The sequence below is a fragment of the Mus caroli genome, unplaced genomic scaffold (genome assembly GCF_978045245.1).
Source record: "Mus caroli unplaced genomic scaffold, Mus_caroli_1 scaffold_19, whole genome shotgun sequence".
Taxonomy (NCBI): domain Eukaryota; kingdom Metazoa; phylum Chordata; class Mammalia; order Rodentia; family Muridae; genus Mus; species Mus caroli.
Genome location: NW_028227274.1, coordinates 75,802,508 through 75,924,403, shown reverse-complemented (window position 1 = coordinate 75,924,403; position 121,896 = coordinate 75,802,508). Strand labels below are relative to the sequence as shown.

At 42.3% G+C, this 121,896-nt stretch overlaps 1 protein-coding gene and 1 non-coding gene across 4 annotated transcripts; one reads left to right on the top strand and one right to left on the bottom strand.

Moving 5' to 3' along the window:
* Window positions 1-1,217: 1,217 nt before the first annotated feature.
* On the top strand, window positions 1,218-89,253 carry Ark2n (arkadia (RNF111) N-terminal like PKA signaling regulator 2N). 3 transcript variants are annotated; one of them, XM_029471786.2, is made up of 5 exons: window positions 1,218-1,593; window positions 43,727-44,511; window positions 65,457-65,624; window positions 76,229-76,355; window positions 85,453-89,253. In XM_029471786.2, the coding sequence occupies exons 2-5, from the start codon at window positions 43,797-43,799 to the stop codon at window positions 85,640-85,642; spliced, it is 1,200 nt and encodes a 399-aa protein (XP_029327646.1). In that variant the 5' UTR covers window positions 1,218-1,593; window positions 43,727-43,796; the 3' UTR covers window positions 85,643-89,253. The 3 variants fall into 3 exon arrangements, with proteins under 3 accessions (XP_029327646.1, XP_021006477.1, XP_021006478.1); XM_021150818.3 differs by lacking the exon at window positions 1,218-1,593 and adding an exon at window positions 1,915-2,183; XM_021150819.3 differs by lacking the exons at window positions 1,218-1,593; window positions 65,457-65,624 and adding an exon at window positions 1,915-2,183.
* On the bottom strand, window positions 34,068-34,199 carry LOC115029902 (small nucleolar RNA SNORA17). Its single transcript, XR_003835479.1, has one exon. It is a non-coding gene; the product is annotated as a small nucleolar RNA SNORA17 (small nucleolar RNA).
* Window positions 89,254-121,896: the final 32,643 nt, after the last annotated feature.

Here is a 121,896-nt window from a genome sequence, read left to right as displayed (position 1 = left end):
ACATCATGCATGGTTTGAAGTGGCACACTGTACCCACCCCACAAATGGCACAGCTATTACATGTGACTAAAACGTACTTGCAAACTCCTGAGAGAGGGCTGGCAGGAAACCTCAGTGAGTAACTGTGCTTGCCTTGGAAGCCTGACTGAGTTTGATCCTCACAGAGAGCAGACTCCCAGGGGTTGTCTTCTGAGCTCACTCAACCTCTCTCTCTCTCTTACAGGATGATGATCATAATCCTGATTGAACCTGAGAGACGTAGTCTAAGAAGGTAACTGATGTTGATGGAGGTCTGTGAGCCTTTTCTATTTTTTTGGTTTTTCGAGACAGGGTTTCTCTGTGTAGCCCTGGCTGTCCTGGAACTCAGAAATCTCCTGCCTCTGCCTCCCAAGTGCTGGGATTAAAGGCTTGAGCCACCACTGCCAGGCGAGCCTTTTCTTTTTATCTTTTTGTCTTACAGAGAGGCACTTTATTAGCAGAAATTGGCTGTGAACTCTCTTCCTGCAGATACTGTTAGAAACGATGGGGTGATGTCCCATAGCAAACAGAAACTCTGAAGGCTGACTGGGCCCCCGGGTCAGGGGTTTTGATCCTGTTTCCTTCTATGGTCTGGAGTTGGAGATGCAGGGCAGCGAGAGCCAGCCAGGAGAGGACTCATCTCAGGAAACCTTTACCTTTGCTTCACAAGTCGCTGGGCAGATGGGTGTTCTTTGCCAGAAAGACCAATGACACAGAAAAGTTATCTGAATGGTGCAGAGATGTGGCAGATGCCAAATACATTTCCCTCAGACGCTTATCAAGAGGCGCATTTGTTTTCCATCTTTGCCTTCCATTTTCTCGGTCTGCGTCGTCTCCAGACTCCACACCAGAAATCAGAACAGATCTTTACCAGTTTATCTTTAACAGATCTCAAAACGGTGAGACCCTGTCTCAAAACTGGATAAAGGTCTGAGGACGTAACCGTGGGGTGAAGAATTGCCTCGCATCTGCAGGGATCAGTTCAATTCCCCGTAGTAAAAATAATAAACAAACAAACAAACAAACAAATAATAAAAAAGGTACAGATGACTATCATTTTCTTCTCTTCCAAAACCTGCACTGCTCGTAGGGAGTCAGATCTTGCATTGTAAGCTTGTCCTTCGCATCGGTCTCTGGAGCTCTCTCTACTTGCTAAGTGGAGACATCTCATTTTCTCAAGGTCCCGAGCCCAACACGTGCCCCGCGCCCATTTTAAGGACCGGTCTGCAAAACTCCCAGTAGTGTGTGTCACCCTTCCCAAGGCGGGCTGCCAAACCAAGGAGTGACTCTGCAGAGGTGGAATTCTGAGCGTCTGGAGGCGTGCGTTGGCGGAGCGGGGTCCCCTGGACGACTGTGTCACCGGCAGGTGGCGCGCTCGCCGCAAACCCCGCGGCGTTTCCAGAGCCCAAACTTGAACGGGACGTTAGTGCGGGTGTCGGAGCCGAGCGGTTCCCGGGAGCCGAGCTGTCCTTGGCCCCCGCGGGAAAGTGGGGAGCGAAGGGGATTGGACACCTTGCTGGGGTGACTCCACGAATCGGACATCGTGAGCTTCCTTCGGAAAGGCTTCTCGAGTGGGTGAGTACTGGGCAGCCCTCGGGAAGCGGAGCCCCGTGCTTTTAAGCCTCGGGCTTTGCCGGGCCCGGCATCTCGGCCCTCCGAGACCGACGTTACCGGATCGAACGGAGGGCGCGCGCGCGCGAAAGCCCGGGAAGCGGGAGCGCTGGAGCCCGCGCTCAGCCGAGGCCGCGCGCGTGCGTGTGCGTCCCCGCCGCCAGGTGGCGCTGCGCCGCTCGCTCCCGGCCGGCCGCCAGCTTGCTTAGGTTCCCGCCGCCGCGGCGGCCGCTCTAGCCGGCAGGCGCTGCTCTGTGGTTCCGGGCGGAAGTGAGGCGCAGAGCGGAACGGCCTCTGGTGACATTTTCTTGGGGCGGCGCGGACGACTGAAGGGAATTTGGTGTTGGAGGCTGCGGAGGCGGCGAGCTCCTCTCTGCCCCGCTGCAGGGGCTCCAGCCGCGCTCTTCTGCTCGCCGCTGGGAGTCGTCTGAGGAGAAGGGGGCGGCCGGGCCGCCGCGGCCCGAGTCTGCGGCCCGTCAAGCGCCGCCCGGGGTGGGCGCGTGCCCCGACGGGGCGCGCGGGGCCGGCGAGGAGGCGCGGACGGCGGGGCGCAGGTGAGGCACGGAGGGGCGCGGGGCCGCGGCCTTGGTGGCGGGGTGAGCCTCGGGGTCGGGGCTGCCTCCCGGGGAGGTGCTCGTGAGGTTGGAGGAGAGTGGGGCCGGGCTGCGGGCTCTCGGCCACCGAGCGCGGGGGTCACGACGGCGAAGGCGCGGCCCGGACCCCTCGCCGGCTCGCCGCGGTGACCCTCGCGTCCTCTGCCCGCCCGTCGGAGTGCCCTCCCCCGGCCACCGGCACGGAGGGGACGGCGGGCTGAAGGGACCGCAGCCCCCCAGGCCGCGGAGTTGTGTTGGAGCAACTTTGCGGAGCCCGACCCGCGGGAGGCTCGGTACCCGAGCCTGGCGCCCACCGCAGCCGGAGCGGAGCTGCCGAGAGCCCCCTCCCGCGGTGGCCTTGGAGGAGCGAGAAAGGGCTCCCCGGGCTTGGTGCTGGCCTCTTGCCGCTTCCTCGACTGTGGGTCGGCAGATCCCCGGGATCAGTATGCGTGGGTCCCCGACGTTGACCTGCGACTTCGTCAACTTTAAAGGCCATCGCAGATGTATTCTGAGGACCCCCTCCTCCCCATTAAGGACTCTATTGCCTCCCCGGATTTCCCAGAGGACACTACCAGTATCACTTCTCACCGTTTATCTCAAAGCATTTATTTTTATAGTGTAGTGTAGGGTAGTGTTGTGTGTGTGTTTTAATGGAGCAGCCTCTGGTCAGACTCGTCTGCCATTCATTCTCGCCTTTAAATTGCCCTATCTTTATCATAAAGTAGAGAGACTCGCCCGGTTGAAGAAAAAGCACCCTGCGTGCAGCTCTTCCAGATTCTTCCCGGTGCTGTTTGTGCTTGCAGTGCTTTTTGGTTTTGGGTTTGGGCCCTTGTATCTGAATCTTTGCATCCGTTTGGGTGAACGTTCCACCGATGATGCTTTGTAAAGGCTGGGCCTTAATTATAAATGGGTCTGACCGTTTGCTTAGCTTATTGCTGTATAGTATCGTTAGGCTCAAGTTAACCGTTTGAATCGTTCTCTTTCTCCTCTTGGGATATTTTAAGGATGGAGGCTATTAACTTTGCAGTGTAGTTTTGCTGATCCCGGCAATCTGGATTTCTCCAGTAATCAGAGCATTGCCTTTTGGTTTAACAAGCAGTTTAGAGACCGACATATGTATCATCTCCTATCTTGAAGAATTACGGCAGTAAACCTCCCTCCTTGTTGGAGGATCATATTTATATGCTATTATAACGTTAACTAGAGTGTGCATGTTGTCGATAAATGTGTAGTTATTAAATTTGAATTTAGGAAGCAAAATGGACTTGATGACCTGTATACTACTTTAAAAAGAATTTGACCAAAATTTTAATTCATTTCTATTACATGACAAAAAATATTTTTAACAAATAAATTGACTTCCTTTAGCATTCCTCTCAGTAATGCTGTTTTTCGTTTGTTTATTTTGGTATTCGTTTTTGGTTTTCAAGACAAAGTTTCTCTGTGATGTCCTGGAACTAGCTTTGTAGACTAGGTTGACCCTGAACTTCGAGATCCCTTTGCCTCTGCCTCCCAAGTGATGGGAATAAGACATGTGCAACTGGGCTGGAGAGATGGCTCAGCCGTTAAAGGCTAGGCTCACAACCAAAAATATAAGATGTGTGCAACTGCAGCTGGCCCTGTAATGCTGAATTCTTAAAATGGTAAACTACTACTACTCCGTCGTCTCTGTCCCTCTTTCCCCCCCACAATTGTGTGTGTGTGAGTGAGTGAGAGAGAGAGAGAGGGAGTGAGAGAGGTGGTGAGAGAGAGAGAGAGAGAGAGAGAGAGAGGTGGTGGAGAGAGAGAGAGAGAGAGAGAGAGAGAGGTGGTGGAGAGAGAGAGAGAGGTGGTGGTGAGAGAGAGAGAGAGAGAGAGGTGGTGGTGAGAGAGAGAGAGAGAGAGAGGTGGTGGTGAGAGAGAGAGAGAGAGAGGTGGTGGTGTGAGAGAGAGAGAGAGAGAGGTGGTGGTGAGAGAGAGAGAGAGAGAGAGGTGGTGGTGAGAGAGAGAGAGAGAGAGAGGTGGTGGTGAGAGAGAGAGAGAGAGAGAGAGGTGGTGGTGAGAGAGAGAGAGAGAGAGAGAGAGAGAGAGAGAGGTGGTGGTGGTGGTGGGTAGCACAGACTGGTTTTGAACTCCTGATTCTCCTGCTTTCATCTTCCAAATGCTAGCTAGGATTACAAGGGTTAAATTAACATGGGTGTAAACATCAAAATAAATGTGTAGAATTTGAAAGGCAAGGAGAAAAGGCAAGATAGCTGTGACTAGAGGTCCAAGTTAGTCAGATTTTTTTCTTTTTAAGCTAGTCTCACCTTATAGCTCAGGACAGTCTCAGTCCTCCTGCCTCACCTTCTTGCGTGCTCAGGTTTTTCAGTTTGAGTTAAAAGTTTATGTTTGGGTGCACGTACTGTTTCATTAAGTGGAGGTCAGAGGAGTTTGTGGGAGTTGGCTCTCTATTTACATCATGTGGGTCTCAAGCGCTGGGGCAGGTGTTTAACTTACCGAGCCATTTTGTAGGCTCTATAAGTCAGATTTCTTAGTGAAATGCCACCTCAACTTTATGGAAAGTGGATTGGATTTTGAAACAAACTTGCCCACTGTTAGCTTCATATTAAATTCACAGTGCATTTGTAATTTAGCCTGTTTGTTTGTTTGTATGTATGTGCGTATGTATTGGTGTGTTTGTATGTTGGGGAGGGAGGGACAGGGTCCAGGCTGGCCATGAATTCTTTGTGGCAGTCTTTATACCTTTGCCTCTGGATTGCAAGTGTGTGCCATTACTTGTAGTATTATTCACCCTTAATATGTATTCATATGAGACTGTCATGATACTGTTTGTTTTATGTGAGTAATTCAAGCCCTACATAATGAAAATAGGTTTAACTTTAACTTTCAAGTATAATGCAATTCTGCCACAGCAGTACTGTCACTCATCCTGTGGGTCCCATCCTCTTTGGGGTCAAACAATAACAAGAGGTCCCATTATCAGATATCCTGCATATCAGGTGTTTACATTACGATTCATAACAATAGCAAAATGACAGCTATGAAGTAGCAACAAAATAATTTTATGGTTGTGGGGTCACCACAGCATGAGGAACTGTATTAAAGGGTTTCAGTGTTAGGAAGGCTGAGAACCACTGTACTAGATAGAGCTCTGTGTTCAGTGTATGGCCTTTACTATTTTACTCATCTTTGTGTTGATATCAATACTTTGGAATTTTTTATATTCATATTTCTGGCATTGATACTTTAATTCTTTTTACTGAGCCGGGTATGATGACCTATGCCTGTAATACAAACCGAGGCAGAAAAGTTGCTTTGAGTTCAAGGCCAGCATGTGTAACATAGTGAGATTCAGGACAGCCTAGATTATAGTGTGGGATTGAATCTCAAAAATAAATAAATGTGTTTACTAGAGAACTAATCATTTCTGTGAGCTTGTGTGGCTACTCATTATTTAAGAAGTTGTTTTGTTGCTCCAGCGCATACATGAAGAGACGTGATAGGTAGGCACTTTGAGTATTTTTCTTCCCTTTTAAAGCTTGGATATAGTAGCAACCCAATCCTTAATTTGGTAACTTTATTAAAAATTATCTTAGACCTCCATTTTCCTGCATATAACTAAGTGTATGAAAATAACTTATAGAGTATTTACTCAGTTGATAATGCTTGAAAACTCCAGCAAAATACATTATTAATGTGTGTTCTCTGCATAGTGATTTTTTTTTTAAAAGATTTATTTATTTATTATATGTAAGTACACTGTAGTTGTCTTCAGACACACCAGAAGAGGGAGTCAGATCTCGTTAGGGATGGTTGTGAGCCACCATGTGGTTGCTGGGATTTGAACTCAGGACCTTTGGAAGAGCAGTCGGGTGCTCTTACCTGCTGAGCCATCTCACCAGCCCTGCATAGTGATTTTAAGTATGTTATTGTTGTGGTTGTTTTTCTTTTTTTTTTTTGAATCACTGGAGTGTGCCTTGGGGCCCTACACTATCTTAGTCCTTTCTTTGTTTCTCTGTGCTTCCCCGGCTGCCGTAGGTGAGCAGCTCTGACTGCTACATGCTTTTTGCCTTCACACAGTCTGAGAACAACAGAGCCACCTCTCAGGAGTTGAAACCAAGAGTCAAAATGAATCTTTCCTCTGTTTAAATGTGCTCTGTAGTCACTTTGGCAGTATACAGAATAAATTATTTCACTCAGGGTCTTGTCATAGTGAAGACAACAGAATTATCACTCTAAGCGTTTATTTCTAAGTAACGAGTTCCTGAGACAGGGAAGGAGACACCATTGGAAATGTTTATTACTGAATATTTACATTTAGGACCTATCAGTACCCATAAACTTCCCCATGCTACTTTATTTTCTCTTTAAATTAAATATGCTTTGTTTTCTAAGATCATAACTTTCTTAAGTACACACCAAAAAGCACTACTTAGTCTACAGTGGAACAGAAGTTGCTTGTTTAGATTTCTGAAAGATAACTGTAGCAGAAAACTTCTTACAGTTCTTGGAAAGGTATTTTTTTTTTTTTATATTTTTATTACATATTTTCCTCAATTACATTTCCAATACTATCCCAAAAGTCCCCCATAGTGCCCCCCCACTTCCCTACCCACCCATTCCCATTCTTTTGGCCCTGGCATTCCCCTATATTGGGGCATATAAAGTTTGCAAGTCCAATGGGCCTCTCTTTCCATTGATGGCCGACTAGGCCATCTTTCGATACATATGCAGCTAGAGACAAGAGCTCCAGGGTTCTGGTTAGTACATCATGTTGTTCCAACAATAGGGTTGCAGATCCCTTTAGCTCCTTGGGTACTTTCTCTAGCTTCGTGGTTGTTTTTCATATCAATTAATTAATAAATTTAGAGGCAAAGTCTATATAGTTCCTGACTAGCCTGGAACTTTGTAGATACCAGGCTGGCTTCTAATTCATAGAGATCTATCTGCTTTTGCCTCCCCTAGTGATTTTAATATATTATTTTAAGAAAGATTTGGGGCCCAAATTTTTCTTTGTTAATGATAATTATGTAGGCAAAATGGAATAGACATAATGTAAAAGTGATGATACCTGGAAGAGATACGGACAAAGAATGGACGAAGAAGACAATACAATATTCACGTGGGATTTTTTTTTCCTGGTGAGATGAGTTTTACTCTAGCCTTGACTGGCCTGTAACTCACTGAGATCCCGTCTGCTTCTGCCTTGTCAATCAGTGCTGGATTAAAGGCATACCACACCCTGGCCTCATTTGGCACCTCTTTATCCTCAGCCCTAAGCTATTGATTCTTAACGCTTGCCAGTAGTTCCATAGAGCTATGATGGAGCATGCTCAAGAAACCTCGACTTTTGATCCTAAGGGGTTTTTGTTTTGTTTTGTTTTTGTTTTTTGTTTTTTGTCTTTTCTTCCTTTTTGGTTTTTTGAGACAGGATTTCTCTGTGAACTTAAGGTTTGAGGTGAGTTTCTAGGCAAACGACAGACAGGTTTAAGTGAACTCACATCTATCAAGTTCTGAGTTGCCTTGTGCTCTTAGGAGTGAGTGGCTGTGTTAGACAGAGTAGGGCCAAGTCAGGAAGATTTCTTAGTTCGTTAAGGGGGAGTGTGTGTGTTGTGAATCTTTTTAAGATGCTTCCTCGTCTCTCAGAATGAGAACTTAATTGAAGACAAAGTATTATAGCCCAGGCTGGCCTGGAATTTGTGATTGCCCTACTTAGCATTCGGAGTGCTGGAAGGCAGGCAGTTTGGTAGCTGCTGGGGTGGGAGCTAAGAGCTTTCATCCTGACAAACAAGCAGTAGGCAGAGATGGGGGGTGGGGAGACTGAGAATGGGCATGGTGTGGGCCACCCCCAGTGACACAAGGCCACACCCTTCCCAGTCTCACCAACTGGGGACCAAGCATTCACTTATATGAACCTGTGGGGCCATTCTTATTCAAACCACACTGGGAAAGTGCCTCTGCTGAGCCCTCTCACTGGCCCTGATAGTTATTTTTCTTTAGTTACTTTGAATTTGACTATTGTCATGAAACTTTATAAAGACAATTTTGTCAGTCTTTGTCTTTTAAATGTACCTACTTTCCTTATTCTTTCTGAACTCTCTTTACTGAACTTCAGGGAAAGAAACAGTGCTGCTTGTGTGGGCAGAATCTCTCTCCGAAAGAGTGGGGTTGATGTTCAGTCAGTTTTTGCACTCAGCCTACAGGGCCTGTGGTGAAAGGAAGGAGCAGGATGAGCTAAGAAAGCAACTTGTTCTTCTTTTCAGTGTCTCTGAGCTCCTAGAAGAGGAAACATGCAAGCCGTATATGTGTGTGTGTGTGTGTGTGTGTGTGTGTATAAACATACAAATATAAATATATATTACAGACTTACCAGAACGTAGTAACAGCAGCTGGTGGTTCCTAATGTGACTAAAATTCTTTACCCTTTATAAAGATTTGGTTAGTTCTATTTGGAATTTCTGAGTTTGACTTGGTTCTTGTAAATTTAACTGTTTTTTTTCATATCTTTACTTAAAATAAGGAACTTTTCTTCACTCAGCCATAAAAAATGAACTTGGCTTTATTTGCATATTTCCCAGAGTTTTTTTTTTTTTTTTGGTTTTCGAGACAGGGTTTCTCTGTGTAGCCCTGGCTGTCCTGGCACTCACTCTGTAGACCAGGCTGGCCTCGAACTCAGAAATCCGCCTGCCTCTGCCTCCCGAGTGCTGGGACTAAAGGCGTGCGCCACCACGCCCGGCTAAAAAGTGTAATTCTTATCAGCACATCCTACTTTGTGTGAATGTGGTGAGTTTTACAAAGTGGTTAAATGGAAACCTCATTTCCTGAGCTCTGAAGTGCCAGGTGGGCTGGGTGGGTAGACAGAATAGTCTCTAGCTAAGGAAAGGTTCTAGGGCACCAGGTGATTCCTAAGTCTCCTTCCTGCTGAGAATGTGAGGGAGAGGAAGTATGCTGTAAGGGGAAAGCACAACAATTGTAGGCCATAGCTGGGGTTTCCTTTGTAAGCCCTTTCAATAAGGGTTTGGGAAGCTGCGGTTTTTCTTAAATGGCTCTCCAAGCTTAAAGTGCCTGGAGACAAGTCTTTCTTTCTTTCTTTCTTTCTTTCTTTCTTTCTTTCTTTCTTTCTTTCTTTCTTAACTTGTTTCTAAATACACTGCCATTTTCTTTGCAGAATGCATTTTTTCCACCTGAAATCAAGTTTGTGTATTAATAAATTAGCATGGGTGGTTGTTCAAAGAGCATCAGTGGTAAACCTATTAATATTTCTAGAGTAGCTATATTCAAAAAATTTAAAAAGATTTTATTATTTCTATTTTTATGTGTCTCTGTGTTTGTGTAAATATGTACCACCACTTTGTGTTTACTCAAGGGGACCAGAAGACAGGGTTGGATCCCCAGGAGCTGGAATTACAGGCAGTTGTAAACTGCCTTTAGTGGGTTCTGGGGACTGAACTTAGGTCTCCTGTAAGAGCAGAAGTCTTTTAACCACTGAGCCCTTTTCCCCCACCCCCTAGAGCAGCCTTCTCCCCTCCCCTCCCCTCCCCTCCCCTCCCCTCCCCTCCCCTCCCCTCCCCTCCCCTCCCCTCCCCTCCCCTTCCCTTCCCCCCTCCCCATCCTTTCCCCACCATCCTTCTCTCTCCCATTTCTCACCTCCTTGGTTTTTTTCCTTATACTCTCTTAAATTTGTTATATGGTTTGAATACTTGAATTTTCTCAAATTTTATCTTGCCTCAGAGCAGCTGTTTCTAAGAATGTGTTTAAACTAGAATTGTGCTTTGCTAGTCTAGAAGTTAAGTTTTTATTTTCATGGTTGACATTAGAGAAGATTACTGACTGAATTTTTTTTTTTATGGGGTCATCTGATTTTTAGTAATAAGTTGTTATGTTTAGGGTCGGTATTTTGTTAGCTGCTGTGTAGTTAGACAAAGGTATTGGGAAGTTGGGTGTGGAGTGTAAGACTCTAGGAAAACAGAGTTGTTTTCCTTTCTGAATTAAGAACAAAAACCTCATGTAGTTGATTTTAAACAGTGTCTTTCCTGTCTGCCGTTGTGTTATCCTAGAACCATATTCATTTGCCAAGTGTTGTGGTGCACACCTGTGATCCCATTACTTGGAAGGTAGCAGATTGAGAGTTCAAGGTCACCCTCAGCTACTTCGTGAGTTTGAGCCAAGTTGGGTTTATGAGACCCCGTTCCTCCTAACAAAACAAAGATAGTCACTAAGCATGGCTGAGTTTGACCCTGGGGATTCACATTGAAGGAGAGAATGGACTCCTGCATGTTGTCTTCTGACTGCTTAGGAGCATATGGGCACTGTGGTGCTCAGACCCACACACACAGGAAATAAAATTAAAAGAATGTTTATTGGGGAAAGGTTGGGTGTTTGTAATGTTTTCACACAGGATCTCACTTTGTATCCCAGCCTGGCCTTGAACTAGACAGTCTTCCTGACTGAGCTTCCTGGATCTAGGATTGTGGGATTGAATCACTATGTCCATCTGATAAAAAGGTGTTTAAATTTTTTATGGTGGATGGAGAAATGGCTCAGTGGTTAAGAGCACTGGCTGCTCTTCCAGAGGTCCTGAGTTCAATTGCCAGCATCGGTTTCATGGTGGCTCACAACCATCTGTAATGGGATTGTTTGCCCTCTTCTGGCATGTAGGCTCTATATGTAGATAGAGCACTCATACATAAAATAAATGAAATCTTTAAAATTTTTTTTTTTAAATTATGTTTAACATGTCATAGGATGGACTCAGACTGACTGCATAGCTCAGGCTACTCTTGAATTCTTGATCATTTTGCCTCTACTCCCAAGTGCTGTGATTTATAGTCCTGCACCAGCATTCCTAGGTGAGAGGCATACTCACTCTTTTTATTTCTTCTGAGGCAGGGTTTCACTATGTAGTCTTTGCTGACCTGGAACTTGCTTTGTAGCTTCCCTAGTCCTTGGATTAAAGGACCATTACCATGACTTTATTATTATTACTATTTGTTATTTTTTTCTTTATTTTTAAAGATTACCTTTTTTTTTTTTTTTTTTGGTTTTTCGAGACAGGGTTTCTCTGTGTAGCCCTGGCTGTCCTGGCACTCACTTTGTAGACCAGGCTGGCCTCGAACTCAGAAATCCGCCTGCCTCTGCCTCCCGAGTGCTGGGACTAAAGGCGTGCGCCACCACGCCCGGCAAGATTACCTTTTAAAATGTATGTATGTGTGAGTGTAAAATGTGCACGTGAGTGCAGATGCCTGAGAGAGTCAGAAGAGGTTGTTGGGTCTACTGGAGATAGCTGTGAGGCTCTTGATAATGAGTACTGGGAACTGAACTCCCTGCAAAACCCTATTGACCACTGAGCCTTGAAAAACATTCTCTCTTTTTAAAAAAGATTTATATATTTTTATGTATGTGAATACACTGTAGCTGTCTTCACATTTACCAGAAGAGGGCATCAGATCCCATTACAGATGGTTGTGAGCCACCATGTGGTTGCTGGGAATTGAACTCAGGACCTCTGGAAGATCAGTCAGTGCTCTTAATCTCTGAGCCATCTTTCTAGCCCTGAAAAACATTCTTTTTTTTTTTTTTTTTTTTAAGATTTATTTATTTATTATATGTAAGTACAGATACACCAGAAGAGGCCGTCAGATCTCATTTAAGGTGGTTGTGAGCCACCATGTGGTTGCTGGGATTTGAACTCTGGACCTTCAGAAGAGCAGTCGGATGCTCTTACCCACTGAGCCATCTCACCAGCCCGAAAAACATTCTTAAATTAACATTTAATCATCAAGTGTTGTCTGTTTTTCTTAGCTGCAATCCAAAGAACAACTTGCTATGAGCCTGAACGTATGTATAGTAGATAGATTTTTGGCAGCTTTTCCTTTCCTCCCCTTCCCTCCCCCTTCCCTCCCCCTTCCTTCCCCCTTCCTTCCCCCTTCCTTCCCCCTTCCTTCCCCCTTCCCTTCGCCTTCCCTTACCTAGATTCCAGCATATGTGGTGACCTATGCTTTGAATCATCTGTGAAAGCTAGAATGACAAGAGCAAATGTCTTAGAGAAATTAAAGCTCGTATCGTATATTATTCTTGATTTACACTAATGGTGCTTTAGGGTGAGTGCTTTGGAATCTTTTTCTTTGCTGAAGTGCTTTTTGCAGTTGGTAACTTCCTTAAACCTCCTACTTGATGCTCCTGTATTCTAGGTCCTGGTTAGGGCCAGGTGCATGCTAGAAGTGGTAGTAGCATCTGCTCCATGAAGTGACTTGAGTAGCTGTTATCACTCCTGGCCTGTTCAAAGGGCTCCTATCAGTTCGGAGAAGGTTGGCTGGCAGATATGCAAAGCTACTACCTTCCTGGTTGCAGTCTGGCAGTTTATATTTCTGTGGTGTGTATTCTTTCTTGGTCAGTTTTTCTTGGATGGCAGAGTCTATAGTTAACGTTGAGTGCTCACCTCAGGAGGCACATGTTTTGTTTTGTCTGTGATGATAACCTCTGTTGGTGGTAATTGGCCAGCTCCATTAATGAATTTCTCCTGTTTCATCATTTCCAGTTGGGAGTCTTTTTTGCGTGTATGTCTGTGTGTGTGTGTGTGTGTGTGTGTGTGTGTGTGTGGCCTTTTTAGTTTCCTTCTGAGAGTTGGGGAAGGATGAATTTGCTGTAGAGAAAACACTTGTTTTGAACTTGTCTGTAGGTGTTTCTATTCTATTCCTAATCTTTGGTTACTGCATAGTTCACATTATTTGTGCTATGGCTTCTCAGTGGAAAAGCTAACCTAAAATCCTTGCAAATAATTGAAAGTTGTTGGAAAACAGATTGTTCCTGAGGCCTTGATACTTAGAGTCCTGTTGTTACTAGGCTTAGTGGTCTGTGCCTGCAATCCTAGTACATGGGGTATAAGCAGAAAGAATGGGAGTTCAAGGCTAGCCTGGGCTACATGAAACTCTGTCTTATAAAAACTCTCTTTGAAGCTGGATGATGGTGGCGCACGCCTTTGATCCCAGTACTTGGGAGGCAGAGGCAGGCAGATTCCTGAGTTCGAGGCCAGCCTGGTCTACAGAGTGAGTTCCAGGACAGCCAGGGCTACACAGAGAAACCCTGTCTCGAAACCCCCCCCCCCAAAAAAAAACCCACCAAAAAAACCTCTCTTTGAAGCTATATATTTGTTATGACTATAGTCTGAATAATTAACTCAAGTGTTAATTTTCTTAGATGATGGCTAGTATTGCAGTTCTCCATTTAATACATTTTTATAGCTGTCTATATTTTTTGATGTGGTGTTGGAGATTAAATATAGGACTTCGTGCATGCTAGGTAAATACTTTATTTTTTCTTTTTGTTTTCGAGACAGGGTTTCTCTGTATAGCCCTGGCTGTCCTGGAACTCACTCTGTAGACCAGGCTGGCCTCGAACTCAGAAATCGCCCCTCCACCCCCACCCCCAGTGCTGGGATTAAAGGCGTACGCCACCATTGCTCGGCTTGGTAAATACTCTTATACTGAGCTACATCCTGGGAGATTCATTTATTTATTTATGAGTGTTTAGCCTGCATGTAATAAGTGTGTGCTTTATGTGTGTGTGTGCAGGAGGTCAGAAGAAGGTATGGGATACCCTGGAACTGGAAGTATGGGCTGTGGGCCACCACGTGGTCCTGGCAACAGAACCTGGTCCTCTGCAAGTACTCTTAACCACTGAGCCATCTCTTCAGCCCTAGATCTTGGTTGTTTAAAGATAGCTCAGGGTGTCCTTGAACTCACAGCCTCCTGCCTCTGCCTCCTGTATGTTGGAATTGTAGGTATAAGCCCTGTTCACAGTACTGCAGGAAGGGCCAGCTTGTCTAGTAATGGGTAAAGTAACATGGTTTTGATCCCCCCCCTCGCCCCCCCAGTGTTAGGGATGGAACCCAGGACCGTGCTTATCCTAGGTAAGCATTCTGTCATCACTGAATTGCATTCCTAGCTTGTAAAATACACAAAATCACTTTGTGGCAGTAGTTGCCCCATCCAGCACGAAGCAGGTGCACGGCACTGTTTGAAAGCCTTGCTTCATTCTAGTTTGATCTTTGTGTGTTGCAGTTTGTCTTTCTAGTGTTTCTAGTCTGTATGTTTCCTGTTCTGTTTCTGTGATTAAGAGACTAAGCAGAGCCAGTAGTTAAGGCCAGCCTGGTCTGCATGTCAAGACCTGGGCTACATATGGAGACTCTCAGATTCACAGAGACCCACCAGCCTATGCCTCCCCAAATTCTAGGACTGAAAGCATGTACCACCATGCCAGGTCATCATTCTTAGTGTACATCTTAAGTGTAGAGATAGCTCAGACAAATGAACTACATAAGTATAGTTAAATATCCACAACTTGGTTGGTGTTTGTTTGTTTGTTTTGTTTTGTTTTGTTTTTTGAGACAGGGTTTCTCTACATAGCTCTAGCTGTCCTGAACTCACCATGTAGACTAGGCAGGCCTGGAACGCACAGAGATTTTCCTTCCTCTGTCTCGTAAGTTCTGGGATTAAAGGCATGTGCCGCTTCACCTGGCCACAACTTGTTCTTAGGGATTTTTTTAAAAAATTTTTTGAGGGGTGTTCTTGATTGCAACTGTTAGAGAAATGTGTGGACAGGACACATGTGTAGTTATTTCTTTTCTTCCACCATGTGGGCTCAGGGATCAAATTTAGATAGTCAGGCTTGGTAACAGGTATGTTAACAGGCTGAGCCACCTTGCCAGACCTAGCTTTCTTTTGTTTTGTTTTGTTTTGTTTTGTTTTTCTTGACAACTTTTTTCAGTATAGTATTACAAGTATTCAAGGAATTTTATTTCCCAATCAGGAAATACAATGTTGGTTTGATGTTTAAGGGAAAGTTATCAAAAAGCAGTATTTACATTTATAAAGTAGCATAGTATTTATACTAACAGTTTGTATTAATTGAGCCATAGATCTAGGCAAGCATCTACATACTATTTGCATATCCTGTAGATCTTTTGAAAAAGTAATTCATTTATAAAGCCTTGTGTTGGTAAGAACACATTTATTGGTAAAGTCTGTCTTCAGAGAAAATAAACCAGAATGTTCTTTTTTTTTTTTTTTTTTTTTTTGGTTTTTCGAGACAGGGTTTCTCTGTGTAGCCCTGGCTGTCCTGGAACTCACTTTGTAGACCAGGCTGGCCTCGAACTCAGAAATCCACTTGCCTCTGCCTCCCAAGTGCTGGGATTAAAGGCGTGCGCCACCACACCCGGCTAAACCAGAATGTTCTTAAGATTCTATTTCCATACTCTAAAAGAGATATTTTTAGAATATATTTTTATTTATTTATGTGTTTGCTTGTCTGCATATACACTGTGTGTGTTGGTGTAGGTGCTCTGGATGTCAGGAGAGGACTTGGGAACCCCTGAACTGGAGTTACAGTGGTCAAGAGCTGCTTGGTATAGGTGCTAGGGACTGAAGCCAGATTCTCTGCAAGAGCAGCTAGTATTCTTATCAACTGGGTTCATTCTCCATCCCCATTAGGATTTGTGTGTGTGTGTGCTGAGGCAAGCTCTCCTGTAGCCCAGGCTGGTCTTAAGTCCTAATCTTTCTGCCTCTATAGGCATGTACTACCACGCCAAGTTTCTATCCTGGGATAGAAGCCAGGGCACCACACATAGATAAGCCCTCTCCAGCTGAGCCCTATCCCCAGGTCTTGCCTCATCCTCTTGAGTATGCCCTACCATGCTCAGCTACACTTGTTTTCCATTTGTGTTAAATCTTAAGGCTGTGAGTGAGGGATTATTTAGAACAGTAATGTAAGCCTTTTGCTATGGTCTTAATTTTTTTTTTTTAAGATTTATTTATTTATTATATGTAAGTACACTGTAGCTGTCTTCAGACACTCCAGAAGAGGGCGCCAGATCTCCTTGCGGATGGTTGTGAGCCACCATGTGGTTGCTGGGATTTGAACTCCTGACCTTCGGAAGAGCAGTCGGGTGCTCTTACCCACTGAGCCATCTCACCAGCCCGTATGGTCTTAATTTTTGTCTTCCCAAAATTTCTATGTTGAGATCCTAGCATTGGTGTTAGTAAGGTGAGGCTTTGGGAGGTGATTAGGTCATGAGAGATCTGCCAGAGTGAGTGGGATTAGTGCCTTTATAAAAGAGGCCAGAGAAAGATTAGAAGAGATCAGGAATGTTCAGGCTACATTGGCTGTAGGCTTTGGCGGTAGGCATTGGAGAGGTATTAGATTGCTTCTCCTTTCCACCATGTGAGCATTCAGTGAGGAGGAGCATTCTGCAAGCCAGGGTCTGTACTAGGTTGCTAGTTGCTATGACTGGGAGAAATAAGCTCTGCTGTTTAAGCCACCTAGTCTCTGTAATGTTACAGAGGCAACCTGATTATACTAAGGACACTTTTCTTCAAGAATTACTTTTGTTTTGTTTTGTTTTGTTTTTTTTAAAGATTTATTTATTATTATACATAAGTACACTGTAGCTGTCTTCAGACACACCAGAAGAGGGCGTCAGATCTCACTATGGGTGGTTGTGAGCTACCACAATTTGAACTCATGACCTTCTGAAGAGCAGTCGGGGCTCTTACCCGCTGAGCCACTTCTCCAGCCCTGTTTTTTTTTTTTTTTTCTTTTTGAGATAGGGTTTCTCTGTATAGCCCTGGCGGGCCTCGAACTCGGAAATCCGACTGTCTCTGCCTCCCAAGTGCTGCGATTAAAGGCGTGTGCCACCACTGCACTGCCCGGCTCCAAGAAATACTTTTAAGAAAACTCTGTGTGTGTGTGTGTGTGTGTGTGTGTGTATGACAATATGCACATGTAGGTGTGTGTGTTTGGGGCAGATAAGAGTTTAGACAAGATTTCATTGTGTAGCCCTGGATAGCCTGGAACTTAATATGTAGACCAGGCTGGCCATGGATTTGCACTGTTTCTCCTTTCTCTGCCTCCTAAGTTCTTGGCTTATTTATTTAAAACAGAACCTTGTTTTAAAGCTCAGGTTGGCCCTGAACTTTAGCTTCTCAAATGCTGAGATTGCAGGCAGGAACTAGTATGTTTGGCTTAATTTTTTTTTAAAGGAGTCTGTGGCTGAGGAAAACTTATTTTAAAGGACTCTTTTAAATCTTCGTGCGGTTGTGTATTTGCTGTCTTTAGGGAAAGAGCTGAGGTAGAAGCCTTGCAAGTAGAAGGCCCTCCTGAACAATTGAGTCAAACCTTGTTTCAAAATAAAATTCAAAAGGGGCTGATGATGTAGCCCAGTGGTAGGGCACTTGCCTAGTGTGCAACCCTCAGTAATAACAAAGCAGACGTTTACTACTGAAGCAAAGTTGGGTTAATTAACCTCCTCCTCCTCCTCCTCCTCCTCTTCCTCTTCCCCCTCCCCTTTACTATAAAGCCCTAGTTGGCCTGAAATTTGATATGTAGATCAGGCTGGCCTGGAACTAGCAGAGATCCATTGCAACCTCTGCCTTTGGAGCGCTGGGATTGAAGGTGTGTGCCACTATGCCTTGCTCTATTAAAGGGATCATAGCACAGATCTTACCCCAGAGGGTTAAAAGTAAGATAAGCATTGAGAAAGAAGACATGCATACCTAGGGCATGGTGAGTGTGAGCTTCTCTAGGAAGAGTAGCCTTATTTTTAAGACAGGGATTATAGGCATGCCCAGCTTATGTGGTGCTAAACATCCAACCCTGGGCTTTGCGTGTGCTGTGCGAGTGAGTACCAAGTAAGCTCCAGCCCCAGCTCCAGCAGCAACTCTTGCCTTTAAAGCAGTACAATCTAACTCATCTGTTTTAGAAACCTAGATGTCTAGAATGTTTATATTTGATTAAAAGAGGTTGCTAGTGTGGCATGGTCCAGGCTTGAAGCAGGGTGGAAATTCAGAAAGTATTCTAAATATATCTTTCTAAATATATCTTGGCCATTGACCTACATATTCTTTTCTTAGAAATGAGTATTTATTTCAAGCTAGTTATGATCAGTAATAAAAATTAATAAATTGATCTCAAAACCTAAAATAGAATTACTCAAAGATAGTTGTCAATGTAGGTGTACTTTGTTTTTTATGTGCTGGAGATCAAATCCAGGGCATCATGCTCTGCTCAGGGATACATTTGGAGTTCTACATCACAGCAGGCTTGCTTTTGTTTTGTTATTTTACTTTATTTTATTTTATTTTATTTTATTTTATTTTATTTTATTTTATTTTTTGAGACGGGGCTTCTCTGTCTTGGCTGTCCTGGAATTCAGAATGTAGACCAGGCTGGCTTTAAACTCAGAGATCTGCTTGTCTCTGCCTCCTGAGTTAAAGACATGCACTACCACTGCCCAGCTATAGCTTTTAAAAGGCCTAAAAATTAGCAATAATATATTCAACATTTAAAATAGGAAAGGTATGTGTGGTGGCACCTGTCTGTAATCCCAGCACTTGGGAGTGGAGGCAGGAAGACTAAGAGTTGAAATTAACCTTTGGTTCAAGGCCAGCCTGGCTACATACAACCATATTTCAAAATAAACCTTTTAAAATCCAAATCAGTTAACAAATCAAAAACTGGCCATGAACTTGTGATCCTCTTGCTTTAGCTTCCTCAGTGCTGGGGTTATAGTCAAAGAGTCTTGAGTATGTGTTTGATTTTCTGTATGGCTAGAGGACATGTTTCTGGGTGTCTCTTCATGAGTTTACCAGTCTTGTAGTGGAAGTGGGCATATCAGTTTCATCCAGTTCTAGAATTGGAACTCACTGTACTATCTTCTAAAAAATGTCACCAAGATGTCAACTATGCTATACAACTTATTCTAAAACATAATATGGGAGTATTAATAGTGTGTATTAAATCTATAAGGATTTTTAAAATAAATTTAGAGGGTGTGTAGTGGCTATTCCTTGTTGTCAACTTGACTATATCTGGAATGAACTACAATCCAGAATTGGAAGGCTCACCAGTGACGCTTATCTGGAAGCTTGGAGATCCTTATCTGGATCTTGGTATGGAGATCTTGAGCCATAGTGGCTATGGATTCCAGAAGATTAAATCTCCAAGTTTAAGGAACACACGTTTAATCTGGGCTACACCTTCTGCTGGAGACAATGTAAGGACATTGGAAGAAGGGAGTCTAGGTCTTGCTCCTTTGCCTGCTTGCTGTGTGAGACTGAGTAACTGCTAGATCCTGGGACTTCCATTCACAGCTGCTACTGAACCATTGTTGGGAATTGGGCTGCCGACTGTAAGTCATCAATAAATTATTTTACTATATAGAGACTATCCGTAAGTTCTGTGACTCTAGAGAACCCTGACTAATACAGGGTGTGGGTGTGGTGTATGTGTGTGTGTGTGTGTGTGTGTGTGTGTATGTATGTATATGTATTGGTGGTGGTGGTGGGGCACATGAACATGTGGATGTCAGGTAGAAACTTGTTGGAGTTGGTCCTAGAGGACAAACTCAAGTAGTTTGTTAGCAGGTTTGGTAACCTCTACCCTCTGAGGTATCTCACCAACGCCACTTGATTCATTTTTATGATGTCAGGCTCTAGATAGTACACAGGTTTTTGTTGTCATTGCTGTATTTTTTTATTTGCTTTTTTTTTGTGTATATCTTCTTGTGTGCTTTTCTTTTCTTCCTCCTTTTTTGTTTTTCTTTTCTTCCACAGATTTAAAGAAAATCTGTATAGGATTGTTCTTTGGGAGTTTGAATATATATTTATAGTTTGAGTTGGTATTCTGTGAGTTGATTCTCTTTCTGTGTGAACCTAGAACTTTATACATTTGAGGTAAGCACTTGACCACTGAGCTATATCACTAGTTTGTTGTTGTTTTAAAAAATTTATATTTATGTTTAAAGACATTGTCTATTTGTAGTCTGCCCTTGAATTTTTGTTCCTCCTTTTCAGCCTCTCAGCGCTGGGATTATAGTATAGGTTCATGCTATTAGGTCTTGTTTCCTTTGTACATTTTGAAATTTCCTTATTGTTAACCTTTGGTTCAAGGCCAGTTCCTGCTTGGTTAAACTTGAGTAATGAAGACCCTAAATTGGCAATGCTATCCTTTGCTTGCTTGCTTTTCAAGGATTCTTGACTGTATAGATGATATGCATTTGAATTCTAATTTGGTTTTAAGAATTGCCCCCATAAGCTCATATAGTTGAATGCTTAATAATCGGGAGTGGCACTATTTGAGAAGGATTAGGAGGTGTGTCCTTTTTACAGTAAAGGAAGTGTCACTGGGGGTGAGCTTTGCTATACCTTCTGCCATGATGACGCTGGACTAAACCTCTGAAACTGTAAGCAAGTCTACAATAAATTATTTTATAAGAGTTGCCTTGCGGGCTGGAGAGATGGTTCAGCTGTAAAGAGCACTAACTGCTCTTCCAGAGGTCCTGAGTTCAATTCCCAGCAACCACATGGTGGTTCACAACCATCTGTAATGGGGTATGATGCCCTCTTGTGGTGTGTCCGAAGAGAGCAATGGTGTACTCATATACATAAAATAAATAAATCTTTAAAAAAAAAAAGAGTTGCCTTGGTTACCACATCTTTTCACTTCAATAGAACAGTGACTAAGACATCTATCTATATAAGTAAGAGTCAGGCAGGCAGTGATTTCAAATCCTCTGGTTACTGATCTCCCTGTCTTTACTGGAAGTTCCCTGATAGACCTAGACCTGTTGGCCCATGTTTTTACCTGGATCTCCTTTTAGCTAATGGTAGAAGCCACTATGATGGTCTCAGCTTAAGACTATCAGATCGGGTTCAGAGTTTCAACCTTGTGGGTGGGTGGGTGGTGGTGCTAGGATTAAAGACGTGTACCACCACTCTTGCCTTTTAACTCTATTTCGTTTCTTCTCTTTTTTGTGTCTTTTAAATTGAAAACTCATAGACTATATTCTGATTTTGGTTTCCTTTTCCCATTTCCTCTCAGATCCTCCCTTCCTTCCCACCTATCCAACTCCATGCAAAACCAAACCAAACCAAACCAAACCAACAAAACCATAACCAAAAACAAAAGAAAGAAAGCACAAGAAACATAGATACAAAAAAAAAAAACCCCATAAAACCACAAAAATCAGAAACCATAATATACCATGAAAAGACCAGTATGATTTTTAAAAATGCTGAAACAAAGCAGTATTAAGTAGCAAATCTACAAAACTCTATAGCGTTTGTTTGTGTTGGCTATCTGTTGCTGGGCCTGGGGCCTACCCTTCATTGTGGTTTATATGACCAGTAGATTCTATTGGAATCCTTTTTCTTTTCTTTTTCTTTATTTTAAAGATTTATTTAGGGCCGGAGAGATAGCTCAGTGGTTAAGAGCACTGACTGCTCTTCCAAAGGTCTTGAGTTCAAATCCCAGCAACTACATGGTGACTCAAAACCATTCATAACAAGATCTGGTGCCCTGTTCTGGAGTGTCTGAATCTGAAGACAGCTACAGTGTACTTACATATAATAAATAAATAAATAAATCTTTAAAAAAGGATTTTTTAAAAAAGATTTATTTATTTCATTTATGAGTACACTGCAGCTGTCTTCAGACACACCAGAAGAGGACATTGAATCCCATTACAGATGGTTGTGAGCCACCATGTGGTTGTTGGGAATTGAACTCAGGACCTCTGGAAGAGCAAGCAGCCAGGGCTCTTAACCGCTGAGCCATCTCTCCAGCCCCGGCCTTTTCCTTTCTAAGAGGTCAGTTATGGATAGATTTTGGTTAGGGTGAGAGATCATGCCTGTTTCCCATTCTTAGTACTGGGATTCTGCTCGGGCTTGAACTTGTGTTGACCCTATGCATGTTGCCATAGTCTCTGTGAGTTCATCTGTGTCTTGGTCCTGATGTATCTGGAAGACACCGTTTCCTTGGTATCTTTCATCCCCTTTGGCTCTTTAATCTTTCTACTTCCTCTTCTGCCCCTGTGCCCCGAGGAGAGGGGTTTGAAGACATGTCTTCATTTAAGACTAAATGTAACAAAGTCTCTTACTCTTTGCACGTTGTCTGGCTGAGGCTCACTGCAGATGTTAGCATCTCTGGTAAGAGGAAGCTTCTCTGATGATGGCTGAGCAAAACCCTGAGCTATAGATAGAGCAGTTGTTAGGAGTCATTTTAGTGTGGTTTTCTTTTAGCAGAACATTAGTATTTGGGTTTCCCCATGCCAAATCTAATTTCATGTTCTTGGCCACTGAGCAGTATTAGGCATGTGTTCCATTTCATGGGGTAGGCCTTAAATTAAGCAGCTAGTAATTGGTTACTCTCACAATGTTTGTGCCACTGCTGTACCAGCGTATCATGCAGGCAGGACACGGTTGCGCATAGCTGGGGTTGAAGCTGGCTTGGTTACCGTTTTCCTCCTCTGGTGGTGTGCAGAATGCCTTCCAGTACCATAAACATTAGTCAGTAGAGGTGAAGGCTCTAGTGAGACACCAGCTCTCTGTTTCCATGTTGAATATTAGTGACTTCCCTAGCATTGAGTACTTGCTGAGCAGGTCTTCAGACCAATTAGAGAGTTGTTGATTACTACCAAGGTGTGTGTGCCATACTGCACCCTTAGTGTTGTTGTGCCATACTGGTTATTGCTGTGGTTCTTGGCTGCTTAGCTGGGTAGGACTGCTGGTTGCCTCCCTCCTTCGGAACGTACATGGTATCTTCCTCTAATAGGGATTTGCTGTCGACCTTTGGGGGTGGACAATAGCAATAGACTGTGTTTTGGGACTCTTGGAAAGCCCTGGCAAACAAGTCAAAAGAGGGCTTCTCATGTCTGATATCGGGATTTTTGTTAAGTGGTGTTTGGCTCATGGAAGGAACATTGTCCAGTTCAAATGAGAAGAGTTTGTTAAAGCTATATATGTATTAATATACAGAATTACACATATTAAAGTTTTTAGGTAAATAGTTAATAACTATGATTCATTATAGCTTTTCCAGACATCCTTATTGTTAACTTATCCTCCTTCCTCCTTCTCTATTTACCTCCCTCTTGCTCCCTAAGGACTCCCCCTTTCCCACTTCCCTTATCAGATCACTTGTACCCTGCTATTCCCTTTACTTCCCCCCTTGTTCTGTATTTACCTCCTTCCCCCTCCTAAAAGTGAGTGTTCTCTTTTTCTAGCATCTCCTCCAGCAGAAATACAGTGTTCTTTCTCTTTTTAAAAAATGAATTTATTTATTTAATTTAAGAGTACACTGTAGCTGTCTTCAGACACATACCAGAAGAGGGCATCGGATCCTATTATAGATGGTTGTGAGCCATGTGGTTGCTGAGAGTTGAATTGAGGACCTCTGGAACCATTGAGCCATATCTCCAGCCCCTACATTGATCTTTCAGAGGAGACTGATAAAAGCCCTATCATTAGGTATTTGAAACTAGATTACTTAAAACAGCAGGTATATTATTTGACCTACTTGTATGTTGCAAAAGAATAGAATTTACCTCAACTCTAAGACATTTTCATTTTTAAGATTTATTTATTTTATGCATATGAATACACTGTATCTGCCTTCAGACACACACACCAGAAAAGGGCATCAGATCCCATTAGAGATGATTGTAAGCTACCATATGAGTGCTGCTCAGGACCTCTGGAAGAGCAGTTAGTGTTCTTAACTTAGTGTTCCTAACCACTGAGCTATCTCTCCAGCCCCCTTCCTTTAAATTTGTGTGACAGGGAAAATTTCATACACTCTTAGTCTTTTTTTTTTTTTTTTTTTTGGTTTTTCGAGACAGGGTGAAAGGAAGCTTTCTTATTTTATCAGTAAACTTTGGCTCTCCAAAAATCTTGAGTCTTTAAAAAAAACTATAAATCTATTTTTAGCTTATATTATGTGTAAGACAGCAAGGTTAAGTTATGGGGCTGGAGAGATGGCTCAGTCGTTAAGAGCACCGACTGCTCCTTCGAAGGTCCCGAGTTCAAATCCCAGCAACCATATGGTGGCTCACAACCAACCACCCGTAACGCCCTCTTCTGGAGAGTCTGAAGACAGCTACAGTATACTTACATATAATAAATAAATCTTTAAAAAATTCATGTTATCTGATATTAATACTAGTATGAAAGCATACTGGAGCATACATGTGAAACAGCAAGGTAAGCTAACTGGTTTATGTAGATCATGTTTGAGATATTGCTTGTTTTTCTTTCAGTTTTAGGGTAATGATTAAAATAAATAGTTGTAGCAGTGCTAGCAATTAGAATGCCTTATTCTGTAGAGCAAAATCTTGCCTTAAAGTATTCTGTTAATTTAGTTAAATTGATTTATTGTAGTACTGGAGATAGAGCATGTCTGTGTACATGGGCCCTCCACAGATCTACGTTTCTGTCCTGGGAAATGTCATTTAATAGATTGAACTTTTTTTTTTTTTGAGACAGGGTTTCTCTGTATAGCCCTGGCTGTTGTGGAACTCCCTTTGTAGACCAGGCTGGCCTCGAACTCAGAAATCCGCCTGCCTCTGCCTCCCAAGTGCTGGAATTAATTAAAGGCATGTGCCACCACTGCCCGGTTAGATTGAACTTTTATCAACTTATAGCCTCAACTTGTGGTTTCAGTTGAACAGTTTTTTGTGGGAGCAATACACTTGTAACATCGAATGCCTTCAGTTTCTATTTTGTTATGAGAGTAAAGGGACAGCAGTTGTAGTTTGTTGTAGCAGAGATGCCATGTCATTATAGTGGTGTAAATGATGGCTAATGATTGCTTATAAAAGTATAGCGTTGACAAGGTAAGAGTTACACTGAGTAGTCAGTGAGTTCATAAGTTGCTTTGCCTCCTTTTCTCTCTCTCTCCTTCCCTTTCTTGCCACCCTCCCTCCTTTAGATAGGGTCTTACTGTGTAGCTTAGATTGGCCTGGAACTCACTGAAGTCTAGCAAGTTCATCGGGCTGGGGTTATAGGTGTGTGCCATCACATTTCATCTGTCTATTGTTTGTTTGAGGGTTGTATTCTTGTAAGTGTTACTTCATACACACTCAAGTTGATTATTTTTCTACCATCTGAAAATTTTATCCTTTCTGTAGTCCTCTTTTGTCACCTAAGGGTGTTCTTCCAGGAACTCCCCCCCCCTCCCTTTTTTTTTTCTTTGAAAGAACTTTCCTGATCTGTCTTGAAAATTGTTTCCTTTAACTCTCAAATCTCTTTTTGCTGGTACCACTATTATCTCATTTAGGAATAACTTAACCAAAAAAATACTTTATTTAACTTTATGTGTATATGTATCCCTGAGTGTAAGTCTTTGAACCATGTGTGTGCCTGACCTCTGAAGAGGTCAAGAGAAGCGTCAGATCCCCTGGGACTGAAGTTACAGGTGGCTGTGAGCTGTTCTGTGAGTACTGGGAGCTGAGTCTGGGGCTTCTGCAAGAGCAGTAAATACTCTTAACTGCTGAGCCATCTCCCCAGCCCCATCACTTACGGATAGCTTATGTAATTAATTTGTTAGAGGCAGCAAGAAATGTCACTTGAATTGTCAGCGTTGTTGCCTGGAGAGTTCTTCTTAGAACCCTCCCCTTAAACACTGGCTGCATCTTGACTTAGATCTTAGGAAAATGCTTGAGAATGAATCAGAATGAAGCAAAGTTGGGTTTATTGTGGAAAGAACAGCGTACACTCATGGGGTAGATTAGGCTCCTCAGTCTCTCTAAAATGCCATGTATGTATGTATGTATGCATGTATGATTCTGAAATTACATTTTAAAATGGATAATGTGTTTTGGTGCTAGGCATGGGTGCACATGTCTTAATTTCAGCACTTGGGAGGCAGAGATAGGCAGTTCTTTCTAAGTTTGAGGCTACCCTGATCTACATAGCAAATTCCAGGCCAGCCAAGTCTATATAGTTTTTTTTTTTTTTTGTTTTGTTTTGTTTTTTTAAAGCAGTTTATGGGGTACCTTATACAGGTTTATAGAAAGAATTAGTTCTGGTAAAATTAAAACAAGTCAAAAAGAGAGGGGATGATGAGATGGCTCTGGTTAAGAACACTGCTGCTTTTCCAGAGGACTTGGGTCCAGACCCACATGGTGGTTCAGAAATCTCTGTAACTCCATTTCCAGGGAATCTGACCCTCTTCTGGTCTTTGTGGGCATTGCACACACACAGTACATAGACACACATGTAGGTAAATACATTAAATAAGGTTTAAAATAGACAAGAGGAATTAAAATTTCTTTTTTTAAAGATTTATTTATTTATTATATGTAAGTACACTGTAGCTGTCTTCAAACAGTTTTTCTTCTCACCCAGAAGATGGCATCAAATCTCATTTTGGATGGTTGTGAGTCATCATGTGGTTGCTGAGATTTGAACTCATGACCAGAGAAACCAGCAGTTGGCAGAGCACTCTGCACTCTTAACCGCTAAGCCATTTCTCCAGCCCAAATTAAATGTTTTTTAAAGCTATATATAAGTCACCAGGAGGTCAAGACATTTTATGGTTATAAACATGATTCATCATCATGTATGTGAGGTTTTTTTTTAGGCAAAACCAGCTTTATAGATGAGAAAGAATATTTTTTTTTTTTTTTTTTTTTTTTTTTTTAGGTTTTTCGAGACAGGGTTTCTCTGTATAGCCCTGGCTGTCCTGGCACTCACTTTGTAGACCAGGCTGGCCTCGAACTCAGAAATCCGCCTGCCTCTGCCTCCCGAGTGCTGGGATTAAAGGCGTGCGCCACCACGCCCGGCTTTGAGAAAGAATATTTTTTGAACGAGTATTTTATTCCTATGTTTGCATGTGCCACATGCATGTGGCTGCCCAAGGAGGCCAGAAGAAGGTTTGGGTCATTCCTGAGCCACGGTGCATGGGTGAAGAGTGGTGCTGTGAGAAGCAATTGAAGGAAGGGTTCATTTACTCGGGTTCCCACTTTAAGTGGTAGGGAAGGCATGATGACTGGAGCATGGGGCTTTTTCTGACTTGAAGGATGAGGAAGCAGAGAGCCCCAATAGAGAGTACAGCCTCTGGGCTGTAGCCTCAGAGGCTCACTGTCAGTGACCCATCTTGCCAATACCACCAGCTGGGGGCCAACTATTCAAACACGTGTGTCTGTGGGGAACATTCTCATTTAAATCGTAACATCATGCTTTCTTTACCTCCATCTTTCGATTCTGCTTTGATCCACTTAAACACTAAATATAAACTCAGAATTATTCTTGAGTGTTGAGGATACTTACTACATAATCTTTATTTAGGTATTCACAGTGTAGTAGAAGGGTGTCTTAGTCACTGTTCTGTTTCTGTGAAGAGACACCATGATCAAGGCAGCTGTAATAAGAAAACCATTTAACTGGGGGACTTGCTTATGGTTTCAGAAGGTTATTTTATTATTATCATCATAGCAGGAAATATGGCTTTATGCAGGCAGAGGCTGGAGCAGTAGCTGAGACCTGCCTTGTTCTATAGGCAGAGAAAATGACTCTGGACTTGGCATAGGCTATTGAAACCTTAAAGCCCACTCTAAGTGGCTTTCCACACTTCCTCTAACAAGGCTATACCTCTCAATCCTTTGACTCCTTTCAAATAGTGCCATTCTGTGGTGACTAAGCATTCAAATATATGAGCCCATTCTTATTCAGATCATCTCAAAGAGAGACCGTGTCCAGGGAACAATATAGTACATCAATTTTAAGACTTTTTTGTTTTTGTCTGTCTGCTTGTCTTTGAGTCAGGGTCTTAGGATAGAGTCCCGACTGGTCTAGAACGGACTATGTTGACCAGGCCTAACTGGAATTCTTAGTGATCTGTCTACCTCTGCCTCCAGAGTGCCAAGATTAAAGGCATGTTCATGCCCAGCCCTTTCAAATTGTTTTTATTAATTTATTTTACATCTTTATTTTTGAAATCATGATATAGTAATAACATTTCTCCCTTTCCTTTCCTCCCTTGAGATCCCGCCTTACAAATTCATGACCTTTTTTCTATTGTTATTGCATGTGTGTGTGTATATACACACATACACACATTTATATATATAAATATATATCTTCCATATGTATAGTGTTACTTTTATGTATGCTTTCAGGCTGTCTTATATAGATAGCCCTTGCTGGCCTTGAACTTCTAATCGTCTTGAGTTTCTCTACTTCCAAGTAATGGGACTATAGAAGTATGCTAGGCAGCTATTATTTTCATATATTTAATATTTGTTTGAATTACAAAACTGAAATATAAATGAAACAATTCCTTTTTTGTACATTTCAATTATTGTGTGTGTATGTGTATATACACGCATAGGCCTTGGCATTACTAGATATCAGAAGACAACTTGTGGGAATTGGATCTCTGTCTACCAGGGGGGTCTGGATTTTGAACTCAGGTCCTCAGGCTTCATGATAAGAGCTTTTACAGGCTGGCTCATCTCTCCGGCCCCCTTCTCATATTTTAAACGGAAGATAAGATATAAGAAAGTATATAGGCTTTTGTAGGCTTACTCAGCATATTCCCACTGTTGTCATCATTCATTATTTTAGGGTCATACCTCTTCCCTCCCTCCCTTTCTTTTAAAGATTTTATTTATTTTATGTATGTGAGTACACTGTAGCTATCTTTTGACACACTAGAAGAGGGCATTGGATCCCATTACAGATGGTTGTGAGCCACCATGTGGTTTCTGGGAATTGAACTCAGGACCTCTGGAAGAGCAGTCAGTGCTCTTAACCACTGAGCCATCTCTCCAGCCCATACCATTTTCTTTTGGTCTGTGAAAGTCTCTTTGTATTTCTTCTTTTAAGTTTGAAATAATAGTTTTGTTGTGTTTGGGGAATCTTGATTGACAGCTTTTTACAACAGCACTTTGAAAGTGTGGGTCTACAAGAAATCAAACTGCTGAAATGAGGCTCCTTTTCATGGGATGGATTACTTCTGCTTACTTCAGGATTTTTATTTTGCCTTTTACTTACCTGTGTTGTGGCAACTGCCAGTTTATCCTATCCAAGGGAGGCTTTTGGGCTGCTGCTGCCTCCTCGTCTCCCTCCTCCTCCTGCTCCTTCTCCTCTTAAATCAACTTTAGAGTATGTGTGAATTGTCAATTTTTCTGTTCTGTCCTCCCTCCCTCCCTCCCTCCCTCCCTCCCTCCCTCCCTTTCCTTTCCTTTCCTTTCCTTTCCTTTCCTTTCTTTCTGTTTTTCTTTTTTTGAAAAGGAGTTATATAGCTTAGTCTGGATTTGAACTTGCTTAATAGCTGAGAAAGATATTGAACTGCATCTACGTTTCAAGTACTGGGCTTACAAATAGATACGACCTACCACTGTCTTTGAGATCCCCCCCCCCCAATTTAATTTCTTGTGTTTTATTCTCTTTGAGGATTACTAATAAATATATGATAGTATTTATTATTTTGTCCATTCTATCATTATTCAAAATGCTATATTTTTCTTTTTCTCTTTCTTTTTTTCTTTCTCTTTCTCTTTTTTTTTTCTTTTTCTCTTTCTTTTTGTAAAGATAGGGTCTTTCTGTGTAGCCCTGGCTATCATGGAACTCACTCTGTAGAGTCTGGCTGGCCTTGTACTCAGAGACTCACTCACTCATCTATCTCTGCCTCCTGAGTGCTGGGATTATAAAAACACAGCCACTGGGTATTTTTAAAAATAAGATCTTAAAGCGTGTATGTGTGTGTATGTTACTGAGAATTGAGGTTAGGGCTCTGTGCATGTTAGTAAGCTCTTTATTACTGAGGTTGCACAGTAGCCCCTCTCTTATGCTTTTGAACATATTTAAAATAGCTCCTTTGAAGTCTTTATTAATAACATTTGACATTTTTTCCCAGTGACTACTTTTTTCTTCTATGAGTCACAGTTTCCTGTTTCTTTTGGAAGTCTTAAACTTTTTGTTGAAATTGGGCATCTTAGACAAAATATTGATCCAGTTTTGGAATTTGCTCTTCATTCTTTTGAAGATGTTACACTCTGTTTAGGTAACAGGTCTGTGAAATGTCTTCACTCCGGTGTATGACTGCTGGTCTCTCTGCTCAATATTTCTTTCTTTTTTAAAATGCTAAGTTTTTTTAGTGGTTGCTTTTGTCATTTATGATACTGTTTACTGATCTACCAGACAGCTGGAGCTAGTAAAATTTGATTCTCCTTGTGGATCTGTATGTAGATCGTGGAATGCATTTTATAGCCAGGCGTGGTGGCGCACGTTTTTAATCCCAGCACTTGGGAGGCAGAGGCAGGTGGATTTCTGAGTTCGAGGCAAGCTTGGTCTACAGAGTGAGTTCCAGGACAGCCAGGGCTATACAGAGAAACCCTGTTTCGAAAAACCAAAAAAAAAAAAAAAAAAAAAAAGCCAAGGCCTTTTCAAGATCTGTCCACCACTATTATTTTCTAAAGTGCTTTTACAACAGAGCTCATTGTTTTCATCTGTGTTAGTTACCTTTCTGTGGTAGTCATAAAATACCATGACCAAAAGCAACTTAAGGGAGAAAGGGCTTTTATTTTAGCTTATGGTTCCAAGGGGATAACATTTAATCATGGCAGGGAAGTCAGACATGTTAGCAGAAGCAGGAAACTGGTTGATCACATTTGTATTCATATACAGCAGCAGAGGGGTGGTGGGAGTGTGAGTTGGAGAGGAGTGGGGAGAGAGAAATGAGGTTAGAAACCTTCAAAGGCCATCTTTATTGCATACTTCTGCTAGCAATATTCCCCATCCTAAGAGGAATTTTCTAAACCCCACCACCAACTGGGGACTGAGGGTTCAAATTCATGAGCCTGTGGGGAGGAGGAATATTTCTCATACAAGGCACATACACATACATACATACACACCAGCTGAGGATATGCTTGATATACATTTACAGCCGTATCTTCAGACTAGTAGAGCTCTTGGCTACTTCTGTTGGCTAAGATTATCATTTGTCCCTAATAGGATATAGGTGTGGTCTATTACTACATATAAAAATGAAGGTACTTTGTCAGTGCTTAGTGTACATTCTCAGTGCTTGTTCCACACTAACAGAAGCTGCTGAGTTTGCAGATAGCCTCAAGCAAGAATGGTAACTCCTGTTGTCAACAAAAATGCAGTTTTCAAGCATCAGCACTTATTTTTTGTATGCTTTTTTGGTGGATTTCCAGAGAACTGAAATGGTTCTTGTTAGTTTTGCTTTGCTTTATAGTAATATTTTTTTTGAGAGATTTGCTAACCCTAAAACTTGCCTATATAGCCAGGAAGCCTGTATATCCTGTTACTCTCACCGTAGTTTCTGAGAAAGGCTCTCCCAGTGAGCTCCATGGTCCATTTTTCCCATCCCCCCCTCTTCCCTCTAGGGTTGCATATGGATGACCTGCTGCTGTACTTGGCTTTCACATAGATGCTGGGGATCTGAATGCAGGTTCTCATGTTTGTTCACCAAGCACTTCCTCATCACAGCCTGGTCTGTTTTGTTTCTTTGCTTTGTTTTGAGGTGGTCTTACATAGCCTAAAATGGCCTGGCGCTCATAATTTTCCTTCCATAGTTCCCTGAGTGCTAGAATTATAGACTTGAGCCACCACACTTGCCTCATTAATACTTTTAAATCTCTCTATACTCAACCTTCACACTTCCACCTAGAGGTAACTGCTACCTTGACATTTTGGTAACTGTTCCCTTGCTTTAAAAGACATTTTAGGGGGCTGGAGAGATGACTCAGTGGTTAAGAGCCCTGACTGCTCTTCCAAAGGTCCTGAGTTCAATTCCCAACAACCACATGGTGGCTCACAACTATCTGTAATGAGGTCTGATGCCCTCTTCTGTCTGAAGACAGCTGCAGTGTACTCATACACATCAACTAAACAAATAAATCATTCTTTAAAAAACAATATAAAAGACATTTTTTTAATTTATTGATTATATGTAAGTACACTGTAGCTGTCTTCAGACACTCCAGAAGAGGGCGTCAGATCTCTTTATGGATGGTTGTGAGCCACCATGTGGTTGCTGGGATTTGAACTCTGGACCTTCGGAAGAGCAGTTGGGTGCTCTTACCCACTGAGCCATCTCACCAGCCCTATAAAAGACATTTTAATGTACAACTAAATGTCTATGCATAGTCTGTCACTTTGCATAGTTTTGAGTTTTGAACTTTATATACCTTGGACACCTTTTTTCTTTAGCTCCCTAATCATTATTTCTAAAATTTACTCTTATTAATATAGTTGTGCTAATTTGTTTCTACCTTATATGCTACTTTTACTTTTTTTTAGTACTACATTTTTTAAAAGATTTTTTCAAATTTTTTATTGGTTCTTTGTGAACTTCACATCATGCACCCCAATCCCACTCATCTCTCCCTCCCCTCAATACTTGCCCTCCACCCCTGCAACCTCCTCCCAACAGAGAAAAATCTCGTGGAAGCTGTAGTGTGTACCAGTGTGTCTCAAAGTATCCCTTTTTCTCCACACTTCTTTGCTTGTAAATAAATGTTCATTGCAATGACTTGTCTGGCACAAGTTCTCTGGCTTCTGCTACTCTATCAATACTGCAGTCTCACTAGGGCTCCTTTCAGATGTCCTGTGTCTGCCTTGTGTCATGGAGATCCTGTAGTTTTTGGATCTGTAGAACGGGCCCCTTCATCCTCTCCAGCAGTTCATTGATGGAGTAAATGTTGGGGTGGCCCTGGATCTAGGCCTGAGAGGTACCAGAAATGATCATCTCTCTTGCTCTCTTGCCTTCCAGGCTGGCTCACCAGCAACCCCTGCACCAGGGCCAGCTCTACCCTGCTGCCCAGGCAAGGTTTAAGACCTGCTCTCTTGAGTTCTGTAGTAGATGCGGAGCAGCGCTAGCTCTCCTGTTTTCATGACCCCAGGACCAGCTCTTCCACCTGTCCTAGGGGTCAAGGGCCTAGGGTGGGGAATACTGTCTAATGGCAGACAAGAGACAGGGTCAGCTCTCCTAACACTCACACCCTTGGAACTGGCTCACCGGTACCCCTACTATTAGGGTCACTTTCACTGTGCTGCACAGAGCCTGTTCTCCCAAGTACTGCAGCTTGTGAAGGGCAGGGCCAGCTCTCCTGTTCTCATGACCCTAGGCCAGGTCTCCTGCCTGTTGCAAGTAGTGAGGCAGGAAGGCGGAGAGTGTCTCTTTCTTGTTCACGCCACCACAGGGAGACAGTGGTAGGGCTGGCTGTCATGCTCACATCCTTGGGGCCGGCTAACACGCGCAACTCCAACAGTACTCTCTGAGGCTGCTCTCTGAGTACTGCTGCTGGCAATGGACGGGTCAGGTTTCCTGCTCTCTGCTCTCATACTTCTAGGGCCAGCCCTCCCATGATGAGAGGTGAGGGGTGGGACCAGTTCTGCACATTCCCTGTGGCAGCCCAGACCAGGAATATCCACTTCATCTTTGGTGGTAACAGACCTCTGCTGCTGCAGAGCTACAGACCCAGATATGACTCCCAGTGTCAGCCTAGGCCAGGACCCCACCATGGTCCTAGGTGGCATCACCAGCTACTCACATCAGGCTGTTCTTTACTACCCTTGAGTCTTCAGTTCTGCCTCTCTTAGTTGTGCCTATATCTGTCTCTTCCATTTCTCCACCACTTACTTGCTCTTCTTAGTGGCTTCTGCATTCTCTCAAGTGTCTGGGGTCATCTCAGGAGTGGTCTCAGGAGTGCAGTGCCTTCCTTGTGCGTTATGGCAGGGATCATCTTGAGCATGGTCTGTCCTCCCACCTGAGGGGCATCAGACTGCTGTTCATCTTAAGTTGGCTCCCTGTCTGGGCCCCATGGTACTAGACTGGTAGTTGTTTCAGGCTTGCTTCTTTACTGACCCACCGGAGTGGCCGTCTGTCTTGAGCTCACTCCTGCCTGAGGCCTGTGGTCCCATGCTGAGTTCTTCTAGCCTCAGGCTTGCTTCCAGTCCAGGCCTATCTGGCACTAAAGTGGTGGCCATCTCAGGCTAGCTCCCTATTCAGACCCTCTGGCACCAGACAGTGTTGGTCTCAGGCTTGCTTTTTTCAAGAGATGTTAGGTTACTGATCATTCAGATATTCCTAGGTCAGAACACAGACCGAAGACATAGCCTTTCTCCTCTCTGCCACCTATTGACGCACATGGGACACAGCAGCCACACCTGCAAGGCCTCTAGGGGTAGGAGTACTACAATTTATTGTGTCTCTGTGTGTATGTGTGCACGTGTGTGTGCATGCAAGTGTTTGCAAGTACACGCCTGGATTCCATGGTGCTAATGCAAAAATCAAAGGACAACTCTGGGTAGTCAGCATCTACCGTCTGGGTCCGGGGGGTGGGACTTGTTGTTGTCAGGCTTTGAAGAAGAGTGCTCGTACTTTTGAGTCATTCATTTTGCTAGCCCAGTGCTTTTTCAATAGAATGTACCATAATTTATTTTTTAACAAAACAGTTGTATTGTCAACCAGTTCTGGTTGGGAAGAGAATGGATACAACAGAGTTGATACTAAACCATGCATAGCAGTGCTGGAAGTGTGTTGGTTCAGTAGTTAGCATTGCTTCCTTCATTCAGTTCCTAGCATCCACGGGTCTCTGTCATAAGAGGCCCTGCAGGCATGTGTGCACATAAGCTTACACAGATGAATACACATACACACAACAGTCTTAAACAGACAAACTTTAATGGCATTTGCTCAACCAAGTTGACAGGAGAGACTTTTAGAATGTCTTTTTCTTAATTTGTGTATGTGTGTGTGTGTGTGTGTGTGTGTTCAGTTCAGGTATCTATTCCATATTGCTAGATGGAGGTAGAGGACAACTTTTGGGGGTTTGTTATTTTTCCATTTGTGGTTTCAGAGATGAAATGCAGGTCATTAGGCTTGCTTGACAAGTGCTTTTTACCAAGTGAGCCATCTTAACCAGCTCAAGCTGTCAAGGTGTCACTCTCAGATTCAATTTTGTTTTGCAAGTTTGTGTATCATCTCAAAGCATTGGATCATCGTTTCTCTGCTAGCACATTTATTTATTTATTTCCTCTGAATTTATATACGTATCATGTATGTATGTGAGGCACATGTGCCACAATGTGCACATGGTCAGCAGCCAACCTTCAGGAATTGGTTTTCTCTTTTAAATGTGGGTCCTGTACTCAAATTTTTGGGCTTGGCTGTAAGTTCCTTTATCCACTGAGATGGCTGACCTTTGGTACTTGCATTCCTTGATTCAAATAAAAAAGGATAGCACAGAACAAAACTGAGAGTATATAATAGCCCCAGTTCACATAATTATTTTGTTTTTAAAAATCCAGACTGTAAAGCAACTAGCTAAAGAAATGACCAAGGAAACTGGGGTGACTTGTAAAAGTGGCTTATTCCTTTATTTTCTATAACTGGGTCTCCGCTTCCTCAAAAGAATTTGTTGAAGTATAGCATGTAGTGTCAACAATATCTCAGACTTCTTCTTTATTGTCACAAAATATTTTATTGTCCAGAATCATTCTTGCAAGCAAATTTAATGAGTGCTTCTGTGCACTACTCCCCTTGGCAGTGCAGTTTTTCTGGAGTAGCGAATGGGCCCCTTACCGCACCATACCATGGTACCAAAAATTCTGGAGTCCCACATTTTACCAGATAACTCACTTTAAACAACAACAACCCTATGACATACTGCTTCTTCTTCTTCTTATTTTTTTTTTTTTTTTTTGGTTTTTCGAGACAGGGTTTCTCTGTGTAGCCCTGGCTGTCCTGGAACTCACTTTGTAGACCAGGCTGGCCTCGAACTCAGAAATCCGCCTGCCTCTGCCTCCCGAGTGCTGGGATTAAAGGCGTGCGCCACCACGCCCAGCTTGCTTCTTATTTTTTAAGATTTATTTTTATATGCATTGATATTTTGCCTGAATGTGTGTCTATGTGAGGGTACCAGATCCTTTGGAACTGGAGCTACCGACAGTTGTGAGCTGTCATGCAGGTGCTGGGAATTGAACCAGGTTCTCTGAAAGAACAGCCAGTGCTTTCAACTGTTGAGCCTTCTTTCCAGTCCCAGACAACTCATTCTTGACCAATTGATATAGTGAGAGGTATCTCATCCCATGACTGTCCCAGTGATTGGGTATACTGTTCTCTGACAACAAAGTGAAGTAGCTGAAGAATTCAGGAGCCACTTGTGGTGATGCCCTTAATTCTAGCACCCAGGAGGCAGATCCAAGTGGATCTCTGTTAGTTTGAGGCAAGTTGGTCTACATAGTCAGTTCCAGGCCAGCCAAGATTACATTGAGAGACCCTATCTTCAAAACAAAACCAAAAATAACAATAAAACAAAACAAAAACCAAACAAACCCAGGAAAGGAGAATATGAAGTTGAGGTGGTAATTAGAAAATTTTCATTTATTTATTTATTTATGTTAATTATTAAGATTTATTTTTAGTTTATACGTAGTAGGTGTGTAAGTCATCTGATGTGGGTGCTGGGAACCAAATTCTTTGTAAGAGCAGAAAGCACTCTTAACCTTTGAGTCATCTTCTGAGCCTCTTTTCTCATGTACCCAGGCTGATCTCCAGTTCATCCTACCTCAGCCTCCTGACTGTTGATTCCATGTTGGGATTACACCTGACAGGAGATTAGCAATGAATAGGTTGAATGGATTGAATGGATATGTGACTGAATATGTTAGTGAATGAGTAGGCTGATGAGAGTCAAGGAATAGTCAACTGTGTCTGATCATAGGGAGAAGAGACAGGCATGGGTTGTAAAGCCACATAGGAAAAGACTCCCTTTAGTTTGACAGGAAGAATAGTGTGGATGAGATTGCCATTATAACAGGAATGATGGTCTATATTTATACTCACTGTGCACTCACTATGAACATTAACCAGAAGCCTAAGTGATATAAATCTCACTGGATGCTTTCTTGAAATTTTTAAAGAATTACATTATTTATGTGTGTGTGTGGTCATGCACATGCTGTGGTGTGTGTGGTAGTGAGAAAATACCTTAAGGGAGTCAGCTCTGTACTTCAGCATGTAAGTCTCGGGGATCGTCAGGGATCGAACTCGGGTTGCCAGACTCTGTTACAAGTGCCTTTCTTTGCTGAGTCATCTTCCGGTCCTAACATTTTAGAATTACTTGTTTATTAACTGTGCATGTGTGCGTGTGCACACCCACATACAGAGGTCAAAGACTAAAGAACTCTATTTACTGTGTGAACCCCAGGGGTCACACTCGGGTTGTCAGGGTTAGCAGCAGGGACCTTTTAGCTGCTGAACCATCTTGACAGCTCTGGCTTCACACTTTAAAAAAAAAATCATAATTTTCTACTTCCAGCTATTTAATTATCCCTACCAAAAAATCCACTTTCTGGACAGGGGAAGCCCACGAGACTTCTACCCTACACTAAGAACACGCTAAGGAGCACCAAGAGCAGGAGAGACAGTCTCCCCAGGGAAGAGGACACCGATTGGGTACCACATGGTAGCCCTGAAAACCCTTACAAAAACAAAAGTAACATTGTATAGACAAACACATGCAAGCATGCACACAGTAACAACGAAAAAAAGAGGCCACGCATTTGAAAGAGAGCAAGGAGGGGGTACACGGGAAGGTCCGGAGGGAGGAATCAGAAGGGGGAAAGTGATATAATTACATTGTAGTCTCAAAAAGAAAATATAAAAAGAAAAAAGTCCACTTTTTCATAATTTGATTGTTTGGCATGATTAAACTGTGTATATCTTTCCTATTGTATTTAGAGAACTTTATTTACCTTGGATTTCTGTTTTTTTTTTTTTTTTTTTGTTTTTTCGACAGGGTTTCTCTGTGTAGCCCTGGCTGCCTTGGCACTCACTTTGTAGACCAGGCTGGCCTGGAACTCAGAAATCCGCCTGCCTCTGCCTCCCGAGTGCTGGGATTAAAGGCTTGCGCCACCACGCCCGGCGGATTTCTGTTACTTTTTGACCTAACCCTATATTTAATTATAAGAAAATTATATTCTAGAGGGAAAGCTTTGTAGAATTTATTGATGAAAAATGACCCAAATGGTAGAGTGTCCAAAATAAAAGCACTGGCCTTTTTATGGTAGAGTTTTGAAAGATATTTGTTGTATATGGTAACAAAATTCAAGAGGTACAAAACTGTATACAATAACATCTTCTATTCCTTGCCCCTCTCTTCCACTTTCTTAGGGATCCTTCCAGAAATTCTGTGCCCTATATAAACAAAATCATAAATAAAATTGCTTGTTCTTAAGCAGATAGTATAATTACCTGTTCTGTTCACTTAAGGGTTGTGTGTGCATGTGTGCACATGTGTATGGAAGTCAGAGGTTGATATCACTTGTCCCTAGATCACTCTTCACCTTGTTTTTTTGAGACAGAGTCTCTCACTAAACCTAGAGCTCATGAATTTGGCTAGGCTGGTTGGCCAGTGAACGCTCAGAACTCTCAAGAATGTGCCTGTCTCCCACTACCTCCAAGCACTGGGAATAAATGTGTGTAATCCAAACTCAGTTCCTCACGTGTGTGCAACAGGCACGTCACCAACTGAGCTGGAATCTCCCCAGCTGCCTCATTTAGTTTTTGTTCACTGCAGCTGCTCCATGTCATTTTATATGAAGAGCCTTTTCCTTCTTAATGGCCACATTGTGTGGAAAGACCTTAATGTGCTCACTGGCTCTATTTATGGTTAATGTCAGTTCTTTGTGGTTGATTTGGAAATATTCATATGGGGTTTAACCAGAGTACTGTTGACATATTTAGGCAACTGTGACAAAATCTCATTTAAAACTTAAGTTTAAGGATTTTGAAATGCAAGTTGTTTGATTGATATATAATATTGAAAATAATATTGTACAAAAAAGTAGTTCAGATTCATCTGTGCTATCCATATAACTTATTCCCTGAAGAAACAAGAGTCAGGGGCATTTAAACTCATTAATTGATTTTTTTTTCTTCAGATTTTAGCTTCTTTTTTTTTTTTTTTTAAAGATTTATTTATTATATGTAAGTACACTGTAGCTGTCTTCAGACACTCCAGAAGAGGGAGTCATATCTCATTACGGATGGCTGTGAGCCACCATGTGGTTTCTGGGATTTGAACTCTGGACCTTCGGAAGAGCAGTCGGGTGCTCTTACCCACTGAGCCATCTCACCAGCCCCCCGATTTTAGCTTCTTAATGAACATGTTGCAGAAGAGTTTAGTCAAAACTTCATAGCTGGGGTAGAGAGATGGCTTGTTGGTTAAGAGTCTCTACTTGTTCTTCCAAATTTGGTTTCGTTCCCAGCACCCAAGTTGGGCATGTTATAAGCCATTTTCTGGCCAGGAACACCGCATACATATGTTTGCACAAACATACACTCTGGCACAGACACATGCTCATAAAATAAACAATTAAATCTTTTTTTTTTTTTTTTTTTTTTTGGTTTTTTCGAGACAGGGTTTCTCTGTATAGCCCTGGCTGTCCTGGGACTCACGTTGTAGACCAGGCTGGCCTCGAACTCAGAAATCCGCCTGCCTCTGCCTCCCGAGCGCTGGGATTAAAGGCGTGCGCCACCACGCCCGGCTAACAATTAAATCTTTAAAAAAAAAAAAAAAAGCAGCAAAACCAGCCCATGTCATTATAGCTGACTCTGAATTCTTATTTTCTTTTTTCTCTTTTTTTTTTAATTTTGTTTTTTTGTTTGTTTTTGTTTTTTCATCTTTTTCTTCTTTTAAGATTCATTTTTGTGTGTGTGTGTTTCTGGAGAGACAGACACACTCATTCACAGAGATGGACGGGAAGGGGGAGGAGGGGAATGCGAATGTGAAAATGTATGCAACTTGTGTATGTGTGCCTGAGGAAGTCAGAGAGAACCTTATGTTCTCTATAGCTGGAGCTACAGGCAGTTGTGAGCTGCCCCATGTGGGTCCTAGAAACTGAGCCCAGCAAGTTCAGCAAGTATTCTTAACCACCATTCCATCTCTCCTCAACTGCTCATTCTCCATTCTTGTTTGTTTCTTGCTTATCTTGTTCTGATGCAGCAGAGGGCAGGACTCCTGCTAAGTGTAATACCAACTGCATGAGCAGGTCCAGTAGACTCTTGTGTTGCAGATGAGACTCCCAGGGCTGACACTGGCTGGGACTTCGCAAATAAGTTAGGCCAAAAGGTTCGAAATGTACACCAGCTGCTATAATGAGAACATTGATATTACTTGTGCAGGTCATCTCATCATCTTGCAGGCTGAGAGCAGAATAGATGCAGGCAAACATAAGCACATAGTGGGCAGTGGGGATAATGCTGGGAAGACTGCCATTGCTGGATGACGTGCTAGTCTCTAGATGGAACAAGGCCCTCCTCTCAGGTAGCAGAGGAAGGGGGCAATAAATTAGTTTTAGTCTGTTATAGTGTGATACTTTTTAATATTTTTCAAAGTCTAATGCTCTCTTCTTTCAATATTAGAGTTTGATGTATTTGTTATAAATGACATTACTTTCATTTTAGTATTTTTTTTTTTAAGATATTTCAACTTTAAAGAAAAGAACTGTTAGTAGAGGGAGGGAAGACTATGGCCAGAATGTATGATAAAATTAAAAAAGGAAGAACCTCTATTCTAGAGTGTGAGTGATCCTCAACAGAAGAATCAGTGTCGTCTTTCTCACATGCATGCACTTTAGGCAAAAATTTCAGAACCCTAGCTGGCCTTGATCGTGTTATGTAGCCAAGGGTGATACTGAACTTTGATCCTTCCCACACTGCAGAGGCTCTGTCTCCGCGGTGGCAGGATTACAGACAAGTTTAACTGTGACTTGTTTGTGCACTGCTTGAGATTGAATCCAAGGCTTTTGTGTTTTAAGCAGACACCCAGCCCACAAACTCTGACCTTGTCTTTTCTACAGTTATTTACTGGAGGGTGGGGATATACACATGTGATATAGTGTGCATATAGTGGTTAAAGCTTATGGGAGTCTTTTTCAACTCTGTGGGTCCAAGGGTTTGAACCCAGGTTGTAAGGCTGCGTTTACTTTATCTGTTAACCATTATGTTTCTAGCATCCTGTATTAGTGATACTTTTCATTTATTGTTTTAGCCTGTGATCCCTCTGTTGGCTTAAATTACTTTTAGAACTGTTACGCATCTATGCTTGTTTTCATTTACTTAAAAATTAGTTGTAAAAAATACAAACATGTTTATGAAATAGGCTACACAAGAGTGTCACAAATTAGTAAATACTCAAGTAGGAATAGTTTACTCTTTTAGAGTTTGTTAAGGAAACTATCACAGTGCTCTTTTTATTAGAGAAAAGGGCTATGCAAGGGGGAAAAAGTACGTAGAATATCATGTTTAAATCAATAAAAAAATGATGCTTCAAATGTTAGATCAATAAAAGAAATTTTCTGGGTTTTGTCATAAAATGAACTGATATTTGGTAGACCCAAATGATGGAGATGCTGTACTCTACATTACTAGCATACTGCTAAGATGAAGGTTTGCAGGATAGCTGCCTTTGACCTGTGGGGTCTTTCTGTTACCTTCTGTAACATTCTATGTACAGAGCGAGGGAGTGGTTTGCCTTGCTTCATAGCATTCTCAGGAAAGCCATCAGTTAATGAAATTAGCAATGCAAAAAGTAACAGACTGGTGGTTAAAGATTATGTTTTGCTCATGATTAATTAGATTTGTGTCTTTTATGGGAGTGGTGAGGACATTAGGTTCTAAATTTAGTATATAAAGTATAAAATATGTAGGATGTTTTTTGGTTTTTTTTGATTTATTTATTTATTATATGTAAGTACACTGTAGCTGTCTTCAGACACTCCAGAAGAGGGCGCCAGATCTTGTTACAGATGGTTGTGAGCCCATGTGGTTGCTGGGATTTGAACTCTGGACCTTCGGAAGAGCAGTCGGGTGCTCTTACCCACTGAGCCATCTCTCCAGCCCGGGATGTTTTTATTAAATGTGATCCTAGTCAGAGACTTTTCTGGATTCACAAAGTAACTGAATTATATTTTAGTGGTTATTGTTTTTGAAACAAAACACCTGACATGAGACTCACTCAGTAGATACACAGAGGGAACAGCAGAATCTGGCCTTGGAGAGAGGCTCTCAATGTATAGCCCAGGCTTTTGTCCAACTCTCAGTCCAAAATCAGCCTTGTAAATGCTATATTACACATTACATGGGCATGCCGCTTTGCCCTGCTGGCCTTTTCTCTTAATTCTCCCCTGGTATTTAACCTATTCAGGGGAATTCAGACGCTCACTTCTCAAAAGCATGGAGTTGGAATTTATTTCTTATTTATTTATTTATTTAAGGGCACACTGAGGAGATGGCTCATTCAGAAGTCCTGACTTTAATACTCAGAGCCCATGTTAAACAATCAGGTGCTGGGAGGCAAAGACAGGCAACCAGCGTAGTGTAATTGGCCATCTCCAGGTCAATGAGGGATCTTCTCAAAAAGCAGGTAGATGGCTTTTGAGGAATGACACAGAAGGTGCTCCTCTTGCCTCTACATTCACTAGCATACACATATGCGTTAAACAAACAAACAATTACCACCAACCCCTTAACAATCCATAAGTGTACATTAGATAGCTCTCCCTTTTATAGTCTCTTCTCCTTTGAGGAATTGAGTATAAAAACTATGATTACAATGATTCCTGAACTAGTGCTGTGTGGGGTGTTTGGTACTGGGGCATTGAGAATGCTAGGCAAACGCTCTACTATGAGCTACATTCCAGCCCACCCCCCTTTATATCTATGTTTTTAAAGATATATTTTTTTATGTGTAGAAGTATTTGCCTGCATGTATATATGTAGCAGGGGTGTTTGATTCCCTGGAATTGGAGTTATAGATAGGAACAGATGTAAGTTTTGGGACCTAAACCCAGGTATTCTGCAAGAGCATCAAGTACGTTTAACCACCAAGCTATCTTTCTAGCTCCTTTATTTTTCATTTTGAGAGGGGGTCTCCCAAGTTGTCCAAGTAGGCCTTGACTTCAGGATCCTCAGACCTCAGCCTCCTCCCCAGTAGCTGGAATTACATACCTGTGCTACCATGTCTAGCTCATACTGTTTTTGTTGTTGTTGTTTTTTGGTTTTTTTGTTTTGTTTTTGATATAGGGTCTCATGCATCCCAGGATTGCCTGAAATTCACTATGGATGACCTTGAACTTCTAATTCTCCTGCCTCTACTTCTATAGTGCTGAAATGACAGGCATGGAGCATCATGTCTAGTACTATGTAGTGGTGAGGATTGAACCCCAGCTTCATGTATGCAAAGCAAGCAAACATATTACCTACTGAACCACATCTCCAGCCCCAGAAGAGTCTTATTTTAAACCATTCTTTTCATTTATATTAAAGTCAAGTATACATTATTATATTAATTTTTCAAAGATTTCTTTTTTTAAACCTTTTTTATTTTGGTGCTGGAGATTGAGCTCAGGGCTTCGTGTACCTCAAACAAGCACTCTACTGCTAAGCTACTTTTCCAACCCCATCTAAAGTTCTAAACTTAACTCTTTGGTTATTTGCTGTAATTACATTAGAGGTTAATCTATTTTTAGTAGATGAGACTGCTAGGATTTTATTGGTATTAAATCCTTTGAGTCTGACTGCCAATCAGCCAGATTATGGGAACATAGTGTCTTAAAGGTCTGTTGTGTAAATGGTACCTTTTGCCACTCAGAAAAATAGGTTAAATAATCTTCCATTTCTAGTCATTGACTTTGTGTGTTTTCATACAGGCTGCTTTCCTGTTGCACCTTTGATATCGTTTCCTAGACTCTGTTCCATGATTTAATTTGGAATTCTGAGATGAAGATGGAGGAGGCAGTGGGAAAAGTTGAAGAACTCATTGAGTCTGCAGCCCCACCGAAAGCATCTGAACAAGAGACAGCCAAGGAAGAAGATGGCTCTGTAGAACTGGAATCTCAAGTTCCAAAAGATGGTGTAGCTGACTCTACAGTTCTCTCTTCAATGCCCTGTTTGTTGATGGAGCTGAGAAGGGACTCTTCAGAGTCTCAGTTAGCATCCACCGAGAGTGACAAGCCCACAGCTGGCCGCGTTTATGAGAGTGACTCCTCTAATCATTGCATGCTTTCCCCTTCCTCTAGTGGCCACTTGGCCGATTCAGATACGCTGTCCTCTGTTGAAGAGAATGAACCCTCGCAAGCAGAAACAACCGTGGAAGGAGATACTTCAGGAGTGTCTGCTACCACTGTTGGACGAAAGTCTCGGCGGTCCCGTTCTGAAAGTGAAACATCTACTATGGCTGCCAAGAAAAACCGGCAATCCAGCGATAAGCAGAATGGCCGAGTCACCAAGGTTAAAGGTCATCGGAGCCAAAAGCACAAGGAGAGGATCAGACTCCTGAGGCAGAAGCGGGAGGCTGCTGCGAGGAAGAAGTACAACCTGCTGCAGGACAGCAGCACCAGTGACAGCGACCTGACTTGTGACTCAAGCACGAGCTCCTCGGATGATGATGACGAGGTTTCAGGGAGCAGCAAGACAATCACTGCAGAGATACCAGGTAGAGGATGTTTTTTAAACTGACTGTAAGCACCTGGTGGCCTTTCTCAGCTGTCAGACTCATTTAGATGTGTGACACTTGAAAAAATCCAGGAGACCTGCAGCTCTCTATAAATTTGAAGACTGCAGTCTATTAAAAAGACATGGCCAACTTAAAACCAAACCTATTCTGAGTTGCCAGTGCACTTTTTAGCACATCAGCAAAAACATTAAGTGGTTAATGATAGGGACAAGATTATTTTTAAGAAATGGAATTCTCACAGGTCCTTCTCTGTAACATACTATCTGAACTTCCGTCATTGCCTTTTTAGCACTGCATAGGTTAAAAACTCGTTGTTGAGCATTACTGCTAAGTACAAGTACATTTTCCTCAGGACTAGGCACCTTGCTTTATTATCTAGCCTCTGCACTTGAGCTTATGGTGTCTGAAATGATACATTCTTTATTAAAGCTTTCTAATTACTGCTCCTCCTAAAACAGGTTTTTTTTTTTTCTGTTTTCCCTCAAATTTAGTGGACGATAAACTAGTTACCCATATTGCACTTATTGCACTTTTTTTTTAATCCTGCCTTGTCACTAGATTGTAAAGAATGCTCAAAAACTTTTTCCCTTCATCTCCTAGGCTTTAAAAAGTTACTCAGAAATTGGCTTGTTTCAGCTCTCATAAATAGAAGGGTCTGTAGTTTATTATATGTTAGCATGTCTGTTTTCCCTGTATTATTGCATCTGATACTGTGTGCTACAGAGGCAATCTTTGAGATTTCATAGAGGAAGAAAGATGATATCTGAATGGTTCTTAAGTGAAGAATTCTCATTATTGAAGAGAATTATATGACTAGGAATATTTTGTAAAGTCACTGATACTTAGTTGGTCATGACAGCAGTGTTTATTTCTGCACTAAAGAGGGGAAAGTTTTGGTTTTCTTAAGGTTTATAGGTGATTTTTTTTCACTTTAGTTTTCTGCAAAAGGTAACACTTCTGATGTACAAAGGATATTTTAAGAAAAAGCATATTGGTTATCTAAATTTATTCCTAACCATGTAAACTCAATAGCAAGAATAATTTTAAAAAGCACTTTAACAGGTGCTTAACATATAACAATAAGTCTCTTTCATATAGCATATTAAATATGAGTTTAAACAGTCTTTAGAAATGCTTTTCTGTGATATCTTGATCAAATTCCTTTAGTAGTTTCTTCTTATTAAAACTAAATGAGAAAAAGTTAAATGTAGCTCATGAAAGAAGCAGACTTTTTGGGTGGCTCTAAGGCATGTTCCAGGTATATTTTAGTTTTCCATTTACTATTATTTTTAAGGAAGCCTTACTACATACCTATAAAATTGTGTATTCTTATATTCTGTTCTAATCTGTTAATCAAATTTATTATGGATACAGTACTTAATTTCAGTTGAACAGATTTTCATGTAACCACATCAACACTTTGCCTTTATATGGAAAGGGAGAAGTGGGTGAATAAAATTCTTTTTAAAGCTAGATCCCATTGTAGAGGTGAAATGAGTAATGTCTAATGAACACTCTCCTATTTTCTTAATATGTAGGCTAAGTATGCTTTGTTCATATCTGACTAACAATCATTTTTAAGACTTTGAAGCATTGGTATTCTTTCTGTTTGCCATCTATTGTTAATTGTGAACCAATCAAGCATTGAAGTAAGTTCATATTTACTATATTTCTATTTCTTATCTATCATTTAACTAAGTTTTTGGCATTTGAGAAGAGGTAACAGTTTCTAAGGTGATTGTGGGAAATCAAATGGTAGTTGATGATGAAGGCTACTGTATGGCTGTGGAATGCACTGCTCAGATTTTTGGAGAGGAAGGTGGCAGTATTCACACACAGGACAGGCATAAATGGTCTCTTTGAAAATTATGCAAAGCAGCAAATACTGATCTACCTAGTGTTTAAATACAAGGAACTTCAGGTCAGCTATGTTGTTATGTTTGAAAAACTGTGACTTCGTACAGTTCTACTGGAACAGACACATTTTTTAATTTTCTGAGTCACATGACTTTGGGCAAGAAGGGAGGCACACTCAACCTTATATAGTAAGAGTGGTTGTTGAAAGTGCCATGAAGCAACCTGAGTGAACAACATGGACATTCGGGGGAACTGACACTGATGTGCCTAAGACAATCTGGGATGCTGAGACTTTGAGTCCAGCTGTTTACACAAAATGGGAAACAATTGGAACAGTAAAACATTTCCTACTGTGTAATTTTGTCAAGATATAACCAGTTTAGTAATTCAGAAAAGTTTGTAAGCTTTTGTTTAGTCACATCTTAAAAATTGAAGGAAGTATCTGATTGTACTATATGCCAAGTAATTTAATAGTATATTTTCATTTAAAGAATGCAGATAGTGATGCAGACTAGTACAAGCTTATTGATTTATTTTGATATCTTGGGAAGAAATGTTTAAGAAGTTTTTAAAAAGATCAATTAACTAATAGACTGTTTAGTATTGCATTGTATCATTTTCTTGAAGTTTTTGGGAATAGGGATGCTTTAAGTATCTGTTTGGAACAAGAAGATAATCTGGCAGAACTTTCATTTGGAGGACTTAGAAATATTATAAATTTATAGTATTTTATAGTAAATTAGTGTAAAAATGCTATGTGATAGTTATCTTGAATACTCAAGGCTTTTTTTCAAAAATGCCTGGCTTATCTATAATTTTTTGGTATGCTTTATATATTACCTTTGCAGTTTTGATTGGAGCATTTATATGGCTTATGTTTTCTTTACAGTTATGAACATTATTTTTCATGGGGGGGCAGTTTCTCTGTAAAGTCACTCAAGCTATGTAAAGTTTGTTGGAGTATTTTGATTTTAGTTAATAAGAATAATGGGCATTGGACTACTAAATTAAAGGAATTAGTTTGCTGAGTAAACTTGTGCATCCGTGTATATATATGGCCACCTAGAAAACATTTTCGTCTCTAACTTTTCCTTTTCACTAATAGTTACCATAGTGGTAGCTTTGTCTCATCTTGGCTGTTATGGCTGACTTTTGTGTAGTCAAAGAGTGAGTATCCATGGAGGCAGGTAAGAGTTAGTTGTCTGAACTGGTTTACCTTTTTTTCAGTGGGTGAAGGTGTTACTGAGGACACCTGAATTCTTAATTCATGTGGGGGTAGTAAGACCAGCTCAGCCCCACTGAAGCCAGCATCTCTGCATCTAACTCAACCACAAATATAGATATGCTCAGATGCAGTATGGCAGACTTGACTAGCTAATTTTTCTATGATTATTATTCTTGCCTAGAATGAAACATTCTTAAGAAGTAACAGATTTGGGCCTGAGAGATGGCTCATGGTTCAGAGCAAGCACTGCTCTTTCAGAGGCTCAGGTTCTAGCACTCACATGGGATAGCTCACAACCACCTATATATAACTTTAGCTCTCATGCCGTCGGCAGATACATACACACACACACACACACACTCATAATTAAAAGTAAAGATAAATCTTTTAAAAAGTAGTAAATTCTTCTTCCATAAATGGTTTGTCTGAATGCACTTATGTGCACCATGTGTCTTTCTGGTGCCTGGGAAAGTCTGAAAAGTGCTTTTGATTCCCTGGAACCAGGGTTACAGATGGCTGTGAGCCACCATTTTGGTGCCTGAAATTGAACTTAGGTCTTCTGCAAGAACAAGTGCTCTTAACTAGTGAGCCACCTCTCTAGCCCCTAGTAATTCTACTTTTGTTAGCATTTAAGTATATCTTCTATACATAACAAAATTTGTCATATAGGATATGCATCTGTCTTCTTTATCTTTACATCATTGCATTTTGAACCTTTAAACATTATTCTCTAGATTATTTGGATTTTGGATAATTTACTATAAAAATTAACTATAAAAATAACTATCCTATTGTTTGACATTTGGGCCATTTTTCTATTTTGCTGTTACAAACAAGAGTATGAACATTTACGGTTTCTGATCATATATCATAATAGTATGTTTAAAAATACATTTTTATTGTATCTTGAGTTTGAATGTTTATGTATTCTGTCTATAGATAATATATATATAGTCTTGTTGATTTGCTACAAGATTTGGAGCTTCAGGTTAATTTGTATTACTTTGCTATTTAGTGAAGTTGAAAACTACCTTTGCCACTTGTTCGTCATATTTTCTTCTTTGCACATATGCTTTTTTTCTTCTTAATTTGTAGGGGTTCTTAATCTGTTGGGTATTTAATTGTTTAGAAAAGTTTTTATTAATCTAAGCAGTGAGGTTGCATAATCCTGAGACTGATAAGGCTCCCCATGAGGCACTGATCTTTGACCTAAATTGAATATGAAGTGATTCTCAGTGACTAAAGAAAGCTTCATGGTATTTAGTGTAAATAAGTGTTTGTAATCTGGAAGTAGTTTGGTAGCTGTTTAAGAGTTCTGATAGATAATATTGTTAATAAAATACAGAGGCAAAATAAATAGTCAGGTAAAAACTGTTTTAAGCTTCATAAATCCAGAGTAGGTTGGTAAGATTCATTCGTGTTTGTCTGTTTTTGTCTTAAAATTTGTCTTTGTATTTTAATTGCTGTTTAAAAATTCTGGTACCCAGGCCACACTCCAGCCCTATCAAATTAGAATCTTCTGAGGTCTGACTCTAGGCACCAGTGCCTTTAAAACTCTCCAAATGAACTGCTCAGATAAGTAAACCAGGCTGTGTGGGATGATCAGGTGGTGATGAGAATATAAAACTGGTCTGGTCATTTAAGGCACCAGTGGGTCTGATATTCTAACAAATGGGGTCTGGTTTTTAGAAATCAAAGTTGTAAAGTATGCATAGTTCTGTATTAATAGGCATAGGTGCCTTCTTTCTCCATATAAATGAAAAAAAATTTTTTGGTAGTGTCTCAGTAGGTAACTGGCCTTGACTAGTGGTCCTGCTGACTCCTCCTCATTGCTTGTTACATCCACCCACGTGTGTTCACAGACATTGTTTAAGTGTGTTAGTCTGGATATTACAGCTCCCTTTGAAATAGATAATCTTTTGGCAGCCTCTCACATTAAAACACCAAAACATATTACTCACATCCTTATCTAAAATGAGTGTCTACACTGTTAATAAAAAGACCATGTTTGTTTAAGATGAAATTATTGTTCCTGTTTTTTAATGTTGTTGTTTTTTGAGGCAGGGTTTCTGTCCTATAATTCATTGTAGAGCAGGCTGGCCTTGAACTCAGAGATCCACCTGCCTCTGCCTCCCAAGTAACTGGGATTAAAGGTATTTGCCATCACTGCCTGGCTTTTAAACTTTTTAGTACTACTTTTTAGTAGTTTTCATTTCACAGCAAATTTGAACAAGAATTCTTCCAAATTCCTGTCTCCACATATAGCCTCCTACTATCAAAAACGTAAGTGAAAGTATACTTTTTTTTTTTTAAACAATGATAAACCTATACTGCTAGGGTTCACTTAGTTTTTCTAAGTTTTGTGAATTTTGACAAATGTGTCATGTAAATTCATGTTTGTTAGTGTTCATGGCCAGCGGTCATCCCTTTGAGGCTGGGACTTTAGTCTTTAGTATAAATGTTCTCTCATCATTTCCTAAAGTCAGAATTTTAAGTATCCATTATTATATTCATCCAAAATTAGGTGATGCCAGTATTTAATAGATCAGCTTTCTGATATGTGCCCTACATTTATTTCTACCCGGTATATGTAATGGGGCTAAAAGGAAAATGGTTACTCTTTTAAATTCTGCTTAAGCCAAGTAGGGTGGTGACCAGCTATAATCCACCATTCAAGAGGCTAAGGCAGTAGTTTAATTCAAGGCTGGGTCCAATAGCAAATTCAAGGCTAGTCTAAGCTATCAAATGAGACCATGTCTCAAAGACAGGCCTCTCTATGTAGTGTGGTGTGATGGTGCTCTGTAGTCACTCAGCCCTCAGGAGGCTGATGCAGAGTGATAGAAAGTTGGAACAGCATGGGATACATAATGATACACTCTCAAAAACAAACCACCAGGAGACTAAAGTATACATTCTTTTGGTCTGGTCTTCCTAAGCTGATATACATACAGTAGGTGAAGATACATCCTTCTCAAGAGTCATGGATATATAGAAAATGCGTCTGTTCTTTAACGCTTTTGTCAAAAGTGGATTCAGTGAAGGAAGAATAGTCAGAAGAGAAGGAGATGAAGAAATGTAGGTTACAAACTTGAAGGGTTTTATTATTAAGTAGAATGGGGTTAAAAAATTGTGCAGAATCATATAGGTATAAAAAGTGAATGGTGTCATTTAAAGGATTTTAGTGTCTACAGTTATTCAGTGTTGGGGACATATTAGTGAATGAAGTCTCTTCCCTCATGAAATAAACTCTTCCTTGAGTAGCCAGATCATTAGGTGGTTTGTAACTAAGAACGATAGGAATAATAATAAAGCATGCAGGAGATGACGACTGAATGGGAGTTTGGCTGGAAAAGCCACCTTAGACAGTATAGTTATGAGCAGTGTGAGAAGGCATCCTCTTTAATATGGGTCCTGAAAATGAAGATTTTAGAACTGTTAGTTTTGTTAGAGGCTCAAACCAAGACAATCCAGCTCAAGGATGAAGTTAGTGAGGGGCAAATCTTAAACCAGAATCTGATGAGACTACTCTTCTATAGATACTAGTGTCTGTTCACAGTGCACATATTTGGAGTATGCTTACATTATGTGAAAAGTTTTTTTTAACTGCAGGACAACTTAGAACTATTAATATATCCTATATAGGGCATATATGCCCTATCTATCTATCTTATCTATCTATCTATCTATCTATCTATCTATCTATCTATCTATGAGACAGGGTCTCATTGTAGCCCAGTTTGACTCCAGCTGAGGATGGCCTTGAACTTATGCACTTCCACCTTCAACCTTCCAAATATTAGTATTAGTAGGAATGCATCACCACATCTGGGTTCATGCAGTGTTGGAAATTGAACCCAGGCTTCATGTATGCTAGGCAAACACTCTACATCCTACATCCTTAGCCTGCATCCCCCAAACTTAACACAAGACTCCTTTGCTCCCAGCGGCATACAGTGCATTTAACACCCTGGCAGACACTACGATCTTTATAAGACTTGCCCAAAAGTACACATGGATTCTGTACATCCTTTGTGTAGTTTTCTATACAGTTAAAAAAAATTAAAACAAGAGCTATCAGGTGAGAATTACCTTGTAATGGTTGGTTATGGGATCACCCGACAAAGTATTACCTTTTAGAATTCTAAATCCAACACAGTTAAAATATTCAAATACACTGTGGTTCTCAACCAGAACTGTACATTAAGTATTATTATCTTGAAAACTTTCAAAAGCAAAATAATCTTTAAATATCTTGGAGCCACCCTAGTTTGTGGTATTGTTAAGCCACTCCAGATTCTTAATTTAGCAAAGGCTAAAAATGGGTTAAAGTCCATCATAAGTAAGAGAACACATTTTTCCAGATAGACCATTGGAGCTATGACAAAGAGTAATATCACACGATTTTAGTTATTTATAATTTCTTTATAATAAGTTACTTTGTCTTGGTTAGTGAATTTTAACATTGCTCACCAGTGCTGTATCTATCAGGCTTAAGACAAACAAACAAACCAAAAATAATGCTGTTGCTACTTTCCTGAGTTAAGTGTGTTGAGGTGAAAATACATTTTTTTAGATTATTAATATTTTGTTCAGTGGCCTCAGTGTTTCAAAGCTGACATCTGTTGTGGTAGGGGATTTGAATGTGTGCTCAAGGAAACAGGAAATGGCTAGGATTACTTGACAAAGGGGCATGGTGTGTGATAGGAACTTTATAGGCAGTGTTCTAGAAGACTAAGTGATTGTTTTGTTAAGTTACAGAGACAGACAGAGGTCCTGAATGTATTTGGGAAACTAACTCATTTAGAAACCAGTTAAGACCATGAGCAGTCCTTGAACCCAGGGGCCCAAAACATGGCTGGTTACTCCAAGAATTCCCCCTCACCCAGTCAGGTGCTTAAATGCTGATGCCCAACTTGCCAGTACTGCCACACAATGCTTTGCTACTTTTTATGTTCCTTGCCTGTTTGAAGGTTGACAATGTACTAGAATTCCCAAAGACAGTAGTTTTCTAGTTAATACTGCTAAAAATGAGAAAATTTCTGAATCACCTATGAACTTATCATTAAAGTGTATTGTCTTCTTTATGGATTAAGCAAAGAGTATACTTCTGGTATTAAAAGTTTCTTTTGATGCTACTTAAAGACTGCATAGTAAACAGGTTTTTGTTTGTTTTGTTTTCAATTAGGTATTAGCTGAGTCTGGTGGGGCATATACCCATGATCCCAGCACTTGGGAGATAGGGAGGCAGAAAGACCAAGAATTCAAAGCCAGCTTCAGCTATAGAGGGAGCTTGAAGCTAGCTTGGGCTATGTGAAACCATTTCCAAAAACAAACAAAACAGTATTTAAAACACAAGGCAGCGGTTTGATAAACACAAGTTTAGCTTGTGTTTTATTTTGTAGGTTGGAATATAAAAACGTATTTTTCAACAATAGGTAGAAAGGAATGATTCTCTCTTCTGTTCATGCAAAAGAAAAGTCTGAATAAAAAAATTTAGCAAAAACAACTCAGTAAAAATAGGTAGTTGGTAACGAGATTCTCTTACCATCCATTCCACAAACCTCATTCTGATTCAAATCCTGTTTGATTGTTCAAATTTTCTATGAAGATTATGAAAGGATGTAGTATACAGGCATTTGGATTCCTAGTTATTTAATGAATTTGTCAGCAGTCTTCATTAAATTATAATATATTGTACATGAAAAGCATGTATTACTTTCTTGAGTAAATATTTACTTTTTTGCAACATACTATGCAACATACTGTGGTGGAACATCAGGGCATGGTGCTGCAGGCCTGTAATCCCTGCATTTAAGAGGTTGAGGATGGAGGATCAAGAGTTTGAGGTCAGTCTGGGTTATAGGAAATCCTTCCTTAAGGGGAGGGGGCAGTATGATAAAGGCCACTTTACTGCAGGTTGATTTTCTTCAAGAGGAAAATAGTGCAGTAGCCCCCCTTACTGGGAGAGGGTGTATGCTAAGATTTCCAGTGGATACTGTAAGCTTTATACAGCACCGAACCCTATATATACTGTCCCCCTACCCCGCGTATGTGCATCTCTACTATAAAGCTTAGTTTATACATTAGTCATATTAAGGTTAATAACAATAATAAGATAGAAAATGTATAAAAATACACTGACAAGCTCTGTGAGTTATTGTCTCAGATTATCCCATTGGACTATATTCACCCTTATTGTGCTGTAGTAAGATGGCAGATACAGTGCCTACACACCAAGGTGACTAACACTGGCCTAATGTTGGGCTGTATGCAAAGGTGTCTTGGACAAAGGCACTGGGATATTAGAACAGTCTCCTAACTGACATGGCAGATTTCTTTGGGGATACTCTGAACTAAGGGATGACTCAGAGCTTGAGCTCAGGGCTGTGGAAGATTGCATCACACTCCTCAGAATACTGTGGACATTACTGTGAGTTTGTCATCTCTGCACTTTCCCTTTATTATTTTGGTCCTTAGTTAACTGTAAGGAATTGAAACAATGGAAAATGAAACTGTCCTTATTGGGCAACATTGTATTTCTCATCATTTATACATCAACTTTAATCTTGAGCTTCAAATTAACCCTGGTAGACACCAGTTAGTTGAATGGAATTGGTTTTAAAGTTTCTAGTGAAAATATTTAGTTAATATATTAGTTTAATTTTGTTTTTACTCCTTAGATTGAAAATAAATAATCTCTGGTCATTTTAAAGGTCTCCAAAGGGAATAAGCATGGCAGGATTGACAGGCTTGTTAGACATGGCATATATTATAGCTTTCTAATACCAGGAGTGGGGAGGTAGAGGAAGGCAGGGGGACTATGAGTTCAAAGTCATCCCTGGCTATCTAATACGGTCCTCTGCCCCTGGCACAAAAATAAAGTCTTGCAGGATGGTAGATGTGTTTGTATGTGGGATTTAAAACCATGTTTTTGAGGATTTGTAGGAGTATGGTGAGAGACATTTAAATTGGCATGAAAGTCTTCAGTTAGGGATATGTAATTTTGCTAATATTAACTGTTCTTTAAGTTTTTACTTTTCTTGCGAGAGAAATTTGGCCTTTCTCTTCATATCAATGAAAAAGAAAAAATATTTTGTGTTTTGTAAATTAGGCATGATATTTAGAATTTTATATGTAAAAAATTAAAACCTGTAATTCATCTTAATATTTATCAGTAATCTTGTGTGTGGGAAAAAAAAAAACCCTGTTTTTCCCAACACAATTTTGAGACAGGGTTTCTTATAGCATAGGCTGGTCTTGAACACTGTATAGCTGAGGGATGGAACCTTAAACTTCTGATCCTCCTGTCTCTACCACATCCAGCTTATGAGGCACTCAGGATCCAGCCCAGGCATGGGTGCCAGGCAGATAGATGCTCTACTGACTGAGCTGGTCCAAGCTGTTTCTTTATTGGTGGTGTTGAGCTTTAACCAGGGCCCCACACATGCCAAGCAGCTATCACTTAGTGACCATGCAGATATTTGCAAAATTTAATTAACAGGAATAGTCTGAGCCAAGGTTTTTCTTTTTCAAAGAAGGGTTGAATGAAATACTTGTAATTTTTTAATTTTCGCAAAATAAGTATATGAGAATTGTGGGTTAATTGTGGAAGGTTTAATATGTTTATGCCTAAGATTATCTTTGTAGATTGATATACTTATTATTGTGTAATGAGTTCAAAATTTATGAACCTTATTTTCAATCTATTAGGATAAGGTTTAAACAATAAGATTTTTCCCTGTAAAGATATAGGAGTTTCTGATGATTGATGAGATTTTCTCTGAAGTGAAAGTATAGTTACAAACTTTGTCAGTCTATATAAATATATACACATACATATGTGTGTGTGTTTTTGTTGCGGCCCGCCCGCAGTCCACAACACGAACGGTTCAACTGAGAATGGCAGTTTGAGCTGAAAAGAGAGGAAGCTAGACGGGGCGGAAGAAAGAATGGGGCCAAGACGATTCCATGTTCAAGGCCCACCTTTACTAATTTCAACATTCAGTTATAAAGGAAGGGGGAGGGATCCCAATTTCCTGCCAAGTAACTAGGGGTCCAGTAGCAGGACGAACACGTGTGTGTCTCCAAGCAGCAAAGCCGACAGGGTCCAGCAGTGGGTACAGCAGAACGAATGAGCAGGAAACTCCACCCTTGAGCAAGCAGGTTCAAGCAGGTGGGGGAAGGGAGACCACATGTTTTAAGTTTTATATCAATAGAAGGAGCATACCATTTTTAGGTAACTGACTGAATTTTAAATTAGTCAACAATCTTTCCTTGAAATTGAGAGATGTTTTCAAAAGAAATTTACGTTGTCTTTACTAGAAATTTTTGTGATTCTAGAATCACAATTTTATTAGAAGTAGACTTGTAGACATTAGAAAACACTGCTTTCATATCAGCATGTTACTGTGACTTTTCTAATGCATGCATATACTAATATGAGTTCTATTTTTCTCTCTGATAAAATATTTAACATATTAAGCATGACTGAAAATTACATTTATTTTTAAAATAAAAAGACCAATTCTTTTAGGACTAGCATGTAAGAAAATTATTGCTGGTATTGATTGCAGTGACTGGATATCGTCTCATTTTATTGTTGAGTTAGAGCTCTATAGATTGTTTTGTTTTGTTTCTTACTTTGTAGCCCTTGGCTAGTCTGGAACTCACTATGTAGACCAGGTTGGCCTTGAACTCACAGAGATCCACCTGCCTTTTCTTCCTGAATGTTGATTAAAGGCATGTGCCACCACCTTGGCTATCTATAAAACAAGGATAAAATTCAATGAATTGGGAGATTCAAGTAATAGTTGACACTGTAAAGTGATAGGTTGACGTTTTAAGTTCTTGAAGAGATGTTAAACACTTGTCATTTTGGGAAGTCTTTTTTGCAAAGTTTGGATAAAGATGTAGAAGTGAGTTTTGGTAGAAAGAGGAAACTGCATAACACTGATTTAATTCAAAGAATATATACTAAAGTATTAAGTTTATCTTAGAGTAAGACTTGGCATTATATAGTTTGAAGAGTTTAGCCTTAAGGGTAATTTTGCAGTGGAAACCTACAGAAATTTTGTTCTGATTTAATTTTCACACAGTGCCTTAAAAATAATACATTAATACTGTTTTAAGGATTATTGTTTTGAGAATAGATTTACTCTAATGATAGCATCATTTCCAGAATGCACAGATTCAAAATTCTTCCTTTAAAATAATTTGAGTTTGTACTGTAGACATTTAAAGAACTGGATTATTAAAATTGCCCCAGTGTAGCTGTTATGGAAGTGCCTGGTAGTCTACCATTCATTTCCTGTGACTTCCCGTAGTCGCAGAGCAGTTTAAAAACAGTGATGGAAACTGCATCCTTACTTGTACCCTGTAAAGGGTTAGTCCTGGCAGGAAGCATCTTTCAGCCCACAACACTAAGGCAGGCATTGCTCAAATGCTTTTATATGGGAGTGCCATCCTTTATCTGGATTGTTCTGTCTCTTAACATCTGTGCATAGGATTACCTTTTATCTATCGGTGGGTGTTTTCACTTGTGCTTTTTTTGTCATGGGATAGATAGAGAATTAGACACCCCCCCCCCCCCCGACAGGGTCTCTCTCTGTATAGCCCTGGCTGTCCTGGAACTCACTTTGTAGACCAGGCTGGCCTCGAACTCAGAAATCCGCCTGCCTCTGCCTCCCAAGTGCTGGGATTAAGGTGTGCGCCACCATGCCTGGCAAGTTGAAGACTTATTGACAACATGTTTTTGCTCCCACTTAATAATATTACTGGCCAGTTTATTTCCTCACTGCATTGTGACATCTAAAGGACCATAACCCTCTCACTAAGTTTTAACAATTTCTGACAGTCTTTCTGTAGTCTGTTTTCTCCTTGGTATTTACTAGTTTAGCATTTTGAAATATTTTATACCAAATAATTTTAAGAGAATCTTAACTAGCAGATTAAAGTAATCTGGTTATTAGAGCCACTTATGAGACAGTAACAACTATATATATATTAAAATTGAGGTAACTTTAAAAGTTCAATTAAAATTTTAGTTTAGAATACATGAGAAATTAGAAGCTTAGGATTTAATATTTTGCATGAGTTTTTAATTTAAAAAAATTTTTATTTGTATTAGTGTTTCGCTCAAATGAATGCATGTGTGCCATGGAAAGTCTGTTGCCCTCTATGGTCAGAAGGCAGTGGGTCCCCTGGAACCTGAGTCTCAGATGATTGTTAGCCACTGTGTGAGTACTGGGGACGAGCAGCTGCTCCTGACTTTATAAGAACCATCTCTCCAGCCCCAGCATGACGTTTTCTTAAAATAACAAACTTACCTTAATTTTCTCTCTCCTTTCTTCCCTTCCTCCTTCCTTGTTTCCTCTCTTTCTTTGCTCATTTCTTTCTGCTTTGTTGTTTTTCCTGAGCAACAAAAAGGAGTCTGATCTCAGGGATGTGCCACATATACACATATATGCCTATCAGCTTAATCCTGAAGTCAGCAAAATTATATTTGATGAGTGGCTAGAGGCAAATTCCTGTGTTGTAGTCTATACTGGTAGAATGGATCCAAACCTTCATTAATGCAATACCCATTCCTTGCTTCCTAACATACAGGGAAGGTGGGTTGTTGGGGAGAAAATGGTCTGCTCACATATAAACTTAGATATGGTAGTTAGTTAAAATGGAGTGGGGAAAGACTTTTCTTTTAAGACAGTATCTTTAGACATAAATTATTGGTAACAGGCCAAATAAAAAAAATATAAGAGAGCTAGTCTGGCATGGTGTTACATGCCTTTAATCCTAGTACTTAGAAGACAGAGGCAAGTTGATTTTAAGCCAGCTTGTTCAAGGCCAGTGAGGGCTGCATAATGAGTTCCTGTCTTTAAAAGGCAAAACAAACAAACAAACAACCCCCCCCCCAAGACACAAATGAATTTATTTTGCTTACTGTCATGCAGGTTTTAAAAGAGGGCCTCTGGGTATAGGTTTTTCTCAGCTTATGAAAACAGTATGCAACTCAAACAAGTACACTGTCATTAGTGAAAAAGGTACATAGTATATCATTTTGTTCAACAAGGCATCTTAAATTGATATTACTGATAACTTTTTATTTTGTTAGTGACAAGGCCTCGTTGTGCCTTTGAACCTGTAATCCTGCCTTAGCGTTGCTCCATCTTGAGATTGCAGGCTTTGTCACCTTGCTCAGCTCTTATTGATAACTTTCTTCTTCTTTTTTTTCTTAATTTTTTAATTATTTTAAAGACAGGGTCTCCTATAATGCTGGTTGGCCTGCACTTACTGTGTAGCCAAGAATAATCTTGGACTCCTGGCTGCACCTGGAGTTCTGGGATTATAGTGTGCCATCACACCAGGTCTAAGTTTCATTTTTAGTATTGTAGTTGACTTTGCCTAATGGCAGTTACATTACAGTTATAGGAAAAATGGTATGCAGGTGTCTTGTTATCCTCATAAGTAGATAATAAAAACTAAAGGCAAATTGTTTTACCAAAAAGCAGTCTTCTAAAAGTATTATTATATTTTATTTAGTTTATACTTTGAAAATGGTTTAAATAATGCATGGGGGTGGTGAGATGGTTTTGTGTTAGAATGTATAGTATTAAACTATCAAATTTATTAAACTCATACAGTTATTAAATAAATTTTATTCTTTTAGGTTCGTCTCAAATCCTCTTCAAAAGTGGCATAGGTGCCTTTAATCATAGTATGCACAAGAAATGTATTGGTTTATCTAGAAGGTATATAAATTAATAAATGTAGATAGCATTGAAAATGACTTCATTTCTATGCTTTTGGAGGGAGTCTTAATTTCTGTTCTTACTTCCTTTGACATGGAGGAAAGTTAGAGTGAGCAGCAGGCTAGAGCACTAACACGGGGTAGATGGTCGGATTGCTGTCTGTAGTAGGTCACCACAGTCTTACAGATTTGTCATAAACAAAAGGGAATGGCTGCCACAAAATGTATAATTTTTATTAGAACTTTCAAGATTTGAGAAGAATGTTATTTAATTGCTGATTTTATTTTATTGCGTTCTTTATAATCTTTATACATCTGTGCATCTGGAGTGTAACTAATAGATCAAATAAAGAGTTTGAAAAAGAAATGTTTCTTGTTACTCTGTTGAGGACTCTTGTAATTTTAGTCATTTCCTATGGGCTAATTCATATCACATATTGACTATTCCTGAGTCAAGACATCTTCTTTCTGCAATAAAACTAGTAGTGTTATAATTTATTTATAGTTAGAAAAATTGATTTTACACAGTATTTTTAGGAGATTTTCAGGATTGGAATTGATGTACTGAAAGGAAGATAAAATGCCATTATAAACATAAAAGTCTGTCTACGTGCTGTACTGGTTACAAGTCGGGGTCTGGAAAGATAGCTTAGTGGTTGGGAGCATTGGCTTCCCAATTCAATTCCTAGCAACATACAGTAAGTAGTTCATGACATCTATACTGGAATCTGATGACCTGTCCTTTCTGTCCTCTTGTCATGTAGACATACATGCAGATAGGGCTTTCACATACATTAAATACATATATAAATCTTTTAAAAGAATCTGGGAGTATTTGAGAAAATGGAAAAATATAGACTGGGTCTGTTTAAAGAACTCAGTAAAATGTTGACTGAATGAATCTTTAGCAAGGAGCTAGACTGGGAGAGATGGTTAATCTAGTATGATGCTTGTGCTCGCTGGTCATGTGTAGTGTGTGTGCTTTAGTCCTCAAATGCTCTGTGCCTATGTGTTCCTTTAAGTATCTCTATAAATGACACTGCTTATCTTTCCCCTGGGTTCACTGAGTCAGCACCTTCTCTGGACAGACGCTGGCGCCTTACGCTGTCTTTTTCTTTTGATGAACCTTTCGGGCATTCTGAGTGTCTTGAAGCACCCTTTCCCTCTTTGCTCCTTTCAGAGTGACAAACGGAACTCTGTCATCCCTTACACACGACTTTTTTTCTGAACAAAATGACTTACTGTTTATCCGTGTGAGACAGTGTAATGCCAAAAACTATTTCCGTGGTTGGAACGTTATGAAGTTTAAATTTTTTAGTAACTGAGATGAGCAGAGAGGAAAGTTTAGAGCAGACTGTCTCCTTTTTATTTTAAAAGCACCATAATTCCTAACATAAAATGTAGTACATAAAATTTCGTTTCTGGTTAGCCCCATTTGACATTTTTTTATATTAAAATAGCTTTATAATGTTATTCAGAAGAAAATTATACTCACACAGCATTTTATACTTCAGGCTGCTTTGTTCAGAGACAACACTTCTTTGCTTTACTTTTGTTTTCTGTTGACATAATTCTTTTCTAAGAGTTCTTTCGCTACTTCCTTATTTATTCAAATGATTCTGGATTTGTGTTTTTTTCTTTGGTAATGAAAAAACAAGTATTCTCAAGCATTTTTTGCCACTTACAAATATAAATTTGTATTTTACTATTCTAGAATATAGTAAGATTAGTGTTTTTGAAAGTAGGTTCTTCTAAAATTCACTCTCTTTGTATCTTGAAGTCTGTCCTGTTCCTTTGGTTCTTGAAGCCTACACTTTGTTCCCTTGTTCGCCACTAGCAACACTATGGGAGTAACTTGTTTGAAAGTCTTCAGTAGAAATTACAATTTTTTTTATCTGCTACTAAAATTTCAAGACTCACTCTTAGAGTCAATTTCTTTAATATTTCTACCTAAGGAACTTAGGTTTTTCATCTGTGTTCTGAAAGAAGTGGGGTGGAGATAGATGCCTAGGCTAGACCCTGTCTTAAAATTTTAAAAAGGCTGTGAGTGTAGCTTAATGGTAGTTCCCAGCATCTTGAGACCAGTAGTAGAAGCATTCAAGAGGATAGGAAAGCAGCTGAACTGTGTAACTACCTTGTATAGTCATACAACGATAGACTTCTAGGTGCTAAATTTGAAAGGAGAATTCATTATGAATAAGCATATTAAAGAAATATTTTATTTTTGTTTTTTTTTGTATGATTTTGATTTTTTTCCATTAGAACACATTTGAAAAAGAAACTAATTTTATTAAACATTTAATATCAAACAGTGGAGAAGGTTGAAGATCAGAAAGATTTATTAGGAGTAGCAATAAGATTCATCAAGGTTTGTTTTTGAAAGTTAGAACCAGCCTGGGGGGCGGGGGCGGGTGGCAGCTCCCTTAGTAAAGCGCTTGCAGCACAAATACGAGGACCTGAGTTTAGTTCCAGGGAACAAAAGCCAGGTGATACTGTAAGTGTCTAATTTCAGTCCTCTAATTTTGGAGGACCCCTAGGGCTTGTTAGTTAGGCAGCATAGCCTACTTGGAGAGTTACAGGCCAGTGACAGTACTTGTTTCAAACCTACAACAAAAGGTGAATGATGCCTGAGAAATGACACTCAGGGTTGGTGCATTTGCATCTATGTACACAAGGTGTGTGTGTGTGTGTGTGTGCGCGTGCGTGTGTGTGCACACACGCACTCGAGAGCCTGTGTGTAGAGATTGATTGATTAGAACTTGTTCATATAGGAGCTTAGTGTAGACCTAGCACGGTGTATTGTGTGGCTGGAAATTAAACCAGAACTTTGTGCATGCTAGGCAGGTACTTGACAACTGAGCTATCTCCCTAGCTCTGGGTTGATGTTCTTACATAAAAGGTGGTTGGCAGACTTCTTGATTTAAAGACTTTTCTTGCTTTGTAATTGCAACAAGTTATAAGACAAAAGTATTTCTCTTAACTGGACATAGTGGTGCATGTCTATAATCCTAGCTGTCAGGGTCCTCCCCCAAAAGCAATTAGTGAGGGAAAGTCGCACGTGAATAAACTACATACTGATATTACTAACTAATTGTGTTCAGTTTACATGCATAAGGAGATACCTTTAATGTTTTATAGAAACTAACAAATTCATTCATTATGTGCTGATTTTGATGGGTGTGATTGGTTTCAGTAGACAGATGGGAGGATGTATTTTGAGTAGCCTTGTTTGTGGTATGGAATATGCTTATGCTAATAATTGAATCTTAAACCGTTAATGTTTCCATGCAGGCCTATTGAGGTGAATATTTTAATATTCTTGGAAGTTAAGACAATTTCTGAGTAGGAATTGAGTTGTTCAGACAGCATAGAGGAATAATCAAGAGGGCAGGAGGAGGGGTCCTCATTTACTCTGCTGTGGTGAACTGACAGTGTTCAACCTTGTTTTTATAAGAAAGCAGATAAAGGGTTAGAAAATGCCTCAGTGGATAAGGGTGCTTTTGCAAAGCCTGACCCGAGTTCGACCCTCAGAACCCACGTGACGGAAGGAGAAAACTGGTTCCTGCAAGTTGTCTTCTAACCTGTCCATGCAAATGTGTGCTCTCACATACTCCCATAGTAAATGTAATAAAATAGTTACATTCTGGGAAGCCAGAGAACCAATCTGTCACAAACTGTCACCATTAGTTAACTAATATCACATACTTTTAGAGACCATACCCTGGTGTCAGTGCCTTACAGTTACTCAGTCGTGGCTTCCTAATGATTGTGTCAGAGGATCTCGGAACACAAAACCCTTTTATTCTTTTTTTTTTTTTTTTGGTTTTTCGAGACAGGGTTTCTCTTTATAGCTCTGGCTGTCCTGGAGCTCACTTTGTAGACCAGGCTGGCCTTGAACTCAGAAATCCGCCTGCCTCTGCCTCCCGAGTGCTGGGATTAAAGGCGTGCGCCACCACGCCCGGCCACAAAACCCTTTTAACCGTGCTTTCTCACTGAAAGTCAAAGTTGGAAAAGTACTTTACTAAAATTTGTATAGTTCTAAGTTGTCATTGTCTGAATCCATTGGAAATGAAAACTGACAGTGAACATAGTTTAACTGTTAAGTATACTTAAGATATGAAAATATTGATGTCTTTGTTTATGATAAATACTAAATTTAAGCTAAGTTATAAGGTGTGCGGTTTGGAAATATGGAAGATACAAGAATGAAGCCAGATAACAAGTTTATGCTTGTATTTTCTACTGATGAAGACTTTCAGACAAGTTATTCCCATGGGTAGGTGATGTGACTCTGCATGTATACATACATTAATACTTATTTGCATGATTATACATGTAGGAGTAGTACAATTTTGACTTGACTGGTGACCTCTTCAGTTTGGGGGCAGAGGAGGGGAATACATGGATAAATGGCTCTGAATTGTTATTGGTTATATTAATTTTAGAGTAATCAGTAAATAAGTCATTGCAAACACCTGAAGAAACACAAAAAGCTCTTTCAAAAACAGAACCTGTGGTCACATAGTCAATATTGTACTTGGCCCCCTCACCCTCTGTACCTAAGTATTTGGGCGTCACCCACTATCACGATTCCATAATAATCATTTTGAACTCTGACGAAAATTCTATAGAAAGATGCACTTTTTTTTTTTTTTTAAAAGAAAAGAAAAAACTCAAACAAATTTTGCTGTTTTGAACTAAAATCCATTACCATCTTGTTAAATGTTATGGGCTTTGGTGAACTTGATCACCCTGTAAGGGAACTGGAAATTATTTTTAATAGTCAACCAAAATTGCCATGATCGTCAGAATTTCATATTGTGATGTGTCTGTCCTTTATAAAGTGGCATCTGACAACTCATTTGCTTTCTTATGTTTGATCACTTTTTATTTTTTTAAAAAAATGTTGGCACATAAAAATATGGGATAAATACCCCATGCGTATTTTGTGTTGTTCAGTGATGTTTATACAATGGATGTATGTATTGAAGCAATAAGCCTTCATTGTATGATATATTTTGATTCATTGATACATATATTCGTAGGCAAGAGTGTCATAATCATGTGTTTGATACTCATTTGTTGGATGATGTTAAAAATCTGAATGGAGAAACCAGTTTGCTTGCTCTCTCATCATAGCGAGCTATCGGATAGGATTCCATGTCCCCTCAGCTTGTTCTAAGATGGGGGAGAGGAATTTCCTGAAGCAACAGTGTTTCAGAATACTCTGCTACTGTGTTAAGGAAAGGGTGGTGGTATCACTTGAAAGCATGCGTTCACTTTATAAGCACGACTGCTGGGCTATTGCAGCATGAATTACTGTAGTAGAATTACTTTGGTACTCACCTGCAGTCAGTGATAGGATTTGGGGTTTGAAGCATGCTCTTATTTTTCCAAAAAGAGCTTTCTCAGCTTTCTTTAAAACCTACTCACAATGTTGCTGTCCTTTACTTGAGTGAGCTTATCTTTTTCAGGGAAAAGAAAATATAAACCTCCTTTCTCCCTTGTAGAATACCCAAAGCAAAGTCCTGAGAGTGGGTTTTGTGGAATTGTCTTTTTGTAGATGTTGTAAAGTATGTAACATCCCTGTTAGTGGATAAAGGGCCTCACTGGAGGTTAGTAAGTCAATGGACCAGAGGTCTCGTGCCAACTTTTACATGTGATTTTCCTCTCCAAGTCTACTAGGAGCTTTTAATATTAGCTACGGACAGATTCATTTTTCTAAAGCCATTAAGTTAGATTTCAACAGTCTACTGTGGTTTCCCCCATTTTCTTTGTGGAGTCATCACCTTTTCTAAATCTGTTGCTGTTTAGAAATAAATAAGTCAGTGTTACATTGTTCACTACGGTCTTGTCTTCTGTTTCTCATAGTCAGTACGACCCCTCTCCTCTTTCCAAAATGTGTCCCTCATCCTTGTAAACTTGGGTTATCTTTATTACTTCAGCATCATGTTCAGAACACTAGATGCGTAAAGTCAGCTCTAATCAGATGCAGTGATAGTTAAGGCAACTGGCATTTAGCGGCTCTTAATTAGTTGGAGAGGTATTTCTTACCCCACAAGCTAGATACAAGTATACATTTTTTTTCCTCCCTAGATGGACCTCCAGTTGTAGCTCATTATGATATGTCTGACACCAGCTCTGACCCAGAAGTGATAAATGTGGACAATTTATTGGCGGCTGCAGTAGTTCAAGAGCACAGTAATTCAGTAGGCGGCCAGAACACAGGAGCTACCTGGAGGACCAGCGAGCTTCTAGAGGCAGGTTGGTCTCCCCTCCCCCCTCTCTAACGACATATTGTGCATGAGTCCTACCAACCATTTCTTTTGGTAGTAGACCCTGCTGAGGAGAGCAGGCCATATACAACCAACTGTCATTGAACGGCTGTGACTGTCCAGGCTACCATGTGTAACAATTTGAGTAGCATGTCATTTTACTTCTTAATCAGAAGGAAGCAAATAAAAATATATAAATAAATGTAGGCAACAGTAAGTTCCAGGAGGTGTACTCTTGGAATAAAGATGCTTTTGTGAAAAGCAACCCAGATGGCTCCTTGGCCAGTTCTTTCCCTGCCTTACCTCTGGACAGCCGCCTTGCCACTTCTGAGGGGCTGCAGATGTCCTCTACGCATGCTTCTTCATCTGCGGGGCTGTCCCTCTTAACCTCTTCCCAGTAAGCTCGCTCTTGCCCTTTTAAAACCCTTCTTTCACTTTCTGCCTCAGTCATTTCAGGGAGTCTCCTTGTTTTGCATCCTATTACTTTAGGTCTCTGACATTCTGAAAGCCACACTTAGAGCCTCACTGCCTATCTGAAGACTTCCCAGCCAGCGGGCCTCCAGCTTCCCTTCCCTTCTTTCTCAAATACTCTGCTTTTATTTGAACTTTTTAAAGGGGTTAGATAAGTTTAAGATAAAAGGAAAAGAAACCTAAAAAAACTTTTTATTCAGTATATGTTTTCTTTGTTGCTTTCAAAGGATTATGTTCATCAGTTTAAAGCATTGGTTTGGTAGTTTAATCGTTAGCCAAAGTATTATTTTTATGGGAAGTTTTATAATATTCGTTTTCTGTATTAAAACAGTGCCAGTGGTCATTGTCCTGAATTCTTTCTTGCACTGTTGTCTTTGATGACCATTGAAGAAGAATGACCAGTGGTCATTGTTCTGAATTCTTTCTTGCACTGTCGTCTTTGATGACCATTGAAGAAGAATGACCCACTGCCCTTCTGATTAACTTTCTGGCTGCCAGGACATTAGATTTAGTTTTGGTCTTGAATCAGCTGTTTTTCTTCTGGAGTTTTATTTTTATGTGTATGAATACTTAATTTGCCCAAAAAGAGTCTTTTAAGGACTTATTAGTATTCCCTGTCAGTACTTGGAAAAGAAGTAATAGTTAAGATGAAAGATACTGGCCACATATATCCAAAGCTGTATTATTTAGTTTGTTCTATGTACTAGCCAGTTTGTTTTTATTCTTATGCACGGCTGAAGAAGTGATCTGTTCCATCTCACCCATCCCAGTTTTATTGTTTTGCTTTCCTAATTACGTCATTACATATAAACATCACATTACAACTACTCGGAAACATTGGGCCGTCTCTTGAGCCCAGGTGTTACTCCTTTTCTTTCCTTTTTTTCTTTTTAAAATTTGTATGGATGTTTTGCCTGCATGTTAGTCTGTGCAACATTTACATGCCTCGTGCCAAAAGATGGCATCAGGTTCCCTGGAACTGGTGTTACAGCTAATTGTGACCCACCATTTGGGTGCTGGGAATCAAACTTGGGTCCTCTGGAGAGGAACCAGTGCTGATAACCTCTGAGCCGTCTCTTTAGCCTATGTGATTTTCCCCCTATCTTTTTTGAGACAGGATTTCTCTAACAGCCTTGATTGACCTGGAACTCTCTTTGTAGAGACCAGGCTGGCCTTGAACTCAACAGAGATGCACCTGCCTCTGCCTCCCGAATGCGAAGACATGCATCACCACACCCAGCTTCCCATGTGATTCTTCATATAGAAAATTTTTGATCTACAGAAAACCTATCAGTTTCTGTCTAGGATAGTATTTACATTTCCAGATCTAGACATAATCATACCTAATGTGCCTTGAGGAATGTATTCTAGAACCTCTGGATTATAAAACAAAACCAGAAACGCCATAGGGGCTGTGCCAGTCATCCCAGCATTTGGTAGGTCAAAATAAGAAAGTCACTCGAAGTTTAAGGCCAGTGTAGTGTACAGAGTAAATTCATGTAAACTTGGCCCAGAGTGAGATTCTGCTTGACAGAAATCCAGGTCTGTAGGAAAGAACAAATCCCTGGTATAAAATGGAATAATATTTGCATGTAATTTACACACATCTTTTTGCTTTCAGTTGTCCTTGGATTACTAACAAGCCCTCATTGTTGTATTGTCTGTTCTTTGGGGGATGCTGGCAAAAAGACGGCATGTTTAGTTCAAGTGCAGTTTTTCTCCCTCAGTATTTTCCATTCGTAGTTGGTGGAAATTCCGAATGTGGAGTCTTGGCTATGGAGGGTTCACTGTAAATTTTGCCTTGTTTATTTAAAACATGATTGTTATGTGCCTGTCACCATCCCTTTTAACAAGTAAAGCATGCTGACAGTGTGAGGGGACCCAAGTGGCTTCAGCTCTGCTACTTCCGTTCCCCTCAAAGCTGCCCTAAAATTTGTGTTTAATGTTGGCATTTCTGTATATTTCTTTATGTACTTAATTTAATTTGTTAATTAGTTATTAGTTCACACACCTGCTTTAGAATTGTTACCAATTTGCAGACAGTCATTTGAAGTTTATTTTCTTAGTTAAACATTTCACGGGCTTTGTGTTTGCTAAACGTGGGTCTGGCTTGTTGTTTGTTTTCACTGCTGTTTAGTATTTTTTTTTAATTTATTTTTTTATTAGGTATTTTCCTCGTTTACATTTTCAATGCTATCCCAAAAGTCCCCCATACCTACCCCCCCAATCCCCGCTGTTTAGTATTTTATTGAGTATTTCACAACTTACTCTCTTACTGAAAATTTAGAGTTCTGTTTTAAATGATTCTGTTGTTAACATTTTTCACATGCGTATAATTTATTTAAATTATAATACACACAGTATGTGTGCATGTTGGGTCATAAATTATTTTAGGTCAGTCTTTGGATACAGTTACTGCTAATCAGTAGCTCCCATAACATTTTCTTGTGAAGCTATTTATAGTCTCTTAAAGTCATTTTTCCCTAGATCTGTCAATGTAGCTATGTGAATAATAAATAAAATTGAGTGTTATGTTTTATAGTAGGAATCCATTGTATGGATCTAAATATTATGAGTCATGATAAAATATTAATAGAAGTCATGATTTTCGGTTTAGTTTTGGCACTTTCTCTGTTTTTACTTTTGAATGTAAGTTAAATGTTCTGTGGAAATCTGGTGTCCCTGTTTCACAGATAAAGAAAATTCTAGTTAATTGAACAGACTGTTCATATGTTCACTTTAATAATAGACTCTCAGCTCAAGTCCACAACCTGGATGTATTTAGGGTCATGTGAGTAGCCGTTGGTGACAGAGTAGCTAGCCTCCTTCTCAAAGCAATAAGATGATGTTCCTGTATTAAATAGTACTCCAAAATAAATAAGCAAGCAAGCAAATAAATACATAAATATTGGGCAGACGCAAGCAGAGTTCTGTAAGTTTGAGGTCAACCTGGTCTACAAAGTGATTTCCAGGATAGCCAGGGATGTTACAAAGAGAAAACCTGTCTGGAAAAGCCTAGACAAACAAATAAGTAAGTAAGTAAGTAAGTAAATAAATACATAGTCAGCACTTAATGTCTTTAGTTTTGACCTAGTCAGAAGAGTTGAGTGACAGGCAGATTTTAAAAACTAATTTGAAATCAGGGCAAACACTGGTCAGCAAGAGATCTACATGTTTAACTTTTCCCGAGTGTATAAGCTGATTTTGACCAGTAGTCACCGAGTGAGTCCATAGGTCTGTTATTAAAGCCTCAGTTTTCTCTGTGTAGAAACTAGCGTCTGCCTCGCTGCGGGTTACTGTTACTGTACGTGTATAGCATACAGCAGGAGTGCTCGCCACCATTGTGCTAAGTAGTTATGGTGCTCAGATAGACTGAGTAAGCTTGCAAGCTGTTGCTGTGAGTTTGAGGCCAGCTTGGGGTACAGAGTAACATCCTGTTTCAAAATAACAAAACAGAAAACAAAACAACCCAACAATACAATTTTAGTTGGAGGACCAGGAAGCAGACGTCTGAGATACTCTTGAATCTCAGGAGGCCTGACACTTGGAGTCCCGGGCATCAGACCCCAAGTACTAGGACTGTAAGCATTCGTTACCAGGTAGCTTGTTTTTGGACTACAGGTTTGGATTGTTTGTTTTTGAGACAGTATTTCGGATCCTTTTGCCGGCCTCTCCCAAGTACTAGGATTATAGGCACATGGCACTGTATGTGGCGAACACTGCAATTTTTATGGCCACACTTGGACTGTTAAAATTGTTTGGGTCTAGTAATTTGGAAGTAGTATATAAATTATGGCTTTTAGATTTATGATAAAGTTACAATAATCTGAAATACTAGTGGCTTATCTTTTTAAAGATATTGTTAAAAAACAAATGTGACAGTTGTTTTTCTTTTTTTCTTTTTTCTTTTTAAAGCAAAAAAAGCTAATATAATGTTCATGTTGCTGGCTCTAATGGGACTTTGAACACAGGGTCAGGGTGAGGAGCCTGCCTAGTAAAGATTAATGTTCAAGAATATGGATATATCACAGATTCCTACCATAAAGTTAAATTGTAGCTTAGAAGACTTGTGCTAGAACTGGGCACAGAAATAGTAAGATTAGTCATTTCTGCTGTGTGGCATTTGAGTAATTATAGCTTTTAAAGCATTGCGTGATAAAGGGGGGAGAGTTTGATAGCAGCACTGACTTCAAGTTTTCTTTTTAAGTTAGGGTTAATTCAGTTTGCTTCTTTATCTTTGGGAGTTTGACAGACTGAGAATCTTGTAAGTCTGTCACTAGTGGCTCTAAGGGCCTCTTAGGGCCCAATTCCTTACTTAGTGAGACAACACTATTTTAATGTGGCAGTGAACACAGGTGAGCATTATGTGCAGAACATGAGAGCTGATGTGCAGGTGGAGAGACCACTCCAGTGATGACTCATGAATGAGTGAGCCTGTCAGGGGTCACTGTGTGGCAGTGGAAGCAAGCATCCCTGGAGAAACAGGATGCAGGTCCTGGAGGGTTGGGGACTGACCAGTCTCCAAACTGGGAAATGGGCTTGGAGCAATTTCCTTTCCAGAGGAGTAGGGCAGGGGCAGTATTCAGGAAAGCCAGTTCTCATAAGGAAGTGGAAGGAAGGTTCAGTGGTTTACCCCGAGCTGACATTCCAGCAGCAGAGGAGATGCTGGCAGGTGAGTGTGGGTAGCCAAACACAGCTGAGCAAGAGTGGAATCTGAGCAGAGGTCCGGGGTGTGTGGTCCAGCTTTTCTGTGGAGGCAAAAAGGAAATGTCAGTGCTGTGCTCTCTGCCTCCTACCTGTTCTTGTCTTTTGCAACCAGGGCCCTCTTTTGTTCTGTCACGGTTTTGAGGCATCCTTTCTGACTCCACCTTTCTTTGGCTGGGATCACAGACATGTATGACCACTTCAGATTTACACCAAGGGCTTTTCTGTACTCTTGTTACTGTTACTTTCTTGGGTCTGGCCCCAGGACTCCCTGGTGAGTGTCCTGAGCTGTTGAGTAGAGTGTTGAGCTATGTCCACCTAGCATAATCCAGTTAGCCTGTGTCTACACTGCTAACCCTAACTGGAGAAAGTCACATGGCTGCATTAAGGGTCACTATGTTTCACCTTGACCCTCGGGCGGGCACTTGCCTTAGGAGCCCCCCATCTCCCACCCACACCTCCCATGTCAGCTCCTATCATTGCTCTCTCTCTCCCTTTTCCCCTAAATATAACCTTCTCTGCCCCATCTTTACAATGGGACAGCTCCCTTGCTTAGCACTGTCTTAGTTCCTTTCTTCCGTATTCTGCCTTTTGCAGGTTGTCTGTTCTTGACTGCCCTCAGCCTGTTTTGCTGCATGGTCCATCATGCCTGAGGCTTTGCTTTCCAAGGTTACCTTGTTGTCGACTCTGAAGGTTTCTGCTTATTTTCACATTTTCCCCCATCAGAGAGAATATAGATTAAGAAAAATTGAGAAAGAACTCCCAAGAGTGGGAGGGGCTCCCAGGTGAAAATGCCCCTTCTCACTTCTTACCCAAGCCCTGTCTTTGTTGTCTTTTGTTGTTGTTTTTCCCAAAGACTCCCTTTTTTTGTGCCATCTCTTAGGTAGTGGTGGTCATTGGGATTCTGTTCTGTGCTCCTTTCTCTTTGGTGACCCTTCTCTCAGGGCTGCTATGGATTAACAGTGTTTTGCTCTAGATCTCTTGAGTTAAAGAAGTTCTGAACAGTACCTCCAACTGTATCTGTCTTATAGCTGAAAGTTATGTACTCAGGTACCCTCAGCCTTCATTGTCTCCTTTGAGTTCCCTACACCAGCAGCCCACTTTTGACTTCCTGCATTCTTTCATATAGATAGCTGATCCACAGCATCATGGGAGCATTTCCCATTTTGCACCTTCCCTAGAAATACGTTGTCTGCAGTTTCCCACCCTGCTCTCAGTTGGAGATCTATACTCCAAAGGGAGGGAGTCTTTAAAACACAAATTTAAATTATATCACTCTGTAGGTCTTTGAGTTGTTTCACACTTTTCAAGATCAAGGGCAGACTCCTACCTGTCATTTCTCAACCCTGCCAGTACTGCCGCCTTGTTTCTAATAACTTCTTCTATTTTAGCTCTCAACAAAAGTAGTACTTTCCCTCTTACTTGTGCCCAATTTTCCCTGGAGCTCAGCTTCTCTGATCAAACTTAAGTCTGGGGAATGTAGCTGTTCTGTGTTTCCACGCACTACTTGACATATGGCCCAGGCTGGCTTCCAGGCACTAGGAATGCAGATCTGTGCCTTCATGCGTCCAAGTTCCCTGCCTCCCTCCTAGGGCACTTTTTTGAAGCTGCAGGTAACCGACTGCTTTTTATTGTCTCTGAATGTGCTACAGATTTGTTGAGAACAAGTGCCTGTGTCTGCCCTGTGTCCTGTAGTGTTCCTACTATCCAGTATAATGTATAACATGCCATGAGTAATGAATGTATTTATTATAGGAGCTCACAGATAATTAAACAGTAAAATGTACTTGAGATATTGATTATAGACTTGTTGAAACTTGAGATGAAAGAGGTCAACCTGTTCCTCACCCACGATGCAGCTGGAGCAGTGTGCATAGTGACAGCCATAACTAAAGCATCTAGGCAAAATGGATAAAACACTTGATCATACCGAAGTATTAAGACAGAATAAGGATCTAGCTTTACTATTGCTAGGCTTAACCAAGTCCCATTTAAACAATGTCCTAGATTTAACAAAAGTGGGTACTGTATAGTGAATATTTGTATATAGGTTTCAAACATGGTGCCTGTTGCCAGTGCCAGCATATGAAATCCAAACCATGTTACAGGCCCATGCCGACTGTATAGTCTCAGTCACTGGTTCTTTCTAGTCATTAAAAATTGATTTATAGGTATGTGGACATGCATACCACAGTGCACAGATGGAAGGAGAGGTAGGTTCTCTCCTTCTACCATGTAGATCCTAGGAATAAGACTTGGGTAGACAGGCTTGCCAGGAAGTGCCTTTACCTACTGACCAGCTCACCAACTTTTAAACTTGCCAGTGTTCTCTTTTCTCATGTACTTCCTTTTCTGTCTGTCTTTTTATAAATTTTTCTCTCATCCAATACATCCCTGACCTCCATTCTTTCCAGTCCCAGCTTCTCTTCCAGATCCACTGCTCATTCGTTTTCCTTTGGAGAAATGTGGGCTTCCCAAGGATATCAACTGAACACAGCATAACAAATTACTGTAGGATTAGACACCAACCCCCATATTAGGGCTGGGAGAAGCCCCCCAGTAGGAGGAAAAGGGTCCCAAGGGCAGACAAGAGTCAGACACACCCCAGCTCCCACTGTTAGGAGTCCCACAGAAACACCAAGCTAACAGCCATAATATATTTGCAGATGACATAGTGTAACACATGCAGTCTTTGGGCCCCCATAAGCCCAGTGTGGTTAATTCTGTAGGTCTCCTCCTGTAGTTAATTCTTCTGGTGTCCTTGACCCCTCTGGCTCCTACAATCCTTCCCCAAGTTTAGCATGAAGGGATCTGATGCAGATCTCCAACTTGGGTTCTCTCTGCACCTAATGTTTGGCTGTGAGTCTCTCCATCTGCTTGCATGTGCTCCCATCAGCTACCAGAGGAAGTTTCTCTTATCCCAGCACTTGGGAGGCAGAGGCAGGCGGATTTCTGAGTTTGAGGCCAGCCTGGTCTACAGAGTGAGTTCCAGGACAGCCAGAGCTACACAGAGAAACCCTGTCTCGAAAAACCAAAAAAAAAAAAAAAAGATTATTGGGCTAGGTACTGATCAATGAGTATAGCAGAATATCATTAGGAGTCATTTTATTGATTTTTTTTCTATCCTAGGTTTATAGAAGAGAAGTAGGTAAAAATAACATTAAACAATAAGCACTAACAACATCAAACTGGAGCTTTCTTTACTGTATACATTTTTATAATAGTATGTATTATACCTTACATGTTGGGTGTATCTGTTCCCAAGTTCATGTTAGCACTGTAGTGTCCATTGATGACTGCTGTAATATTTAACTTATGTGGATCTTTTCCTCTTGGAGAGAATTCTCCAAGATGGGTTTGCAGGACTAGAGGATGCAAGCACTGTAAAGTTTGGATTTGGGGCTCCTTCCTGTGTTTCCCCATAAGGGTTCTGTGAAGAGGTTGATGGGAGTGAAAATCCAGGACTGACAGTGGTGCTTGCAGATGTACTGGAGTGAGTGACAAGAGGGAGGGTGACCTGTCTGTAAAGTCCACCTTGCCTTGGTCTCATCTGTATAAAGTTTCATTAAAAATTTTAAGTATAGGTGACTTTTTGGGGGGGTTAAGATGGGGAGTTTCAAGACAGGGTTTCTCTGTGTAGCCCTGGTTGTCCCAGAACTCACTGTAGACCAGGCTGGCCTCTAATTTAGAGATCCACTTACCTCCACCTCAAGTGCTAAGATCAAAAGCGTGCACCATCACCACCCGGCTTGCCAGCAGCATATTTAAATGCAAACATCTCTTAAAGAATAAATGAAACTGTGTGTTAACTGCAGCTGTGTTAATCTGTAGGAATAAATTGTGTGTGTGTGAACAATTTTAGGGGTCTATTCCCCCCTTCCATTGTATTCCTGGGGACTGAACTCAGGCTGTCTAGCTTGTAGGATAAATGCTTTTACCACTGAACTTTGCTGCTGGCCAGCTAAAATTGTATATTTAAGAGCTGGAGATGTAGCTGAATTATTTTAACGTATACATGGGTTGCTTTTAGAGCATGTATTTTGATTTGATGTTGTGCCATTAACCTTTTTGTCAGCTCTATGACTTTAGAAGCGTTTTATTGTACCATGTAATGAATAGTTTATGGAGAGGCCTGTGAAAACGTCCTCTGTGTCTGTGTCGCAGAGCATTGAAGAGGTTTATGTTTCTAGCACTCGTGCCTTGTTCATGTCTAATGAGAGTTGTCAGCAGTGTGCAGCTTATGTTCCAGTCACGCAAATCCCAAAGCTCCTTCTGCCTCTCTCGTCTTTGCTTTTATATGGATTTGGGGATCAGACTTTTCCAGATTGTCCCTCGTTGAGAAGGAAAACATGTTAAGTCTCTCACACAGCATATTGGTATAAATATAGTATTAATTTGGTTACTTTTATTCTGTGTATGTCTTTGCAGAATTTTGATTTAGAATCTTGTTCTATGAGGATAAGCAGTAGACTCCATTGACCTCTAGGTGGTTATGCAGGTCATTAAAAGTGGACTAGGGTTGAATGCAAAAAGCACCACAGAACAAAATATGAGTGACACACACACACAGTTTATGTATAAATATATTTAGATAGATAGCTACCCAAAGTATTTAGTTTTGTTCAAAGGAGCAGAAGTATAGAATAAAAGACTTTTGAGTCTCTTGAAAGTACAGCTACATGCCTTGTCCATATATTATATTTTTTGAAAAGATACTGGTTTTATTTTTAATTATATGCATGGGTATGGGTGTGCATATATGAGTTTGGGTTCCTGTGGAGGCCAGAGGAAAGTGTCAGATTTCTTGGAGCTGGAGTTGCAGGCTGTTGTGAGTTGCCTGGTGTGGGTGCTGGGAACTGAACTTGAGCTCTGGGAGGAGCTGAGCGTGCTCTTACATTGACTGGTGAGCTGCTCTCCAACCCTTTCTGTTTCTTTTTTAGCCAGTTTGTTTTCAAATGGCAGAGTGTGGGGAGATGGCTCAGCAATTAAAGCACTTACCATCCGAGTGTGAAGAATGGGGCTCAGAAACCCATGTAAATGCCAGGTGGGCATGTCAGGCTGCCTGTAATCCCAGCCTGGAGGTGGAGACAAGCTGGCTAGTAGGACTGGCCACATCAATAAGCTCAGAATTGATCCTGCCTGAGAGAATATAGTTAAAAAGGGATGAAAGATGATTCCTACCCGTACATGTACACTACAACACACACACACACACACACACACACACACACACACACGAAAAGTGGAAAAGGGGAAGAAAACAAAATAACAAGAGTTGTGTCTGCCCCTGCTTATTTGACATGATACCAGTTTTGCTGTGACTAACATGCTTTAAACCTAGGTGGGTAATTTGTCAGTGAGCTGTCCCTGTCTAAAGAGATCAAACGGTTTTGTTTCTTTTCTCCCCATCTCTCTCAGGTCATTTGGATCCAGGATTCCTGGCAAGTGACAAGACATCTGTTGGCAGTGCACCACTTAACGAAGAAATTAATATCGCCTCTTCAGATAGCGAAGTGGAGATTGTGGGTGTTCAGGAGCATGCAAGGTGGGCTAGTAACTGCTATCCTGGTAATTTAAATTGTGATCTTATTGAAGTCAGAAAAAGAAGTGATTAAAAAATGGTACAGCTCATAGTCTGGCTGCAGCTTTCTTTGGGTTAATAAATGCTTTTTGTTAACCCAAGTTTAAGAATGGGGGACTTTTGGGATAGCATTGGAAATGTCATTGAGGAAAATATGTAATAAAATATATTAAAAAAAAAGAATTTATCTCATATGGTTGCATATATAGAACATATTATTCGGGGCTAGAGAATTGGCTCAGTAATTAAGAGCACTTCTTGCTCTTGTAGAGATCCAGAGTTCTATTTGCAGCACCTATGTGGCTGCACACTGTTAATAACTCCAGTACCAGGAAAACAATGCCTTCTTTTGACCTAAGCAGGCACCAGACACACACAACACACAGGTAAAAACATCTATACACATAAAATAATAAAATAAATCTAAAACAAACAAAAAGAACACGTCAGTCATGGGTGTGTGTAAACTACAGTTGATTAATCCCCTCCTTTTAAACAAATGTCTAGGTACCATGCTTTGCTCTTAAGAAAGAAGTGTCTGTGTGCTGTTGTGCCCCTCATTCCTGGTAGGGTTTTGTTTGTTTGCTTTTAGTTTTGTTGTGTCTTTTATTTTACCTTGAAATATATTAAGAGCAAACAACTGGGGGGCATGCATCTGACACCATATCTCTTGCTGCTTGAGAATAAAAAAATATCTGAAACATTGTATAGTGTTAAGGAAGGTAATTTTTGTGAAGTTTGGTGTTCTTTAAGGTAGGAGGTAGCAAACTGTGATTGACAGGCCAAATCTGGCCTGCCACAGCCTATTGTATGTATTGAGAGCTAAGAGGAGTTTTACATTTTTGTTTTTTAAGGTTTTATTATTTGTAGTTATGTAGAGGGTGGGTGTATTTGTATGTGACTGGAAGCCAGAAGTATCTGGTTCCTTGGAGCTGGAGGCAGAGTTACAAGGTGTGGGCTGCTGAAAGGATGCTTGGATTTGAGCTCAGACTCTCTAGGAGACCACTGTGTGCTCTGTTGAGCTGCACCATCTTTAGTCCTTTTACAGTTCAAAATAATTGGGCAGGAATGATATCTTATGACATGTTAAAGAACTTTAAGAAATTCATAAAATGATCCTAGTGGAGTTATTGTTAGTTCATTTTGCCTGTAACGTGTGGCTGCTTTTGCCCTGCAGCCACAGAGGTGAGTATTTGAGCAGACTGTATTTGGTCTTTGGCAGAAAAGAGAGTTGCCTTTTTTTGTCTTCTTTTTGAGACAGTAGGTCATTATGGCTGTCCTTGGCCTAGAATTTACAGAGATCCATCTGCCTCTGCCTCCAAAGCCATGGAGTTAAGGGTATGTGCCAGCCACATCAGCTTTCAGACGCCTCCTTAGATGTTTGGTTGTGAGGCTGGGGCTGCATCCTAGCTGTAGGGAGCTTGCTCTCAGCATGGACTTCTGTTTGCTTTATTTCTGTTTTTTAAATAGTTGTTTGTAGTCCTCTCAGGTGTATTTTTCTTGTCTTAATACACTTATATAAATAAAACCCAAGAATTTACACTTTATATCTGTGTATTCCATCTATCAAAACCAGTATTTCTTCCCAAAGGTCTAAGTTGTGTGTGTGTGTTTTAATAAAGCACATAACAGTGACCATCTTTGTTTAAGAACACCCAACTCTTCGTTCTAATTTTGTTCTTTTGTTAGTATGTTAATGAAATATTTGCCGGTATTTTCTGTATAGCTCATGTCAAGACTGAAGTGTAAGTAGGAGTGTAGACTGCAGTGACACTCAGGCGTGTCTCAACCGAGCTATCTAGTAAGGCTTCATCATACTTCCAATGAACGCTGAGAAGGCTGACTAAACTCAGAGGAGCAGCTCGGCCTCTGTGGACATTAGTGATGGCCTGGGTGTCACCAGCCAGTCCTCTCTGCAGAAGCATGCTGCTGGACTTCCTTTCTCACTTCTGTCTTTATAGTTGCTTTCCTTGTTTGAGGGAGATGAGCTTTCTACTTTTATCTCTGTCATTTCTTTTCATGACTTAATAAAAAATGTTTACTCATAAATTCTCTTATGTTTTTCCTCTTTTCTTGTTAATCTGATTTTCCCATTAGATTAAGAAGAAAGAACTACTGATTTTTCTCTCTCCCCTTTATTTTACATGCTTTTGCCATAGGTTTATTTCTTACATTATTTCTTAAAAGACACTATTCCTTTTAAATCCTGTGTTAGGGCCTCTCTTTCTTCCTTCCTTCCTTCCTTCCTTCCTTCCTTCCTTCCTTCCTTCCTGTTTTTGGGAGTACAGGTTTCCCACTATGATGCACTGTTGGCAGATGATGTAGTTCTTGTCTTCTGCGTCTGTGCTGATTCTCTGACCCTGTACGTCTCCCAGTTTTATCGTTCCTTCACCTAGAAATGGTATGTGCCTTTCTTTTTAGTTTCTTTGTTTAATTTTTCTTTCATTGTGAAATTTTTAGCTTCCTTTAAGTTTTTTAAAAAGATGTATTCATTTTTTAATGTGTGCTTTACCTGCATGTGTGTATGCGTACACATTCGTGTTTAGTACCTGCAGAGGTCAGAAGGCATCAGCTCCCCTGGAGTTGGAGTTATGGATGGTTGTAAATCACCATTTGGTACTGGCAACTGAATCCAGGTCCTCTGCAAGAGCAACAAGTGCTCTCAACTGCGGAGCCATCTCTCTCTCCAGCTCCTGGCCCTACAACCAATATTTTGGTGTCTGTGATTGATTTTATCATTAAAACATTTAATTTAGATTCCAGTGCTTCCCTATCCCTAGCTCATTTGTGTACAGATACTGTCTGCTGTACCCTTCTGAACTTCAGTATTTGGTCTAGGTGAGTGATTCTCCACCTTCTAGTGCTGAAACCTTTTAATGTGAGTTTTCCTTGCTACTTCATAGCTAACTTTGCTACTGCTACGAATCATAATGTAAACATCTGATGCAGATGGTCCTGTAGTCTTAGGGCAACCCCTGTGAAAGGGTCATTCATTTACCCCTCACAGGATTCACAGCGCACAGGCGGAGAACTACGGCTGTCTCAGTCAGGGGTTCTATTCCTGCACAAACCATCATGGCCAAGAAGCCAGCTGGGGAGGAAAGGGTTTATTCAGCTTACACTTCCATGCTGCTGTTCATCACCAAAGGAAGTCAGGACTGGAACTCAAGCAGGTCAGGAAGCAGGAGCTGATGCAGAGGCCATGGAAGGATGTTCCTTACTGGCTTGCTTCCCCTGGCTTGCTTAGCTTGCTCTCTTAGAGAACCCAAGACTACCAGCCCAGGGATGGCACCACCCACAAGGGGCCTTTCCCCCTTGATCACTAATTGAGAAAATGCCTTACAGCTGGATCTCATGGAGGCATTTCCTCAAGGGAGGCTCCTTTCTCTGTGATAACTCCAGCTGTGTCAAGTTGACTCACAAAACCAGCCAGTATAGCTGATCTGGATTGTCATCTAGTTTTGTACCCATTTTGTGCTAGTTCTTGAACCAAGTCATGTGACTTAGATTACATTTTGGCTATTGTTACTTTCAAGGTCCTTTTCTTACACATCCTGATCCATTGATCTGAATTGGGGTGAGAAACTGCTTTGAAACTTCTGCTGGATACAATAGAATACAGACTTTGTAGATTTTGCTGGAGACTTTAAAGGAAATCCTATTTCATTTTGGGATCCAGGATTGAAGTGAATAGTCTTCACATGACTTGACTGTTCTACCTTTCTAGAAGTAGTTTCTGCAGCAGTTTCTGCAGGAGCTGCTGGGTGAGCCTCACTTCTGCACTGGATTAAAACTCTGAGAAGCCCAGTAGGCTTCCCAGGTCAGAGTTGCTCCTTTGCCTACCTGAATGTCATCAAGACATTTTTTTTTACAGGCCTTTCTTGGGTTGCAATTATGAAGTATTAATAGGCTTCTGGTAAAATGATTACTCAGAGAAAGGCTCTAGGTGTTTGGCTACCCTACATCTTTTTGTTCTAATTTTATTTGCATTCATAGATATTTTGTTTGGATTTAGTTGCCCCTCCCCTTCCCCTTTGCTTTTGTTATTCTACACAGTCCTGGGTTTCCTGAGAAAATCAAACTTGGTCCTTGAGTTGTTCTCTGTGGAGTTGTGTTTCTGTTGGGTGCCATTCTTCCTGTTTGACTTTTGTGCTTAATGATGTGTCTTTTAAATGAGGTTGCTTTTCTTTTCTTGCTCACTAAGATCCCTCTTCTTTTTTTCTTTTTAAATCAGGAATTCTATCTGTCCATCCATCCGTCCATCTATCTACATACCTACCTTCCTACCTAATTTGTTTATTATGTGATTTTGAGCCAGGCTTTCAGTTTGTAGCTGGCCTTGGATGATATGGAACTTGCTATGTAGGCCAGGCTGGCATGGAAACCACACTGGACCTTGCCGTGTGCATTTTATGTGACCACAGATTAGAAAGTATCTTCTCTGAACTAAAAATGGTGGAGTGCTTTGTTTATGGTGAACTTGGGACATTCCACAGTATGTTCTGTGCTTGTACGATGGCGACTTTGGGTCTCTTGGTAGACATTTCAGCCTTCATGCCAATGGTTTTCTTTGCTTTCGCTCTTTTCTGCCTTCCCTTCCCCCAGCCCCACTGATGGTTTTCCTGGGTGGGTTACTGCCTATACTGCTGCTTTGGGGTATGGAACTGTGTTGAAGGCTCTTCAATAGCCTCTTCAGAGACTCTTGTGAATAAGACTCCGAACATTTTAGATATTAATGCTTTAATATTCACCAAGTGAATTGACAGAACCTTCTTTGGGGGGGAGGTTAAGACATTGTTTCATGGAACCAATTGTTAACATCAGTACTAAAAAAGAGCAGGGAAGGAAACTAGCATGTCCCTGAACCCACAGGATGAGCTTTGTTGCAGTGCGGTGCCATCAGGCTCTGTAAAGGAGACATGATGGCTCTTTACATTTATTTTCTTAGAGACAAATTAGAGAATATACCTTCAGCGATTAGTCGGCAGACCTGTTCTTTTTTTTTTTTAAATAATTTATTTATTTATTACATGTGAGTATACTGTAGCTGTCTTCAGACACTCCAGAAGAGGGCGCCAGATCTCATTACGGATGGTTGTGAGCCACCATGTGGTTGCTGGGATTTGAACTCAGGACCTTTGGAAGAGCAGTCAGTGCTCTTAACCGCTGAGCCATCTCTCCAGCCCGGCAAACCTGTTCTTTCTGTAATATGGAAAGACTGAAGCTCTCCCCTGTTGGCTCCAGCAAATAAGGAATAAGAAATCCTATCAGATTTTATTGTTTATATTTTTTTTTGTAGAATTTTGACAAATGAGGTCTGAAGATTTTTTTAATTTTAGAATTATTAGGCATGGTGCTATATACTCATAATAACCAGTACTTGAGAGCTGAGGCATATGAATAGTCAGTCAGAGATTAGCCTGCACTACAAAGTGAGACCATGTCAAAATAGAATCAAAAGCTTCTACAAAACACACCTCTGGGTTATATGATCCTGTGTAGACTGTGTGCAGCCTGTGTCTGCACTGGAATTGGACTGGACCAATTTAAAACTCAGCCAACTATGCTCCCTACCCCATGCCTTTCATAATACAGAAAAGTATATTGATTAATTCATGAAAATTGTTTTTTATTTTAATGCCTCAAAATTTTGAGCCTTAATGACAGCTCTATGGAGCTTATAAAAACCATTGCAGTCTTACTACATGAAAAATTACCTCATAGAAAGTTTTTATCCCTGTTGTTATTCATTATAAATTACTTCTCTAGTGTACACTAGTTTACACTGTAGTTGAAATGTTTCTTCAACACCAGCCTGCTTCCTGTACTATACAACAAGTTCTTGGGCTGGGGAGGTGGCTCTGTTGGTAAAGTGTGACACACAGCATGTGGACCTGCTTTCTGACCCCCAGCAGCTGTGTCAACCCAGTGCTGGCTGATCCCTAACGCTCCCTGGCCAGCCAGTCCCACTGGATTAAAAGACTGTGTCTCAGGGGCAGGAGGGTGAAGTAGAGAAGCAGTCAAGGAAGACTGCTGAAGTTGTCTGCTGGCCTGCATGTGTGCACGTGCCCACATGAACATACATTAACCCCGCCCTCCATCTCTTCACTGTAAGGAAGAAAAAAACCTCACTGTGTTTCATTCATTAACTGGCTGCACAAGTCCTAATGTACACTGTAATTTTTGCAGGCTGTTCATATTTAAGTAGCCAGCATACATACAGGTGAGAGCACAGACAGGCATCCTCCTGTGACTGCGCTTGAGGTCTGGAATTCCCAGACCAGTCCTGCTGTGCTTGTGACCCTCACTTCCAACAACTCCTAGTCACCAGTGGCCTTGGAGGGCATGTTAGCATCTTCTCATTTTAAAAGGTGCCTCAGCTTGAATCTTTTAGAATATGTTGGGGGGGGGGTGCAGGAATACAGGTGCCATCAGAGGTCACGGGTGTCAGATCCCTTGGAGCTGGAGTTAAACTTGTAAGCCGCCCAAGGCGGGTGCTGGGAACTTGTAAGCCTTTCTCTGTAAGAGAAATAAGTCCTCTTCGCCTGCGCCCCCCTGCCCCCCCCTCCCCGCCCCAGTCTTAAGGGTTAATTTATTCTATTTTGTGGTGGCTGGTTTGTTGTGTAGAATTGATCATCCAAAACTTGCCTTCTGGAAACTGGTTTGTTTCACTTTTGACTTTGAAATTTCTCAAGAGCAGAAAGGCACATTTCAATGGGACTGTTTATGGTGGCTCTATTTGGGAACTAGCCTTCTGGCTATAACTGTCTCAGGGAAAGCTTTGGACCAGAGAGTTTTAAATTCTGAAAACAGACCCAGGTGGTCAGGGCTTGATCTCATCCATTCTTCTTTTAGGTGCTCCAGTGTCCTAACTGTCCCTTATCACATAAGGTGACTGGAGTTGCTTGTCCATGCACAGCCGTGACTGTTTAAGTAGTTAGATTCGTGTTCTCCGTGGCTTTCCCTGTGCACTCATCAGAAGTGAATGCAGGCTTCAAGCCTTTCATTATCACACCCTGCTCCTAAACCAAACACTTTGCTAGAATCTGTCTGGATGTTTAACAGATCCTCCTGGGACTAGGCAGCATCCTCTGGATCAAAAGAGTCGTGTTTCAGTTGTCACTGGGGGACAGCGAGCCTGAATGGAGATGCGATTTTCTGTAGTTCTGTACTTACGCTCCATTTTATCCTCTTCTATAACATACAGACTAGGTTCGAGCCCTTTAAACCACTGCCCATGATTCCTCAGGGAGAGTAGCAATGGACCCTTACACCCCTTAGTTCAGACGTTCTGGGAATCCTGCCAAAGGTTATGTTCACTCTCTTGGTGGCTACTTAGTCCCTGAATTCTTACTGATGTTCTAGTTGGTTAATGAGTTTTTGAAGTTTTAGAGAACATCATATTTTCAGATGGTTCATTTTACTTACACTCCTGTACACTGATGTGAAGTAAATTTGCCTCAACGTTCCTTGACCAGACAATTAAAATATTGTGACCAAGGTAAATCCTGTCACCTGCCTTAAGCCCGTTTCCATCTGTTAAAAAAATGTTATTCCACCTCATAGGGGTTTTTATTTTTTTTTGATTGTTCAGTGAGGTGATATTTATAAAACTGCTTAGGAAAGTTAGTAGTTACTTTGTTTCTAGTCATCAAAAACAGGGTTTGTAAATATTGGCAGGACACCCTTAACCTAAACTCCTCTACATCCCAGTTTTCCACTTTACACTTAGTCTGTATTTCCTTAATGGTTGTAGGACTTGAGATCAGACATTGTGCTCTACGGTCCTTATTTTAATAGTTTGACTAGCTATCCTTGGTGTATATTGTGGCTTCTGGCTTTAGTAGCTACTTGGCTCATTTCTGAACAGATGTTGTATCTCTGATACTATGAGAAATGTGGGTTCTGAGCCAGGTGTGGTAGCCCATGCCTGTAATTCCAGCATTCAGGAGGATGAGGTAGAAAAATTAGTGTGACTTCAGGGCCAGCTTATGGTACATAGTCAGTTTAGGACTATTTAGGATATGGAGCAAAACCTTGTCCAAAAGAAGAAAACAACCAACCCAACCAACCCAAACCCAGACAAAAAGCCTGCGTTCTACCGTTTCTACCGTATGCCTTGGCCACAGCGACTCTGCTCCTCCATGCTTCTCTTGGTTGTTGGCAAGCTAACCTTTGGAGGAATTTTGGGAGGTGTATGGTTTAAACGCAAGGGGTCCCCCCCATCATCATTATTATGTATATGATATGTGGTGATGGTTGAACTCTAGTTGTTGACTGTCAGAATGCATGCTGTTTGTCATCTCACACAGGAGTTACATGGGACATTCAATAATTTCTGGTGTGGGGTTAGAACTCCAGTCTTCTGCCTTTCTCTTATTTGAGTCAAGACTTCTCTTGTGCTTCCTCTGGGGAGGCTCTGGTTTTATCATTTGGCTAGAATATAAATTCATGATGCTAGTGTTTCTGGAGTGAATTAGTTTTCCTAGTGAACTCGTATGACTGATCAGCAGAGTGTTTCTCCCTCTAGTATGCTGGAGACGGAGGGCTCAGCCTGGCTCCTTTCACTGAGCCACAGTGTGAGACACATAGATCTTTTTATGCAAGGTGCAGTTTCCACACAGTCTTAGAAATACAACCTGTGAAATGGCGTTATTCTCACTTTTTAAAATATGGTTATTTGTGTTACAGAACTGTTTTATAGGCAGATTTTACCCAATTTTCTTGTTGTCTCAACTAAGATTGTTCATTCTGTTGAGAATTTCTTATTTTCCTACCATAGGAATCCCAGAGATTTAAGTGAGCCCAGAGAAAAGTCATCTTCCGTGTTGTCAGTAACTGACTGGAGCACAGCTCACCGACTTGAGCAAGCCCTCAGTCTTTTAAAAACTAAACTGAGAGGGAGGGGTGGGAGGGAGGAGACAGGCATGTAGAGAGGAGAGAGAAAGGCACTGATGGGCATCATGAACTTGTATAATAGAACTGGTAAAGTGTTGATCAGTACAACTAATGTCATTGTCATGGTAAAATTAACTGGACCTCACTCTTCCCACAATTGCAGGTGTGCTCACCCCCGAGGAGGCGTGATCCAGAGTGTCTCTTCCTGGAAGCATGGCTCTGGCCCGCAGTATGTAGGCTCCCGGCCAGCACAGTCATGGACTGCTGTGACCCCGCAGCAGACGTGGGCTTCGCCAGCAGAGGTCGTCGACCTTACCTTGGATGAGGATAGCAGACGCAAATACCTACTGTAATGCAGTGTCAATGTCCCTCTGCACTGTTCCTTCCAGCGCCTCTCTGTGACATGGAAGTTCATTTCCTAGCTTCAGCTTCCGAAGCTGTGTGTGGCATTTGTGGGATGGAAATTCATGGTAACTCCCCCCTTTTATTAAAATAATTCACTTAGGAAAATAACTTAGCACAGAAAAATAATTTTTTCTTTTCATCAACAAGAATATGAGAATGGTGGATTTTATTAGACAGCTTCATTTTGCTTGGTGACCTACCTTAAAGTCACTCTCCATTTAGAATAATATTTTGCTTACTAGGCAAAATGGATTTCAGGTTTTGAGTCTTATATTTATTTTTCTGTATAATGAAATTAATATCTAGCTGTGACCACTCTCTGTCTGCGTCACTGTCACTCCTGGTCTTGGGCATTTGCACACTTATCAGTCAGGACCTCATTGGCACCTGGTAGGGCATGTGCATTTAGAAAACCCTTCCTTAGATGTGGAAGACAGAAGTATTATAAAATATATTTTTCCTTTAGCTTGCTTCTTCTGCCTTCTTTCCTGACACAGCTCTTTGTCTGTTTGTCATAACACAAATATTTGAAATGCCCCCTTTTACTTCCAAATATTATTAAGGGGACTCAGTTGGTCTCCTTGTTGCAATAATTCACAATTCTTTGAGAATTTCTGGATATCTAAGGAGTGCAATGAGAGATTAATGGGAAATCTGTATCTCTCAACTTTTTCCTCCTGGTTTATTCAAACAGTAAGCAGACCTAGAAACTGTTCCTGGAGTAGGGCGACTGTGAAAGACCGGGTGGCATCCGGATATGGAGGCACTTGCAAATCTGAGCTCACAGTGCCTTGTCTCATGTCTGCTTGCTCCATAGAGGGTTGACCACTGTTTAACTGGACCCGGGCTGTGTTTGGGTAGTTTTCTTCTCTGCCTTCTAAAAATATGTATACAAGAGAAATCAAAATATACCATAAGAAATCAGATGCAAAGCACATTGATAGTACTGTCTTAACAGTATTTAAAACAATTAGTAAAGGGTAATAGAAACTTCAGGGATTTTAGGAAATGCCAGCAGAGGAATTTTGTGGCATCACTTACTACCTTTTTTCCTATAATGTTGTAGTTACTAGTGAAGTACTTTTAAAAAGCAATACCTAGAATTAGAACACTATGTGTTGTGCAGAGGGGGAGTGAAGTAATATTGGCTCAGAAGACATCACATGTTTCTGTTTTTGTTTTCATGCGGTGTTGCTATGTCCTTTGCCTTCTTCCCTCCTCAAATACCTTGGTGACTCTTCCTCGTTACAGGATGAGACCCACCACTTTTATTCAGTGCACACACATTGACCAAGGACCTACTCTGTACAAAGCACTGTGCAGGGTGGATGTTTGGAGGCCCTGAGAAGAATGAGACACAGCCTGCCTGCATGCTCCTGCATGGGTCTGCCTGGCTCCATCTGCCTGGCCTTTCTGTTGTCTTACATGAAGACAGGTTTATTCATTATTCTCCTGGTTATTCAGTTCTTGTGTAGACGCCTTCTGTAGGGATGCATTTGAGCATGTGCTCGATGATGTTGTCTGGCGTAATCTCATTCGGCCTGCCCTCCGCTCACCACCTTCTCATCTTTTCTTCAGTCTACGACTGTCCTACTAGCCAGGCTGTAAAACCATGGCTCTCCAGGGTCAGTGCATCAGTGCTCACGATCCTAGGTAGAAACCAAAGACCCAGAGGCCAGAGCAAAACAGAGCTTCTGGAAACTCACTGCTGGTTTATCTTTGGACTTTCACATCTTGCTTTAGGATTAATTTATTGAGTTTTTACTGTTACACATTTTTTTTTACTTGAATTAAAATACTCAACAAAGGAGAAACATAATTTCTGGTCTGTGTTTTCCAGAAAATCATTGGTAAGAGAATACAGTGGAGGGTATGACTTGAAGTTTTTGCAGCTTATATCTATCTCCCCCAATGGCACAGCCCCATTTTAAAGAATGTTTTCACATTACTTATTTTCATGTTAATAATGTTCTGTTCAAGTCTACACAACAGATGGTTTCCCTGACATTTTCTTTAGTCTTTTTAGCCATCCCCTGTCTTTGGGTGTGCTGCGGACTGGGATAGAGGGGGGTTGCAGCCAGACTCTTTTCTGGCCCTTTATCTTAGGTTGCACACAGATGCTCCTGGAATCTAACCCTGACTACTTGACTTGGTGCATCAGAACGAGCGTTAGACATTAATATGCAAGTGAAGGGAAGCTTGGGGCAGTCTGCTCTCTCTAGCAAGTATGGGACTTTCCCACTTCCCATCTCATAACCAATTATGGGGGCAGTTGAACTCCTCCATTATTGCTACATCCAGGAGAGTGGAAATGTGATTTCTGGCAAGGTATTAGTCAAATTCTGTGACATACAACTGTTATACATTGGAAATTTCTTTAAAAGTATTGTTTCCTAATCAGACTTTCACATTGGTACCATGAGTTCTTTATGCTTTGCCAAGACATTGTTTGAGGGATACAGTGGGATCGTAGATTGGTTTATGCCACAAATGTGATTAATTCCCCTCCCTTCCCCTCCAATTTGAAGAACCAGAACCAGAAGCAGAAACCTAGCTGTTTGTCACTGGCGGCTCTAGTGCAGCTACAGAGCCATGGTTCTCAACCTGTGGGTCACGACGCCTTTGTGGGGTGAACGACTCTTTCACGGGTTGCAGTGTCAGGAAGGTTGAGAACTAACTGGATGCTGTCAGTAGTGAGAGATCAGCCCTAGCATGCGTTTGTCAGCACAGCTCCAAGCATGACCTGCTAGTTTGCTAGTTCCATCATTTGTTCACCTACTGTTAGCAAATTAGCACCACAAGGAATTTAAGACAGATGTTGCCTGCTTCTTTTGTACTGTGTCACAGGCTTGCAAAAGCCTGGGGCACAATTTAGTCTTAGTTTTGACTTTTTTTTTTGTTAAAGGCAAAGAGCCGAGCCCCAATTCCTGTTTCCCTGTATGTGTGTGATGTGACTTCCATGTGTATATAAAACTATTGCACCCTAACCAAACTTCCTCAGACTGTGCACTGTTTGTTGAAAATAATCACGTATTTTAGTTCAATGCTGTTGTATTTTTTTCTTTTTATTTAAAACACTACTTATTCTCTAACAAATTTCAAAGGGTAGTGATCTTAAAAAAATCACTGGAATCTAGGAAATGTTTTTGTTGTTGCTTTGTTCTTTAAAGAGTGCAAAGGTCATGGAATCTTTTGCTCTTCTTACCTTGAACATGAATTGTCAGCCATTGTGTGGCTAGGAACCAGTGCACTTGGCGTTCACAGATCTGCTGTTGCTGGGACTGAGCGTGGACTTGATGCAGTGACGACAAATCACTGCGTAGACGGAATGTTTTCCAAATGTGCAACTCAAGTTTGTAAAATGAATTTGGTTCTTTACATCATTATTTAGGTTTTGTTTCCATTTAGTATTTAATGGTCTTTGGAGAAAAAAAATAAACAGAGTGTTATATATATATTTTTTGGTGCAAGATAAGATTTTGTTTTTTGAAATAAGTCTGTAGCATAAAGGTTAAACTATTTTAAGATAAAATAAAAATAGAGTGTATTTAAACAATGATTCTTTCTGACAATGTTTTTTTTTTTCCCTGTCTCAGTTAATAAGGTGGTGTCTGGGAGGAACCTTTCCCAAGCTATCCTTTGGAGGTGAAAACATGTTACATTTTGTTAACAGACCATTCACTATAAGAAGCCTAGTTTTCTAATCAATATCTGTATCCTGTTTTTAAGATATGTTACCAAGGCACGTCAGATCAAGGGGAAAGTAGTTTAATGGGGTTAGGGTTGGCTCAATTGGTAAAGTACTTGCCAGACCTGAGGGCCCGGGTTTGATTTCCTGCACCCACGTAAAAAGCTGGTGGCACATTCCCACACTCTCACACTCTTGGAGCATGGCTGGCTCCCACACCGGGGAGGTGTAAGACAAGAGCATTGATCCCTGGAGCATAGAGCCTGGACAGGCCGACTCTGTCTCCAGGAGGTGGATGGCATTCCGACGGATGACAACCAAGGTACTTCTCCATGCCCCTCCCCATAAACACTTGGGGATGTGCCCCCCAGCACATGCAAAGCAATGAAAGACAAAAGGAAAGACAGTTTTACGTTAGCTTCCCTATAGCCTGTATCTCTCTCTTTAGCTAGGGCCAGTGAGATTTTAGGCACAGTTGAAGGGACCTTTGCTCCCAGGAACAAAATTCCATTCAGAACTAGTCACTTTTCAGAAAAGAACACGCCGGGGTCTGACCACCATGATTGTATGTGATTTGACACTGTGTTTCGGTAACCCCATGAACTCTATTCCTAGCTTGGTTCTGCTTTCAGAGTTTTATTTGGTTACAAAAGCAGTAGAAGCCATAGATGAACATGTCATGCCTTTTGTAAAGTGCATGAAGAATAGAGCTGCAGGGAGAGACCTAGCTCCTAAATCCTGTCACTCAACTCCAGAGTCTCTGAGTCTAGTACTTAGTGACTCTGTTTGCCAAGGAGGGGCCACTTCTAGTTTGCTTGAAATGCCTTCTTCATGCTGCCTTGTACTTGAAACTCAGACATAGTAGTGCCTACTGAGAGTTTGCGGTCACACAAACACTTCTGTGACTCTACAAGGAAACCGTTTGCCATTTGTAGTCTAGGCACATGCAAATAAAGCAATATGTGGCCAGTGCCTGTCTCACTCGGCCTTCCTGCAGGAGTGACTATGGTTTGCTTGCCTTTACTATAGAGGTTCTCAACCTGTGGGTCAAAGCCATCACAGGGTCTGCATGGCAAAGGTTCACAGTACTATTCATAACAGTAGCAGAATTACAGTTATGAAGTAGCAACCAAGAACTTGATTGGGGGTCACCACAACGTGAGGAACCATATAAAGGGTCACAGCATTGGGAAGGTTGACAGCCACTGCCTTGTTGGTTTGTTTTTTACTCTAGACATCACTATAATTTCAATCTAAAAGGAAAAAAAAAAATCACAGAGCAATCATGTAGATATAGTTATACATGTAGTACACATACATCCAGTTTTATTTTAGCTATGTTCCTGCTCTGGAAGGAGCAGCCTTCTTAGATCTTGGTAAGTATGATTATCTTCAGATGCCTTTCTGTCTGCCCCCCCCCTCCCCCCCCCGAGAAAGGGTTTTACTATGTAGCCTTACCTGGAACTCACTGTATGTATCAGACTGGCCTCCAGCTCACAGTGATCTGCCTCCAAGTGCTGGGATTAAAGGTGTGTTCCATCATATGCAGATTCTTCATCATCATCATCAGAAGGCTTAAGAGATGGCTCAGTGGTTAAGAGTCCTTACTGTTTTTGCAAAGGACTCAAGTTCAATTCCCAGCACCCACATTGCAGTCTGTAACTGCCTATAATTCCAGGTCTAGGGGATATGATGTCCTCTTCTGACTTCCGAGGGTACCAGACACAGGCATACTTCACAGTGTACACATAAAATAAGTCTAACTTGTATAACATTTACCCCCTTCCTTGATGCCCACTCATGCACTGGGTTTAGAAAACAACTCAGTAGCAATCAGTTCTCTCTTCCATCATGTGGGTACCAGGGTCAGACTGATACATGGAATGAGGGAGGTTCCTGGGTTACAGTGGAGCGTTGGCTCAGAAAACAAGAGTGGTGAGCTCAGAAGTGCCCAAGATGAGCCTGATCATCAGACACAGGGAGGGACGCCTGCTCACCCCAGAAGCGATGGTGCTTCTGTCCCCCCACACCTCTACTCCGCCTTTCAGGTTGATAGGGCTTTATGCAGGGGTCCCAGTGTGTGATAGGGATCCATGCTTTCTTTCTGCTTGCCCTTGGTGTTGCATTTGATGGGTAGGTAAAGGACGGGCACGCATCCAGTGACTAAATCAACTCTGCAAAGAGTATGGCACAGTGGCTGGAGGGGTCTGGACTTAGCATGCTGCCTGATAACACACCCATTGGTTAGTTTTATCTATAGAACTTCCTCCTCGCTGCTGAAAGAAGCTTACGGGGACCCTCTATCCTTTGTGCTTTGGTAACTGACACCTTAGAGGAATTAGATCTGTTCCCTTCAAGTAACGCTTGTAGACTCGAGTGAGATGGCGAAGTGGATCTTCACTCTATACCTGACTGTAAAAAAAGCACATTTGATTTTAGGGTGCATCATTATTTCATGGTAGAGCTGTCAGGTCAGAGGTGGGTAACGTCAAAAAACTGGATGATGCTAAAGGGACTTGAGGTTTGTATTTGTCCCTTCCTTCCTTCCTTCCTTCCTTCCTTCCTTCCTTCCTTCCTTCCTTCCTTCCTTCCTTCCTTCCTTCCTCCCTCCCTCCCTCCCTCCCTCCCTCCCTTCCTTTTTAAAAGATTTATTTATTATATGTGAGTACACTGTAACTATCTTCAGACACACCAGAAGACGGAATCAGATCTCATTACAAATGGTTGTGAGCCACCACGTGGTTGCTGGGATTTAACTCCAGACTTCTCTTTCGGAAGAGCTCAGTGCTCTTAACCACTGAGCCATCTCTCCAGCCCCGTGTTTGCTTGTTTTAATTTAGAGAATACGTCTTTGGTTCTGTAAATGGGCTTCATTAGCTCCCAGGAGGTCTTGTCTCTAGCAAAGCTGTTTGGGGATGGGATTCATTGTTCAGTACTGCTTTCCGGGTTCAAGCTGCTTACTCAGAAATGCTGTGCAAAGGGTGTCAGTGTGCACTTGCTGATGGCTTCGGAAGCTGTTGGAGAACCAACACCCGCCTGTGCAGCCTTGACTGTGAACCTCGGCTTTCAAAGTTCTAAAAGAGTGCTTCTCAATTTCCACATGGGATAAGATTGTTAAAAGTGTACACATCAGAAGCTGAGCAGACTCATGACTGACAGCAGATTCAGATTTACACACAGACTACCCAGGACAATTTTGTGTTTTATATGATTTTTTAAAAACCCTCCTTTCTTTACTTGGTGTTTCCCTTTCTTTCTTTCTTTCTTTCTTTCTTTCTTTCTTTCTTTCTTTCTTTCTTTCTTTCTTTCTTTCTTTCTTTCTTTCTTTCTTTTTTTAAGATTTTATTTTTAGTCGTGTGTGTGTGTGTGTGTGTGTGTGTGTGTGAAGTGCAAAGTGCCTGTGGAGGTCAAAGGTGGTCAGGTTCCCTGGGGTTAGAGTAACAGATGGCTGTGACCTGCCTGACATGGGTGCTGTAGCCAGACTTGAGTCTCCTTGAGATCAGTGCCCACTAGTAACCACTCAGCCATCTCTTCAGCCCCTCCTTAATTCTTTTTTTTTTTTTTTTTGATTATTTTTGCTACTGGCTGTATCTTATTCCAGCCAGAGAAGAATGAGACATCTTTCTGAGTCGATAAATATTTGATTGGGCAAGTGGTTAGAGATTTGAACATAGGTACCAAAACCACATAGCTCAGCCACACCTATGTGGGCTCAGGCTTTGGACTGGCTCTGCAAACTTTCTGTAGGAGATTCTATGGTTGTGGATCCTGAAAACTCAGATGCCCTATAAGCAAGAACGGCTGCAAACCTTACAGACTGGCTTTTTTTATAGTTAGGAATGGATATACATTTTATTTTTTTATTTTTATTTATTTTTATTTTTTTTAATAACTCAAGAGAAACCATTTTTTTTAAGATTTATTTATTTATTATATGTAAGTACACTGTAGCTGTCCTCAGACACTCCAGAAGAGGGCACCAGATCTCGTTACGGATGGTTGTGAGCCACCATGTGGTTGCTGGGATTTGAACTCTGGACCTTCGGAAGAGCAGTCGGGTGCTCTTACCCACTGAGCCATCTCACCAGCCCCGGATATACATTTTAAAAGGAGACACAACAGTAGCAACTTATTTTCCTGGCTTCTGGGAACATAATTTTCCTCTATAATTGGGGAAACTGGAATTATCTAGTTCCAGCTGAGCACGTCTATACATCAGGGTACCTTCATGGGATGGTCCCTTTAGTCATGCCATCTGTGATTGTAATGGATAGAAGGAAGTCACGGAGACAGTTCACCCTGTCTATAAGCCAGTTTGGTGTTTCTGTAAAAGAGGGATCATTGAAAATGAACTGGAGACAGCACTGTTATACAAAGTCCTTGTATGTTGTATATGGAGTATAAGTCCGCACATGTGGATACAGGGCCAAGAAGTAAAATGTGTCTTTAAAGTTTGGGTTATAATTTTAAAGGAAGGAGGAAGACAAGGATCAGGCTGAGAAGTGGAAAGTCAAGGTTTTAAGGAGAATTAAAGAATCAAAGAATTAAAGTGTGTGTGTATGTGTGTGTGTGTGTGTGTGTGTGTGTGTATATATACACATATATACATATATATGTGTGTATATATATATGTGTATATATATATATATTGAACAAAGTGCTTCTTGCTAGTTTTCCATTTTGAGCCATTCCAGCGTGGATCCATTAAGTTGTATTCACTGCTCTCCCAAGCCACTATGAAGATGAATAAGTAGAGGTGTATTTGTGTACTTAAATCAGCTGCAGCTACATGAGTTTGTCTCAGTAGTGAGATCAGAGAAAAAGCAAAATGCAAAAGATTAACCCTAAAAACTGAAGCAGGATGTTGGGAAGTGCTGCCTCGGAGGCCAAGACTCCCTTCTGCAGCCTCTGTCACCCTCCTCCATACGACAGTTCTTTGAGGAGACGAGGAGACGCATAGGAGGCTGGATGCCCTGGAATCTGGCAGTGATTCCCTGCGCTCAGCCAGAACCCTTAGTGTGATGGTTTATATATCCTTGGACCAGGGAGTGGCACCATCTGAAGGTGTGGCCTTGTTGTAATAGGTGTGACCTGGTTGGAATGGGTGTGTCACTGTGGGTGTGGGTATAAGATCCTCACCCTAGTTGCCTGGAAGTCAGTCTTCCACTAGCAGCCTTTGGATGAAGACATAGAACTCTCAGCTCCTGCTGCACCATGCCTGCCTGGATACTGCCATGCTCCCACTTTGATGATAATGGAATGAACCTCTGAACCTGTAAGCCAGCCCCAATTAAATGTTGTTTTTTATAAGACTTGCCTTGGTCATGGTGTCTGTTCACAGCAATAAAACCCTAACTAAGACAGAAGTTGGTACCGGGAGTGGGGTATTGCTGTGATAGGCCTGACCATGCTTTTATTTGACAGAATGTGGATTTTGGGACTTTGTATTTGGAAAGCAATGGAATGCTTTAAATGGGGCTTAATGGGTCATCCTATTAGGAATATGGAAGACTTAGTTGCTGGGAGTGATTTGAACTGTGTTGACCTGGCCCAAGAGATTTCAAAGGAGAAGAATTTCAGAATGTGGCATAAAGACTGATTTTGTGGTATTTTGGAGAAGAATGTGGCTACTTTTTACCCTTGTCTGAAAAGTTTGCCTGAGGCTAAGGTGAAGAGACTTGGATTAATTGCATTGACAAAGGAAGTTTCAAAAAAGCCCAACGGAGACTCTGGTCTCTGGTTAAGTCTCACAAAGAGAAGTTTGAACAAGCATAGCAAGCTTAGAAAGGCCAAATTTAAAATATATGGTTCGAGTATTAAAGGGGTACCAGGAAGTGAAATGGAACAAATTCCTGTGTTCTAGGAGATAACAGATTAAGGGAGTGGGACCTTGGGGCAAGATCCTACCCAGCTAAATTAAATCCAGGCATGGTGGTACACACCTTTAATCTCAGGAGACAGGCATGCTGATCTCTGCATTCAAGGTCAATCTACAAAGCAAGAACCAGGATAGCCAAGTTTAGGCAGTGAAGGATTTAGAAAACATAAAGCTAGTGATAATGTAATAGGACAAGGGGATCATGTTCTAGTTCCTGTATGCAGCAGAACTCGGCAGCTTCAGCCATGTGGCTCTGGCTCTAGAGTTAAGAATGGAAGGAACTACTGGGAAAATTGATGCTGGTTAGCTGGAGCTAAGGAATTAGCAGTGATTAAGAAGAGACCAGCATCACTGAGGTGAAATCTTCTGGAAATTGTTTTCTGGGAGCACAAAGAAGCTGTGTTCCAGAGATAACCAAGGTTGCACCTCATGCTGCGGCTAGACTTGGTAATGTGTAAGAGTCACTCAGGTGGTACTGCTTGTGAAGGAATGAAGGGATAATGGAGAGAAGCTGAGGCTTAGCACTGTGAGAGGCCAGGGAAGGCCATTGGAGAAGGTGAAGCCTCAGCTGTAGTTGATGGCCCAGGACTGAAGGGGTCATGCAAAGGATTTGAGGCTTGGCACCCTGAAGAGAGCCTATGAGAGGCTATTGGTGAAGCCTAGTTGGAGTGGAATACCCCAGTGTATTGGAGATGTCAGTACCATGGAGTGATCACCAAGAACTGCAGCTGTAGTGGAGTAGATCAACCTGAGCTTAGAGTGCTACAGAGCGCAGAGCTGGAAAAGTGATGCCAGCCCTTAGGAGGAGTCCAAAAGATCAAGTGGAATCCCAGACACTGAAACAAGAAGCTGTAACATTGAAATTGCCTTGGAGACTCAAAGATGTTAAAGATGCCAGAGCCATGGGACACATGCTGAAGAAAGCTGCTAACAGGGAGTGGAACCAGCCCAGGAGAAAGCAGTTTGTTGCAGTCAACAAAGATGAAAAAGGAGTGGAGATCTGAAGACCGCTTTGACATCAGCCATGGAGATGCAGAGTTTGGAGTTTGCCCAGCTGGTTTCCTGCCTTGCTTTGAGATTACAGTTAATTAAGTTGGATGAATCTCAGAAGAGACCTTGAACTTTGGACTTTTAACATTGTTGTGACTGCTATAGACTATGAGGACTTTGAAAGTTGGACTAAATGCATTTTGCATTATGCTATGTTTAAGTGTGGCCCCCATAGACTCATGTTTTTGAACAAGTCTATGGGGACCAGGGAGTGGAATGTGATGGTTTATATATCCTTGGACCAGGGAGTGGCACCATCTGAAGGTGTGGCCTTGTTGTAATAGGTGTGACCTGGTTGGAATGGGTGTGTCACTGTGGGTGTGGGTATAAGATCCTCACCCTAGTTGCCTGGAAGTCAGTTTTCCACTAGCAGCCTTTGGATGAAGACATAGAACTCTCAGCTCCTGCTGCACCATGCCTGCCTGGATACTGCCATGCTCCCACTTTGATGATAATGGAATGAACCTCTGAACCTGTAAGCCAGCCCCAATTAAATGTTGTTTTTTATAAGACTTGCCTTGGTCATGGTGTCTGTTCACAGCAATAAAACCCTAACTAAGACACTTAGTGATGTCCTGAAGGACCCCAGCATGCACAGAGGAAGAGGAACTTGGAGACAGGTATAGTACCACAGGCAGATGGACCCCTAGGAAGAAGGTCAAGGCAATAAAGAGATCATGAAGGGTAGAAGGGGTGATAGAGTCAGCTGTAGTCCTACGCAGATTGTCTCAGTTCACTAGGGACCCATTTAAGTTTCTTAGCACCCATTTGACATAGAACTTGAGGCCTGAGTGCAGCTGTCTCTTTAGAAGCCCTTGGATGTGTCTGTTCCCTTTCCTGAGACTGTCTTTTAACCCAAGTGCTTAAATCTATGTAAAGTCCCTTTCAAAAGATGAAGTAACACTGCATATTAATAAGGAGTACATATGAGAAACATAAGCACATCTGGGGTAATGGTCACCTCTGCAGAGAGAAGTTTGATGAGAACATAACCATCAGTTTCAGTACTACAGTTTCTTAGGTTGGGTAATAAAAACAGAACAATGACAGTTTTGTTTTATTTGTCGAGACAGGGTTTCCCTGTGTAGCCCTGGCTGTCCTGGAACTCTCTCTGTAAACCAGGCTGGCCTCGAACTCAGAGACCTGCTTGCCTCTGCTTCTGCCTCCTGAGTGATGGGGTTGATGGAGGTTTGTGCTACCCTCTGCTCAGCTTCAGAACACTGACAGTTTTGTTTTTGTCTCTCTGTAACAATGTTTCACTATGTAATCCAAGTTTGGCCTTGGATTTGATATTCTTTTCTTTCCGTGTGCTAGAGTTCTAGGGTCTGTGCCACTGGGCTTGGCATTTTGTTTTAATATTTAATTATTTAATACCGTTTCTGTATTAAATATTTATGATAGCACTGGAAGAGTTTTAAGTAGAATAAAAACCCTTTTCCGGCTTTCTGACCGTTTTCCGGCTTTCTGACCGTGCCACTAGAAATGCGTATGCCCAGGTCCTGGTTTCTGTTAGCTGCTTCAGAACTTAGAGATAATGCGGAGAGCATGGGCAACAGAACTTTTTTTTTTTTTTCTGATAATTTTGCCTTGTTTAAATTCAAAACTTTTGTACTTCAAAGGATACCACCAAGAAATATAGAAGACTACTCATCCAATTGGAGAAAATATTTAGAGGGCTTAAACTTGTGTCTGAATATATTCTCATGACTCAAGCCACACACAAGTAGACAAAGGGCAGCTGTGATGACACACACCTTTAACTCAGCACTTGGGAGACAGAGGCAGATGGATGTCTGTTAAGTTCCAGGTCAGCTTGGTCTACATAGCAAGCTCTAAGTCAGCCAGGGATAAATAGACTGAAAGAATAGCGAGATGGGTAATGGATCTGGATATTTCTACCTAGAAAAACAGAAAAATATCCAGTAATCACACAACAATAATACCATCTGAGAGATGTGACAAATCAAATGTGTGACAGTTCACTATCAAGATGCTCACTTCAAGGCTGGAGAGATGGCTCAGCGGTTAAAAGCACTGACTGTTCTTATGAAGGTCCTGAGTTCAAATCCCAGCAACCACATGGTGGCTCACAACCATCCATAACGAGATCTAGCGCCCTCTTCTGGAGTGTCTGAAGACACCTACAGTGTACTTAAATATAAAAAGTAAATAAATTAAAAACAAAAAAAAGATCCTCACTTCAGGCTGTTAGCTGCTTCTCTTATTCATTGTGACCGGAGACCTGACGAAGAAACTTAAGGGTGGCAGGGTGTTCTAGTTTGGATTCTATTGCTGTGAACAGACACCGTGACCAAGGCAACACTTACAAAAGAAAACATTGAATTGGGGCTGGCTTACAGTTTCAGAGGTTCAGTCCATCATCATCATAGTGGGAAGCATGGCTGAATGTGGGTAGATGTGGTGTTGGAGGAGGAGCTGAGAGCTCTAGCTGATCCAAAGGCAGACATGTGCCATGCTAGCCATAGCTTGAAAATAGGAGACCTCAAAGCCCACCCCCACAGTGACACGCTTCCTCCAACAAGACCACGCCTACTCCAACAAGGCCACGCCCACCATCCAGGGAAGATGACAAATTTAGAACCTGCCTCTCTGATGGGATCAGTAAGAAGAGTCAGGATAACCCGGCGAGGAGAGGAAACCATTGGGAGTGACAAAGGACTGTAGGGTGTGAGAGGTGGAGTGGGGGGTATTGCCTCTGAAAAGAAACAGGGTTCCACCCACACAGTTCCCGGGGGTCAGGGAAGGCAGAGCCCCGCGTTAAGGCAGTCCAGGCAGCACTGGAGACAAGAGGACAGTTGATGAGAGTCAGTCCTCTCTATTTCTACTACTTCTAGCATGTGGTTTCTCAAGGCTGAATTCAGCTCTTTAGATGTAACAGCAAGCACCTTTCACTGCTGAGTCATCTCGCCAGCACCCCCACCCCATTTTTTTTAGGCGAGATCTCTAGCTGAACCTGAAGCTCATTGAGCAGCTTAGTGGTCACCCAGGGATCATCCTGCTAACCCTAACCCTAACCCTAACCCTAACCCTAACCCTAACCCTAACCCTAACCCTAACCCTCTGGAGCCAGGTCAGCTTCTTTTTTTCTCACCTGGATGGTGGGCATTGACCTCAGTTCAACGTGCACTTTCTCAATGGAGCTGTCTCTGTGGGCTATACTTTTATACCCTTTCCTTTCCTTTCCTTTCCTTTCCTTTCCTTTCCTTTCCTTTCCTTTCCTTTCCTTTTTCCTTTCCTTTCCTTTCCTTTCCTTTCCTTTCCTTTCCTTTCCTTTCCTTTCCTTTTTCCTTTCCTTTCCTTTCCTTTCCTTTCCTTTCCTTTCCTTTCCTTTCCTTTCCTTTCCTTTTTCCTTTCCTTTCCTTTCCTTTCCTTTCCTTTCCTTTCCTTTCCTTTCCTTTCCTTTCCTTTCCTTTCCTTTCCTTTTTCCTTTCCTTTCCTTTCCTTTCCTTTCCTTTCCTTTCCTTTCCTTTCCTTTCCTTTCCTTTCCTTTCCTTTCCTTTCCTTTCCTTTCCTTTCCTTTCCTTTCCTTTTTCCTTTCCTTTCCTTTCCTTTTTCCTTTCCTTTCCTTTCCTTTCCTTTCCTTTCCTTTCCTTTCCTTTCCTTTCCTTTCCTTTCCTTTCCTTTTTCCTTTCCTTTCCTTTTCCTTTCCTTTTTTCCTTTTCCTTTTCCTTTTCCTTCCCTTCCCTTTCCTTTTTTTTTCTTTTTTCTCTTTTTGAAGCTTTTATGGATGTATTTATTTAGTTTTTTTTGTTTTTGTTTTTGTTTTTTTTTTTTTTTTGAGACAGGGTTTCTCCATAGTTCTGGCTGTCCTAGAATTTGCCGTATAGACCAGGCTGGCCTTGAACTCTGTCTCCCAAGTGCTGGGACTAAAGCCGTGCGCCACCATCACTCTGCAGCTTTAATTTTTTAATTCCTTTATATTTGAATTTTTTGTTGTTATTAAATTTCCCATTATTGGTAATGTTCTTTGGTTCTGAACTCTTTCTCTTCACAACATTCTCCCCCATCTCTCCCCCCACTCCCATTTTTTTTTTCTTTTTCTTTTTGAGACTGGATCTCACCATGTTCTATAGCCCTGACTGGCATGGCACTTTCTGTGTAGGTTGGCCTGCCTCTGCCTCCTGAGTGCTGAGATGGAGGCTAGGCCTCCAAGCCCGGCCTTTGCTCCTCCGTTGAAGCTTTGGTCTTAGTTCCCTCCCTTCATCGACTCCTTTCCTTAATCTCATTTATTTGCTATTTCTATATCTACTCTAAGTGCTTTTTACATTGATAGTAGACTGTACAGTGCTGGCTGTGTTCTGTTCTGTAGCCATTGTGATGTGATGTGTGGGTGGTTGTTATTGGTGCTGCTACCATGGTGGATTTTTTCCTTTTGTAAGTGGTACTAGGCATCGGACCCTCAAGAATCTGTCACTCCCTGAGAAGACACTGAAATAAAACCAGGAAGTATCCCCATGCTCAGATGGATACACAGAAACATAAGAAGTGGGAGGAAGCAAAGCAATATGGCTGCCCGAAGAGCGTAACTGCCATGTAAGAAAGGTCCCAAAGGACCACAGGGAACCGAGGAGCTGAGAGCAGGAGAGACGGCCGTCCCCTGGGAGAGCACACGGCTCGGTTGGTTATCTGGTACCAAATGGGCAGCCCTGAAAGCATACACAGATGTAACATACAGACTGAGCGGGTGTATTTACATAGTAACAACACGCATGCACATGTACACACACACCATACACACATACCACACACACTACACATACCACACATACACAAACACCACACACACACTACACACACCACACACACACACACACACACACAGTATACATACTACAAACACACACACACTACACACCACACACATACACACACACACTACACATACCACACAAACACCACACACACACTATACATACCACACACACACACAAATACACACATATACACACCAACAAAGAAAAAGAGGCCATGATTTGAGAAAGAACAAGGTGGAAGGTGTACATGGGAGGGGTTGGAGGGAGGAAAGGTAAGGGGGAAATGACGTAATTATAGTCGCAAATGAAAAGAAAAAGATTTAAAAGAACGTAGCCTCAGAGTGACCCACGCTTCCATTGACCTCTGCTTTGGTTCCTTCCCTGACTCCCCTCAAAGACGGACTGTGACTGAAAAGTGTAAGTCAAATAAACCCTTCCCAAGTTGCTTTTGGTCCCATTTGTCACAGCAACAGGAAGAGAAGCTAGAACACACGTGACTGCAACTTCCACGAACTAAGGGACGTGATAAAGAAACCAAACCTCCTGGGAGTGCTGGCGCATGCCTTAAATCCAGAGGCAGTGGCAGGTAGATCTCTGTGAGTTTGAGGACAGCCTGGTCTACAAAGATCATCCAGGACAGCCAGGGCTACACAGAGAAACCCTGTCACAAACAAAACCAAACAAACAAAACCAGAACAAAAGCACAGAAATCTGTTCATGAAATTATAGAAGAAAATGTTGCAAATCTAAAAGGGGAATGCACACACGAGAGTGAGAATCATTTAAAACCCTAAGTAGACAAGGCTAGAGAAGAAGCTAACCACGGCACATTTTAGTACAAAACGAGAAACAGCATTAAAAGATGCTATACCAGGAGAGATGGCTCAGAGGTTAAGAACACTGCGTTTCCAGAGGTCCTGAGTTCAATTCCCAGTGGTAGCTCACAACCATCTGTAATGGGATTTGGTGCCCTCTTCTGGCATGCAGGCATACATGCAGGCAAAACACTGTACAAATAAATATCTTAAAAAAAAAAAAAAGATGCTATCCTAAAACACCAACACACATAGGCAAACCCATCGGGATGTCGTCAGGCCTCTTAGCCCAAACCATTAGCTCCAGGAAACCTTGGATGATCCCTCGAATCTCCTTGTGCGTCTTGTTTTCTCTTCAGGGATGGATTCCCTTTGGCCAGTGTCCACTCTGGGGAAACATCTCCATCAGGAAACAGCCTTGAGTAGAAAGTAAAGCCTGAAGTCCCCCCCCCCAGCAACCTACTTCCTCCAGCTTGGCCTCACCTCCTAGTGTCCACAGCCTTCTATAAACCCTACCACCAGCTGCTGGGAACCAAGTGTTTTGAACACAAGAGCTTGTTGGGGGAAGAGTCACACAAAAGCGTAACGTTTAGCTCATGGTTCCTGTATGTGCACAGCCATGTCATAATGCAAGGTGCACTGAGTTTGACTTCAAAGTCGACAGCTTCTAAGATTCGAGTCAGTCCCCCTACCCTCCTGCCTCGTTCACAGTGCAGTAGCCAATCTTATTTGCTCAAGAGCTTGTACTGTGAGCATCAGTCAAGCCTGGACTTGGATCTATGAGCTCATATTGCTTACCAAGGACGAAGCAAACTGACCCACGTGCACGGCTGGAAACTAAAGGTCCATAGTTATCACAGTGCAGATTTTGGATCCTTCTTGCTCTTCCGGAGTGTAGTGTGTCTGCACTTTACCTGAGCTGACTGACCTCTAGCTTCTGGTGAATTTTGTTTGGTTAATCCCGGAGCATCAAGGATGCGAAGGAGACTGGGGAAGCAAAGTCTGCAACGTGTCACACAGCTGTGAGTCATTCTTGCTCAAGGGCCATGCTAATCCCTGTATCAAGGTGGTCTTTTTAACGGTGAATCCCTGCCAAAAGAGAAATAAAGTTTTAAGTTATATATTTGTATTATGCTGTAGTACAGAGCAAATATTACCCTCCCAAGAAGGAATGTGGACAGCAAGGAAAGATCAGACGACAGCATGGCCAAAACCGAGCCGGGCAAACAAAACCCGGCAGCTCTACACCCAACATCTGAGCCTCCTGTTGGCATCTGCCGAGTTTCAGCGGACTCCATAGCCTTACCACTCACTCTGCCTCCTCCTGTAGAACACGGGGCCTCTTCCTTGGCTGTCTCCTCTGCATGCCTGCAGGGATGCTTGGGAGATGGTCCACATTCTTAGTGCTTCTAGTATCCGTTAGAACCGGAAGCTTCAGTTTACAGCTTCCTGAAGAGCCCAATCAGGCTCCATGCTGGGAATTCAACTCAGGTACACAGTGCCAGTCCTTAACTGCTTTCTGGAAGCTTGATGTAAGTCCCCCTGGATGATGAAGCCAAGTTCCACCACTGCCGTGTCAGAACGCAGCCTGTGCCTCTTTCACCGCAGCTGCAGCGGCCCCTGTGCGCCTGGGTGGCCGAGCCTGGAAAAACATTCCCTAAGAGAACTTATCGGGCAAAGGAGACACTCTGTTCAGGAACTCTCCTTTGAGAGAAATGTTTTTTCGAGCGTGTTTTCAGTTTTATTCCTTTGAGAGGGGTCCTGCCCATGTGGCATCCTCTCTACTGTCCCAGTACAGTTTCTGGCCTGCCCTTGACTGCAACAGCGCTTTCTGCTCCCTATCTTTTGAGAGCTAGCTAAAGATAGTGAGCAACAGCCATGCCATAGCCTGGATGCTAGGCACCTTGACGTTTCCTCCACCAAGGAAACGAGTCCATCGAAATTCAGCCTTGCTCAGAGGTTTAGGACATGGGCAGAGCATTGTCAAATAGCATCGCTAACAGTGCCGGCTGCTTACAGTCTTTGTGCCTCTCTGCAACCCCACAAGCCTGGCATCACTGTGCATCTCCATCAGCATTGTGGCCCCCTGAACTGCCCCCCCCAAAGCCCATTACAATCTGGGTATGGTATTCTAGAGCTTTTTTAGCCTGCAGCTTTCCCGTTCTTCCCACAGTCAGATTCAAAGAGCTGCCACTGACATGAGTGGGTTTCTCACAAGAACCCCACTTTTCCGCATCAATATTTTGTGTGACGTACATTTCTCATCTCCGTGACCACATGCTTAATAAGCAACTTAAGGGTTGAAGGGACTGCACAGAGGGTAAGAATGTAAGCTAGAAAGCAAGAGGACCTGTGTTTGAATCTCTGGCACTAATATAGAAGTGGGAACATGCCTGTGTGCCTGTAACTGCAGCATTGTGGGATGGAGGGAGACAGGCTTATCCCAGGAGCTCGCTGACCACCCAGCATAGCGCAGTAGTAAGGTTTGGGTTCAATGTGAGACCCTCTGTACTGGCTAGTTTTCTATCAACTCCACACAAGCTAGAGTAATCAGAGATGACAGGATGGACCCTCAGTTGAGAATATGCCTCTATAAGGTGGGGTTGTAGGCAAACATCTAGGGGATTTTCTTAATCAGTAATTGATGGGAAAGGGCCCAGCCCATTGTAGGTGGTGTTGCCCCTGGGTTGCTGGTCCTAGGTTCTATAAGAAAGCAAGCTGAGCAAGCCATGGGAAGAAAGACAGTAAGCAGCACCCTTCATGGCCTCCGAATCAGCTCCTATCACCAGGTCCTGCTTGAGTTTCTGTCCTGACTTCCTCCAATGATAAACAGCAATGTAGAGGTTTAAGCCGAAGAAATCCTTTTCTCTCCAACTTGCTTTTTGATCATGGTGTTTCTTCACAGTAGTGGTAGTCCTTACTAGGACTCCTTAAAAAATACCGTGGAAAACTGTAAAGGAAGACACCTATTGGGGGATGATTTGTGAACTGTGTGTATTCCGATGTCTATGTCTATGCCCGGATATCTGGTTATAGTCCGGACGGACATAGCAAGGCCAAGCATCTCTGTTTCAGAGTTCCATAGAAATTGTTTTCTATCACCTCTGACTGGTTAATAAAGAGTTGATCAGCCAATCAGCTTTGCAGAAGAGAATAGGGTGGGACTTCCAATCCCACTGCGGAAGCCCCAAAGAGAGTGGAGTAGAAGAAGAGAAGAAGGTGTGGAGAGACCAGGAGGAGAGAGAAGTCTCCCCGAGGACACACCTGGACCAGAATGAGCCAGGGCAAGACCAGATGCAGGGAAAGGACCAACCATGTGGCTGGGAAGTAGGCAGTCTTAGAGGGTTAGAGTAGCTTAGAACCTGGCCACCCTAGTGCTTGCCACTCATTAGTAGAAGTACCAGGTCTCTGTTTCATCTATTTGGGAGCTAAACAGGCTAGAGCAGGTGTAGAAACATCCAGTAGTTGCATGGGTGCAAAGGGGGTGTAGAAACCTCCACAAAGAAACACTAATACAGACACCTGATGTTCTCTGGCTTCTAAATGCATAAGTCTGTGCTTGTACGCCCTTGCGAGTACATGCACACGCACACATGTGCACACACATACACACACACTCACGTTTTGAGAATATGGCCCATCTGGATGGCAGGGTAGTCATGGCAGCAGGACTGTCAGATTGTTTGCTGACACCTCAGGAGATCAGGAGACAAAGCAATTCTATATTTCAAACCCTGAATGTAACTTCCAGCCAAGATTGCTACATGCAGCAACATTGTCTTTTTTTTTGTTTGTTTGTTTTTTTTTTTTTTTTTTTTTTTTTGGTTTTTTCGAGACAGGGTTTCTCTGTGTAGCCCTGGCTGTCCTGGAACTCACTAAAAATTACACGGATGATTCATTGTAACAGTTTTCACATATAAAGATACTGGTCTTTGCACTTACTTGCTCTCACTAACCTATGGTCTTACTGTGCCTTCTGTTACTGTGATAAAACACCATGACCAGCCGGGCAGTGGTGGTGCACGCCTTTAATCTCAGCACTTGGGAGGCTGAGGCAGGCAGATTTCTGAGTTCAGGGCCAGCCTGGTCTACGGAGTGAGTTCCAAGACAGCCAGGGCTACACAGAGAAATCCTGTGTCGAAAAACCAACAAAACAAACCAACAAAAAAACAAAACAAAACACCATGACCAAAGACACCTTGAGGAGGAAAGGGTTTACAGGTATAACTCCCACGCTGTACAACTATAGTACTCCTGGATATAAACCCGAAGGAGTCTAAGTACGCCCTCGCTCATCTGTTTTGATTGCTTCACTATTTCCCCAAGTAGCCAAAATATAGAGCCAACCTAGATGTCATCAGCAGAAGAATAGATAAAGAAAAGACATTGCTACACCATACAGTTTATTTAGCTGTTTAGAAGAATAAAATGTCATTTGCAGGAAAGTGGGCAGAACTAGAAACCATCATGTTAGAGCTAAATAAGACAGACTCAGAAAACCAAATAATGTATATTTTCTGTTATGAAGAAACATGTCACTCACACACATACATGGCTCTGCTAAGCGCACTTGTTGATCTTGCAAAGGTCTTGTGTTCAGTCTCCAGCACGCACATGGTAGAGCACAACTGTCTGTAACTCTAGTTCTCATGGATCTGATGACCTCTTCTGGCCTCTGAGGGTACTGCATGCACATGATGCATCTGCTTATCTTCTACCGTGTGTGTGTGTGTGTGTGTGTGTGTGTGTGTGTGTGTGTGTGTGTGTGTGTGTGTATGGGGGCTGTGTGGGAAGGAAAAGATGCTTCAAAGGAGAAGGAGGGGTAGGAGAACAAAAGATATTAATGCAGGGCCCAAAAGGACAAAATATTGAATTTTTATGCAAAATCTAGATTTAATAATTACAGGGCTAGAGAGATGGCTCAGTGGTTAAGAGCACTGACTGCTCTTCCGAAGGTTCTGAGTTCAAATCCCAGCAACCACATGGTGGCTCACAACCATCTGTAATGAGATCTGACGCCCTCTTCTGGTGCATCTGAAGACAGCTACTTAGATATAATAATAAATAAATCGTTAAAAATAATTACAAATGTGTGCACATATATACATACCTATGTATATGACATGAAGGCAGAAAGGCCTCTATTTGGGGGAGGATGTGACCATTGTTGAGTGTGGAGAACAGACACAGTAGATGTGGCATGAATTGTTTTGTCAACTTGAAGCTCAAGTTATTTGAGTAAACGGGACCTCAGTTGAGAAAATGTCCCCTCAGGTTGGCTGTAGTCAAGCCCGTAGGGCATTTTCTTGATTGGCAACTGATGTGGGCAGTGCCATCCCCAGGAAGGTGGTGTTGGGTTACATAGGGAATCAAACTGGGCAAGCCCGGGGGAACAAACTGGTGAGCAGTGCTCCTTCATGGTCTCTGCTTCCTGCCTTGAGTTTTGTCTTGGCTTCCCTTCATGGAGTGTGGCTTGGGATGTGTAAACCATAATAACCCCCCATATTGTTTCCACCAATAAAAAATTTAAGTTTGTATTTAAGAGTCAGGTGGCATTAGGTGTTGGGGAAATGGAGAAACTAGTTCTTATTCACTGCTGGTAGGAAAATAAAATCCTGGAGACTTTTTGAGAAATCTTTCAACTGTCTGTCAAGTGGCTAGTCTTTGTACTCTTTGTGTGTGTGTGTGTGTGTGTGTGTGTGTGTGTGTGTGTGTAGCCCTGGCTGTCCTGGAACTCATTCTGTAGACCAGGCTGGCCTTGAACTCAGAGATCTGCCTGCCTCTGCCTCCCAAGTGCTGGGATTAAAGGCTTGCACTACCACTGCCCGGCGAGTGGCTAGTCTTATTTGGTCCAAAATCTTAGCGATACATGACTGAGCCTTTACATCACATCAAATGGTAAAAGCCACTTAATAAGAAAGATTGAATATTCTTCTATTTGTAGAGATCTAGATTACTGGTTGTCAAGGAGGCGGAGGGCTTGAGTGTTAATGGACAAGGACTGTCTTTGGGACAATGGACTAGTATGGAATTGTGCAGTGGTGGGCTGGAGAGATGGCTCAGCTCAGGGTGGATTGCACTTGCAGAGAACCTAAGTTTAGTTTCCAGCACCCATGTGGGGTGGCCTGCAACTTCTGTTCCAAAGAATTCACTGGCATCTGTGGATACGGCATTCCCAGGTGTGATGCATCTCTGTCTATCTATTATCTGTCTGTCTGTCTATCTGTCTGTCTATCTGTCTATCTATCTATCTATCTATCTATCTATCTATCTATCTATCTCTAATGTATATATCTAATTTATATATCTATATGTCTACACAGTAAACTACTCATAAAATAAATAGATAAAACCTTTTTTTTTTTTTTTTTTTTTTTTTTTTTTTTTGGTTTTTCGAGACAGGGTTTCTCTGTGTAGCCCTGGCTGTCCTGGCACTCACTTTGTAGACCAGGCTGGCCTCGAACTCAGAAATCCGCCTGCCTCTGCCTCCCAAGTGCTGGGATTAAAGGCGTGCGCCACCACGCCCGGCTAGATAAAACCTTTAAAAATAATAATTTACGGTATGTATCCCTTTTAGAAATATACCAACTACCTTCGGCATTGAGGGTAGTGAATTTTGAGCTGCTAATATCTTGGCATAAGATATTATGCCAATAACTGCCACACACTTTTCAGAAGACAATTTTTCAATGGTGTGGGCACAAATCGTAGTTGGAAGTTATTGCATAGGTACAGGGGACCCAGAAGACAAAACTGGCCATAGTTGAAGGCTAATATGACTGGCTTCCTCGCCACCTACAGACTATTCTGACATTGGGAGGGAACTTCAGGAGAGCCCCCACCCCTTTGAAAAGCATGGTTTCTCACTTTTCCAAACCAGAGGTGACAATTATTCCTGTATAAACCAGCCATTGTTCCTGCTTCCTGGGAGTGCTTACTGGCTTCCCACAGAGGTTCAGGGCAGGCGTTGTACAGACGGTGGACCGGGCACAGTCAGAGGTTCAGGGCAGGCGTTGTACAGACGGTGGACCGGGCACAGTCAGAGGTTCAGTGCAGGCGTTGTACAGACGGTGGACAGGGCGCAGTGAGTTCTCAGGACCCCGCTGAGCACCACCCTTCTCACGTCACACAGAAGGTTTTGGCCACCACTCTAAGGAGTATGTCCCACAGCTTTCTCATATGGCCATGACTGCATCTTCGGGGCACCGGTTTGAACTGTGGCAGCTCACTGTAGATGCTCTTCTGGTCTAAGATCCGACTGCCCCGTTCTCACTCTGTTTCTCGGTTGCAGGCTCCCAGGCGCTGTCACAGCGGAGAGGCTGTGGTGTTGCTCAGGGATGCTGAGCAAGAATGTGTCAGCCGTTGGCTTTCGGCAGTGCTGATCTTCTCCAAGTCTTAGCTCAGCTCTATTGATTAGCTCCCTGGCCCTTTGCCAGAGCACATTTTTGACTGCACTGAAAAAAACGCAAACCTTTCTCTTAGCCGTGAAGTATTCAAATCCATGGAGGCATCAGTTCAGGCACTTCCTAGCTGGAACCAAACGTTGGAGGTGTGGCTGCCAGGGCCTCCTGGGAGCTCAGTCTTGCCATGCGTGAAGACCTGTAACTGTTACGCTGTGTAGGACTGCTGGTGATCATAGGAAAGGCAGAGGCAGGAGGAGCTCTCCAAGTTTGAGGTTAGTCTGGGCTCTACAGCAAGGTTCAGAGATACAAGCAAGACCCTGCCTTAAAAATTAATTACAAGCCGGACAGTGGTGGAGCACGCCTTTAACCCCAGCACTTGGGAGGCAGAGGCAGGTGGATTTCTGAGTTCAAGGCCAGCCTGGTCTACAGAGTGAGTTCCAGGACAGCCAGGACTGTACAGAGAAACCCTGTCTCGAAAAAAAAAATTAATTACAAAGACATATGAAGCTGAGTGTGGTGGCGCACGCCTTTAACCCCAGCCCTCAAGAAGCAGAGGCAGTCAGCCCTCTTAAGTCCGAGGCCAGCCTGGTCTACAAAGGGAGTTCCAGGACAGCCAAGGATAGACAGATCCTATGTCAACAAAACAAAACAAATGAAAACAACAACAACAAAAAAGATAAATGAAAAGAGGTTATGTTTCCTAAAAGAAGTTTTAAAATCTAAGTTTCTATCTTTCTTTCTTTCTTTCTTTCTTTCTTTCTTTCTTTCTTTCTTTCTTTCTTTCTTTTCAAGTGACTGTTTCTGGCTTAGAAAAGTTCACATGTGGCTGTGTTGGTACATACAGCTGGAACAGACCTGTTCGTCCCGGAAGAAATAAAAGTCACCCAGACCCATTGCTAACAGGTCACCGTTTCCACCTCCCTCCCCTCTGTCCCTCCACCATGAGGGCCTGGTACTCTGACCTTTACCCCGTGTTGGCTACTGAAACCGCAGGGAGCCACCCCAGTGAGGGACAGAGTGGACTCAAGGAACTGTGGCAACCAGTTCTAATTAACCTTGGTCTAGTAATTTCCTGGTACATTTCTGGCTCGTTAAAGAGTCAACCCAAAGGAAGACCAAATCTACACCCTGAGTCTTGCCAACCACATCACCTGAATCAGTGAGTGCTCTTTGGCCTAGCTCAGGCTAAATCTTATTTGTCATCTCCTGGCTGTGCTACTTCGCTGAATCAGCCAAGTTTTAAGTATTTGCTGAGTGTCAGACAGACAGGGCCCTGGAGCAAGTCCTTATCCTTAAAGAACTGGTACTCTCTGGTTTAGCAAACCATCACAAAACCCACTGAATGTTGAGGTCACTGGGCAGCGTTCCTCTGAACCATCCAGTTGGGTGGAAGGGATGGGCGAGGGGGCGCCTCTGGAAGACGCGATTTTCAGCAAAGTTTGAAGAATGGATAGGAATGATGGTCTCCAGCAAAGTGGCTGGAAGGTGTAGGCAGGCAAGTATTATTTGGGTGTAAAACCCGGTCAAGGCATGGAGGTGACAGCAGGGATCAAGAGGGGAACTGCTGGAGAGGGCAGTTGCCTTGGGAACACCCCACAGATACACCAGCCGTGGAAGCCATGCTGTTTCCCTCAAAAACACCTCCATACTTAGGGGTAGGAAGTACCCATTTAAACACAAAAGGGTAGGGGGCTGGAGAGATGGCTCAGCAGTTAAGAACACTGTATTCTTCTTCCAGAGGTCCTGAGTTCAATTCTCAGCAACCACATGGTGACTCACAACCATCTGTAATGGGATCAGACGCCCTCTTCTGGTGTGTCTGAAGACAGCTACAGTGTACTCATATAAAATAAATAAATAAATCTTTTTTTTTTTAAAGTGTATCCAGACATTGTGCCACATTCCTGTAATCCAGAAGGCTGAGACAGGAGATCACTTAAAATTTGAGGCCAGACTGGGCTACAGAGACCCTGTCCAAGACAGTTTTTTAAAGCCCCACCCCCTACCAGGTCTTAGCTATGCCAAGTAGAATGGGTAGAAAAAGATGAAAGGCAGGCACAGTAAGAGGCGAGAAGGAGACCCAACTGGTTCCACCTTGCTCTACCCATCTCCCTATTTCTAGAGAGCTGGCCCAGAGTGAGAAGGCCCAGCTCTGGAATTGTGCTACCTGCTCATCAGTCTTGGGATCTTAGACCACAGTGTCAAGTGAGGGAGGTGAGGATAGAAAACTAACAGAAGGGACTGTGGTTGCCTGCTTCCTAGGAGCTAATTAGTCTGGTCTATACATCTCATTTCTCCTTTGCTTTTGCAATATGAAAAAGACAGGACCTTAGCGTTCCTGCCTGGGTGTTCTGCAACATAAGTTACATGAGTCGGTTCAACAGGTCAGTCGGCACAGGGGTCAAGGAGCTCCACCTCTACCTGGACAGAAGAAATGACCATGGACCAGCTCGCAGGCAAGACCGCGTGTGGTGACCTGGGCAGTGTTTATTCTGGAAATCAAAGTAAGTAAACGTCTTGTATCAGTTTGCATCTCTCTGTTGCTGTGACAAAGACCACGACCAAGAGCAACTGAGGGAGGGAGGGGTTTGCTAAGGTTACACTCCAATTCACAGTCCATCGAGGGAAGGCAGTGTAGAAACTGATAGGCAGGAATTGAAACAGAGACTGTGAGGACCCTTGCTTTCTGGTTTGCTCCCCATAGTTTTCTCAGCGTGCCTTTTTGTAAAGTACAACTTAGAACCGTATGTGAAGGGATGTCGCTGCCCACAGTGGCCTGGGGGCGAGGTCCTCCTACAGCAGTTATTAATTAAGAAAATGTTCCACAGGTCTCCCTCCCAAACTGATTTTCTTTTTTGATGTTCCCTCTTCTGCATGAGCCTAGCTGTGTCAAGTTAACAAAGATCTAACTAGTATACCTTTTATCTTAAAGTGTGTCTGTTTTTTTTTTTTTTATTTAATTGACATTCTGCCTTAAAGAAATTGTTACTTTTTTTTCCTAAGCCCAGATGATGCCCATGTCACAGCTCTGCTGCAATGTCACTGGTGCCCAGCAGAGGGCGACTTCGCTCTTCCCAGCTCCTGCACAGCAGGGACCTGGCTGGTTTCCGTGGAGACTTGGGGAGGTTTTATTTTTCCTAAGTGGATGTTTGTGAACTTGGCCACAGTAAGACATGCAGATCTCCATGCGCTTTGGGCTTAAGCTCATGTGTGTTTGGTGAAGGAATGTTGTTTATGGTCCTCTGCCCTCCGGACTTTCTGTGACTTATTTTTATTTATTTATTTTTTTTTAAAGAGTGCTTACACCCACCTGGCTGATCTGATAGCCCGTGGAGACCTGTGTTCTAAGACCCAGTGGGAATCTATGCTGAGGAAGAAGGGAAGAGTGTGTTTTGGGGATGTCTGGAAAAGGACCTTCCACTACAGTGGTTATAGGCGCAATCCCACGATACCTCTGTTCAACTGGAACCTACCTGGATAAGTCACAGCCTAACCCCAGAGTCAAGGTACCCTTGTCTGTGAAGCAGCATGCTCTTACCTGCTTACAGGGAGTTTACGAGGGTCAAAGGGACCCTGTATGTGAAGCACTGAGTTCATGGTCCAGACTCGGAGGCCCTCAGCGAAAGCTCGCTCTGGTGGTCCTCACGGCTCCTCTTCTATACTGACAGCCGTACTGTGGAGCATGAAACCAGCCTAAGTGGCTCATGATTCATTGATGAGATCTGTGTGACTGAAGATAACCAAGCAAAGAGTTCTGTGCTGGCGAGTGTGATCAGCAACGGATGCTCTGGGAATACAGACACCTGGAGGACACCTGAGCTCCAGGGCCCCTGGTGCTGAAGGAACAGCAGCCGCGTCTCCCGAGGGCATCGTTAGAAACGTACATCCGGGCCTTTCTTCAGGTGTCGTCAGACTCAGGGTAGGAAGCAGTCTGTGCTTCTCTTGTCGTCCGCATGTCCGCATGATTCCAGTGCCATCTCTGGTCTGAGCTGCACTTTAGAGTCATCTGGAGGAGACCTTTAGTCAAGGGCACACAGGGGAAAGGTTTTTTGTTTGTTTGTTTGTTTTTTTTGTTTTTTTTTTTTTTTTTTTTTGGTTTTTTGGTTTTTCGAGGCAGGGTTTCTCTGTATAGCCCTGGCTCTCCTGGAACTCACTTTGTAGACCTGGCTAGCCTCGAACTCAGAAATCCGCCTGCCTCTGCCTCCGGAGTGCTGGGATTAAAGGCGTGCACCACCATGCCCGGCTCAGGGGAAAGGTTTAATCACAATGTCCAGGAATGGAGTCAGACTCCAGTGCCAGGCTGTAGGCCGGGACTTCAGATGTGTGAGCCACACATTTACAACCACTGCATTGTGCCTCCAGTCTTAAACATCTGCCTTTTTTTTTTTTTTTTTTAAGATTCCCAAGTGATGCTAGTGTGTAGCAAGAGGGAGGAACCTCTGTCTTAAACCCAAACTGGAGCGGAACAAGCTCTTCTTGTGGGGAGTGGGCGTCAGACAAGCAGGAATAGGAATTGTAGTGGGGATTGGTTAGTACATGTGGGTTTAGGAGATGGGAAGGGTTAAGGGAGATGCTGGTACCCACCCGAAGGTTCCCAAGAAGCTATTATCTAGATGGTGTTTAAGAAACTGTCTTAGGGGCTGGAGAGATGGCTCAGCAGTTAAGAGCACTGACTGCTCTCCCAGAGGTCCTGAGTTCAATTCCCAGCAACCACATGGTGGCTCACAACCGTCTGCAGTGGGATCTGATGGCCCCTTCCAGTGTGTTTGAAGAGAGTGACAGTGTACTCACATATATTAAATAAATTAAAAACAATAAATATTTAAAAAAGAAAGAAAGAAACTGAACTAGGAGACCAGCCACCTGGGCGCAAATCCTGATGCGAGCCTTCCTGCTGGTGCAAGCGCCCACAAGTTCCTTACCCTCTTAGCTCCTCCTTCACCCAGGCTTCTGTAGGAATAGGAATTTAGAATTGCTGAAGCACACGTTACAATCTTGAGTTGAGGTAACAAGCCAGGAAAGACTAAGCTAGAGTGTTCAAAGAGCTTCGTGTAGCAAGAGAGGACACTAAAGAGGTGGGGGAGGCGGGGCCGGGGCCGGGGGGGGGGGGCCGGGGCGGGGCTGGGGCTGGGGCGGGGTTAAGGCCACAGAGATCCCTGGACTTAAAGAGGCTTAAGAAGCCGCTGGAGACTGACAGGTGCTAGGGAGCCACCTATGGGTATGCGTGGAGAACTTGCCAGAGCAGAACCAGCCGATGAGTGTGATCCGGAAGGGCTGGTCCCGCAGAGGGTGTGACTGACCGTGCCTGCCAGTCAGAGGGTCATTGAGGACCTGCTGAAATGGTAAAGTGGAACGTGAACACACGCTGCTTGCTGTGGAGGGGGACAGGAGAGGACAGAGAGACCAGTGACCTTGTCGTCAGCTGGGAAGCAGCCTAGATGTCCAGTCCCAGCTCCAGGCTTTTCCAGTTGGCTCTTTCATGTCCATGAGGCTGGGTCTGAGGCATGCTGAGACAGACTCCCCTGCCCTGCATCCTGGAAACTGTTCTGGAGTAATTTGGGATTGGGGTTGAAGGCTGTGAAGGCCCATGCAGGCAGGATTACTTCTTGAATGCCATTCGAATCTGTAGATTCTCATCTCCAGGTTCTCCTTCCCCACCTGACAAGACGCAATCCTGCCATCAGTCACCCGTTCCTCCACAAACAATATGAGCCTCTCCCAGAAGCCCTCCTGACTGGCGAGCCTTCTAGACACGGAAAGCAGTGACCTGGGTAGTCCTTGAGACTGGCTGTCCTTGTGCTTGTGCTAACAGAGATTAGGATCCTGGAAGCTAGCAAGGGCCTGCTAGGTCACTGCCTCACCCTAGATGCCTGGCCCAGTGTTTTGTCAGACAGAAGCTGGGTGAGGCCCCCTGACTGGGTTGGTAGGGAAGCAGAATTCAATTACTAGCCTGGAAGGCCTTGGTGAGTATTAGATTATCAGAATTGTCTGCTGGGCCTTAGCCCTCGGGGCTCTGCAGGCTGGAACGGTAGGTAAATCTAGTTGCTGTGTCATCCTCCCAGGTCCCAGGGGCTGGGTACAACCCAACAGTTTCCTTTCCAAACTGGTGAGAGGTGGAGGCTCTGCTGGGCCCGGTCTTCTCTGGGGCCAGGGGGTGAGGGATATTGCCATAGTTTCCATGGAGGAAGGAACTGGACTGATAGTTAAGAAAAGCTATAGGGGACCCACTTACTGTGGCCCATGGCCTGCACAGGATATACCAGAGACACTAGGCTGGAAGTCTGGATGAGGAGTTAGGTAAAGAGTATGAAATGGGACTTTGCACAGTAAAAATTCCAGGCTTATAACCAAGGCTCGGCCACTGCATGCTGCTGAGTAAGTGTTGCTGAGCAACGTGGGGATCGGAACCTCTGGGCATCTGTCCACCCCTTAGCCAGCACAGGTGACAGTGGCAACTGATGCCAACTGACTAGAGCTTTAGTTACCTGTGACACAATGGTGAGTGAACCAGGAGCCTAGCCCTGGTAGCTTGGATCTGGACTAAGTGACAGACTGCTGTGGCATTGGTCTGGTTGTGGGATGAGGCCGCTGGCTCATCCTGAATGGGGGGTGGGGTGGGCAGTGCTGGGAGGGAGGGTCGGAGAGAAGAGGAGGGATGAGGCAGCCAGAGGGAGCGAAATGTCCTGGTTTTCAAAACGGGAAGGATCCAGCTTTTGGCACATAAGCTTAGTGACACTCAACAGCACTCTGGAATTATTAAACAGATGGCCTGCGAGCTCGCTACAGAGAACATGCGCATTCCAGAATAGTTCATTAAGTCATGGCAAGACATACCCAGTGAGTTTTGTTACTCAAGGACCACCCCCTCCACACACACACACACTTTTCAACAGATTTATGGCCAGCCAGGAAAAGCAAAGGTTCTTTGGCAAGCCACTGAGCGTAGTTTTCCAGGCTGCGTGTGCACACATGAGACAGAGGTGAGCAGGGGAGATTGCCACTGTAACTGTGGGCTTTGGAGCATGGGTCCAGTTACTAAAGTTAGAGGAGAGCAGTGGACAGGAACGTTACAGTGAGTGCAGCAGGGGCTCTGTTCACAGGAGATGCATTTGAAACTGCCAGGGGACCCCTGAGACTGTATAGGACCAAGTCCTAAATATGTTTCTTCTTGTATCCATATGCTTATGGTAGAGATTCTCTCTCTCTCTCTCTCTCTCTGATGCAAGGACTTGAAACCAGGGCCTTCAGGGTCTTGTGCACACTAAGCAGTACCCCCCCAGCCCCGTGATAAAGTTTAATTTATAAATTAGGTACAATAAGAGAGTAACAAGAATCCTAATGATGAAATGGAAAAGAAACAACTGTGCACTCTGTGACAAGGGAACTACTCATCATTCATGAATTATGTTTGGATATTTCCGTTAAATATTTTAGACTGAGATCAGGTACAGGTTGAGGCCTCAAGTTAGCAGTGACTATGGTCATCAGGGGTACTTATGAATTTAGCTGTTTAATACAGGTGTGGTGGCACCTATCAGTAATCCCACCCCTCGGGAGGCTGATACAGGAGGATTGTGAGTTCAAGGTCGACCTGGGCTACAAAATAGGACCCTGACTCAGAAAAAACTTTTTAAAGTGTTTAAGAGCAAATATAATAGTACAATGGGGAAAACAGCGTTGTACATTATTATTTATTAAATGATGGAAGTAGTATAAGCTCGTGGACCACATTTGGGAAGTAAAGATCATAAAACTGTAGCCAAGAGACACCTGCAGTTCCTCCTCGGTGGAAACAGATTGATACAGTGTGGCCAAATGCAATAGCACTGAGGGCAGATCAGATGACATTTTAAAATGTGAGGCGTCCAGAATTGGTAAACCTAGAAAAGAACTGAGAGTCACGGAGGCATTGGCAGGTTGGCAGGGAGAGGCCTTAGGGCCCCCCACACCTGCCCCATTCAGAAAGACAGAACTAGAAGGCAGGCTCCCAGGAGTGGCTAAGTTCAGCTCATGGAAAAGGAATGGGGCGGCTAGTGGGAGGAGCTGTCTGGAAGGGGTGGGGCTGTTGGGGTGGGAGGGGCTGTCTGGAGGGGGTGGGGCTGTTGAGGTGCTCAAGCAGAAGCTGCTCCTTCCCCTCTTCTGGGAATCTCATCACGCTTTCCTATCTGCCTCTAAAGCCTATGTATCTGTGGGTGACGACACAGAGGAAGACAGGGCTAGATTCTGCGACCCCTGAGGCCAAGGACCAGGTTGTAAAGCCGCGCTCTCTCTCTCCGTTTTCTAAGCGGCCCACAGCTGAGTCTATTTGCATTGAAAAGAGAAGGCAAGATTGTGATTGTTAAGGCTCCTACCGCGGGAGACGCTTTGTGTCGTAGGACTGTTTTGATTTCTCCAACTTTCAACAATCGACTTGCTTTCAAATCCAATAAAACGTCTAGTGAAAGTCGACGTGTCTCCCACGTGTGCGAGGATGCTTTCTTTCCTGACTGAAGGCGAGGGTGTGGAAGGAAGGAGAGTTTTCTAGATTAGATCTTTGAGATGGGATTGCTTGGGGCGGGGTGTCTTGAGAGTCAGGTAGAGCTGTTTAGAATTGGGCATTCCACTGGTAACTAGTGCGTGGTTTGCTGAACTAAATTCATGTCAGTAATCTAATGGATGTAACACGCACATCAGGGCAGTCAGCTCCCTGGAATTCAGTCCTGGCGCAGGCCCGTGTCCACTCCCATTTACAGGAGTATGACATCAGCGCTGTCTCTGTGCTCCTAGGTCATGGCCTTTCTTAGTGCACTGTCTGTCCCCAAACCCTCCGAGCTCCTGCTGAACAGGAACAGTCCTCCTCAAGTGTCTGCCCTGGAGGCCAGTGTGAATATGGGCACGGTTACCTCAGTTATCTGCATATCCAGGGGACTGGAACAGAACACTAGAAGAGAGAGCACAGTAGCTACCTGACAAGATGGCCACAGGGGCTGCCTATGTGGGGACTCCCATGCCACTCAGTGTTGATCCTTATGTGACATCAGAAGCACTCTTCCTGACTGCCTGGCCTGGGAGCCTGTCTTATTCTTTGTAAACAGAAGACCCCTTGGAAGTCATTTAGCACAGTGCACTGGCTGACCAGCCGAGCTGTAGTTTTCAGGGAGCCTCTTTTCCTCTTTGTTGTGGTATTCAAGGTCTGCCTCTCACTAGCTCTCTTGCGCTGCCCCACCTGGGGGTGATGTCCTCTGCCAGCACACTCTTCTTTGTTTGCCTGAGCCTTCTGGGGTCCAACACAGAGGCCACTCGCAGGAGGACTGTCTTCAGGACAACCTGTCCCACCTTGCACGTCCCTGTGCCTGTTGAAGGGTCTTAGCTCAGGCTGGTTTTTTATATCTGCTGTCAGAGTGGGTGCCGTCAGTACCCACTACCTTAGTGTCTACTCCTGGAGCTGTGGTAATAATACTCTAACAGAAGCAACTTAAGAGAGAAAGGGTTTGCTTTAGCTCAGGGTTCAAGGTATGTAGTCCATCAGGGCAGGAGGTCAAGGCAGCAAGGTCATGCATATCCTCATTTGGGAAACAGAAGGGTGAGTTATGCTTGCTAGGGCTCAGATTGCTCTCTTCATTTATAGTTCAGGATTCCCTGCCCAAGGAATGGTCCCTCTCAGTGAAGATGGATCTTCCTACATCATCGAACACAGTCGAGGTCATTCCCCACGGGCATATCCATAGGCCCATCTCTCTGGGGATTCTAGATTCTGCCCACTTAACATTTGACCCGGTTTGCCGCTCAGGATGCTGGAGAGGCGCCACGGCACAGCAGCACTGGACCCAGGATTCTTGAGCTCCAGTCTTTGAGCTTTCTGCTCTCTTGTACTTCACCAGATACATCTATCCCTTTCACCAAAACTAAAACAAATTGGTGGTGTGGTGCAGCTCAGTAGTATGTGTGAGGGTTTGGCTTCAACCTTTAGCACCCAAACCAAAGCCGACCAAACAAACAAACAAACAAACAAGAAAGCTGAAATGAGAACAATGGAGCCTCTCCACATGCCCAGTGGTGTCTGTTCGGTAAGAGCCTGATGGATAAACTGTGAGAGGTACGTTTAATGTTAGAGGCACCTCTCTCTGCAAGGCTTACTGTGAGAGGCCCAAAAACACACACACACACACACACACACAAACACACACACACACACACACACACACACATGTTTCCATCAAATTTATAAAGGATAATTTTGTGTGATTAGTGTCTTAGTTTGGGTTTTATTGCTGTGAAGACAAACCACGACCATGGCAATTCTTATGAAGGAAAACACTGAATTGGGGCTGGCTTACAGTTTCAGATGTTCAGTCCATCAACATCACTTTGGGAAGCATGGCAGTGTGCAGGCAGAGAGTGCTGGAGGAGCTAAGCGTTCTATATCTTCATCCAAAGCTCACAGGAGACAGACAGTCTTCGGCAGGCAGCCAAGAGGAGACTGAAATTCCACACTGGGTAGAGCTTGAGCATAGGAGACCACAAAGTCTACCTACATGGTGCAACACTTCCTCCAGCAGGGCCATGCCCACTCCAATAAGGCCACACCTCCTAATAGTGTCACTCCCTATGGCCAAGCATTCAAATACATGAATTTATGGGGTCAAATCTCTTCCAACCACCAAAGTTAGTTAAGTCTGAGGTATCTTCCTTCTGATGGCCTCTCTGCTATGTCCTGTGTCATGACAGATGGTGTTGGAATGGTCCTGGGGATCTAGGGATCTGGGGATCTGGCTGGGGGAAGTTGAACCCTAATGTGTAGTTAGGGCTAAGCAGGGCCTGCTTGTGTGGGTTTTAATCACTTAGCTCACTGATAGTTAACGTTTCTCATTGCTGTGACTTTGGTCCTGGCCAAAGTGACTTAAGGAAGAAAGGTTTATCACAACTCAAGAGAGTCCAGTCCTCATATGGGGAAGGCATGGTAGCAGAGGCTTGTGGCAGCAGATTCTGTTGTATCGACACTAGGGAAGCAGGAGATGAATCCTGTTATCTGTCCATGGGATGCTGCTGCTTGCATTTGGCGCAAGTCTCTCCTTGTTTTCTCCCCTCTGAAAACATAAGCATGTGGTGTCTATGACTACCTGTGATCCTATGGCAAGCCGTTGGGGAAAAAGACTTCATTGCTGCCATTTTTCAATGCCCAGCCTATGTTGCAGACTAGGTTTAGGTGAGGTCCTGGGGCACAGCAACAGAGGCCAGAAGTTCAATCTTGCTATCTTGCCTGCTGCCCTCACACTTCATGGGGTTCGGTATGACTGGTTCTGGGGCCACATCGGCTCTTTTCTCTTGTTCTTGGAAATGATCCTCTCTGGGTGGGGGACTGGTGGGAAGGTAGTAGCATCAGCCTGGAAGCTGTTCCCATCTGAGCAGTAGACAACTTCTGGATGTGAGGAAGACTGAAGCTAATTCTCCTTTGTAGCCATCCAGTGGAGAACTGGGCATACCTGGAAGGAGAGCTAGGGATGGAATAGAATAGGCGGATGAGAAAAATAATGAACCAAGACAAAGTTCTCTGACTAAGGCTCAAATTTTAATTTTTCTGCTCTGCCTTTATACAGGCAAACCCCAAAACCCCTTCCCTTTGTTTCAGCTGGACTGAGTTGCAAACCAAGCTCTTCAGCAGCTCCCGGGCAAGCAGTCGCTCAAGTCTCAAGCAGGAAGATGTAAATGTAGGGAGGCCAGTTCGCCTGGCTCAAGCATTATCATCATCGGAGACTTGTTTAGCCAACTCAAGGCTGGGGGAAGGGCATGCTCCTCGGGTCTGATGGGCACAGGCCTGGGGTTGGCAGTCCTGGGGGTAGTGAGGAATAGCTGTAGAACCATCTGGGGAGTTCTAATCATATATGAGGCTGCATTCACTGCAATCTATGTGGATATACTATTGGGGCAGTGGGGAGGACAGCCTTTCAGATTGTTTCCCAGCAAATCCGATACTCGTCCATTGTCTTGGGAATCCTGGGAAGTCTACAGAGACCTAGATCTGCCCAGAGATTAATGGAGCCACTTGCTCTCGAGGTGCACGGAGCCAGGGCTGGGGGCCAGACCACATCGGTTGAGTCCTTGCTACCTCCTCACAACTGACTTGACTCCGGGCGAGTCATTTAGCCCTGCTTATCTACAAAGTGGAAATGGAAGCCCTCGGTTTCGGTGACACAATGCTCAGCAGCACAGATCGGACACACGCCACTCAGGAACGCTAGCCACCGCTGCTGCTTCCTGCGCTGACGATAGACGAGGGATGAGGGGAAGGAGCATTCTCCATTAGGTTTGTCTGGCTGGGGCGCCCTCCCTCCGCTCAGTCCATGAATGGACAGAGAGGCTCCTCGTGAAACCCAGCCTGGCCGGATCTGCTTTCAGCCCGAGATGGGGACCCCCCTCCTTTGTCTGGATCTGGGGAGACGGTTTGGGGAGCTGGAGTGTCTGGAACTGTGCCTGTCTGTCTATTCTTGGGGCTGCCCCACGAAGATAGCCTTTCCCTTTCAGGATAAACATGTGGGAACCAGGAACCAGAGTAGGTAGCTGGGCACAGTCAGAGAGCTGGGGCTAGTGAGCGGGCAGGTAGCTCTAGGCTCTCT

What these genes read in the sequence shown, in the direction of transcription:
- Ark2n (XM_029471786.2), top strand. Translation starts at nt 43,797, where the DNA reads ATGAAGATGGAGGAGGCAGTGGGAAAAGTTGAAGAACTCATTGAGTCT. An exon ending in AATCACTGCAGAGATACCAG is followed by an intron (nt 44,512 to 65,456) that starts GTAGAGGATGTT and finishes TTTCCTCCCTAG; the next exon opens with ATGGACCTCCAGTTGTAGCT. An exon ending in CAGCGAGCTTCTAGAGGCAG is followed by an intron (nt 65,625 to 76,228) that starts GTTGGTCTCCCC and finishes CATCTCTCTCAG; the next exon opens with GTCATTTGGATCCAGGATTC.